Source organism: Mytilus galloprovincialis, chromosome 4 (assembly GCF_965363235.1).
Source record: "Mytilus galloprovincialis chromosome 4, xbMytGall1.hap1.1, whole genome shotgun sequence".
NCBI lineage: Eukaryota > Metazoa > Mollusca > Bivalvia > Mytilida > Mytilidae > Mytilus > Mytilus galloprovincialis.
In genome coordinates, this window is record NC_134841.1 from 9,877,460 (window position 1) to 10,021,638 (window position 144,179).

Here is a 144,179-nt window from a genome sequence, read left to right on the forward strand (position 1 = left end):
CATTGTAGTATATATAACATATAAAACTATATTTCTTTTAAATTTGAAGAATGATTAGATTATTAATATATGAAAATCTTCCATGAAAATCGAACAAGTAGACGCCAGTTACTGAACACACAATATAATGTCAGAAAAAAAGAAAAAAATGTGCAGTGCCAAATTATGAATAGCGACAGAGTATAGAATTTCGTTCTTATTTATAAAACAAATCAAATAATAGTACGAGTAACGACAATATTCATAGATCTTACTTCCATGTCAAATTGATAGTCTTTAGAAAAAGTTTTATCAAAGTATCAAAAAGTTAACATAGATCGTACTTGAATTACATACCCTTTAAAAGACAGACGAAAGATACCAGAGGGACAATCAAAATCTTAAATCGAAAATAAAGTGATAGTGACATGGCTAAAAATGAAAAAGACAAACTCTAAATAACATTAAAGTTTGGTAATAGGGAATGAATTTGAAAATATACACAACGTCATAGGAGACAAAAGCAATATCACCGACCCCCCCCCCCCCCCCCCCCTCCCCCTTCTCCCTAAAAACAATTGAAAACAGAGAACGATTTTTTTCTCATTTATTGTAATTTTTTGCATAGAGCTTGCCTTGTAAAATATCAAAATTTAAAAAAAAAGATTATTATTGACGCTGATTCAGGGAACATCAGTTTACCGATATGCAAATAATAGTTATCAAAAGTACCAGGTTTATAATTTTATACGCCAAACGCGCGTTTCGTCTACATAAGACTCATCAGTGACGCTCAGATCAAAATAGTTAAAAAGCCAAACAAATACAAAGTTGAAGAGCATTGAGGACCCAAAATTCCCAAAAGTTGTGCCAAATACGGCTAAGGTAATCTACTCCTGGGGTAAGAAAATCTTAGTTTTTCGAAAAATTCAAAAGTTTTGTAAACAGAAAATTTATAAAAATGACCATATAATTAATATTCATGTCAACACCGAAGTGCTGACTACTGGGCTGGTGATACCCTCGGGGACGAAACGTCCACCAGCAGTGGCATCGACCCAGTGGTGTAAATAGTTATCAAAAGTACCAGGATTATAATTTTATACGCCAGACGCGCGTTTCGTCTACATAAGACTCATCAGTGACGCTCAGATCAAAATAGTTAAAAAGCCAAACAAATACAAAGTTGAAGAGCATTGAGGACCCAAAATTCCCAAAAGTTGTGCCAAATACGGCTAAGGTAATCTACTCTTGGGGTAAGAAAATCTTAGTTTTTCGAAAAATTCAAAAGTTTTGTGAACAGAAAATTCATAAAAATGACCATATAATTGATATTCATGTCAACACCGAAGTGCTGACTACTGGGCTGGTGATACCCTCGGGTACAGTTGCTCATTTCACATTTGGACAAAAACAGCATACCAGGTTATTTTAACTTTTTTTACAGTAAATGAAGACCAAGAGAGGACAAAGCATAACAATTGTCTATGAAAAAATATATAATATCATTACCAAAACAAATAGTACGAACAGAATATCAGAAGGGAAAACATATACTACACAGAAATCCCCAAAGATTGTAAATCCAACAAATCTGTTAGTGTTTGGCATGTGGTACCAGTGATTACCAGAGTAATGACGTCGACAAGTTGAACATTTTCGTGGTAGTCTTTTAAACAGATTTGTTACATGTTCTATGGCGGTAAATGACAAGATGGCGTCCGTAATATTGTCAAAGAAAAAAACAAAACATCAAATGTGCCATGAATCCTCGGTTTAATAATTTCACTGTAAGTAGAAACCATGAAAAACATTGAGCCCTTGCAATTGTATCAACTAAAAGATCTAAAATCCTTGAAAGAGACCGAATCATATCTGTAGTGTTTTTGATATATGCTTTTAAATGATAAATGCGATGAAAATTTACAAAACGTTTCATTTAAATATAAAAAATGATAGGACATCGTCTAAATAACGGGATGTGAATTGAAAGGCTCATGTTACATTCCTTTTAAATGTCTCGTAAGATTTGCTAATCAAGTCATGATGAAGAATTCAGTTGTCTCCTATAGAAATACTGACGTTGTCCAACAAAAATATGCTGAAAAAAAATCAGTCTAGAGTCTTAATTTTACAGGGTTTTGATACCATTTTTAAAATCAAACTGTTAGCTTGATTTCTCATTTCCTATCGTTAATTATCCATTTTTAGATGGTGACGTTCCCTTGTCACCATTTTACGGTGTTTATATATCTCAGCATGTACGATTCGCTCGTGTATGTAACAATGTTTTAGATTTTAACGAGAGCAATTTATGTATTACTGAAAAATTATTACACCAGGGTTTTCGATATCACAAACTAGTCAAAACATTTACTAAATTTTATCATCGGTATAAGGAGATAATTCGTAAATATAGCTCAACATGCAGACTTCTTATACGTTTAGGTATTTTACATCCAATATTTTATGGAAATATTCTTTATAAAGCACAAAAATGCCAGTATTCACCTCAGAAGCTAACAAAACCTTTAAATAGACTTATTAAGAAGAGATATAGTTACGATACTGTTGCCAAGTCATTAAAAATTGCATATTTTGGAGTTAATATTGATTCACTTATAGGGTCTTTGCATCGGAACTAAACACATTTATTATTAATAAACCAGTTGTTGGCATGACACGGGTTATGTTCTTCTCATATATGGTATGATGGTATTATACTAAACCCCTCACGGGGAGGATTGTGCCTGATATTCATATGATGAAGACATAATTTTTCAATCAGTTTAATTGAAATCCGGAGCTGGCATGTCAGTTAACTGCTAGTAGTCTGATGTTATTTATGTATTATTGTCATTTTGTTTATTTTCTTTGGTTACATCTTCTGACATCAGACTCGGACTTCTCTTGAGCTGAATTTTAAGTGCGTATTGTTATGCGTTTACTTTTCTGCATAGGCTAGAGGTATAGGGGGAGGGTTGAGATCTCATGTTTAACCCCGCCGCATTTTTGCACTTGTCCCAAGTCAGGAGCCTCTGGCCTTTGTTAGTCTTGTATTATTTTAACTTTTAGTACAATTTGGAGTTTAGTATGGTGTTCATTATCACTGAACCAGTATATATTTGTTTAGGGGCTAGCTGAAGGACGGCTCCGGGTGCGAGAATTTCTCGTTGCATTGAAGACCTGTTGGTGACCTTCTGCTGTTGTCTGCTCTATGGTCGGGTTGTTGTCTCTTTGGCACATTCCCCATTTCCATTCTCAATTTTATTATATAGGTAAAAGCATTACTTAACTTATTTTCTTAATCTATGACATGAAATCAAACAGACCTATAATATCCAATTACGCGTAATCAATTTAAATTCATGTTGATGTTCATATCGGGTTATTGACCGTCAGTAGTATTCTGAGAAAATCTCGAAAGTTAATTAGATGGCGTCTGCATTAAAATACAATCGAAATTCTGGTATATATGTAACACTCAGAAACGTGTCCTTCCCCCCAAACGTGTCCGATACTCCCAAACGTGTCCACATCGACGTCACTGAACTGCAAAACATGTCTAGTTGTAAAAAGGGCGTCAAAGCGTGTCGTTTGTATTATTTAAACGCCTAAACGTGTCCATTTTTTAATAAACACCCAAACGTGCCCAATCCGTCAAACGTGCCTAAACCCCCAAACTTGTCCTATAATATAAAGGGAACTAAAAGATTGTTACACTGATATTCCGTAAAAATAAAACTGTCCCTTTCAGCTCCAAAAAAAAATATAATTTAATTCCGAGTTACGATTAGTGTAGATACCTAAAAACCGTAAAGTGTAAATTCTTATAACTATACACAATTCATTTAGGCCTAATCCCAAATTCCCGGAATAATTAAGGTACAATCCAAGAGTTCCGGCAAATATTCTTCTGCATCTCATTATATAAGTTATCCAAAGTATGTTGTCGTCCTGTCCATGCATGGAATATTTGCCACTGGACGTAATGTCTCTTGTTTGCGTGTATTTAAGTGATGATCGAAACTAAAAGTTCATAATAAAAAAACTTTACTACCAGTTTATAATTTTTAGAGCTTTTTTTTCCATTTTTTTTGAGAGAATCAAATAGTTTCTTAGTGAAGTTTAAAAAACAATTGGTCTTTACTGACTCTTTAGATTTTTAAGTTTAACTAAGGTTTATCCCGAATAATCGTAAACAAATTTAGGCCCAATCCTAAATCCCGGTATGATAATAAAACTTATGTATAGTATTTATTGTTAATATGATATCGTTCAAATAATGCATGAAATATTTGGCACTGGACTTATGACTCTTGTTTGTATGTCTTCACTTTAGTAGTGATGCTGGAAATCTAAAATTTATTAAAATACCTGATAACCAGTTTATTATTTGAATATCTTTTAAAATATCAGAACTGTTGAAAAAAAGGAAGTCAATTCTTTTAAAATCCTACCGTGCAGTATTCGCGGATTACAGCTGATTTCCTAATGCTTGCAAAGTAAAACTTTGTTTGGTTTCCTTGCTTTGTTTGTGTAATTGTTAATACAAGCTTTGTAAATAAGACTGACATCTTTAAACAATATGTATAGGCATAGTTTAACCTGAATATATTATATTTGAATTTAATTTGGTGTTATCCTATGGTAAACGCTTAATCCAACTGAACTAGAATTGTTTGTACATGTTTGTGCGCTCTAAACGAGCATAATACTTGCAACTGGACTATAAGCAATTTCAGTCAAAAGTCGATTTATATGTTACAGATTAAATTTGCAATAACAACCGGCATTGAACCAACTAATACTAATAAATGATCTTTTCATCAACTGTGTCCCCCATTATAGAATTGCCGTAAACGTTATTGATTTTATTCATGTATTAGCGCTAAAAGACGTGAGACGTTCTGGCGTTAAATAGTGGACACGTTTTGGCGAATAACAATTATAGGACACGTTTGGGGGTTATAAATCAGACACGTTTGGGGAATATTGGATATTACGGACACGTTTAGGGAGAATAGACACGTTTGGGGGAATCGGACACGTTTGGGGGACAGGACACGTTTGGGAGTGTTACATATATTATCGAGTTTATGCTTTGTTAGCTGTTTATTTCAGACTTATGTAATTAAGATAAACGTAAAAGTGTGTTATAAATTAAAAAAGGGACGAAAGATACCAAAGGGACAGTCAAACTCAGAAATCTAAAACAAACTGACAACGCCATGGCTAAAAATGAAAAAGACAAACAAACAACAGCACACACGACACAACATAGAAAACTAAAGAATAAACAACACGAACCCCACCAAAAAACTAGGGGTGATCTCAGGTGCTCCGGAAGGGTAAGCAGATCCTGCTCGACATGCGGCACCCGTCGTGTTGCTTATATGATAACAAATCCGGTAAATAGTCTAATTCGGTAGGTCACATTCATGAAAGGGAAGGGGATTGTAGTTACGACGTAAGGAACATATCCGATATCATTTGTGAAACGGTTTTTCCATAACGGTCAATCAACTCGTGATGGCGTCCGTAAAATTTACGAAGGGATGATTTCAACTTCACCATTTGGAACTCTTGGTTTAATAGCTTCCTTGTGAGCAGCAACCCTCTATCAAAAAACGGCCAGTTGTCTATATCATTGATAGCTATATAAACCTCGTGCATATGGATGTTACTCTGTCTGTTTTATTTCAATTTTAAGGTTAAAAAAATAAGTTAATATTCAATTTTACATGTATATGAATGATTGTTATGTAGATCGAATCAGTGAATCAAATGATTTTCCTTTGTTTCACTTTCAATATTGACATTCTTTTTTCTCAAAGGCCTAACACGCGTCAATGATGCATTACCAATCTCTAGCTAAGGGGTTAAATTGATGTTTACATGAATACGATCCAATGAGGTCGCAATAATCACTTGCAAGTGAATAATTCATCATCGATGTTTCTAAGCTTACTTTGACAAATTGAACAACACTGGCTGCTACTTGCGAATTACTATTCGATGATAAATGCTGACAAACCAACGCTAGCGGTGTTCATCAAATTTGTTATGATAAACATGATGTGAATACATTGCAAACAATTTTTTCAGTATTTCATTAAAGGAAACCTCTCAGACATATTAAAGTCACATGTAACGAATTTCTTAAGATCATACCGTTTCGGAAATTAACTAGATAAAAGAATCGTTGCATGTATCTTTTAAAATCTAAGTCCTCTATGCACAATCTTGTTTACATTTATTGTAAATCAGTAACAACAAATATTCCATTCAATTTCCCTTGCTCATTTAATTCTACTGTTATATTGCTAAACGAATTAAACGAATGCGACCGGGCAAAAAACTACCAACTCCGCATTGCGGAGTACGTGAAAAATAAATGAGAAGCTATATAAACATGCAATGAACAGATGATATTTATTTCATATTTTCAATGCTATCAACATTTGTCGATAAAGTTGTTAAATGATTAAGAGAATCACCATTGCTCTTTCTCAATCAAAACGCACTGTCAAAATTACTCGTTTGTATTCTTTCACCTTCGGACTAACGCTGCCTGGTTGCCAAAGGAAAAAGAGAATTTGCAGGCTTATGATCACTTCCTTCTGAAATATATTTGCAAATTAAAGTACAGGAAGACAATAATTTAATAGTTGAACATTTCTGAAGATTTTGATGAGACAATGGATTTTCTATAGATGGAAAATTCATTTACATATGTGTTATAGTCACACTTATTCATTGTAGTATATATAACATATACAACTATATTTCTTTTACATTTGAAATATCATCAGATTATGAATACAAGAAAATCTTTCATGAAAATCAAACTAGTAGACGTCAGTTAATGAACACACAATATAATGTCAGAAAAAAAGCAAAAATGTGCAGTGCAAAATGATGAATAACGAAAGGGTATAGAACAATATGTTTTTATAATTCAATATCATAACATCTTGAGTTTCGTTCTTATTTATAACACAAATCAAATAATAGTGCGAGTAACGACAATATTCATAAATCTTACTACCATGTTAAATTGATAGTCTTTAGAAAACGTTTTATCAAAGTATCAAAAAGTTTACATAGATCGTACTTGAATTACAGACCCTTTAAAAGAGGGGCGAAAGATACCAGAGGGACAATCAAACTCTTAAATCGAAAATAAACTGACAGCGACATGGCTAAAAATGAAAATGACAAACTCTAAATAACATTAAAGTTGGGTAATAGGGAATGAATTTGAAAATATACACAACGTCAGAGGAGACAAAAGCAATATCACCGACCTCCCCCCCCCCCTTTTTCCCTAAAAAAACAATTGAAAACAAAATGTTGTATGAAAACTTGAAAATCGTTGTAGAATGGCTTTGGGGAAAAATAATTGTACATTTCTTTATTTCTGTGAAAATAATTTAAGTTCTTGGATAATCCAGAAATGTCAAAGTTTTTATTTCACTGCTATTTACAAAAATGTTCAAGTTCACATACGACATTTTGGAAGCATGCATTTTGTCAACATTTTCAAAGCCTGTTTGTGAGATATTTTTTCTTCAAAAAATTTAGAAGCCCAGCGACGATATGTTTGTCCATTTATTGTGGTTCATGGCAATACAATAACGATTCTACAATTGGGCAACAAAAATATCGAACTCCAATGTAAATGTAAAAAGGTGAGTGCATAAGAACTGAACGGATCGAGTGGAAACCAGCTATGATGAATCTGATTGGGTACAGACAATGAAGGGAAGCACATTTGAAGACAAAATGATGGGTTTAACCTGGTTTTGTAGCTAGCCAGCGCTTTTATGACAATATTAAATATAACACTAAAATGACAACATTACATGACAGGACTACAGTACAAAAAAAAAAAAATGCAAGAACATTCAGGATAGATAAATACACACATAAACTATACAATAATGCATTTCGACATGGTAATAGTTTTCGGGCTTACAATTTAATATGCCAGACGCGCGTTTCGTCTACATAAGACTCACCAGTGACGTTCAGATCAAAACAGTCAGAAAGCCAACATTAAGTAACCAGTTCTTCCCAGTACCAAGTTAGGAATTTCGCCATTTGATAACGGAATTCCCCTTTTTAATTTTCCTCGGAGTTTGGTATTTTTTGTTATTTTTTTCTTTTTTCCAATATGGAATTAACAGACCGCCTTATATAGTTTAGAAAAGCGAATCCAATGTTAGTACGTATATAGACAATATCCCAAGTTGTTACCATAATGTTAAAGTGATACCCTTTAAGGACGCTCGAGGGTACAACAATTTTTTTCAGTACAATTTTTATTTATTATACTTTTAGTTGTTACCTTATGATATGGTAAACAATCAACCAATACATTCAATTCGTTTTGGCCCCAGATGATTTTTTAAATGTTTGAAAAAGCTTCCTTTTGTGCAAAAATGCCATTATTTGGATTGAAGTTGAATAACCTTTTTGACATTTTGGTGACCTATATCTTTTATTATTTCTAACAAATACGCAGAACTTAAGGTCGAAGAAATAAACAATTGTAAAAGCGTTTTCTGTAATTCTATAAAAAGTAAGCTGAGATAGCCAATTTGTAAAAATGTGTTTTAAGGTACAGCTTTACTTCCTAACAAAAAATGTGTATCATTGAAATAATATGATTAAAGTTTTTAGTAATATGTGTTTATGATATCAGTGCCATAATAGTTTACCGGTTGTACATAAATTACATTCATCAAAATCTTTAACGTCACTGCACACTGGCGTCAACGTGATGATCGTAACTGCAATTACGATCATCCCAATATGGGAGACACAAATATAGGGATATTTTAGAAGGTTGATTTCTCCACTTTAACAGCTTATTTTCAGATATGTTTTATATCAAGAAAAATCTTTTTAAGCATTGCCATTGAATGTGTTTTTCATAAATTATAGAAAAGCAATCAGAAGAACGAAAATCGAGATTAAAAAAAACCTAATGATGATCGTAACTTCTTGTATAGATGATCGTAACTTTAACTTGTTTTTATAAAAAGATGATCGTAACTCAAAATTTACGAATGTTTTTTTTTTCTTCACTAAATGGACACACTATTTAGCAGTCACGATAAAAAAAATATTATGATTCCAAAATTAAACAAAGAATAAACGAAAACCGCTATTCTTAAAAGAAATGACATAAGGGGGATTAGCAGACCTATATGCAAGTGTACTCAATATTTTCTTATGAGTAATGTAGTTAACATTCAAAATGGATTGATGTTGATATGAAGTTGATATAATTATCATTCCCATGATACAGTTTAAGAATACAGGTCAAAACTTTCACTGAATAAAAAAAGAAAGGCATGAAGTTCATTATTTTGTTGACTTTCTATCGATTTTAAATTGTTGCCTGGTCTTTTTTTCTTAATCAAACTATAACTATTAAACATTGGTAGACTACAGAGGCGGACTTAGAGGGAGGGTCAAGGTGCTCGCATCACCTTTTTGTGGGGGAAATTTGGTTGATTGTACAGGGAATCAATGAAGCATGACTGTAGCGGGTCTACTCTTAGGCAGTCATCCCCCATCCCTTTGTGATAATCTCTGGATACGCCACTGGACTACTGTTGCCTATATTTACCATGGGTTAGCTATTTATGTAAAGAAGGAAAAATTGAAATAGATGGTATACACGTTCATATTAGATTTTTCAAGCATTTATACGGTATATGACATGTATTATTGAACTCAGTTAGTCGAAGAAGTTGTTTTAAGCCAAACATATCAATAAGGGATCTTCCATTTAATTTTTATAAGGGGGATGAAATTTGGAAAAAGACAGGAGATACATGTGTAGGTTTAAGTAAAGAAGGCCGGATGAACATCTTGGCCAAACAAAAAAGGCAGGATGACAATTTATGTAAAAAAAATCTGAATGAAAAAAAGCAGGACCGAATAGAGTAAAAATAAAAACACAGGATAGAGATTTCAACATAAAAAATGCAGGACAAAATTATTCATCCTAGCCCCTCCCCCAACTAAAAATCAAACAGTAGCTCCCTTTATTGACGTTTTCCTTATTTTTTTATGTTTATTCAACAGATATGATTACACTTCTTAATGCTTTCTTTTTTCAACCTCGCCTTTAAAAATCGTAAAACTGTTAATAAAAGAAACTATAAAGTCTGAATTCCCCAAAAATACCAGATTCTCGAAAGGTACTATTCTCCCTATAAAGTGTAGGGAAAAAAATGAAAAAATCTCCAATTTTAACAAACTGGTTATTAATATGAACTGTCCAATACCTTATTTATATAAAACATATGAAATCAATATAAAGTTGTTAACCCCCAATGCATTTTAATATTGAACTAGATAAAAAAAAAAATAGGTACGAAATCTCGCGAAGTCATAACCATTTGTGCACTTACCAATAGGACGTTACCCTCCCCTCAGTGATCGTTCCTCATTATTATCACAATATCAGCTGATAACCTACATTTTTTTCGCATACTAGACAGCTTTATTTGTCCTTATTTATCAGAAAATGCTTCGTTGAAACAGACAGTTACGATCATCTGAAGTAAAAATTACGATCATCGTTGATAAAAAATAAATACAAGTTACGATCATCATCGTGATTTTTTGTATCTCGATTTTCATTCTTCTAGTTGCTTTTCCATCCTGTCCGAAAAAATATTTCAACGGCAATGCTTATAAAGATGTTTCTTGACATAATACAAATCTGAAAATAAGCTGTTAAAGTGGAGAAATCAGCCTTATAAAATTTCCCTATATTTGTGTCCGCCATATTGGGATGATCGTAGCTGCAGTTATGATCATCACGTTGACACCAGTGACTGCAGACACGGAAGCAGCTAACACGTTGTTTAATAGTATGGAAATGTATTCGAACCATCATTTCTGTCAACCAAACTGAAGGACTATCTAAAGCACTCACATTAATTTATCTTAATCATCCAAAGAATTTAGAGGAGAGTGTAATTTTAACCTTTATTTGACGCATTAAGTGGTTAATATGATGTATGATAAAGCCACTCTTTTGATCCCTTGGATCAGAAAACCATCATGACAGTACACATGCAGTTACATCAACTAGACTATTGTTGTTTTTTTTTCAAAAGATGAGTAACGTTTTCTGTAAATGTTTGCATTTCAAATTTCAAAACTTAAAAGTTTGATTAATATATTTTATATGTATTGAAGCCTTCATATATATTGCAGGCAAATGTAATTTTTATTTTTTCTCATTCATGTTTAAATGTGAAGATCAGGCTAGCGTATAAACAAAATCTATTTTAACTAACATTGTGTTGACTCTTCATTGCAACAATAATTTAGAACGTTCAATAGAGGACACTACATATATGTGCCCGAAATACCTTTAGAAATTAACAGTCACGCATGGAGTCATAAACAAAGTTGCCGAATTATTTGAAATAGATTCATGAGTAAATTCAGGGAACATCAGTTTACCGATATTCAAATAATGCAGTTGCTCATTTCACATTTGGACAAAAACAGCATACCAGGTTATTTTAACTTTTTTTTTTTTTACAGTAAATGAAAACCAAGAGAGGACAAAAACATAACAATTGTCTTTGAAAAGTATGTAATATCATTACCAAAAGAAATAGTACGAACAGAATATCAGAAGGGAAAACATATACTACACAGAAATCCCCAAAGATTGTATATCCAACAAAACTTTGAGTATTGATCAGAATGGAATTTGACTATTCGTGTTTAGCATGTGGTACTAGTGATTACCAGAATAATGACGTCGACAAGTTGAACATTTTCGGAGTAGTCTTTTAAACAGATTTGTTACATGATCTATGGCGGTAAATGACAAGATGGCGTCCGTAATATTGTCGAAGAAAAAAAAAACATCAAATGTGCCATGAATCCTCGGTTTAATAATGTCACTGTAAGTAGAAACAACGAAAAACATTGAGCCCTTGCAGTTGTATCAGCTAAAAGATCTAAATTTTCATTTTAAAATGCAGTAGGAATTTTTTTTAAACGAAAATTGAAATTTCACAACGTGGCATCAATAATACATTGTATCACTTTCTTTGTCACTCAGTTTAAAACCGACCAACCGCCATCAATTTTCTAGATGTATTGCGAGCCATGAAAGAGACCGAATCATATCTGTAGTGTTTTTGATATATATAACACTAAATGATAAATGCGATGAAAATTTACAAAACGTTTTATTTAAATATAACAAATGAAAGGACATCGTCTAAATAACGGGATGTGAATTGAAAGGCTCATGTTACATTCCTTTCAAATGTCTCGTAAGATTTGCTAATCAAGTCATGATGAAGAATGCAACTGTCTCCTATAGCAATACCGACGTTGTCCAACAAAAATATGCTGAAAAAGAATCAGTCTAGAGTCTTAATTTTACAGGGTTTTGATACCATTTTTAAAATCAAACTGTTCGCTTAATTAATGCTGTGATGTCCTTTCATAAAACAAGATATATGTAGTCATTTAACAAAAAAAAAAAAACATACTAATATTGTATTGGTTAATTTGTTATTTGTATCAAATATACAGTGGAGATCACTTCTAACCTCTCATTAAATCTGTCAGGAGAACTGTTCTAGAACAGTACGTAGAACTGTCAGCCTGACACCTTTTAGTCAGTTCTAGGTTAGAACTGTTCTAGCTAGAACTGATTTGGTCAGTTCTACCTAGAACTGATTTGGACAGTTCTACCTAGAACTGATCCTGACAGTTCTACCCTAGAACTGATCCTGGTAGTTCTAGCTAGAACTGACCAGATATTTGGTCAGTTCTACTTCTAGAACAGTTCTACGGTTAGAATTGATTTCTAATTCTACGGCTAGAATTGATTTTTATAAATTCTACGGCCAGAATTGATTTATAAATTCTACGGCTAAAATTGATTTATAAATTCTACGGCTTAAATTGATTTTTATAAATTTTACGGCCAGAATTGATTTATAAATTCTACGGCTAAAATTGATTAATAAATTCTACGGCTAGAGTTGATTTGTAAGTTTTAAGAACACTTTGCCTCATTATACAGGATTGGGGAAAAAAGCGATTTAAATTATATAGAGTTTTGCTATTTTGCCGGTTTTATTTCAGATTTATAATCGGCAAGACTTAGGCAGCAACCATTTGATTTTTGAGGGGGGGGGGGGGGGGCATTTTGTTTTTTGGAAAAAAAAGTTTGTTTCCAGTTTTTGGTGAAAAAAAAATAATTTGTTTTGGACCCTGAGAAAAAAAAAATTGTTTCATCCTGAGCTGCCACTATATGTAATGCTAAAATTGAAAGAAAAAAAATATTTTCGGTTTGTCGCTAAAAAAATAGATTGTTCTTCGCCGAAGTCGAAAAAAAAAGTTTGTACAGAAAAAAAACCCATAGCCCCCCCCCCCCCCCCTCCAGAAAATCAAATGGTTGCTGCCTTAGAGAACATGTTTAACCTGTTAACCCCGCCATATTCTGCATGTATGTGCCTGTTCCAAGTCGGGAGCATGTAATTCAGTGATTTTCTTTTCTTGATGTGTTACATAATTTTTTGTTTTTCTCTCAATTTTTGTACATAAATTAGGCCGTTAGTATTAGGGGGGGATTTTTTTTTTAATTGTTTTACATTTGTTATTCCGGGAGTCAGGATGGCTCATTATCACTTAACAAATTTATCGGACCTCAATAACCAATATAATATCTGTTTACGAGTAGTTTTCATACCTCGGACGACCTGTTTAACAAAAATCTTTTGACCGCATCAATCTTAACTGCCTTTATTTGCTTTTCTTTCTGCAAATCTATATAGCTGCACAGTACTTCAGTTTTAATTTTAGGTCTAGAGGGACTGTAATATACAAGTAACAGCAATTTTGGAAAAAAATGTAATTGTTCACATCAATTTATAGTGCCAGCATGCAGGGGCAGCTAGATCCAGGCTGGGGGTCCAACTATATGTTCCCATTCATATGCATTGATGTTAAAAAAAAAGTGGGGTTCCAACCCCTGGACCCCCTCCCCTTGATCCTTCAATGAGCATGTCCTTGTTGTATTCAAAATATTGAATCATAAACAAATATCAGTAGTTTTTATACTTCAGACTGAGTCGTGTAATAAAATCTTTTGACTGCATCAACCAAAACTTACCATATTTGCTTTTTATTATGTAAATCTATATAGCTGCACAGCAATTCAGTTATAATTTTAGTTCGAGAGGGACTGTAGTATATAAATAACTGCAATATTGGAAATCAATGACCACAAATTTTTTTTCTCGCATTAATTGAGGGTGCCAGCATTTCCTATTTTTATTCAAAATATCGCATCAGAAACAAATATCAGTAGTTTTCATACCTCAGACTGACTCATGTTACAAAATTATTTGTCTGTATCAATCAAAACTGACCATATTTGACAGCATCAACCAAAACTGACCATATTTGACCACATCAACCAAAACTGACCATATTTGCTCTTTTTTATACAACTCTTATAGTCGCATAGTAAATCTGTAATATTTTTATGTAAGGATGGAGTGTATAATCATTATAATACAAATGATCTATATTATAGGGTTATTGCATGTATATTGGGGAATATTGTTCCGAGTAGAATTTTATATTGCGCGTGCTTATATTTTTATATCAGGATGGATTGTTCAATATAAAAATGATAAAGGAAAGCAACATTGGAAAACAAAATTATGCTCGCATCAGTTTAAAGTGCCAGCATGTCCTCTTTTTAATCAAAGTTTTGAATCGTAAACTAATTTCAGTAGTTTTGATATCTCAGACTGACTCATGGATATAACAAAATTATTTGTCTGCATCAACCAAAACCATGAAAACTGACCATATTTGACCGCATCAACCAAAACTGACCATATGTGACAGCATCAACCAAAACTGACCATATTTACACTTTATAATGTAAATCTTAATATATATATATATATCCGCATAGTAAATCACTTATACATGTAGTTACATATCACGATGGATTGTATAATTCAAATGACAGCAATATTGTAACACATTGGCTATAAAAAAAAATTCACATCAATTTAGAGTACCAGCAATTTTCTGCAAGTCCTCTTTTTATTCAAAATATTGAATTGTAAACAAATTTCAGTAGTTTCGATATACATGTATCAGACTGAGTCGTTTTAACAAAATTATTTGACCATATCAACCAAAACTGAACTTATTTACACTTATCATGTAAATATATATGGCCTCATTGTAAACCAATAATATTTCTATGTCAGGACGGATCGTATGATTAATATGACACCAACTTTGGAACACAATACACCTATATTGCTAATCCTGGCTGACCCGGCCTCTTGAACTTTTGAAGCATACAACAATCATTTTTCCATTGTGGCGTCAGATATTTTGTTTTATGATGTCAAATTTTTACGGGAACCTGTGCGATATCCAGTAATGGCAGACAAATAGCGGTAAGGTGTATTTATACCATATCTAAAAATTTAGCGCACCCTTATTTTCTCTCTGTATCCATAATAATGAACCGTCACTAAAGTGACTTTTTAAGTCAGTTAGTTTGTGATGGTTTTTTTTTTAAACAAAACTATTTTACGGCATCATCCAACACTCACATGACTGATTCATATACTTTATTTTAAAATAAAAAGTACATGTATGGGAAGTTCTCTTCTCGGAATAGTATACTGTTAATATAATTTGAAGACAAATGGAAGGAGGCAAAGAAAAATGAATGATTTTGTTTGTAGCCGAACGTCCAGTGGCAAATGCTTCATTCATGTTCAGATGAGTATATTTTTCTGAGTTTCAGACTCCCAGATATCATTTATAATCGTTATGGATAAGTCTGGCTAAATTGACGAGATGGTGCAAATGTATATAGTTTTTTTACGTTATAATACAACACTTTTATCATTAATATCCCATAATTCATCCACTGTACAATTTTCGTATGAACATTTGTCAAAACAGAATCTTAAATGAATGTAAATCCAAGGCAAACAAGGTAAATTACGATCAAAATTCCATGAATTAAATGCAGAGATATATTTATGACATGTAATGATGTATGAAGAGACTGTTAAAAACGGGGAACGAAGAAACGTAAACAATGATGTTTCCTATGCAATCTTATAAAAATATTTCTCCGATGAGTTGGATAACCTCCTATTCACTTCGATATTTGTACGTGTAACGTATGATCAGAAAGAAATATAGAAAATCTGCTATTATATAGCAAAGTAATTGGAAGTGATTTATCTCTTCTAAATTCTAAAGTGCCCTTACTGCAGTGACGTCAGTTTAGAACTGTTCTACAGTCCTGACTGATTTAGTCAGTTCTGCTGACAGTTCTACGGTTAGAACTGATTTGGACAGTTCTACCTAGAACTGATTTAGACAGTTCTACCCTAGAACTGATCCTGACAGTTCTACCTAGAACTGATTTAGTCAGTTCTACCTAGAACTGATTCTGACAGTTCTACTTAGAACAGTTCTAGGGTAGAACTGTTCTAGGTAGAACTGTTCTAGGACAGGTTAGAACAGTTCTATGACAGTTCTCCTGACAGTTCTAATGAGAGGTTAGAAGTGATCTCCACTGTAGTTAGTTTAAATTACTAAGGATACAATTGTCTTAGTAAGTTGGTTGTTCTTTTAATGATACACGATGTTTTAGAATAGTAATCCATGAAGTCTATACTTCGTTCAATATTTGCAAAATTGAAAAAGATGAACATATAAATTCGATCAATCTTCTACCAGTTTCAACTTCACTGATTATATCCCGTGTCGTAATAAGAGTGATTGTTAACTGTAGCAGTTTACTGCAAAATTTTAAGATCGAGCCCAACAAATTTAATATGTATTCATTACACCTAATCCAATCAAATATTACTTAGTAAGCGGATTTTCTGGTTGGAAAATAGAATTACAGAAATCTCTTGAGAGGATTATATTACGACTAATTTTACTTCGAGAGAGATAACATTAATGTTAAGCTGTTTATAAAGTCTTGGTTTTATAATTTAGAAATAAATATGTAATTCATATTGCACTGCACTTAAAAAAAAAATACTTTTATATTCTGAACTTGCAGTAGAATTTCAACAATTCTAACGTTCAAAAGTTCAACATACTCGATACTTTTTTTGTTTTTACTGTTTTGTTTTATTTGTTTTACTTGTTTTTGTTTGGCGTATTGCCATCAATGTGCAGGATATGTCAATCCAAGCTAGTCCCTAATAGTGAGTGTCAAATCTAAAGCTGAATTCTAGTCTGTAATACATATATATTTAAAAACATTAATGGCACTAATGTTACTGCACCAGATGCGCACATTGACAATTAATGTCTCACCGGTGAGGTCAAAATAAAGAATTTATTATAAAAAATAAAGCAGTTTTGAAAGTATAATTATTAGTACAGATGTATATTGAGATTATTATATTGTAAAGTTTAAGGGAGCTGCAGCATTATGTTTGGTGCGTGTATTTCGTTCGTATTAATAAAAACATATGTTCTTTTATGGTTGAATTGCGTTGAAATAGACACTAGTCTATTGTTGAAGGCATTATATTTATCTCTGATAAGGTAATTACTTATTTAAATTTGTATATGACACCTATACTACTAAATGACAAATACCTGATCTATGGTATTATGAGATTTACTTAAAATAAATTAAGTTGGCACCACCTCGACGAGCAATTTAAGATTGTGTATTTAATCCAAACCTTTCACATTCTCTATCGGATTTGTGTTTTTACACAACGAATATTTTTGAAATATGAAATACTATCTTCACGACACGTTTGCAACCGTGATTAACTTCGCACATTTTGAAAGAAATTGCAATTGGCATACAAGATTTATATACAGATATTTGATTTGTTATTTATTTCTTATATTTTATTCAATTGAAAGTTTATCGTGTGTCACATTCACTACCATTCCATAAAAATACAAAACTATAAAAGCATCAATGGTTTCTTTGTTCTTCATTTCATAACACTTGTGATAGGTCATGGAACATTTGATTCAACAAATCAACGAATAATTGCACGTTCCTTAAGATAACGATAGACATCAGGGGCGTAGCTCAGCATATATAGCGTTTTAAAACAGTTACGACCGTATCAAAATTTGTACATTTTTGTTGTGGTTTTTTGTTTTTTTTTGTCAATTATTTGTTTAACTTCGAGTCGAATGAAGACTTTTAAACATGTTTTTTTTCTGTTTTTTGTACGACGTTGGAGCTTTTAAAAACCACGGAGATTTTGTCCATATATAAGTATTTGTTTTGAGCAAAGTAGATATAAAATTAAGGAGATGTGGTATGATTGCCGATTAGACAACTATCCACCAAAGTGTAAATAGAAGTACATGTAAGAAATTTTGCAAATTTCAAATGAAGTGGATGTAAGCAAAGATGTATAAAAAAAAAAAAACATAATCATAAACACAATATTATATCATGTGGAGTTAGCCTTAACATATCGAAATATGATTCATAGTTTTGAATTTCAAACTTGAATTAAGATATATTAAATCTGGTTAGAAAAAAAGGTATTCCAAAGACGTTTCTTCTTAAGTGCTAGTCTACCTAAGAATCAGGCAGTGGTGAAAACATGACAAACAAAAACCCACTCAAGTTGACATTAATTTATGTTCAAAATGTATAATGATGCAAAAGTATACCATTCGTTTCCTTGTCCTGTTCTGGTAATTGGAGATAAAATTTGGTTACAATGCACTAGAAATTAACAATTAAGGGGAGCTAACTCTGTAATTTGCTATCATTCTAACCAAAGTTTATCTAAAGATTTCTCAAGTTACCAGACACGCAGACACTAAAGACTTACCATTTCTAACTCAGGATGAGTGTTACTTCAAAATAGGATGGCTGGGTAAGTGGGGTTTTTTCAGCCATGTTTTGATTTTTTTCAAAATTGCCTGATTCTTACAAACAGTAAATGCATCAATAACTTTTTCAAAATCAATTTCCCAATGTTTGTATGCATGAAAGATGGACAGACTAGAAAGTCTTTCTGTATAGATATGTATTGTAGAGCGGACATAAGTTTTCACTCTTCTCATTACGCTAAAACTTCTCTCTACTGTTGCTGTTGTCACCGGCATTTTTACTAGAATCAGCAGACAAATGTAAATGTTTGGATATAAGTCACAGACAGCGGACTGCTTGTCATTGGCAGAGTTTCCGAAAGAGAGGATGGCTTTGAGTCCGCTGCTATATCTCACCTTAAAATCCATCGCTCAACTTCCTCGCGAAACTACATTGTTAACAATAAGGTCATTTATATACGTCTCAAATGATATGTTGATTGCTTCCTAATTAATTCTATTTGGCTTTGTTGATTTCAAATACTGGGCAGAAAACCGCTCTTCGTTAGAAACCAATCTGCGTGTAAGTTCGTGTTTCAGGAGATCAAGAATGGTAGAAACATTGCACTTGTCCAGTACTGACTGGGCGTTTCAGGTGGTACATTTACACGATGTCGCTGTCTACCGGCAACTCTCGGCATGGAAAAGACACAAACAGTCTCCGAACGTTTCACAAATATCATGTTCATAATAGAAATTAATAGATACATCACTCTGTCCGATTCAGATTAACCAATTCATGTCTCTCTCTCTCTCTCTCTCTCTCTCTCTCTCTCTCTCTCTCTCTCTCTCTCTCTCTCTCTCTCTCTCTCTCTCTCTTGACGACAAGGATGCACGTGCTGTCGTGCTTCCGGGTAGCTACGCCCCTGGACATTTATTTGTAAGCACTGCAGAAAATCCACTTCTATCAATACACGTATACACATTTACCGTCAATAACAGATTGAATTGAAATGTACAATTTTTATTAGATTGCCATTTTGACATGGCATTTCGATCTCTAGAATCTTTCAAAAATAACAACTCGATGATATCATAACATGTATAACTTGCCATCCGATTTCTTGTTTTCATTATCTTGCTTCAACTAGACATTTATATAAATAATAATCATATGATACATCAAATAATACTCGTTTTAATAGTATTGTATCGTGTGTAATATGTGAAATTCAATATGGAATCCGGGTGCATACATTGGTTTTCCCGTTTGAATGGTTTTACACGTCTAGTAATTTTGAGGCCCTTTATAGTTTGTTGTTCGGTGTGAGCCAAGGCTCCGTGTTGAAGGCCGTACATTGACCTACAGCCCTTGGATGGTGTAAACTTCTCAAAAAAACGTGTATGGTGTAATGGTGTATGGCATATGGTGCAATGGTGTAAGGTGTATGGTGCTATGGTGTATGGTGTAAGGGGAATGGTGTAATGGTGTACGAGGAATGGTGTGATTGTGTAACGTGCGATCGGGAATGGTGTGAATGAACGGTGTACAACATTTGATTGGTTGAAAACGAAGTTCTTTTTATTTTAATTTTTCGGATTGTAAACATAAATAATAAAAATAATCTTAATATTTGAAATTTAATTGCATTATGGGTAATTTCGGATGATGTAGATAGAATGGGGAATGGTGTATGGTGTAATATGTAAGGTGTATGGTGCAAAGGTGTAACGTGTATGGTGTAATGGTACAAGGTGTATGGTGTAATGGTGTATGGTGTATGGTGTAATGGTGTATGGTGTTAGTGGGAAGTTTACACCATCCAAAAACTGTATAATGGTTTACTTTTATAAATTGTTAGTTGGATGGAGAGTTGTCTCATTGGAACTCACACCACATTTTCCTATATCTATTGGAGTTTATTGGCACAATTCTTGAAATACATCAGATTTAGTAATTGTACGTAAAACGTATTTGTTTTAGATAAACCAAACAACTCAATAGTTTGTTGACGAACCCAAGACATCTTTTGCATTCCTGGACATAATGGGCAGGTCTCAATGTTTGTCCTTCTTGATTCTAATTGTTCAACGTTTGAGTCGGCAGTTTGCTCCAGTAAATGTTCTTGTTGTTAAAAACACCAACCAACATAATTAGTTAGAATGTGCTTTTGATGCAGTAATCCAGAACAAATAGTCTTTATGGTCATTTTGAAATTAAATCAACACCACCTGCCAATATTAATGGTTTTATTTACAAAATGCCTCTTTTGATACTAAATTGTACATGTAATTTCGTGCACATTACTATATCAAGGAAGATCAAATATGTTTCTGGCTTTTGTTGACGAGATATGTTTTGTTACAAAATAAGGTATACGATCGTTGATTCTATAAATCTCGACTAAAACTAGTTATAAAGGTATGATCAACTGGACTTCTATTTGGCAACAGTTCAACCCATGTGAAGAACGTTCATTTGACAATGCAGTATACATGAATGTCCAGTCTAGCTGGATAGCTATTTACTACTGTTGAATGCTAATAGTTGTCCAAATCGAACATTTTTACGTGTTCAAGTTATATAACAATAAGCTTTATCCTCGTGAATATTGTTGTTATTTACACATTCGGGTTATTGAACACATGATTACTGGAAGTCAGCGATTACACTCATTTTTTGGAAATGTTCATGTTGTTCATTCTTTAGTTTTCTATGTTGTTTGCATATTGCCTATTGGTCTCTTTTTTTTTTTTTTTTTTTTTTTTTGCATGGCGTTGTCGGTTTATGTACTACATGTACTTGGCGAGGTTCCAAAACCGATGAATACAGGACGGATCCAAGTTTTACAATTTTCTGTGGCTATAAGTTATAAATAACTTAAATAACAAAACATAAATTGCATCCAGTATTTAGAAACTTTACAAAAGGTTTTATAAATCTCTGGTTTATAGACCTCCGTGTTGAGTTGATTTGGTGGTATCAGTTTGCAAGTGGTATCATCTTTCACGTGACATCATATGTCTACATATCTCATCAATCACCGTCAACGTGATGTTGTGTAACCTATATATAATATCATGCAGATTAACTTCAATCATATTGTATTTGAATGTACAATATACGGAGTTTGTATATTGGAAAGTCACCTGTTATAAACATACTTTGTATTACTTGATTAATGACAAAATCATTGGGGTGTTTCGTTAGCGAAAAAAATATGATATGAAGAAAATGAAATGAATAAATCAATTGTCTGCCATTTGAGAACTCGAAGTCATGACATAAACAAAAGTCAACAGTAAAAGTTCCCCAAAGTTCGTTTATTTCTGTATGTGTTGACAATGTAATAAAATACTTTTAAAAATCAAGCTGTCTAATTATGGTTCATATTAAATTTCATCGCAATCTGAATACAATCCGTAGTTTATATGGATGGATTATCTATAAACGAGTCTATTGAAGGTAAAAGAAACTGGTTTTCCTGTCGATTAAGATTCTAATTAAATTCTACCTGTAGTACTGTGTTGTATTTACATGATTTAAGCATTTTAATGATTTAAACGTTATTCAAACAAAACACTTACGGTGTTCAGTCACACTAATTAAGTCGACAAATACAAGTTCGGTTTTTTTTCACACGGAATACATGATTGGTAAATTGCTTTTTGAAAACAAAATCAATTAATAGTTTTTCATTAATATCGAAGCGCAGCTACTTGAAATACAGACCAACTGTTCAATGTGGATTAGATAGTGCAAAGATTAGCATCAACATAGTGTAAGTTACAACAAATTATAATACAACAAAAGTTGAAAGTCTAAACCAAACAGATCTGTGCACTTTATAAGGATGGTTAGTAATTGGAAGCATTATTAATGTTGATACAAATTAATTGATTTTTTTACAAGTTGGTGATTAGAAGAACAATTGAGTATAGTATGGGGATTAATGGGAAATCAGTATTAGAGATGTGTTAACAAAACTAGCCTCGGAGGAATTTTCTTGTATCTGTGAAAAATGAGTATCGATTAACGAAGTACCGTTAGCTGACAGAAGCAATGACCAAAGCCATCGTTCACAACACAAGTTACTTGTAAAAGTCAATGTTTGAAATTTTATATGGTAAAAAATATATGTGTTTACGACTATCGTGTTGTCTGGATCAACTTGACTTGGAACTTTTAAAACAATAAATATTCGTTAAAATACCCGGTAGAATAAATGTCTGCTTGAATTATACTTGATTTATCGAACTAAGTGGACAGTTATCAATCTTACCAATACTATAGAGAACTGGTACTATTAGAATACATTACACTTTTTAAACAAGTTGGGTACATTATTTGCTTTTCTTGTGAAGTTTTTACGATGGACTTTTACTTAAAAAGAAACAAGATTGCTTGATTTGTCAATATTGAAACTATGGATTTATACTATTTGTTAGTTCAGAGATCTTTTTTATGGACAGTTCAACTTCTTATAATTTTCCTGATTTCAACTGAAGGTATGTATTTCAAGAATTTGTTATCTATACAGCTTTTTCAGGAATTAATTCATGTTTTTAACATTCATCAACTGAAACAATTATAATGTAAGAACTTCAATAATCAGATACAACGAAAAGTTATCTTTAATATTTGTTATTTTATATGTTGTAATCAATTGAGCTGCAACTGTGTACATCATGTATTAATTAAAAGTAGTAATGTAAAACTTGATATCGTCTATGACAAAATTTAATCTACAACAAAAATTTAAACTTTGATCTCCGACAAGCCTTTTAAATTTCTTGTATGTGCACACCTTCATTATAAGATCATTCAATAAACATAAGTATAGATTATTACATGGCATTTTTCATATCAGACCCTTTATCGGCCCAAGGTTATGATATCAGCCCAAGAGCCGCAGGCTCGAGGGCTAATATCATGAACGAGGGCCGATAAAGGGTCTGATATGAAAAATGACATGTAATTATCTTTTTATCATATACTTCAGCAGAAGAAATACAGACAAGAACTATTAAAATTTAATTTTGTTTGCCTTTATGCACTTTCAGATAACATTTACAGACAACCAAAAACAAATCTTAACTTTAACTTATTGTTTTTATTGATATTACAAGCATTTTATTTATCTTGTCACAACAATTATCATGTTTTCAATAATATTGTCACCTTATCTATGTCTTTCAAAACATGTTTAACTTAATTATGTCACCCGATCGACAATGTCGGGTGACATATTGCTTTTCCTCTGTTTCTTTTTCTGTATTATTATTATTATACTTCCACCTAATTTTGTCCGCCCGCTTTCTCAGAGCCAAAAGTACCAATCCGAATGATGGTGCACTATAACAAGGAACCCTGACTCCCCAGAGTCTGTGCAACTTTGGAACTAAAAAATGGCTGCCATCACCATGGAAACGGAAAAATGGTGAAAAAATATAATTTTGGAGTTCCTTGAATTATTTGAGAATGCTTAAGCTTAAAATCTTTAGATTTTAATACAATGTAGGTGCCCACTATATACTGGTTTTGGATGATTTTGGCACATTTTGGAACTGCTATGTTGCCATGGAAACTACACCAAAAATTTAAAAAATATGGAAATGCTCCAATTTTTTTGAAACTTTAGCATAACGATGAGCAACTTTGGTAGATGTGGAATTTGGCGTTGGAATTTCCAAAATGTCTGCCGTTTCTATGGAAACAATGCAAAAAGGTCAAAATGCTCCAAAAACTTCCGGGTTTGGTGAATAACTTTGGTATACTTGAACTTAAAATCATCAAATTTTTATGCAATATAGTTGTCCACTATATACAGGTTTTGAATGATTTTGATAATCATTGGAACTTCTATGTTACCATGGATACAGGAGCAAAAATTTCAGAATGCTTCAAAATTGATGAAACTTGATATGATTGTTAACTGTCAAGTCTAGATATGACTTTTGAAGTTGGAACTTCCAAAATGGCCACGGTTGCCATGGAAACTGCAAAAATGTCAAAAATTCTCAAAATGGTTTTAACTTAATGAAATTTGATATTATTGAGAACTGACAAGTTAAGATGAGACTTTTGACTTTGAAATTTTCAAAATGGCTGCCGTTGCCATGGAAAAGGTATAAATGTGAAATACTTTAAAATGCTCTGAATATACTGAAAATTTACAAAAAGATGTATAGCCATGCATATTTGTGCATTTACTGTTAAACAAGTTTGAAATGGCTGCCGCTTAGTGGCAATAGGGGGAAGGGTGACATCCGCTATTGCTTGCAATGGCAATTCTAGTTCATTTTTGCTCTTCAACCATTTTGTGGAAAGTCTTATCCTTTGCCGTTTTCAAACAATTTTCCGGAAATACACGAAGTTGCATGTGATAAACGTCACGGAAATTACCGGAAAGGCATGTGATAACATTCCGGAAGCAGTCAATAAAGGTACCTTTATCAGCCCGCTATGGAAATTCTTAGGAATCTGGTTAATAAACCTAGTAATCCTTTTATAGCCTTTTGATATTTTCAAATGTTATTGAACTGTAAAATTTTAGTAATATTTTATACAAGTATATGATAATAATACTTTAATGCAAATATAATACAATGAATATATTTTGGATTTGAAATATGATGGCATAAGTTTTAGCCAATTAACAATTACCGAATCACTTTGCACAGTTTTCTGATATTTTCATAGAACAAGAATTAGACTTTAGTTTAACGGATTTCAAGGACATTTACTATCAATGTATACCATTATCTTCGTGTAGAACTAGATTCTATTATCGTCAATGTTTTGCCACTAGTATTTTATTTATTCAGTTTTATAACAGAGTCGTTAAATTATTTATCTTAAGTTTATACTTTAAACGATATACTGTAATTGCTACAACAAATACGCTTCAGATGTATTGTCATCTTTTAAATTTCATTAACCACTAAGGTGGTCTCATGGTTGCATTGCAAAACTCGATTACAAGAGGGACGATAGTCATGGATTAGATCCAAGGATAGATTTAACCAAAAAACAGAACAAGGAAGGGTCAACTCGGAGTCCTTATATGAACTGTTACCTTTGAGGTTGCTACTAAAAATAATAGCTTCAGAATGTAGCAATGTGCCTGTTTAGAATAAAATATAGATATATTTTTATAATTACTCAAAATCGTCGTGAAGAATTGTGTAATATTTGGCGCTTGATGTTTGTCAGCAGCCATAAATCATTGTATAAAGATATCATGAGGTTATCTATTTCAATTATTAATTGCTGATAAATGTAGATTGAATATATTTGCGAATACAAACCTGTTGTACAACTGTGATTTTTTTCTAATATTAAAATTCTTACAAACCATTCTTAATGGAGTCACAACATGGTTGCCAAGGTAAAAAAATATTTTCACTATTGGTCTTCATATTGCAAGTAGTGAAACCAAAGTTGGTGGTGAGTCCATTTTGGCTGATAATTCGTAGTCTCCTATTGCAGTGGTTGTTAATGTTTTCTCGTCCTAAATATGCATGCATGTACAATTTGCCACTGAAAGTTATTCACACAGCAGCCAATCAATCCATGACTGTTCATAATGTTTGTTCTTTAAATCATCATACTTGGCATGTTTAGTTAAAGGTGAAATCCATTTACTGTTCAAAAGATTTTGGTCTTGAGACATAATTGCAAGGGAAATTAGCACAATAATCAATATTTAATGGTACATTACATAACAAAAAATAGCTCCTGTCTCGCCATAAATCAGAGCCCTTAAAGATACAAATCTGAATGAATAAAAGGGAAGAAAAATAATCATGGTCCCATCTTACAAACTATTAAAGACAAGTATATATGGTTCATGTCTTTGTATAACATTTATATTACTGACAATTGACGTTATTGAATAAAACAGAAAAAGACTATTGTAACCTTTGAATATGAATGTTATCTATAGATATGAAAATATTTACTTTCCTTACAGTTCGTGTGACTGCTTCGTAGTTCTTTATCTAATTTTGGGTTTGTTTAGGATAGTACCAATCTGTTGAAGACAACACCTTATTAGCAAAGAAACAACCAAATAAGTTAAGAGCAAGTATTTTGTAAAATGCAAGACAATCACTGATAAGAAATATAGGGACATGCTGATAATTCATTGTTTTTGTGTTGTTCGCTTATAGTCCATTGACAAATATTTCAAATTAACTATAATAATTACAACCGGTAGATTATGCTAGATAGGCTCAACTGCATGAAGGGCGGGAAATGAACTGCGACTGGAAAAGGGGATTATGATGGACAGCGGGATGCATCTTTGCCTTACAGCATGCCCGCTCTCATTGTGGTCGGACTTTGCCGCATACATGTACTTATACACCTAAAACCCAAACGGACGCCCCACTTTAAAAATGAGTTTTCGACAGGAAGAGAGAAGTCGAGGAAAGACCATATTAATATATCCAACTCAACCTTCTGGGTTATATGGACAACTATATATAGTTATATGATATATCTGTATACAAAAATATTTCTCTGAAATCTTGGGAGATACGTAGATTAATGTGGATCTTGATACAATCGATAAGTTTTTTTTTTATTCTTGTACACTTATTGTAGTACTTTGTTGCAATGGTTTCTAATGCAGCCAAAATTACTATGGTAATAAATACAAAATGTATAGTATTAACTAGAAAAGTTTACCGAACTGCATGCAATAAATAATTTACATTGATTTCTTTAACGAAAAAATAAATCTTGTATTAGTTGTATCAATAACACATAAACCACTGTATTGTTCTGGGGCACTACCGTTTACATATTATAGATATACATGTAGGAAGATGTGGTGTGAGTGCCAATCAGACAACTCTCCATCCAAGTAACAATTTATAAAAGTAAACCATTATAGGTCAATGTACGGCCTTCAACACGGAGCATTGGCTCCAGGGGCGGATGCAGGAATTTTCGAAAGGGGGGGGGTGCTAACCCAGGGCAAAGGGGGGGTGCAAAACATATGTCCCGATACAAATGCATTGATCGGCAAAAATAAAGGGGGGGTGCGCACCCCCGGAACACCCCCCCCCCCCCCTTGGATCCGCCACTGGGCTCACACCGAACAACAAGCTATAAAGGGTACCCAAAATTACTTGTGTAAAACCATTCAAACGGGAAAGCCAAAGGTCTTGATATTTAACGGAATCTAGCATGACATCACACTTAAAAATACAAGATGTAATAATAATAAATGATTGTGTGCAAGTAATCATTATTAGTTGAGCAATATCACTAAAAAAACAATTTAAAGATCTTGACTTTAAAAAAACTTCCGCCTTATCGCTTTTCGTTTGATTTACTGCTCAACGTTTTTGTGGATCGTCAATGTTTGTCTCTAGTCTGATTTATGCATATGCTGGTTGGTGGTTTTGTATTTCACTGATTTCATCAGTGTACGTCTTTGTAACACGATATATTCATAGTATCGTTTAAAACTTGCTTTCTACTCTCATTACTATCTACATAAAGATTCCTTGCTTTCTACCCTCATTATTATCTACATAAAGATTCCTTAATAGACGTTTATTAAACTAAACTAAGACTCTATTGGTTCTATAATAGGCGTTTAAAATATCGGGAATCCGATTTCAAGATGCCTTATTTTACCACTTTTGAAAGTGTTTTCCGTCAGTGGTGGGGGAAACTACGGCATCTGCATTCGACGATGATACTGGAATAAGCTACAGTTTTATAATAACCACGAATTTATTTGTAATGAATAAGTTATCACTAAGTACAGGCATTTATATTTAAACTATTGCAATTCCACTATAATGGTGTCTAAGCATTGGCTAGACATTTTTAGTACGACTTAACGTGTTCTGGTTTAGACAATGTTCCTTATCGCCCTAAATTACATGATTTTAACGAAACAAACACAATAAAGAAAAAAAACAAAAAAACAAAAAAAACAAACATAACAAACATAACAATCCTTCTTAGTCTTCTCTTAAATACCATTAAAGTTGCTTAAACAACAAAAGAACTCTTACGTCGTTGAATTAAAAATACTGAGATGCACCAGACACAAACTAGCTTAAACAGTATAAATTTGAAATCGGATTAAAACGGAAATGCAGACCATTATTCATACATTCGAGGAGGAGAACAGGATAACTTTTAATCCAATTGATACGATATGTAAAGTGGATCATTCTAAATGAAAGGCGGGTTATGAAGACAAAATTGAAAAGAAAGTGGCGAATCCATAAAGGACATAACACTTTGTCGGTAGCCAAAAAACATTATCTTTTCTGTTTGGACAATTTATTTCATTTTTTAGCAATAAACCGTCCACAATTTGTTTAAAAAATCGTTTTATTGAATTATGCCCCTTTCCAAAATCCTGAATTCGTCCCAGAAAGGCATGTATGATACAGACATAAATTTGATTTTGCAGCTGGTTAACCACGAACTCCTCAAATACTAGTTGCAAAGAGCGAATTCTTATCGCATGCAGTAATTCTGGCACCTTTCATACACGAGGCATCATTTATCTTAAAAAAATAACGCTACTAGATGTAGTTATAAACAGTTACATGACACATATATGGACACACATTGTGACTTGGATGGAGAGTTGTCTCATTGGCACTCATACCACATCTTCTCATATCTGCAATGGTTAACATAAATAACCCAATTGTTCTATAATCTAGAAATCAAAGGGATTCTTCCATATGAGATTCTACTTCTGAAAATTGTCTTTTGCCTGGAAGAGATTACGTATCATGATTTAAATAATACGAACCTAATTCCACAGACATGTCGTACCATAGAACGCGTCGTCGTTTGGTTTGGTAATCCGGATAATCCTGAACACAATTTTTATCGCTTTATTTAGTGATATCAGGTAGTAAAGTTTTTACCATTGGTGTCTTAATGTGTTTTTAAATGAACTCGCTCCTCTTTAATATCAGGATTGATAAACACATGTAAAGGTTACAACATTGAACACATGTGCTTTTGCAAAATCCGATTGTTTCACTTTATTTATTTACGGTTAGATTAGTGCAACTTCCTTTTTACAATACAGATATTTGGACGAGGATTATTATAAAGAAATCGACCGTTAAAACTTTGGAAATACTATATATTTATAAGGTTATATATTATACCACAAGACTCATGAATGACCAAGAACTGTCCTATTGTCAAATGATAAAGAGTGTGTCCAAAACCGAACATTTAACTACAATCATCATGCCCTCCCATAATTCACTTAACCAAATTCTAACGAATGATTAAAACAAATGCATGGAAACAAAAGAGTTTTATGAAGTTTCTTTATATAAAAATATCATGAGAGTTTTATGAAGTTTCTTTATATAAAAATATCATGAAAGTTAATAATATTTGTACTATATAGGAAAGTTGTTAACAACAAGATACTAATGCAATAAAGAATATGTTAATGTTAAAAAAAAGTTAATTTGACAGAAGGTTAACATTTTAAGTCTAATTTAAAAAGAAAATACTTGGGTTACCAGCTACGTAAACGACATACATAACCCCAAATTAACGTATCCCGTTGATGCAAATGATGTACTTCAGGACGTTAGTTGGCTCGTTTGATTTGTTTTATATTTCTCATTTCGGGGTCAGTTATAGCTGACTATGCGGTATGGGTATTGCTCATTGTTGAAGGTCTTACGATGACTTAAAGTTGTAAATATCTGTTTCATTTGGTGTCTTGTTGATAGTTGTCTCATTTGGCAATCAAATCAGACCGTCTTCACGGCCGACACTCGGCTAACAGAGAGATTGGCCGGTTAATCTATATTGAGTATGCGGCTATATGGGCGATTGGTCTGTTAATCGGGTTGGTTATACGTCTGTTAAGAGTAAAACGCTTAATTTAATGTTAAACTCTAATAAATATACAGATTTTTGGCATGTTATAAGAACCAAATCAAAAAAAGAAAAGTGTGTCTGACAAAATGATATCTATCATAGAACATTTTGCACTTGTAAAAACATTTCTTAGTCTGCGCAGTTTTCAGTAAAACTAAAAGGCGCTGCGAAAGTATGTAGTATTTATGCTTATACGCATAGCAATTTTTTTAATAAAAGGCGAAACAAACAAATTTAGATATCATTTAAAGGACAAAAAATAGTACTGTGGTTCTAAAAAATAAATTGACATTAGTAAATATTTCATAATTGTAAAATAACGTTAATAATACCACGTTTTAGTGAAAATTATGGGAATGAAGTCTGTTAATGGGTTGGACAATTGAAATTGTGTCAGTTAAGAGTTATTTAGCCACGACAATAATTTTGCTACCTATATATTTTCCCCTTAAAAATTTTAGAATGAGATGTTCCTGAGTAAACAAAAATGAAAATACGGTGCCACAGTATCCTAGAAAGAGCATTTTTATTTTGACTTTCTTTGCATTTTATTGAAGGGTGTGTCACTTCAATATAGCGTGATATGGATTGGCCTCTGGAATATGCATGAATTTTTTATTGAAGGTTTTCAATCAGCCTTAATTGTTGTGTCTGTTCGAAGTAGCACGTTCTCAATTCCGACTGAAAGTGTCTTACTAATACAACATAGGGTACATATAACGTGTTCTCGTTCACATATGAACATGATATTTGTCACTGGACGTTAAACCCTAATTCGTCAGCATCATCCAATTGGTTCTTTTCTTCATTACTTAACCATATGTTGTTTACAAATCACTCCAAAGAAGTAAACGGAAAGGAGCGAATGCAGCTACATTTGGTTATTTTAAGTTTCAATTCATTTTATTCCGTTTAGTTCCTTTCTACATAAGTGCAGAGGAGAACTATAGTTGTCTATGGTGGCCGGTGAAGTCAATTTGGCGTTTTCGCGATTTCGCCTTTCATATTCCATAGGGCGAAAACGCGAAATCGCGAAAAGGCGAAATTGCGAAGTCGAAAACAAGAAGTCGAAAACTCGAAAACAAGAAGTCGAAAACGAGAAATCGGTTTCGCGTTTTTGCCATATAGAATATGTAAGGCGAAAACGCTAAAGCGCTAAAACGCAAAATGGCATTAACCTGCCACCATAGTTGTCCGCATGTAAACTTCTAGAATTTGTCACCAATATAAGTGCATCGCAATCCGTTACTGTTTCAACAGCCATCGGTGTTTCATGTGTGTATTCTTAAACAAGTATTATTTTTCTCTCTTTTTTAGCAATGTATCACTCTCTACTGTCCTTATATATTATTCTATATTCTGCGTTTCCATCCAGATTCTCGTGTATACCATGAGGGTCCGGATTGGGGGTATTGTTTATTTCTGTATTCTTTAAATTTTTATGTCATTTTTTTCTACATTTTATTTATCTTACTCATTATTCTTTCTTTATTTTTCATATTTTGTCATCCCAATATATTTTACTTACGGATGTTTAGTTACATTACGACCTTTATCTCTGATTTATATACTGGTTACCAATGTAGATGACAAATTTGTGTCATTCATGACAATTTAACAGAATCAACATGATATATGCGATCATTCTTGGATGAAATTAATATTACTTTAATATTACACTTTTTGAAACCATTTTTATCAATTTTCAATTTCATGTGTTGTTTCCGTAAATGTTATGTTTCATAGCTCATGTGTTGTTTTCGTATATTTTAGCCGCTCGTCTTGAGCCTACTCATTTGATCCGATAACACCCCATATAGCAATAAAATTATACTTTTATTGCCATTCATAACTCTTAACAGACCAATTAACAGACAGGGTTTTATACATCCGACCCATTAACAGACCAGGTTTTAAATAAAGATTGATTTATGTCACCAAAATACAGATTTTCGTGTAGATTTTTCAAAATATCAATATGGTTAACAAACATAATGCCTTTCTTTTTTCGATGTTCAAAATATTGAATGCAAGTAAATTTAACCAATGTGTCATTTTGTGTACATTTTATGAGTGTAAAATGTGTATAAATTAATTGATGAGTAACCCGCCTTTTCATTTTATAGATCGTACATCGAAGCTAGAAAAATGATAATTACACCACTGAATTCAGTACATTGAATTGTTTTGTTAGACATGAATACTTTTTATGATGAAAATATATTTAATAAGTTATACAATGAAACATGCTGAACTTTCAATGATTTTCTCGATAACACCTGATTAACAGACTTTAGCCAAACCGATTAACAGACCAACCGCCGATATAGCCGCATACTCAATATAGATTAACCGACCAATCTCTCGGTTAGCCGAGTGTCGGCCGTGGTCTTATGTTTATATTGCTTATAGAATAATAGTTTTGCTAGATAACAAAACGATTAAATATAATATTTATCTTGCCAGTGTGTTTTGAAACAGTTGAATAAATAAATTGTATTTCACCCACTTCTTATTGTAAGCAAAACTTCAATAAAATCTTTCGAGGTACACGTAAAACAAAACATGTCTATAAATTTTAAGGGCACAGCTTGCATATATAGTACTAGTGTTACTATTACAATTTAAGTATAACGATAATGTAATCACTTATTATATAATGTACTGTGTCTGGCGTTCTGTACCATGTGTAAATAATTAAAATTCATTTTTGATTTGAAACAAAATATCGTGTTTTATGTACACTATATATTTGATTAGTGCATTCATGTGCAATTCTACCATTGTATTGCAAATATAGACCATAAAATATTATCATGATAAAGCAAACAGAAAAACATTTAATTATAAAACGGTTGATTAAAATTTATGCTGAGCAAGGTGATGCAGCAGAATTTGTTAAAAGCAATAAACGATTATACAACTTATTACAAAGGCATTCGTCTGCAGTGTAAGATATCGATAATTTTAACTATTTAAACGTAACAGTTATAAATTAATGTAAATCTAGAAAAGCGATTCGGACGCACGAAATTTAAACAAGTGTGGTCTCATTTAAATAAAAGCTGATCTGTTAGCCTCCAACGTATGTCAAGATTGAATTCAAACAATAAACAATTTTAAATTTTAATTTAAAGTCAGCGTATAACGGTTACACAATATATCTCCATGTTGATAAAACTTTCCAAAGAATGATTTTTTTGTAACGGATTTGAGCTAACAAAGAACATACTACTTCTAGTAGTAACGCAGAAATAGTCTCTTGGAAAGATTTACGGATGTCAACATGATTTGATTGACCACTATAAAATATATCTGTCAAAGTTGAACATGTATATGTTTCAAATTTTTGGTCTTCATTTGCCTAAGCTCTATTGAACTGTCGAGATATAACTTTTAATCCATATTTGTAATTCAAAGTAATACTCTAAAATTAAATTCCGCTTAACAAAATTATGTATTTAGTATGGTAAATGATATTGCCATGTCATATATGTACGTACATATAAGCAAATTTACAGATCTAACATTGTTGGGTTGATGTTTAGACGAGTTGTATATAATATATATATATATATATGTGTGTGTGTCTGTTGTAGAGTTGTCACTGACTCAGACGTACTTATAAATATAATCATTTTCTGTGACTGTATCTTACATTAATTTGTAGGATCCTTTACTGTATAGATAATTGAGCTGATCTCTAACAATAACATCTCCATGCCTTATATATCATGTACTGTAGTACGCCGCTAGATTACAACTGACGAGGAAAGGTAACACACGGCCACCGTGAAAGCTTTATTTTTGTAGAGCCCAGGTGGTCGTGTGGTCTAGCGGGACGGCTGCAGTGCAGGCGATTTGGTGTCACGATATCACAGTAGCATGGGTTCGAATCCCGGCGAGGGAAGAACAAAAAATTACGAAAGCAAATTTACAGATCTAACATTGTTGGGTTGATGTTTAGACGAGTTGTATATATATATATATATATATATATATATATATATATATATATATATATATATGTAAAAGTCTATAAAAAAGACCAACCAGCAAATTTACTATGTACCGGATCGTCTAAAATAGGCGATACTATGCAGATAAGGAAAAATTATATCAGTCTAAAGATTTGCACAACGGTACTGATATAAGATGTTATAATACGAAAATGTTGTTATTAAATCGTGTTGACAAATATTTCGGCTCAACAAATGGCCTTCTTCAAGTGTCACAAGTTTTAACTATGACAAATGGCCTTCTTCAAGTGTCACAAGTTTTAACTATGATAGTTAAAACTTGTGACACTTGAAGAAGGCCATTTGTTGAGCCGAAATATTTGTCAACACGATTTATCTTAGATGCTCATAAAAAATAACAAGATTGTTATTGGCAGGAAATGGCCACAGCATTTATTAACAGATAGGATATATGTACTATTATATGAAATACAATTTGTGATATGATATATGCACTATTATATGAAATGCAATTTGTGATATGATATATGTACTACTATATGAAATGCAATTTGTGATACATGTAGATCTTTGAACTAAAATTAACTGATAAAAATGCATATGTGTCTTTGAAAATGTTATATGATGATCGCCGAATATGTTTGAGGTGGCAGACCATATATGAAAAGGGGAAGTTCAAGATAAGCTATTAACCCTGGAAATCAGAGGCTAATGCTATCATACGATTACAATAAGTCTGTAAACTGCAAATATGTTATCTAAGCGCAGCGAAATCTGCCAAATTGGCGGTGCTGCGACAATTTTAGCCTACAGTTAAAATTTTCACAGAGCCGTCAACCGCCAATAGACTAAAAAACGCATCTGTCCAGTTACACAATGTACCTATCTGTGTATATTCCGGGGGAGGGGGAAGTAACTGACTATCTTCTCGGGTATAACTGTGCCGACAGCACTTTCCAAATCATACCCTGTTCTAACCAGAAAAAATTGAAAAAAAATCACCTGTTCGATCTAGACATGCTTAGAATTCGAAAATGTATACCCTGTTCTAAACACGCTCGGAAAATGTATACCTTGTTCTGGACAGAGACCTATATTTTCTAGACTAGTTCAGAAATATAAAACCTGTCACCAAACAGTTTATTTATAAGTAAGCAAAAACATACTTGTGTCAATATCCAGTATCCAATCTGTCCTTTTTAAATCGATTGTTTAAAATTAAACCTGTTCCCGACAGCAGGGCATGAAAAATCAACCCTGTTCTTATCAGCAAGACATGAAAATAAGGGACCCTGTTTTTGCGTCACAATCGTACATACAAAAATATAAGGAGAACCCCCTCTCCTTTCCGGGGTATCAAAAGTTCATGTGAAATAACTACTTTCTAATTATCCCCACAAGAGGCCTGTGAATAAACTAGTGGTAAGGTCAGATCAACATATTCTCCTGAAATGTTTTAACTTATCGACAATTCTTTCAAGCTCATCATTGTCCTTACTACACGGAGATGGGTTTTGAAAAACTGGAAAAATTACCTGATTATCATCAGCAGAACTAGAATTAGTGGTCGTGAATACCGGAGCCATAGTCATAGACATAACCTCTGAACTGTGTAAAGTTGTTGCTACTAGACCCTCTATAGATCTGTTAACACCGGAATCTCAATCAATGTTTGAACGCAAAGAAGTTTTCCTAGCCGATGTAGACCACATTGTCGCCTCTTCCTACCAGACACCCTAAGCAGTTTAAACTGAAAAAGACATGCTATGATAAATTATGTAAATATGTATATGAACATATAAGAATTAAAACAAGCAAAAGAAACAAACAAAAAAAAACAACGAAAAAACGTTAAAAAAAAAACACATCTGCTGATTCTGCTGTGGCCGATCGTGTCTCAAAGCACGAGGGGAAAAAATGAATATAAGATTTGCAAATGGCCTATCCATCGTAAAACAAACACTATTTTTTATTTAGTAGTCAATAATCCAGCCATCTTAATATTTTAACGTGCGTCTCTAATCAACCAAAATAATGCTAAATTTAGATTTAGAAGTTTGCTCTAAATTTAAACTAAATTCAAATTGTCAAAATTGCATAGCGGAAATAGAATTTAGAAATAATTCGATGTAGAAGTAATCTATTTTCTTCTCGGAATGACGACAAAACCTGACCATGCCGTCTGCTAAGAATCATAATTTTGCCATGACCCTTCAACAATTGTATCCATCGAGTCAAAATAAACGAGAATTAAATCCTTGATAAATATTATTTGAAACAGTTTAAAAAAAATTAAGGTTTTTAACAACTTATGTGTCAGATTGGTGTCGATTTTTTAGAAGATAAATCTATGGCTAAAAATGCGTCTGCTTTTCCTAAATGTCGACGTCAAAAGGAGGATTATGGGTAAATCAATCACTTGCAAAGATCGATAATCCAACTAGAAACCAAATACTATTACTTGACGAAGTAGTATAACGACGGACAGTGGTATGATCACTACCAATAACTGATTTAAAATTTAGATTTTAAATCCTATTAATAACAACATTTTCGTATTATAACATCTTATATCAGTACCGTTGTGCAAATCTTTAGACTGATATATATATATGTATATATATAAAACGTCTGTATAGTAGTCAACGATTTTCCCCACGAGGGCGCTGGATCGTTACGAGTAACGATACATGTACACAATAAATAAATTATATAAACGCCAAAAAAAGTGTACACAACAACTCCAAATACAAAAAAAGGTAACTATAAATGTAATTATTTATAAATATTTCGGATAACAGATATCCTTCGTCAGTCAGATTCTGATGTGAAATGAATCATCTTTGAGTCTCGTTAGATTAAACTTTTACTAAATCTTGAATTTTATACAATAAAAAAAGTCAAACCGAACATCAGTAAAGACGCTTGCACCATTCTAAAAAAATGTTAACATGACATAGGTTATATGGTTTATTACAACAGAGAGCTCATATATATGCTTTAAATACAAATAATAATGTGCGATGTGAACTAGCACAATTTTAAAACTGTATCGGGAACGACAATTATGATGATATAACATGTATACGCATGATAACGTCTGTAAAATTACCAAATAGACAGCACTGAACGATCTAAATATTTGAAATTGAGAGTAAAGTAGTTACAACAGAGTCTGAATATTTAAACATCGTGAACAAACGGCCGTAAAAATGTAATAATATTTTTTTACTAAGTATAACTAGAAGAATGTGGCTAGGTACTTATACATCCCTCAAAAAATTAAGCAATTTAAATTGGTATCTTCAACAAATGTATTTAACAAATGAAAAAGGTTGAGAAAAAGAAACAGCGACTGTAATAATAAGTAATATAACCTGAATGTGAAGCACTACACGGAGTCGAACTACATCTTTTCATTTATCCCATTTGGTGCCAAAGTTGTTAATTTTCGTATCCAAAATCTTTCCCGAGCGAGTCTATCCTCCTTGGACCAAGCAGAGTTGTGGTCAATGATTTTAATGGTCAGTCGATTGAGATCTGCCTTAGTGTGGCCAGGGGATCTCAAATGTCGACTGAGAGGGAGGTCTGGCTTGCATTGGTAGTCGCTACGATGGCCGTTCATTCGTTTGTGAAACGGCTGTTCTGACTCGCCAACATACTGTTTACCACATTTACACTGTAAGAGATACACAACATTTGAAGTCTTGCAATTAACATTGCAAAATATGGTGTATTCTGTGCCAGTGGAGTGACTGTTAAAAGTCTGGGTATCCAGTATTTGTTTGCAAGTCAGACATCGTTTGTTTCCGCAACCCTTGCAAGATCCCATAGATGATAAGCCTGCTTGAGAGGATAAATCAGCTCTCACCAGCAAGTCTTTAAGGCTTTTGGGCCTACGGAATGCCAGTACAGGTGGCTCGGGAAAGATCTTGGATAGTTTTGAATGTTTTTCGATCTCTTTCCAATTTTCGCGGATTAGGTGAGATAAGTTGTCAAATTTTGGATGGTAATTCAACACAAAAGGCACCCTCTTGTTGACCTTTTTTTCTTTATATTGTAAAAGCTCATCTCGGCTGATGTTGTTAGCACGAGAAAAACCTTTATCAATGTCTTTTCTTTTGTAGCCCCGATGTTTAAGGTGACCGCGAAGTTCTTGTAGACGTTTTTTTGCAATATCGTTGGTGGAGCAAATCCTTTTTATTCGTATGGCCTGGCTGTAGGGAATGCTCTTGGTGCAGTGTTTGGGATGACAACTCAAAGGAGATAGATATTGATGTTTGTCTGTGGGCTTGCAATACAGATCTGTTAATATGTTTCCATCCCTCAATTGCGTTGTAGTGTCAAGAAATGTGATCTTAGAGTCAGAGATTTCATATGTGAATTTTATTGAGGGATGGGCATTGTTGGCATGATGAATGAACAGATTTAGTTCTTGTTCAGTATTGTCCCACTTCATGTCAATATCGTCGATAAATCGAAACCAAGAGAGGGGTTGATGAAGAGATGCATTGAGAATTCTTTGTTCTAGTTTCCCCATAAAAATATTGGCATAAGACGGGGCCATCTTTGTTCCCATTGCTGTTCCATTAACTTGGAGGAAGTGTTCGCCATTAAATACGAAGTTATTGCATTTCAATACCAAAGTTAGAAGCTGGATGAGACATTCAGTTGGTGGATGTAAGGTGTTACGAGAGTTCCAGACTTCCCTACAGGCTTCAATACCATCGTCATGGGGGATGTTAGTATAGAGGGAGGTAACATCAAGCGAAACAAGGATCGTTTCAGGTGGGAGAGGGTTCAGAGATTCCATTTTCTTAAGATAGTGTGTTGTGTCTTGTATATAGGATGGTAAATCTTCTACATGTGGTCTCAGATGAAAGTCAATAAATTCTGATATTTTCTCTGTAGGGTGGTCATTGGCGGAAACAATTGGTCTACCGGGATTATTAACTTTATGAATTTTAGGCAGAAGATAGAAACGCCCGGGCTTTGATTTTTCAGGTTTTAGGTATTTAAATGTGTCTTCATCAATATGCCCCTGTTCACACATGTTTTTCAGATTTGTTGTGATCTCTTTGTTGAACTGAGGGGTGGGGTCAGTGTCTAATTTCTTATAAAATCTCTCATCAGAGAGTTGACGTTCTGCCTCTTGAATGTAGTCACATTTGTCCATGACGACAACAGCGCTACCTTTATCAGCTGGTTTAATTATAATGTCGTCTCTGTTCTTAAGTTTCCGCACAGCTTCATTTTCTTCAGACGAAAGGTTGCTGAATGTTTGGGAAGTGGCAGTGGACAGATGTGTTACGTCGGATTTAATTTTGTCAATTATGTGTTCCAAAGTTGCACATTTACTGGGTTTCGGAATCCATGAACTTTTTTTCCTGAATCTGGGAATATCGACATCTGCTTGGTCGTCATCTGAGTCGAGATCACTTGTGTCACTTTCAGTGGTACCATTTGTGGTGTTCTTATAGAAATATTCCTTGATTCTGAGGGATCTTGCTAGCTTGTCTAGGTCATCTTCCAAAAGTAAAGAATCAATTTTGCCCGGCGTGGGACAAAAATTAAGACCTTTTGACAGTACCTTAGTCTCGGTCTCCGACAAAGCAACTGTAGACAAATTGACTACAGTGTTTGTGGAGTTCATGCAACTTTGTTTTTTTCTCTTGAATCGGCGATTCCGGGTTTTTTTTACCGGTTATGATATTACGATTGAGAGTTAAGGTGGTCTGCTCTCTTGCAACGGTGTCCAAAAGTACGCCGTCTCGTGTAAATTTATTAATTTGTTTTTTGTGTAATTTCCGGGATTCAATGCGTAAGATGTCATGGAGGCGCTCGTTGATGTTATATATATATATATATATATATATATATGTATATATATATATATATATATATATATAAACGAGTTTAAATTGAAAACTACGTTCAAACCTAGTATGATTGCGTTGGATAAAAATCGCAATTTTTATACGTGTGCATGTAAAACAAATTTCGTTGTAGAAAGTATATTTAAACAATATATATATATATATATATATAGCCCTTTTCAACAAATGTTTATAGTTAGTTCTCGTGTTGCACTGTTACACAACTGTTAGGGGAGAGTACATGTAGTTAAGCCCCGCAACGTTTTGTATTTGCCTGTCACTAGTCATGCACCTGTAATTCAGAGGTTCTCGTTTGTTGCTACATAAATTTGTTTTTCGTTCAATATTTAGTACATAGATTATGTCGTTAGTTTTCTCGTTTGAATTGTTTTGCATTGTCATTTCTGAGCTTTTTTTAGCCAACTATGTGGTATAGGTTTTACTCATTGTTGTAGGCCGTATGGTGACCTATTGTTAGTAACTTCTGTGGTATCTTGTGGAGAATTGTCTCATTGTCAACAATACTACATCTGCCTTCTTATTCTTACTTTAACAATACTGCGTTGGTCGTTTTAGTTTGTAGTCCTATTTTACAGGAGGGATCAATTGTTGATGATGGTGTGACCTGTTGTATTGTCCTATATTTTCGGTAGATGTAATTCCTGCTGTATTGTTTTGGTACCAGTATGACAACTAACGGCGTTGAATATTCGCTTGGCATTCATCTATATGTATTATCATGGAGAGAATATGCATAATAAAAGACATTAATTTATTTGCGTTTTGTCTATGATCAACTTTTTGGTGGCTTGTTTGATACTTTTGTTTACTTTTCAATTTAAAACACTTCAATGGAAATTACAGAAAGTAAAGACGACATTGTCTGTGATGATGTAAAATGAATATTTCGTCACCGTCCTCGTGGTTAGCGTGTCCATTATCGTTTTAACGTTTGGTAAAACATCCATGTCGATACTATGTTTTATATGTAGGGCTTAATATCACTCGAGAGAGCATGGTTTCGTTCACATTTACAGTCGATTACTATTTTAAATCAATAATTCTTATAGAGAAAATCGAATTATTTAGATTTCAACTGAAATCGTATCGTTCACACATTGAAGGTTAATAAATTGGATATAGTTGAGGTCATCTGGGATATTTTTTAACACCTTTGTAACTCGATCGTTAAATCTAAAACTTACCACTTAAATGAAGTTTTTGTCATCATCTGAAAGAGTCTTCAGTTGAAAGTAGTGTTATCTTAAATTGATCATCATTACTGTATTATGTATTGTCAGTGATGGACAAAGCATGTATACTGTCAAATGTATGGCTTATTTTCACAATTCAATGGACTTCCTGGTCCAGGTTCCGTTACGCTCATGGATTATCGCCAAGTAATGGCCTATGGTTGATACGTAGCTGTAGAAACAAAGTGTAGATGAATAAATGATATGGACAAACTAACTCCTTATCGGACAACGCGTACACGGCCTAGTTCTTCTTCAATAAAAAGAAGGGAAGCGATATAGCATCATTGCAATACAAAAAATGTCTTACCTGCAGTTATCTAATATATAAAATTTACAATCTATAGAATTTGTTGTAAAGTATCATACTTACTATATGATACAATCTCTTTTTGTGGATACAAATCTTGCTTAATGGGCTTTATTTTATATATATATATTGTAGTAGCATATGTTCATCTTTGCACGTGATTTCTAGACTTTTTCAGTTCTACAATCAGTTATTATAGTCATTATAGGTAGTCATCACTATCTATACAGTATGTGCATTTTATATAAATATCTCGATCTAGGATCATTCCAGATAATTGTTTGACTTATCTTCAGCATAACAGTATTTCAAACATTTGGCACCAAATTCACTACCCACAATAAACTTGTAGTTTATCGATATTTATCATAAATAATTAGCATTAATATGATAGCTTTTGTCTCATATGTGTAATGAGCGGAAGTACACAAGCCATAATTTCCCACACTGACTGATAACCCACACCAGGGGCATCTCGTGCACAAAACCCATAATAGTGCCCCTCGTGCAAGTTACTGGTCCGAGACCACAATTATTTCGTAGTGCATTTCTTTTAGAAAGATAAATGAAAATTAAAAAAATCCCACCTGCGCTTTCCCAATGAAATTTTTACAGTGTGTTGTACTACTTTTGGGACAAATTATATCAAAATTATAAAGAAACTGCATCGGCTCTTAACTCCAAATATGGACAATTTTATGTTCAAGGCGTCTTGAAATCTTTGGACAGCTTCTGAAGTGCCAATTTTCAACTTTTTTCAGCTGGACCAAATCACTACTTTCCTTTAAAATTCTGAACCCATTTTTTTTAACAGTGTAATTTCACCCGCCCCCCCCCCCTTTCTTGCAATTTGAGGCATTAAACATGGAGAAATAAATTTGGAAGGGGATAAAAATTAATGGCAAGTAACCCACTGTCAACACTAGGGACTATATTTGTGAACAACAACGAAAATCAAGGGACGACAATTGTGGTCTCGGACCAGTTACTTCCGGTATTTCCGGTATCGGTTGTGTAACCGGAGAGCATGTATCTACTCTACAAATGTATATCGTCACCACCGGGATTCGAACCCCGGTCGCCTGCGTGACAGTCAGTGCGTTAACCCACTGAGCCAAAGAATCGATTCTCTAGCTCAGTTGTTCTACCTGTACTGAGGGGAAGCAACCCCGCTACCGTGAGTTATTTACTTTTCCATTGTGACATCAGATAGTTTTTATGACGCACGTCAAAATTTACGGGAACTTTTGTGGGGATAGTTTAGTTTAGTTAAGTACTTGCTAACAAATTCCATTGACAATTTTGAATCAAATATGGAGTAATAATAATCCTAAAAATCTTCAAAATTTTCAATGTTTCAAAATGCCTCTATAGGAAATAGTAACCTAAATGAATATGGAGGTAGTGATCATGCTATTGTTAGACAGTTATAGTGTATTTGTTGGATTCATAATTTAACTATTTTATGCAGTTTTTGACTGTTTTAATTATTTTATTTGTTTATTGGCTATACATAAAACAATTGTCGGAAGTATATGATAAAGAGATTAATACATGGCCTTTTCCATATCGGCCCGGGTATCATCCCTCGACCCATATCAGCACCTCGACTACGTCTCAGGCTGAAATGGGGTCTTGGAATGATACCCGGGCCGATATAGAAAAGACCATGTATTAATCTCTATATAAACAGCATGTACTTTTCAGCAATACATCACAGAAAGCATAATTGAAAAAAATAAGGTTTAAGGAGGAAGTCGTAATAAAGCTCATTGATTCATATAGGGACTGGGACACATAAAAGTACGACTTTATAACCAAGTAATGTCTTGGAGAAAATTGATATTGAATAATTTATACGTATGACCCACTTGAGTATACAGATACTATCACAGACCTGTCAATGCACAAGCTATGTTACGTAAACGTTACAGAGATAACCGCTATAATTATGGTTTATTTGGTTTTAAATTTCTAAAATTGTTTTTTAATGAATGACCTTGGAAAAAAGTGCGTATCACTTGCAGGGAACCATTGTTATCTGATCACAGGATAGTGCAATGTTTTGCGACCTTATGAAATACGGAAATCAGATTAATCTTGAAGGATAAAGATCAGTTGTTAAAAAGCTTGATGTTTTAGGTGGTAAACCACTTTCAGATACATTTTTTCAACACTCCCTTAAATGAGTGTTTACTTTCAAACATTTTCCACACGCCAACGCATGTTTACATGACGTAAACAAGGACAGAAATATTTTTTTTTTTGTAAGAATCTATGTTTATTTTTAAATGTATCTGTTTGCCTTTTGACGCCCATATATATCCATCTGACGTTAATTGTCTTTTCTATAGATATATAAATTAAATTAATTTGCTTTATATACATACAGTGACTTACAGTCTGTGTGAAAGTTTCTCTATCAAACACTCCGGTACATGTATGCACAGAAAGAAATAAAACAAGAAATATGCTAAAAATATAGATACAGAACATTAAATTGTCTAATTGATCCATTCAACCAATCGTTTTCCAAGGACCAAGGCAAGTGCGTGATTTGTTGACTTTCCTACAATCAACTAATCTTCCTATGCCGGGCAATATATTTCATAACCAGCTGCATCCAAACTGCACACATGATTTCCATAAAGCGAAAAGACGAAGAGACGCTAATCAGCGTACTTGTTTGGTAAAATACCCTCGTCTCTCTAAGCAGCCGATCGAGTCGTCCATAACTGTTTACATTAATTTCTATTTCCGGATTGACACAATTTTGACAATTTTTCGAAATAATGAGCGTTTACTCTATATTTAATGAAAATATTCTTTAAGTAAGCTTTCTGATATTTCAGGAATCATTTAAAAAATAATAGTTATACTTTTGCTTACTAGGCATAAAATATCGAGGTGTTGAGAAAATTGAGACCACGGTATACTCCGGAAAATTTTCTGAAAATCTTTATTATGTGTCGGATACCTTAAATCTTTAAAGATATTTGCTATAAAGAAGTAATTTAAAACCTCTACATATTGTTTTTCTTACCAAGTCAAAAAATTGAATTTATCAGGTTTTGTAAAATTTGAATCGAAGAATACTCTAATTAACATAAAATAACTGAATATGTTCGAAAACCAGTAAAGCAATACTTCCAACAATAAAGGATGTCCTACGTATATATTTTTAAAATTGAGATAAATACTTAAAAACTGTCAAAATCAAACTTTTGAGCACTGGCACTTCTAATTTGGTCAAATTTTTGTTAAAATATTTTTTTTAAAAATGTTGTTTACATCATAAGTACGCATCCTAAATATATCATGATGTAAATTGTAGAAATAATTGCCCTTGTGTAAAATAAATTCTTGGGAAATTAGCCCTTTCTCTTTTAAAATCTAATAAGGAGGGTTAAAGGGATTATTAAAGAAACACAACATCAATAAATATAATGTCTGCTTCTGGAGGGCAATCATTTCAATATATAATACATGACATTTGCGCAAATTGGAGAGCCAATTAAAAACATAAAATTTCATATCGTCTAGGTCATAAAATGTAACGCCTTTGGATATATATACATTGTATGCCTAATGCACATTCATTTTCTCTTCCTTTTTATATGTTAAAAATGAGATCAACATATGTTGACGGTACGCTATTTCGTTTATAATCAAATTTCATAACAAGTGTTTTGATAATTATATGTATGCTTTAAATGATCTTGTAATGAAACAAACTGTATATATACATGTATACTACTATTTCATCGAGCCGCAACTTCTTAACAAAGTTCGTTACATGTACTTTTAAAAGACAGCTAGCCCTAGTTCACTTTAACAGCGTAGTCATTGGTGTTCTCTGCCCAAACCATTTGATATAACATTGACCGTTATGTTTTATGAACTTTGTATTAATGGCTAATGACGGGTAGTACCACAGTGCCATTCGTCGTCTGCTTTGAATGAATATTTTTACTTTATTTGAATATATTAAAACCCGTTGTAAGATTCCATAGATTGCTTTACTCACAAGGATTCACTTTTTATCGCATTCTGATAATAAGTGCTTAATTCTCAATTTGAGAAATCTTACACTTCAAGAAAGTAATACGTTGAAAGACATTGCTGGATTAATCTCTACTTTGAATTCCACCATCGTCATTAAATATACATTACAATTAATTGGTTATCCGTTATTGTGGTGTAGCTTTCTTCCAAAATAACATTTATCGAAATTACAGTTGTTGAGACGTTGTTACTTGAATCACATCTTCAAACGAAGACGAACGAGATATAAAGACAAACTATGTAAATACATTTATTTGGAGCAAGACGGATTTGTCTGAGTGTGTGCTTCATATCAGACTGAAGCTTAATGCGCGAAATGAAAAAAAAAAAAACTATAATTCAATTTCACGTTTACGGTACATTTATAATCTGAATGGAAAATGCTTGAACAGTTCGATGATTGCTGTATATTTTAACAAATGGCAAAAAAATAATAAGCGTATAAAAATAAGAAGATGTGTGGTTTGATTGCCAATGAGACAAATTTCCACTTAAGACCAACTAACACAGAAATAAACCACAATAGGTCAACATAAGGCCTTCAAAAATAAGCAAAGCTCATTCTATACCACACAGTAAGCTATACAAATGTGTCAATTCGTGAAGAATGGCCGCACACAGAACAAATCATTTAAAAAATTTGCAGCAACATAGTCTACCTGATAAAACATTCTGTAATAAAAGAAGTAGCTTGACTATAAAAGATCATATCGACCCATTTTACCATATGAACTAAAATCAGCCATATCGAAGTAATGGCTTATATAGATAACACGGTTTCTAGAACTTAATTGGCAGCGAGAAAAACGTTTTATTTTTTAAAATCATGTTTTTGCTGAAAATAATACACATGAACCATGAGATAAAATCGGTTCTTTTGTTTAATTGCCATTCATTTGTTGCTTATTACTTCTTTGTAATAATGCAAGAGAAGGGGAAAATAAAACGCCATAATTGATATTGACAAAGTGTCCCAATATCAGATGGAGACGGCATTTTCCTGTCGTTAATCATATTACGTGTGTGAGTGATCTTATGAAAGTAGGAAAGTAGAACTTATTTTTTAAAGATAATTTGATCCCGTAATGCAATCAGTGAATTTGTTATATTCCCATGTTTGTTGTAAAATTTATTAGTTGTCTGAGCAATGGCCTGACATCATAAGGCGAGTATGCTGAAACAGGTGTTATAAGGGGAATATCATGATGATTTGTCAGATATTATACAGTTTTTACAGTTTTACAACATGCTATGGTTAACTTTGAGAAAACTATTATATTTGGTTTTTAAAATGTATAAACGATAGTAATTCTACGTTATTCCGCTTTTCTCTCCATCGGAATGAATATCATAAAAAATGACTGTGTCTTAAATTTATAGAGCTTGCAACTATTAGGATAGTAAGATTGCTGTTAAATCATATATTAATATAGAACATGTTATATTCAGATTCAATAGTGTAACTATTTGATACAATATCGTCTTCGTTTCTTGACAACGAAATGGTTATTCTTTCATTTCTATGCTTTAAACGCAGAACAAATACATTTATACCTATACAGTTATCATTTTGGGTCGTAGAATTGAGAAGATGTATGGCGTCGTTTGATTTTAGAAAGATAACTGCTGGAATGTAATCGATTTAACATTGTACTCTGACTATTTGAAAAACGACATGTGTTTACTTATGTTGAGATTGTCAAAGGGTAACAGGTTCAAATATTGAAGTACAGAACTAATGCGTCTATATTCTTGTGTAGTCTTTCTTTGTGTTATTTTCAAATTGTCCTCTTTCCTGGAACAGGCACAACAGAATTCACTAATCCTGGGACAATTGTGCAACAACGCAATACAAAAAATAACTACACAAAGCAATTAACGAAAAACAAATATAAGAAACAGCAATAAACGAAAAATAAAAATAAGAAACAGCAATAAACGAAAAATATATATGAGAAACAGCAATAAACGAAAACCACTAAATCAATCGCTCCTGATAAAGCATGTGGTGGGATTAATAAGATTGAAGGCTACAACCTTCCCGTAGCCTTGAACAGTGGTGTAACAGTATAACATAAGAAAGGAATATAAAATTCAGTTGAAGAGGGCTTAACTCATCAGATTGAGACAAAGCAGAAATGCTCTTAACAAAAAAAAAAATGAGTGGACCTGTCAGGGTACTTAGACATACCAACAACAGGCACAGATTTGAGAGTAGGCATAGTATTAACAGATAGTTCAAAGCCAATGGCAACTAATAAAAGAATCATGCATCTTAAATAAAACAGTCTGTGAACACATGGTTCATTTATAAATTGAAATTGGCTATGAACTTGATTTCAGCCGTTACTGAGAGTACTTTTAGATCAATCATCGTGTTGCTAAATGTATTTTTAAATTTGGGGTATGTGTTGTTGGATTTTAAGTTACATAAGCATTTTCAGTTGCAATACCTTAACCATGTCTGATAGTCTTCCTCAGTCATAATAACCTTCCATCATTACCGAACTGTACAAAGAAATAACACGACGGGTGTCGTATACTGTGCAGGAAATGTTTACCCTTCCGAAGCACCTGATTTAACTCCAGGATTTTAGTGGAGTTCGTGTTGTTTCTTAATTATTATTTTAACTGTTGATGTAAATGTCCTTTGGTTTTGTGAGTCTTTGATTACTCCTTGGTTTTGATTGTTATTGTTTTTATACTCTATCCTTGTTTTATCCTACCCCATCATGATTTATTGTATTGTTAACAATACAGTTTGTTTTCTGTTTGATTTAGTTTTTCATTGTTTTCTAACTTTTAGTTTAATTTTCAAGTGAAAGATTTGTTTTATCATTTCAGGTGGATTTTCTTACAGAAGAATTGTAGATCGAAGACAGTTACGAGTTGGATTTCCCCCAGAAATTCTCGCTGATGCTCAAAACATAACCGTCCATCGAAATGACAGGGCAATTTTAAAGTGTACAATAAGACACAGAGGAACAAAAAATGTAAGTTTGTTTTAATATTTAATTTACTGATTTAATTTTGAATTAAAATTATTCAGGCAACTATAATTAATTGTATTGTCATAGAAAGCATTGTTTGTCAACCGTGCTTAAAGACTTGTTTCCCAAAGGATGAGTCATATTTTCTGATGTGTCATGTGTTATCACAAGATTTCAATAAGGAGAAAAATTTGTAATTTTGATTGTTGACTCATGTATACAATTTTGTCCGCCTGCCTATCGTTACAATCCCACTCAAATTTAATATTTAAGTTCGTTAAAATAATAACACAATAGCATTTCTTATTTTTATAAGGTATTGTTTAATCAATTAATATGATAACAATAAGGAATTTGAAGTTTTACTCAAAGGGTTTGATTTAAGGGATGGTCAAATTGAACATCGTCATGTTTAAACATTCAAACGGCATGTACGGGTCGAAATGGCAATCTTATTCAAAGGGATGAGAACAGAGTACATGTACTGTACAGGTTTTACCCACATTCCAACTATGAACGAGTGGGAATGACAAAATGCACACAAGCTGTGGTGTAGTGGCATTTCAGACATTATTTTTGATACTGTGCGGGTGGTTGAAAAAATTATCAATTTTTTAACTTGGTACTGAAATTTATATATCTATAGTCGCAGATAATTCAAAATTGATAGTTTATATATAATTTATTTATTCTAAGTACTCTGATAATCAATACCTGTAACTCGTAATCAAACAACAGACGTTGAAATATTGTTTAATTGCTCGAAATTGTAAAGCGAGAATTAGCCCGTTAAATAGTATGCATTTAAGGTTTTATAATGATGCAGCCGACTGAATTATATCTAAATAGTTCCCGACTGATTGGGACACGATAAACAAATAATATAAATGATCAGATCCATAATTAATGATTTCTCATTTACATTTTCTATCTCCTCATATTACTAAAGTGGTCTTTTATCTGTAAACAGGCGAGCAAGTTAAAAATAATAAATTATTTGAAGTGTAATAATGATTAAAGATATCGGATGTCATAAACAGTTAATTTTGTTAATATTTCAGTGCACAAATCTCATGTATCATGCGTGAATGCCGAAACTGCAAGAGTTCCGCCTCTATGTATTTTAAGCCCCGGTGAAGAGGAGGTTTTCCACATTACGATATTCGCATAAAATTGCTCCACAATCGGTATAACGACAGCGTTTTCCACCGATATCAAGGTCGTTTACGAAACACCGTAAATTCGAGAATCAAACTTACCAATACATTAGATATGTCATAAAGCATTCATGGATATTTTTTTTTTTTTCGCGAATTTTATATTTTTCCAAAAATTAAAGAGCGAAAACACGCGTGTAGGGATTATTACTCGTGGCAACCATACGGCCTTCAATAATGAGAACTCATACCGTATAGTCGTCTATAAAACCCCGATATGAAAACTATGAAACAATTCTAATGAGAAAAGTAACGGCCTAATCTTTAACAAAACTATATTATATACGAAATACAAATATGAACCATCGAGAACCACTGAACTTCAGGCTCTTGACTTGGAACAGGCACATAAAAAATGCAGAAGCGTTTTATTAAAGTGCTGTCGGTATTGTGACTCATTAATAAATAATGAGATAAAGTGTTATAGATCTTTAGAAACGGTCATTATACATTTGTACATTTTGAACATACTGCGTCCACAGATATAACACAAACCATACAGATTATCTGTTATAAATGGTGGCCGGTTGTGGCCAATTCGGGTTCTGTTATAACTTTTTATCGTAGTCGATTATCATTTCGGAGTTATTGTTCGTAACGTCGTGTGTAGGATAGGTCACTATTTTCACAACGCATCAGGGTATGTGATTAGGATGAAAAATTTAGATTACATGTATGATAAAGTTGCGGATTCCATCATTAGTTTTTGAAACAATAGGGTCAAATGTTAGTATTTTTTTTAATAAATGCAATTACGACCACAGTTGTAAATTCATCAACTATTTATCAAACTATGTTTACTCACCATGAAATATAATAGTTTATTTTTAGTAAAAAAAAATGCAATGTATGATGTCTTAACTATACTATTATTTTGGCAAACTAAATAAGATTCGACTCCAATATGCATTTTGCCGTGCAGACAGACTGGAACCAGTATTTAATCAAATTGTATGTGATCTCGATACAAACAATGCAGGAAATATCCATAATATATTAACATTGAATGTCACAATGATAGCATTTATCCAAAGTAAACTATACACTATTTAATTGAAAAAAAAATATTCTAAATGTACCAGCAACAATTATTGTAATTACATGTATCTATATACTTACAAAAATGATGGTCATTTTAATATTCAAAGTATACTTAAGGATCGGGATGTTCTACCATAAAAATGATTGAATTATTAATGTTACTGAATATTCTTCATGTAATAAAAATACATGTTCTTACGATTTCCCAAACCGAACAAATACAAAAAGGAGAAATCAAGTTCTAACCTTTTTTTTTTAATACACACAAGTTTGTATCAAAATGAACTCAGAACCTCAGTTCTAACAAGTGAGTAATACAAAAGTTGAACTTCTTTTAAAAAATAAATAGACTACCGAGGCCCTTCCAAAACGTAAATTAATTATTACATCAAAACAGTTTCTAAATGTATGTAAATACAAAATTTAGTGATACCCTGCACCGTTATTATGTTCTACCTCAGGCATAGATTACCTTAGCTGTATTTGCCAAAACTTTTGGGAATTTTGGTCCTCAATGCTCTTGAACTTTGTACTTTATTTGGCATTTTTAACATTTTTGGATTCAAGCGTCACTGATGAGTCTTTTGTAGACGGAACACGCGTCTGGCGTATATACAAGATTTTAATCCATGTATCTATGATGAGTTTAATTATTATATACTAAGCTACTTTAAATATTGGAAAAAGCAATAAAATACACTTGTCATTCACAAGTTGCATCCATTACTGTTAAACTTCTGTTTTTAATTATTTGATGGACATCGAGTGTAAAATATAAATGAGGTCATATAAGAAGATCAATAGTCAAGGCTTCGTATACAATCCCTTGAGATATGAGATCAAATATGAAATTCCAACTTTTCAGTCGATATGTAGTTTATGACTGTCTTTCTGGGAGTGTCAATTACTGCAGGAGAGAAAATACATTATGTAAATTCGAAGGCCAATGAAAAATAAATGTATGCAAATGTGCTCTAGTAAAGCTTTAACAATTTGCTTGTTTGATGTTTTTAATGAAAATTTTCCATCTGATAAATTAGAGGAATGTGCACACTTTAACTCCCGAAGGCCATGTTGTTCGTTATAATTTTTTCAATATCTCTTGCTGTCAGAACACAATCCAATTAGATTAAAAACAGTCAAATGTAAGATATATATATATATATATATATATAATGAGAAACCATTGCTTTGTCAGCAGAAAAGTTCAAAGTACTTCAGTATGAATTTAGCTTTCTCCGATACATCTAAAATAATTGATTATTGTATGCTAACGCACGGTGGTAAAATTTAAGTCGAAAGACATGTTCAAAAGTACTATGATGTTAGCACTTAAATCGAATAGGTAAACTCGACAAAGAGACTTGACAATGATGACGATCCGAAATTTTGACTGTCTCAAGAACAGTCATGAGGTAATGTTGAATAGCTTAGGGGTCGAAATTTTGTCGTGAAAAGGGCAAACTATGGGTCCATGAAATATGATAAGGGTTCTGCAACATACACACCAAACAGTCACAAAGACGTATTTCGGTGCCAGATGAGAGAAATATAGTTAACAAAACATTATGTATTTTTTTATATAGTACCTGTCAATTTGTTTTATTTGCTATCATCTTCCGAGATTTATTTGTAGGCTATTATGCTTTTATCCTCTGTAATAACCAACTAGATGACTAAAAGCTGAGATTTTTTTTCTGAACTGATTTGACATTTTGATTTGTTTACCTCATGCGGTTAAAACTGATAACTCTCCAACAATTTGTGTTAGGTTCGTAGTTGACAATATTTAGCTGTCTGTATATTATTTGGCTAATTATACTTGACGTGTTTTAATTTGTTTGCCTTGCTATGTTTGTGTCTGTCTTACTGCTACTTATCACATATTCCTCCTCTTTTTTATTGTATTTCTGATATAGTTTATATGGGAAGGAATCACTAATATTTATGCATTTACTTATTACAGGTTCAATGGGGCATATTGAATTCTAGTCATCCATTGACAATCGGTGATCTAACCTGGACCTCAGATAAACGTTTCAGTGTATCGTCATCAAACTATAATAAAACAGTAGAAAGATGGAACCTTGTTATAGATAATGTGCAACCGAAAGATACAAATACCTACGAATGTCAAATATCCTCTATTGTGACTCGACTTCGTTTAGTCCATTTAACAGTACTACGTAAGTTGAAAGTAGAATGATAGGTAAAAGACAAAATCAAATCAATTGAATAAAATAACACATTGCATTTAGATACTATACAGCTATATGTTACGGAAACAGTAACAGTTTCCTATTGTTATTGTGTTGCTGTCCTTCAACAGCGTTGAGTGAAGTATATATGCACAATGTAAATAATCTAGATGACAACCGAAATACTTACAATTTTGTAGTTCAAAGATACTTAGGAATATGACACAGCAAAGTACCACAGCATTCGAATAGTAATAGAAACATAAACACAGTCATCACCTCTTAGCCAAAATTAGAAATAATGCATCAAACAAACATAAGCAAATTTTAATACAGATCTGTACTTGTATAAAAAAAATCAAAATGTTTAAAACCATGGAAGATCCATTACAATATACCAGAAGTTGTAACCAGTTTGCCGTGCTCATTCATTTGTAGACTAAGGTATGAATAACATTTACGTTGAACTTCATCAATATTTTATCAAAGAGCTCAGTTATATCAACCGTTTTATGTGTAATCGTGTGACAACGTACAATTTAATGTATATAATCAGAGACATCGATTAAGGGTACTTTGGGTATGCATTAATCAGAATATTGTCTTTGTACAAGTCTATTAGTTGTGTTTATGATTTATTAATCAATTTCAGGGTTAAACATAACACTAGGTCCTAATCGTACCCGAATTCAGAATGGTGGGCCACAGTCTGAAAATCGGTTATATGTGTTAGTTCATGCACTACTATAACCTCTTGATGGTCAAAATTCCTTTATTTCTATTAAGTGTTTTAAACTTTTAATTAAGTGAATTTGATTTCATTAATTTTCATTTCTCGCATTTCTTTTTAGCGACACAGAGAAAGATATCCCCTGGTATGTATTGTTCATTTAGAATAGTTATCAAAAGTACAAGGATTATAATCTAGTACGCCAGACGCGCATTTCGTCTACATAAGACTCATCAGTGCCCCTCATATCAAAATATTTATAAAGTCAATCAAGTACAAAGTTGAAGAGCATCGAGAAGCCAAAATTCCAAAAAATTGTGCAAAATACGGCTAAGGTAATCTATGCCTGGGATAAGAAAATCCTTTAATTCTTCGAAAAACTAAAAGTTTTGTAAAAAGGAAATTTATAAAAATGACAACATTATAGATATTCATATTAACACCGAATTGTTGACTACTATGCCGGTGCCTTGGGTGGGGGGGGGGACGTCCACCTGCAGTGGCATCGAACCAGTGGTGTAAATAGTTATCAAAAGAACCAGGATTATATTTTAGTACGTCAGACGCGCGTTTCGTCTACATTAGACTACACTTTTGATATTCATATCAACACCAAAGTGTTGACTACTGGGCTGGTGATACCCTTAGAAATCAGACAAGTCTCACATATTAATAAAAAGGAGATGTGGGGCTACGCAAATAATTAAACAACCCAATGACATATTGAAAACAAAGACACGAAGGGTTCCCATACACAGATTTCAACAAATATAGTTATGTGTCAAGCTTAAAATCCTCCCTAGACTTAAAGAGTTGTGAACCTTTAAAAGATCCGGTATCAGTGTCACATTTCCAACTTAAACACTTCTTAATCAAGTCTTTTTATAAATCTTACACCATTCAGTTGTGAATTTTTGTGACTGTTTATCCCCTTTTATACGCTGACATATTTATGCCAATTCATAATAGTTTTTAAAAGATTCAACACAATTGGATTTTTTTTTGGCGTATTTTTGCATAACTGCGAACAGCAATCTTGTTTTAGAACCATACATGTAGGGCCGAAATATTTTATTCTTATATGATGTATCATTATCTTTAGTTAAAAATATTATTTTGAATAGACTGTTTGGTCTGTTATAGCGTAATGTCACCATGGGTTATTGCTTCAAACGTCGTTTGTATTAACTAGGCTTGCCAGTCATAAGTTACTAAACCATTATTTTGATTCACAAATTTCTGCAGATACTATGATATTTATATATCCATACATTTCACTTATTGCATCCAAGCTTTCAAACGTCGTTTGTATTAACTAGGCTTGCCAGTCATAAGTTACTAAACCATTATTTTGATTCACAAATTTCTGCAGATACTATGATATATATATATATATATCCATACATTTCACTTATTGCATCCAAGCATCAAATGCAAGTGACAAGTTGTTTAATGAGTACGTTACACGACCTTGTGCAAACGTTATTTACCAAAAACGCCTACTATCTCAATCAACAATTCAGCAAGAGTTCGACAATTATGACCAATGTTAACGCATTGCTCTCCTACCATTTGATTTATCATGAAGTGTCTATAATTTTACAGAGTTAAGTAGATTTTCCAGTACATTGGAGTGTTGTAGAATTTGTTTTCCTCGTTTTCTTACAACTTGTTTGAGACGATGAGAGTTAATTTAACACCAAGTTATCAATTATATGCTCTATGTTATAAATGATATACCTTTTCAAGCATGAAAAAACGTATATTACAAAATGTTGTATTGGATATAGAATGACACATGAAAACTCATATATTGCTTAATCTTAGTGTAGTGTTATACGTACATGCTCACCAAATAGGTTTAGAGTTTACGTTTTTTTTCATAATAATATCATGAATATAAGATTATATTGAGTATAAGTGAACGAGACAGCTACCCAACACATACGTTTGATACTTACGTTTTTTAAAAGTCAGATAACAGAGGTCATAATGAGTGTTAAATTTTAGAAAACCTGTCCACTTAATCAATGATGGGACCATCAACATATATGTATAGCTTAATTTTAAGAAACTTATATATGTAGAACTCTAAAGTGCGATGGTACTCTAAAGTGCGATGGTCACGCTAAAGTGAAATGGTCTACGCTAAAGTACGACGGTGTCTCACGCTAAAGTGCGATGGTTGTTTGTTTGCTAAAGTACGATTGTGTATCACGCTAAAGTGCAATGGTCCAAAGGTTAAAATTCGAAGTATTAAAACATCGAGGTTTAAAAAGTCTTTTTGTAAAAACTAATATGCTAAGGTTTAACATATGTGATAGGCTTTACAATTTACCGGTAGGCTGAAGTGATTGTTTCTAAATTAACAAGTCCGACCATGTTTTAATTGCTCTTAAGGTAATTTATGTTTTGCAAAATATTATTTTCCATGTAAAATGAATTTTTAACAATTCGAAACGTATTGAATATTTGGTTAATTGGTGTAGATTGCCGTTCACACTAATGTTACAACCTATATATATATCTTACATTTGTCATTGAAATTTAAAAATACAAAACTCGCACGTTCATTGTTGGAATATGCAACATTTATTTGTATAAGCTTTAATCAGGCTAAATGCGAGAGAAATGCAATGTTCGCCAAGCTTTCTCCTTTTTTCGTAGCGAGTACAAATACATGTTTTATTTTCCTACAATGTACAATACGAACTAATGTCTTAGCAGACAATTTATAATTCACGCATGAAAACATGTATTTTTATCTTACCGACGTTAGTTTTCATTAAAATCGACGGAATTTTGACGGGGATCACAACGTAAACTGCCACATAAACAATGATTCGAATGTGTCCATTTGCTTCAAATAGAAGCAGAATAAGTACGCGTATACTATTTTGTATTTAAATAGTAAAATGGTCGATTGAGTCCTTTCTTCCAGCACTCGAAAAAAACCTTGCGATTCAGCCGACAAAGAACACGGTTAAATTAAAACAATTACTAGTAAGTCATGGACATTTGGTGTAAAATTTGTTAATCAAATATTCCTAATCTATCTTCCGGCATGTTCATTTTTAGTTTGTATAAACGACTGTTAACGTCAACTACGTTTCTAACGTCTATACTTTTGTGGACCATTGCACTTTAGCGTATATCATCGCACTTTAGTGCGACCATCGTACTTTAGCGTCCCCATCGCATTTTAGAGTTCTACATATATTCGGTAAAACAGAGACATAAAATACATATTGTAGCATGATGATTTATCTCTGGTATAAGCTAGCGATAAAACTGTTTTGCTTTAAGTTTAACGTAACAAATACGCCATCCAATATTGTGTAATTGGAATTAAAACAGACATTATAAGTCATTAATCATTTCTTAGACAAGCAGATAGTTTTCTGTGTCTTTAGCTTGATTTACATTCAATAGATATTGTTTTTTTTTAATTTAGTTAATCTTGAAATGATAATTTATAACAACGAATATTGGTTAACGTGATATTTTTAAACGTAAATTCTCAAAATATAAGTCAACTTTGTAGTTTTAAACCAACATACAAAACAAAAATTATGCCACATATCATGTAAAAGGAAATAGACAACCCCACTCTTATGCACACTGCCGAGTGACTTCATGGGTAAAATGTTGCAATATGTTTCAATAATTTCCGTGATTCATGTTTCATTTTGAACGTTAACTTAATACAGTTTGATAAAAAATGTGACACCAAAATACAAAACCCTGTATCGTTATTGGTACGACTGTCAGAATAATGTACTATAACAAAAAAAAAAAAAGCTTAACATCTTCATGGGCATTTCATAGACGGTTGCTTAGATTCTTGAAACTGATTTATATATACATATTTGGTTTAGGGGAATCTGTTTAGTACATCTTTACAAAGAGTCAATGACTTGCATGTTGATATATAATTAGCAGTGATAATGCACTAACGTGAGACGTACATGTAGTCACTTATTGTGGGTATGCAAAATTTAGTAAACCTTAATATGTAAAATTACTATGGATAACTGTCTATATTGTATTTATATGCTGCTATAGATAAGCATATAACATGGTAGTCATTTTTGAAAGATCATATCATAGTATGCCTTCTATTTTAGGTGTTTCATTAAATGGAACTACACTCCTAGACAGCCGAGGGACAATAATAATAACATGCAATGCAACCGGTGCCGAACGAGCACCCGAGAGTGTGGATTGGTTTCACGAAGGTAGTATTATAAGACAACAGAGTTCCAAGTGGTCAGGGAGAGTGAAGATTTCAATGAAAGCAGACGTTCTTAGACGTTCTTTAATTAGTCAGCTTATAATAGAAAGGAGTACATTAAAAGATCGGGGAGCATATATATGTAGAAGTCCTGACAAGATCATGGAAAGTATAGAAGTTCATATTTTAGAAGGTAAGTTGATGTTATATTTCAATCACAGGTAGACTGCATGTGCATGTGTCAATTCTTCGTGTATTCTGTGTCCTGATGTTACTGTTCTGATGAGTAACATGTAGTTGTCCATGACCTCATTTGCACAGTATAATGACTTGTTTGAAAAATCTAAGTCTACGATAAAGTTTAACCCCTTTAAAGAGAGCTTATGGAGAACATCAGAATGTTTTAGCCTCATATTTAACTAAATAGTTGGCGTACTACTCTGAATAAGTTTGCCAATCTATCCCAGTAAACATGAAAAAATGATAAGATAAACGGAAGTCGATCCTGCTACTCAATCAGCTATTTTTCTCTATCTGACTTTGGAATATCGTAAACAATATACTTAGTCAGAAGCTTTCTAATTTTGTTTTTAATTTCACTACTCTTTTTGTAATATTCTTACCTGTACTTTAAGTATCTATCATTTATTTACTATTTCAGATAACAACCCACCTAGCCGGGCGGTAAGAAATAGTGAGTACTAACCTCTATCTTTATGATATACATCTGCATTTATATTGTATTTTTTTTTCAACATCTATAAACAGAGCTTATCTAATTCTAGCTGGCACTGGTGCAACTTTAATTATGAAAAAAAAAGAATACAACTGCACATTGAAGTATTTAAAATATATATTGATACACGTCAAACTGCTAATGGGTTAGCAAGACGTTCAGTGGTGGCTTATATTTCTTGTATTATTATAACAGATCACATTAAGCTGTACATGTATATACATTCAGTAGGATTTATAGAGTGTATTGGCCGACATTAGGTGGGGCAGAATAAGGACTGGAGGTACAGTAGCTATTCTCCTAAAATAATAGGTCACATACAACCCTACAAGGTCGATTACAAGCATGTGTGTTCTTTCCCCATGCTGTTTGTTTACTTTAGACAATTGGATATACGATTAACTTCGACAACAGCTGGATATGGTTGTTTGTAAACTGTATATTCATCCTTCAGAGCCGAACGTACGTTTTCTGGCTGTATAGGAGCTTATAGGTTCTCAGGGTGAAAAATTTGTAATTGAAAACATCCACTTCCCTCAACCATTGAAGAATATTCAATTAATCACATGTACAAGTGTTGCAGGAATGAATGTGCATGTTAATCACTATTAAGGTTTTGTACGAAGGTTATACTATACATGATATATAAATGGCACATATAAAACAGTTTAGCCGATACTGGCAATTTGTTATAGATGAACGGAGTTCAGCTGGAAAAATTTAGTCCAATGTGGCGAGATGTCCTTTTATTAGACTCGTTCGTGTTCTGATTTGCATACAAGTATCTACTATGACCTTATTGTACAGTTACATGTAGAAAGTAGTGTATCATTATTTAATTGATCACACCGAGCTGTTACAATACATGTTTTGATTTGATACTAACATTATCGTTTCAGAATTATCAGATGAACCCGCCAAGCCCAACAAAGCAGCATTGTCAACACTTAGTTTAATTATTTTTATACTGGCAGTTTCAGTATCGGCAACGTGATGACGTATTGAAAGAAACTTAAGTGCCTTGCATATACTGATGTGGACATTCTCTTCTTTCAAGATCGATGGTGAACGTAAAACAAACAACATGCAACAAATCTTTCCTCGAGCAACATACAATCATGGCAATTGAGAAGGAAACAGGAACTAAATAAAGAATTTGATTATATCAGTTTCTAGAAAGGACAAAAAACAGAAATATACTGAGATGCGTGTCTTGCAAGATTAGGAAAAACAGTGAACATGTCTGTGCTCTTAAAAGACGTTGCTCTGTATACTATTGTGTAAGAGCTAAATCATTACTGACATTATTCATTCGTAATGTTCATGGGACGGGGGATAACGTGTGCTTGTGAAACTAAAGAAGCATTTTGTTTAATATTAAATAAGAACAAATAATGTTATTTAGAATTTAGGTTTTCTGGATCACCTCACGTTTTATTGTTACAGTTATTCTAAATATTTCATATTATGGATATGTATATCATCAAAGTTCATGACGTATTGCTGCTTTCATTATTTCTTTAAATGTTATTCGTATTTGACCATACTAGCTTCGTCTTGCTCATTTTATCAACTTGTATTATTATTGTAGAATAAATCATACTATTTATTCTTCATTTATTGTTTTACATATATTTATTATTGTTTCAAATTCCCGAATAAAAACTGTTTATTGTTTACTGTTGTGTTATACATGTTTACGTTGTATTACAGAATTATGACTACACATTACGTGTTTTTCTCTTTTATATTCAATGACATTTCGTATCCCAGGCATATATTACCCTAGCCGTCTTTGGAATTTTGGATCCTCAATGCTCTTCAACTTTGTACTTGTTTGGCTTTATAAATATTTTGATATGAGTGTCACTGATGAGTCGTATGTAGACAAAACGCGCGTCTGGCGTACTAAATTATAATTCTGGTATCTTTGATAACTATTTACACCACTGGATCGATGCCACTGCTGGTGGACGCTGCATCCCCAAGGGTATCACCAGCCCAGTAGTCAACACTTTGGTGTTGACATGAGTATCAATAATGATGTCATTTTCATAAATTTCCTGTTTACAAACCTTTTAATTTTTCGAAAAACTAAGGATTTTCTTATCCCAGGCATAGATTACCTTAGCCGTATTTGGCACACATTTTTGGAATTTTGGATCCTCATGCTCTTCAACTTTGTACTTGTTTTGGCTAGATAGATATTTTGATATGAGCGTCACTGATGAAGATGAAACGCGCGTTTGACGTACTAAATTATAATCCTGGTACCTTTGATAACTATCGTATCTAAAATAAAACAAAAAGTGAAAAATGGGCATGGAAAGACTTCATGCTTAAAAGGAAAAGTTTCAAACGAGCAATGAACTTGACACAAATTAAAGAATTTTGTCTCCCTCTTTACAAATGTTGCTATTGGAAAATAGACTAATACTCTCTATTCATGTACGTATTCCAATGATGTTCATGTATTTAAATTATGTAAAATCAGTCCGTAATTATTGAAACTATACACAATAATCGCAAGGCTTTTGAATTCTTGATATAGAAATTGACCGTTTTCTACTACAGTTAAAAGAATATGAATAGAGGGATTAATTAGTTAAATTCAATTAATTATATAATGGTGTAAAATAAATTTTATACAATGGTGTTGAATGAAGTGAAATTTGGAAAGAACTCAGAACTTGCAATTATGTATCATGATAAAAATGTGTTCTATGCGTGGTATTTATGTCTCTAGCATAATGAAATAATTGACAAGTCATGGAAGTATATGCAAGTTAAATTTAGTTTTTAAGAGTTTATTTTTTCTCAAAATAAAATGATATACAAACAGAAACAAAGAGAAAACAAACACATTAAATAAACACTAGATACTGCACTTAATCAATGATGTTGTTTTAAACTTTTCTAATTATTTTCAGATTTTTCTGATTATACACTCTTATCATATATAAACTTTGTCTGCATTTTCCATGTTTTTTATAGATATATACATTGTTTATCATAATATGTAGACGTATTTAGCCAATTTCAGTGCACAATTAGAGGTAAAGCGAACACCAATCTATCTACAAGCATCAGATTTAGTTGAACAAGAGCACATGAAACGTGGTTCTAGAATAACCGATGTCGGATCCTACAACAATTATATTGGATAACCAATTTAGTTATACAGACGTTTTCATAAGGAGACGATCATTTGATATTCTTGAAAAGAGGAATTAATACTGCTTTTGCACGAAAGTTTCTTTTCACATACTTAACACATGTTTAAACTAAACTTAACAATATCAAATGAACAACAACCATTTGTCAGGCGGGATGTAGAAATCAGTCAAGTCAGGTCGGAATGGCGTCGTCACTTCAAATGCACGTGTAGGAAGAGCACCATGTGGAATAATTATCGACATTAACAAACCATGCATAACTTATATATATATTTAAGTCAAATTAACAGCTAAAACGGCTATGATTTTCGCGTGTTTTTATAAACAGTAATATATCAGTCTTGTCATATTCATCAAAATACTTATTACACATGAATGATCATTGCTTTAACAACTTCCAAATTAACAAATATATCAGTTTTACGGTTTAATTAAACAGATCAATTTTTTGGTTTGTTTGCATTGATCTGTCAGAAAAAAAGAAATTCTCATAAAACAAACCTTAAGGTGAGAATAATTTAACATATGTCTATCAATATTATATGCTGCTAACTTACAAACGTTTGTTCAGCTTAATTCAAAAATGAAATATTTCCCAATTGAGACCCGTTTGTAAATAATACTAGTACACGAATGAAAACGACTATATTATTGTTTCCACTGTATATCGGTTTCTGTGTTTGATTTTATCTTGAATGCGTTCTTTCTTGTTTTTGTTTTCTGAATTTGCGGACCTGTATAAAAAAGGGAGAGGGTTGAGGTCGGAAATGACTACGTTGGTCCCTTAACTTTTCTATATACCGGTTCCAAGTCAGAACTACAATTAAAAAAACAAAACATACAAGACTAACAAAGGTAAAAGGCTCTTGACCTATGCAATGGGGTTAAACATGTGTTGTGAGATTTCAACCCTCACTCTATCATGTCTATACTTCTAGACAATGTAGAATAAAAAAACACAGCAATAGGCACGGTTAAACTCATTTGGAAAATAAGCCCGAGTCCGATAATTATGTTAGATTTATTTAATAAAGAGAGAATCACTAATCATTATTCAAGATAGTCCGATAAAATGTAAGGCAAAAAAGTGAAAAAAACGACAAAGACATACATGTACAACCGTTTACAAGACAAAACTATACAAAAATTCAAAAGACTGAGCTAACATTTAGAGAGCATTGGAATGTCCCTACAGGAGGAAGTTTATTTCATAAAAGTAACTCTATTCCTATGTGACTGCGAATTTTGCAAAGTCAAATCGTTACTGCTTCTAGGATTGGGCGCTTCACTCATCAGATTAAGAAAATGAAAATACAATATTTCTTAATCTCAGTGTACCGTCAAAGAAGGGGGAGGGGATGGGGCTGAAATAAATTGGCATATATAACATATTTAACGTTATCAACTCTTTGTTAAACAGTTTCAATATATTAAAAAATATTCATATCAATAATATTAGTAGACTAGACAAAACATAACTTTTATTTCATTGATTGACTAATGACGGGTTTTTGTAAACATTATTTTTAACTGGTCCTCGTAGAGAAGATACAATTTCATTTCACTCCCAAGTGAGTAATTTTTTGTCGCGTAACAACAATGTCTAAAAATTGTGTTTTTGAATTATTTATCAACATCCCAGTTTAATTTGGCGTAGTAATGACAAATTGTCAGATAATCTCGATAACTGTAGTACGTGTACTATTATAGTAAAGAGGGTTAGATATAACTGGTTGAGAAGATAATTATAATGCACGGCAATATAACTTACATGGACACTATTTTTTTTCTTCAAATTATAAATACAAACACTGTTATTGGAGTATGTATATATATTTTCAAAAAATCAACTTGCTTGCTATAAGGAATTCTTCTGCCCTTCGGCATTGATATCAAAGTTTTTTTTTAGCCACTCCCAATTACCTGAGTGTGTTTTCTGTTTGTCAAGTGAACAGAATTTGAGAATATTATTTCAATCTATAATGTGTACTTAGGAACACTTATTAAACGTACTAGTATGTTCCCATTGGAAACTCTTAACGAATAACAATTTCTTTTAAATCCTCAAAATGTATAAGACTTTACGTTTGATTTTTGTTTTGGCATTTCGAATAGCGGCGTGAATGAGAATCAGATCATACCATGATATTGATTTATCAGAAACAGCAGTAATCTGTAAAGTGAGAATTATTGCTTTTGTGTAGTGATCCTGAACAAGAGACTTTTGGAACGGTCAGCTCGGTCTTGAAACACAGCAAGAAATATTCGATTCATCAATGTTTACGGTCGAAAAGTCAAGGTTTCTGAATTTAATTTCAGCATTATTATTGAATCACAAAATGGATGCAATAGTCTTCTTTGACTTATAAAGATATAATATCATTTTTATTCAGAAAGTTCAAAGAGGACATTCATAGGTTTGAGGAATAATGAATTTTAACTCCATGTATTGAGGTGTGGTTTAAACAAAATAATTCCAAAAAGGATCGATATGTTTTTACAGCTATCGAGTTGTAAGTGTTTGTTGTTTTCAATTGAAAAGTATCATCATTTTGAATTCTTGTCATTATATCATAATATAGATTCAGGCCAATGCTAATCATGTACCAAACAATGTGTACCACAAGATTATTAAGGTACATGTATGGACCAAGTATTTACCTGAAATATCTATTGCTACACATGTTTTGTTTTCAAAGATGTGTATATATTAAGAAGATTTTTTTTGTGAAGGACAGACTCATCGTTTTTCTTTTTTTTTTTTTGTAACTGTCTTGTGTTTTATTTTTAAATAGCAAAATGTCATATATATGTTTTTGGTCAACTTCATGATTTTTTTTCAATTCCAGGCTCAAACAATATTGGTGTTTCCTTGTTTTTTTTTAGATTGCTTACTTTCTTTTTTTCTAGCAATATTTATTCTGCTAAATCCAACTTGCCAAACATAACATATTTACAAATCTCGGTGAATTCAGCCTCAGTCGAGAATAACACATAAAAGAAAAGGTCTGTGGTACTCTATATCCCGTGGTTATAAAATCTATTTTCTAGAAAAGCCATAAAATTTACAACAGACAGTATTTACCCAGAACAAGTCTTGAGTAATTCACATCCCGTAGTTATAAACTTTATTTTAATTTTCAAGAAAAGTCTTTTGTATTTACAGCAGGCAATTGTTATTCCCTTTACGTCAGGATGTCGATTTTAATTTGAAAAAAGTGAAAAGAAACTGTTTACAGCTCACAAAAAGTGCATTTAATTAACCTTTTGTTAAAGTTTATTTTTCAAAACAGGGTGATGTTGTTGGTTTCTTTTATTCAAGTGTTCCATTGATTCAAATCCTTCAACATAACTTAACTTCTATCTGCGTATTAAGGGCATACGATACAGTATTGAACCTGTATTTACAAGTTGATGAATATTTGCATATAGGCTAATTTTTACCTCATTAAATCAAATATGTAATAAAAAATATACCTTCATGTGCTACTTTTTGAGTAAAATGAGTTCGAAATTTTGTATATTTGCTCAAAATTCAGATTTGTGTCCGTATTTTCTTTTTCGAAAGAAAGACATAACTTTTTTGTTTTAAAAGATAAACACAAAATGGTTTTTGTTAAATAATCGGTAATTTCTGTATTTTATAAGTATCATTAAAAATTATGCAATTTTTATTCCGAAATAACTCTATATTTATCAAATGTTCATGAATAGAGGAAAAAACGTCATTTTTTGCTGCATGTTTATCAAAATTAAAAAAATTGCGCTATTTACAGTTTTATAAAATTTGGGTCACATAATCTCCTTGCAAAATGAAACAAATTGCTGTTTTAAAAAATAGGGGTTCATGCACTCGTTTTCAAATTAAATCAGTTTGAATGATAAAAATCAGTCGAAAAATGCATCTTTTCCCGATATGTCAGAGTTTGACGTCGCAAAAATAACATTTTACGTTAGCAACGTCATTACATTCCCTGTAACTGTATCGTATGCCCTTAAAGCCTATCTTTTATGTTCTATAACATCGTCGAAAGAAAAGTTATATGATATGTGCATCAGTATAAATGCACATAGATTTTCGTGAATGTGAATTTCTCTATGCATAATTGAAAAGATGTTCATCTTTTAATAATGAAATTGACAACAAAATGCAAATTAAACAAATCATATATAAATTTTTAACATTTGCTGTAACAAACATATATAGAATATGATGGCAAATGGATAAAATTATAGACACGTTAACAGTTAATGAACAGACGAATTCAATTCAGTATTATTGAATAACTTCCTCAAGGGCAAACACAATCGTTTGCTTTGGCTTCTCTCAAACGATATGATTAGGATATTTATTCCACCAAAATAGATATACCAAATTAACAGTCGTCCTAGAGCGGTTTCCCCCTGAATTTCATATACAAACTGAATACTTCATGAAGATACATTGAAAACTACGTAAGTTTCCTTTTAATACTAGATACTCCACTTTAGCTGAATATAGCCTTTTTATTTCAGAATTTCTCCACAGAAACAATTTAATTGCATCAATACTATCAAAACCAAACGCTTCGCATAATTTACAATTAAATGCTTGAAGATTACAACACTTCCTATCAACTAAAAATCAAAATGGAACAAACGCCAATTAAATATCACTCGCTTCACTTATGAACTACTATTTATTGTGTTTTGTTTTTTATATTGGAAAGAGAAAGACCTTACTATGGATGTTCTGGATTCAATTAATTTATAATTCATTTCTACTATCAGGACTGTACTTTTTCATTGCGAAAAAAAACAGTTTAAAAACTTTATACGATTAGACCTTTTTGTTTTTAGAGCTACCCCGATTTCGAATGACATATGAACAGATATAAGAGACTGACTGTGTAAACTAATGCAATATTCTGAAAAAAATGGTCTACAGATTCTTTCTACGATTGATATTACAAGAAGCAATTAGCTTTCAAACTGGATCTTGGATTTACTATGTATGATATAACACCATACATAATCGGGACCGGTCACAAAAGAACATACCAAAGTAAATAAATATGTGACGAGACAGTATATGCCCAGCAAGAATCACAAAACGTGATATTTGTACTCAACATGCAAGCAGAGTGATTGGTCCACCGACTTTTGAACATAACAATTATAGACATAACTAATAGGTATAACGCTTATGATAGTAATTATTATACTAAATGTGTAGTATTCAATATTCAATATTTTAGTCTCCACGGCAGATTTTTTGTCCTGTTAATACATGTACATAGAGGTCATTCAATTTCATTGTGGGCTATGTATATTTTGTAATTATCGTCTGGTCAGAATTGGAACATTCACTCTAAAAAATAAAAGTGACACGCTTTCTGCACGTTTAAAACCCGAGGAACAATTCATCGTGAGCTTTGTCTGTCGACTGTTGCATGGACCAACTTTCTGTTCGAATCCAATATACCGTCATTAACCAGTGGCAGTTACAATTTCTTTCCTTCATTCTTAGCCGAATAACTGTTGCATTGCCTACTCATTGCATTTTTTGTGAATTTGTTCTAGTCTGACCATGCAGGAAATATCTTTCACTGGACATTAACACCGTAGGTATAGTGTCCGGCTATGATCGTGGTTTTTCGAGTGATTTGGTCCATTTTTTTCGAGTGTGGTTCAGGCTTTTTCGAGTGATAAAACATGCGATAAGTTCAATTAACGGATATTTCGTAATTTTAACAGTTTTAAACATTACTACGCATCTTATATTAAATACTATATATGTTTTGATCAACAAAGAAGCTCAGATTCCTTGTATTAAATAAATAAATTAGTGTTTGTTATTGTCCGGGTTTTTTCGAGAGAAACTGTGAATTCGTCCGGGTTTTTAGACAAATGGTCCAGGTTTTTTTTACAGAAAATTGAAGGTATTCTAGGCTTTAGAAAAATTCCTTTTTCTAGTTTATAACTGTAATTAAGTGAAGGACAATATCATATATTCCCAATAAGTCATCAAAAACATATCAAAATGAATCTTTTTTCAATTTAATGCAAATATTCTGTTTGAAGAGCGTTATACAACTATTTTCCAGTGTTCATTTAGAAATAACTTGATTTTTAATAAAACGGTGTCTATAACATTATGCAGTGATCTCATATTCATTTTAACTTCATTTCATGCTACTTTTGATTTTACAGTTAATAATATTTCTTGTGGTGAACTCCGGAGATTAATAATAGAAACCTATTAATAAAAAACATAAAAAACACACACACTTAATCCATCCCATTTTTATTGTCATTAAACACAAACTTTGAATAAAATTGCAGATAAAATCAACAATGAAATGAATACATGTAGTTCATTAGCCTAATTATGATCCTTTAGCAATGATAGACACATACAGAATGTGTATAGCATATGCTATCACCAGCTAGATTGTCAAGTGCTTCGAACGACACCAGGAACAATATTTTAATGTCTTGATTAATGTTCAAATTTTCTACTTTTTAGACCCTTTTCTTTTACTGAAAGGAAGTTATCATGGTGTTAAGTTGCTGTATGGCCAATTATTATACATGTATTTGTGAAATAAAACTCCTCCTCACAGTTGTAGCATTTAGTCATTTTCGGTTTCCATTTCTTAAACAATAAAATAAATATTACAAGATACAAGACAAATATATCATGAAATATCTAAGATGTATACTTTTTTAAGAACATACATCTCATCTTATAAAATATATGCATGTACGTCTCAATTCAAATAGTCTATGTTTATGTTCCAGACCATATGAGTATTAGGACCATACGTGTATGGTCACGACCATATGCGTATTTTCATATGGTCAAACTGTACGCGTATGGTCGGACCAGATGATAGATATAGTAAGATGTGGTATGAGTGCCTATGAGATAACTCTCCATCCAAATAACAATTTATACAGGTAAACCGTTATAGTAGGCCAAGGTACGGCCTTCAACACGGTTTCCATTTCTTAAACAATAAAATGAATAATACAAGATACAAGACAAATAGATCATGAAATATCTGAGATGTACATAAATCTCATCTTATACAATATATGCATGTACGTCTCAATTCAAATAGTCTATGTTTATGTTCCGGGCCATATGAGTATTAGGACAATACGTGTATGGTCACGACCATATGCGTATTTTGATATGGTCAAACTGTACGCGTATGGTCGGACCATATGATAGATATAGGAAGATGTGGTATGAGTGCCGATGAGACAACTCTCCATCCAAATAACAATTTATAAAGGTAAACCGTTATATTAGGCCAAGGTACGGCCTTCAACACGGGGCCTTGGCTCACACCGAACAACAAGCTATGAAGGGCCCCTAAAATAACTAGTTCAAAACCATTCAAACGGGACAACTAACGATTTAGGGGTGGGATTGGATAGAACAAAAAATTTATACGAAAGATAAAGTTATGTTACTTGGCGAAAAAAGTAATAAAGTGGCAAAAAATATATTGTTTTGACGAAAGAGGTGGCGAAAAAATAAGTGCCCAAAGTAGAACTCAATTTAGAATCATATAGGTATATCTTCTCATATATGTTATGATGGTATGATACTAAACCCCTAACGGGAAGGATTGTGCCTCATATTCAGATGATGAAGACATAATCTTTCAATCAGTTTAATTAAAGTCTGGAGCTGGCATGTCATTTAACTGCTAGTAGTTTGCTGTTATTTATGCATTATTGTCATTGTGTTTATTTTCTTTGGTTACATCTTCTGACATCAGACTCGGACTTCTCTTGAACTGAATTTTAAGGTGCGTATTGCTATGCGTTTACTTTTCTACATTGGTCAGAGGTATAGGGGGAAGGTTGAGATCTCATAAACATATTTAACCCCGCCGCATTTTTGCACCTGTCCCAAGTCAGGAGCCTCTGGCCTTAATTAGTCTTGTATTATATTTAATTTTAGTTTCTTGTGTACAATTTGGAGTTTAGTATGGCGTTCATTATCACTGAAGAACTAGTATATATATTTGTTTAGGGGCAGCTGAAGGACGCTTACGGGTGCGGGAATTTCTCGCTGCATTGAAAACCTGTTAGAAACCTTCTGCTGTTGTCAGTTATATGGTCGGGTTGTTGTCTCCTTGACACATTCCCCATTTTCATTCTCAAGTTTATACATTAGAAACGATTCAATAATGCAATAAACTTATGTATAACAACGACGGTTACATAAAATGTATTAATTTAATAGCTCAAAAGCTACCTAAAACAGCACAAGTTACAAGTTGAAACCCACTGTCTTTCAATTAATATCTAAGTTGGGTGTACTAGTATATCGTCGTTGGGCTTCGAAAATGTCGTATATGACTTTTTGGCTAAAAATACTTTTTGGCTAAACATACTTTTTGACACCAATGGTCTTGGTGGGAGGAAATCTTTGATATTACAAAATAGCATACAGTTATACCAATTAAAATGTGTGAAATAAGACATATTACAAAATTGCAATGTCAGTTGTTTGTAAAGTTTGCTTCCAAAATGTTGTAGAATGGCTTTGGGAAAAAATAATTGTACATTTCTTTATTTCTATGAAAATAATTTAAGTTCTTGGATAATCCAGAAATATCTAAGTTTTTATTTAACTGCTTTTAACAAAAATGTTCAAGTTCACATACGGCATTTTGGAAGCATGCAGTTTGCCAAAATTTTCAAAGCCTGTTTGTGAGATATTTTTTTCTTGAAAAAATTGTTATTTACAACATTTTAGAAGCTTTTCGACGATATGTTTTCTTTCCGTCTCTTGTATCAATTATTAGACTCTTTATCATATCGATTTTTTTGTCAGTTAGTAAAACAGTTGAACACTTGTTTAACAGTTCATTAAGACATTTTTGGAAGTTATCTTCGAAGTCGACATTTTGCTGTTAAGTAATTAACACTGGACACTTTAAATTTGCAAAACACTCATTTGCAAATCCGCCGCCGCCTCAAATAAGAGCTACAGTGTCATGTATATAACCAAAATGTGCGGAATTACATGGGATTCAATAATTTCATTTGTTTTCTACTGTTACTATTATATTTATTTTGCTATTTGATTTATAAAAACATGGGATTTTCAATATCCCATGGGACAGGGCAAAATCCCATGGGATTTACCATTATCCCATGGGATTTTGGTTAAATCCCATGGGATTTTTTTTTGGTCCCATGGGATAATTGTAGTCCCATGGGATATTTGTTGTCCCATGGGACAAAAAAAATCCCATGGGATTATTATTATCCCATGGGATTTTTAATATCCCATGGGACAAAATAAAATCCTATGGGATTCAAATTATAAATATATAGATATAAATATACAGTAATGTGTATGTTACAATGTATTCTATTTGGTAGTAAATTGTTATAAGATGAATCTTTTTAATTGAATATCTTTTTTCTTTGGAAATGTTAATTCAACATATTGTTCTATAACTGTTCAAAACTTAACTTTTAAACAACAAAGTAGATAATGTTAGTATCAATATATGTTTATTTAAGAATTATAGAATACTTTGAAACACTATTATTTACCATTTGAAATCAATGAAAAACTCTAATATAAGGCAGAACATACTAGTACTGTAAATTCAGAAATTATTGCGTGCATTTATTATTGGATTTTTGTCATTTAAGACCAAAATGAGATTTTAATTTTTTACGATTTTGAGATCAGTTTAATTTATATAAAATAATTCTGAATGGGAGTTTAAATTATTGCTTTTACAACTGTGTTGCAATTTTTGCAAATATAAACCCTCACAATAATTCTTGAATTTACAGTAGCTATTTAAGTAAATCTATTTTTTTCACAATATCTCTCCACACAAAACATTAATAGTTTCTTATCATCCAGCATTGTGTGATCTTATAGTCCACTTTTTGGTCATTCAGCACAGAACATTGACATTATTGTGGTTTCAATATCTTTTGGTATTTAAAAGATCTTCAAATCATTGACTGAGTGATGAAAATAATAGCTGATCCAACTTTTGTCTTTGATTTATTCTGGTCTTGTTTCTATGTTTTCTCCATTTATTCTAGGTGATGAATTTCAATCCTTCTGAAAAAGAACCAATAAAATCTGAAGTATTATATAAAATTTTTTGCATACATGTAGCAATAATATGATTTTTAATAAAAATAGCTATGCGGTATGGATTTTACTGATTGTTAAAGGTTGTCCAGTGTCATCAGTTGCTAACCTCTTACATCCTTTGGTCTCTGATGGAGAGTTGTCAAATTAGCAATATACCACATCTTCCTATTCTAATACTACCGGTATATAACAATCAATTAATTTATTCTTCTTTAAAATATTTGGGTATTTTCCCAAGTTATATATATCATATATATATATAAAGATCAATGTTAAAACTTTAGGCAATTATAATAACACATTCCATTATTCACTAGAATTTTCAATATATTATACAAAATGCAGACAACAGAAACAATATATATTTAAGCTTTTGAAGTTCTGACAGAGTTCAATTTGTGTTTAATTTCAATGTAAAAATACCTTGAAATCTTCAGACATATTGGAAATTATAACATTGATACAAAAAAATATATTGTTTTATACTTATTTTTTGTGTTGTTGGCTTGCTGTCTCATTTTACAGTTATACATACATCAATAATCTTCTTCTTTATTAAAAGTAAATATGGGATATTATTTTTATAATCTGAAAACATTATATTTCTATCGAATAACTTATTACCAAGTTTACAAACACCAACGTGTTTGTCAGATACTAGTTTTAAGACATGTATAAATGTTCCAGACCATATAAGTATTTGGATCGTACGTTTACGGTCCGAAACATATAAGTATACTCTTACAGTCCGACCATATGCATACAATCAGACCATTTGAGTATACCCGGTACTTGTACTGTCTAATACCAGAGCTCAACCAAACATGTACTTTTATTTCTACTGCAATTAAACTTTTTGTATTAATCTATTAAAGATTTCAGTTATGTTGATCTGTAATGTATATTTGTTTCTAATAAACTTGACCAACTTCTTAAAATTGGGCAGACTGTACACGTAGTCTTAATACTCATATGTTCTGGAACATAAACATGATTAACAAGAATTCGACAGGATGTAATGCTAAAATCCCTTAATATTAGTACTAAATTTTGAGTATATATATATATGTAAATCCACAGGCTACTTACTGAAATTCATGGCAAACACTCACTAAAAAATTAAAGAGGATACAATTTAGAGGAAGGACTGGACAGATGAATGCACAACACTATTAGGACAGAGCATAAAACTTACCAAAAACAAGATGTTTTACATTTATTCTTCAGAAGCAGGAAAATTGAAAAGTTTTTTTTTCTTTCTCTGCTGTCCATGGTATAAACTTTAAATTCATTCGTGCAAAATATGAAAATCTGCAAAAGTAGGACCTTGAACCTCAGCTTATCCACATTTTGACTTTTGAGCTGCATATTTTTTTTTCTTTTCATCTTGCTGACAATCTACATGATCTAAACATAAAAAATGATAAAAACATAATTCTAGATTAACTTTGTGTTTTTATTTTTGTTGATACAAACAATTTTTCCCAGCTTAAAAGGAAAACATCATCACAAAAAAGGAGGTCATACTAACCTCCGAAATATTTAAACAAACCAAAATTATTACTTGATTAAGATCTTGTCATAAATTAATAGCATTGATACTCTTATTTTTGAAGACCATATATATATATATATATGTCTTTTGCATACTTATATTCCTTTGTATGCATATTAAGATTAATTCCGAGGACTTAAATGTTAAATTAGCATGATTAATTTTACAGTTTCTCAGCTCCATGTGTACAATATGAGAGTATCTTGCAATACTGTATATTCTGATATTCAGAACATATTGTGAGGTTTTTATTAATGCAAATGAGAGCTGTATATCATTCTCATTTCTGAGACATATTTATGAGCTGAAGACCTGACCAGTGCCAAAATTTCCTCACTGCATTGAAGACCCATAGGTGACCTTCGGCCGTTGTCTGCTCTTTGGTTGTGTTGTTGTCTCTTTGACAAATTCCCAGTTTCTACTTCCCATTTTATAACATGTACGCAGATTTTTCGTAAATTACAATAATCAATCACGCAATTCTGTCCATTATTTATTTGTTATTGAAAATAAGCAAAAATAAATGCACACAAAATTTAACATTGTTTATAAAGGCTTTTTTTTTTATTCAAAACAGTTGCCTACACCGTTAATTTCCTTGTTTGATTTATTTCATATTTTTAAAGCCTTAATAGCTAGCTAGATGGTATGCCTGGATGGATCCAGCCATTTTATAAAGGGGGTTCCCTGTTTCCAACCCAGGATTTAGGAGGGGTGGTTCCAACTATATGTTCCCATTCAAATGCATTGATTGTCCAAAAAAAAAGGGGGGGGGTCCAAGTTGAACTTCCAACCCCTAGAATCCTCCCCCTGTGATCCGGATTTTTTTTCACTTAATTACTGGGGATCTCAACCATTTAAAAGTTTTTCAAACATGTGAGGGTGGGGGTGACCCCCCATGGACTCTGCCTACATTTCATTTGATGTGTTTAATTGTTCAATACAAGAATATATATGGTTTAGGGGTGGGGATCTAAACCGTTTACAAGATAATAGCACATTCTCAAATTGAACGGGATGGGGTGACCCCCAGGGACTTCCTTTTAATTTTAATTGATTTGTTTTATCGTCCCATTCAAGAATATATATAGTTTAGGGGTGGGGATCTGGACCGTTTACAAGATAATAGCACATTCTCAAATTGAACGGGGTGGGGTGACCCCAAGGGACTAACCTTTAATTTTAATTGATTTGTTTTATAGTCCCATTCAAGAATATATATGGTTTAGGGGTGGGGATCTAAACCGTTTACAAGATAATAGCACATTCTCAAATTGAACGGGGTGGGGTGACCCCCAGGGACTTCCCTTTAATTTTAATTGATTCGTTTTATTGTCCCATTCAAGAATATATATGGTTTAGGGGTGGGGATCTAAACCGTTTACAAGATAATAGCATATTCTCAAATTGAAGGGGGTGAGGATTACCCCCAAGGGACTCACCCTCCCTTCTTTCTTCCCCCAAAAATATCTGATCACCACCACCACCCCTTTTCCTCATTTCAATCACCCTGATATGATCTGATATAAATTTTAATAGTTTTATCACTTACAATAGGAATTTGTTTAAATTCCCAATTAATTCTAGTCGGTCAAATATATGAATAAATTGATTTAACCTTTATACCATTAATATCAACATATTGGTATAAGGTCGTTCCGGCCCCAAACCGATCCGGCCCCAAGTCAATCCGGCCCAAAGTCGATCCGGCCCATGTCGATCCGGCCCCAAGCCGATCCGGCCCCATAATAAAATATGAATAAACCATATTGATTTTGGAGGAATTTGTGACAATTTTTAACAGTATAAATGGAATTTGAAAAAGTGTCCGATGAAGAATGACAACAGGTCAGTGAAGTATTGGAGTACCAGTACTAATCGGAACTTAAAGAACTATTTTAAATCGATACGAAAATGAGTGCTATTGTGTCTGTTTGTATAGCAGTTTCTACATATTTTAAAATATCGGAAGTTATTTTCCATGATAACTTTTACTTTGAATGTCATGACGATTTTTATTCTATTTAGTTTACACACAGAATAGCTATTTGTTATTACACAAGATGAAAGACTTTTGTCATAAGAATCACAGTCAATTGAAAGAAAATGCTAATTACTGCTGATAAATGTTGATGTTTGAATTCTTTTTTATACGTTTTAATATAATTATACCCAATAATCTAGAAAACTTGTAATAAAAACATAATCAACCTGGTTGTTTTATACTCATCTTTAAAAGAAAATATTTTTCAAAGGCCTTTTTTATTTTTTAACCGTACACCTTTTACATTATAATAAAAATCATAAACATTTATGAATTACAATTAAAATATATATTTATTTTTATTCCTTATAAATATATTTTTATTGGGGCCGGATCGACTTTACATATGGGCCGGATTGACGTGGGGCCGGATCGACGTGGGACGGATCGACTTGGGCCGGATCGACCCGAAAGCCAACATATTTCATTTTTCATAAAGAAGGACAAAAGTTTTCTATGGGTAGAAATTGATAGTTGCTAATTTGGGAAGCTTTCAAATTCATAGCATGCCGGTGGAGCCCTGTGTTCAAAGTGCTGGTTTTTTTTTATCACCCTCGTTGTTTGCGGACTAACGATTTAGGCCTGTGAAGGATAATAGTGTGCGTGCATTAATTTTCTTTACCTTCTTAATTAATATTTTCATATACTGACGGCAAGTGTTGTAATGTATCAGTGTCTTATTTGAGACCAACGTGCTATTTACATGTGCGATCGAAAATGCAGGGGAAGGAAACTTGCCAATTGTGTTTATTTTTAATCCAAAATAAAATAAGCCGCCGTAAAATTAACCTTGGGTAAATTCCTCAAATTGATGACAGAGGCTTCTTTTTTTTAAGCTATATTTTTAATGACTTACACGTTTTACCATTATTCTTTTTCTTTCACTATTCTTTGTTCCTTTTTTTCTTTGCCCGTTATTCTCTATTCTGTTAATTCACATACACCATACCATACCCTCTTAATATGTGGACTTTCGGTGGTTTATTTTTTTAGTTCTGTGATAAGTCAATATTTCATGCAGGTTCATGAAATAATGGTTTTATGCATATCAGCCAAGATTGTGCGGGGAATTTTAATAAACAATTCAACACCTCACGTTATGTGAATTTGATTAAAATCGATGAACATGAATTTGATTAAAATCGATGAACATGAATTTGATTAAAATCGATGAACATGAATTTGACAGCTAGTAGTGACCCTTTTACAGGTAAAATTCAATTAACAAATTCTGACCTACTGGCATTCAACACAAATTACCTACTTGCTGTATATTGATAAATGTGATTGTATGTCAATACCTCAACATCGTGAATACGCCATGTGAGGTGTTGGTTATGTGTGCTACGGGGTCACTGGTGGCGCCTTCAAAACAGTGTGGAATTTTGTTGTTGAAAATTTAAGTTGTAAATTCCTGAAAAATGTACTTAATTCCGTTCAACTGCTAACATGTTATACGAAAATAGGATAAAAAAAAAGCAATGGGTATAAAAAAAAAAACTGAAGAAGAAAAGTAAAAAGGAAAAGAAAGTCGTTGAATTAATTATTTTACAATTGTTTAAATATATGCGATAATGTTTTAGGCAAATTGTCTTTATTTACAGATAAATGTATTTAAGTTCAGGAAATGATTTATTCTTCTGGCGGCTTCAAATATTTTTTTATCAATAACTTATACACAAGGAGACATTTTTGACTTTTGACAGCATGGACCGCAATTAATTAGCAAACACAAATTAAGACACAAAATCGTTTACAAATAAATTTTATAGATTCAGATTCATTCAATAGTTTATTATAGAAGGGAAAAAAGGGGGGGGGGGTAATACGCTCACATACTTCTAAAAAGATTTGCATATGAAAGCTGTCTAAAGATAATTTTAAATTATTTCAGGAGTTTTGAAAAAAGAATATATATATATACAGTTTAATTTTCGACGTCTATACTGTTCCAAAAAGGTGATTCTTTTTAAAGATTTGGTACTTCAGTTTCGACTCAAAATTTCTTTTTGAATTGTTAGATGGCAAACTATTTAGGATAAGATTGTATCTGTTCTTTAAGTTATTATGGTGATATTGGCGACGAGATTCATTATATTATAGCAAAGGCTTGTACAAATCCTTGATTAAAGAATTTCAGCAATATAAATAGACGAAAGTAGACAAACAATTATAAGATCTCCAAGCGGGCCAAATAGTACATCGAAAAAGATCTATATTTCTAAACGTTTTTAAATGATGTAACTTGAATAGAAAATTTCCCAACTATGTGAAGATTTTTTATATTTTTAAACGTCTTCAATTATTACATACCAAAGAAAAATTTATTTAGCATATTCATATAATTTTATATTTTTTTCCAAGTAAACTTTTTTTTGTAAAGTTTACTTCTATGTGTTTATAACCATCAACAGAGACACATTTTTGCCCTCACCAATGAGTCCTAATTATTAAAGATCAATTGACAAAATCAAATGATGATTGGTATTCAATATGATCATCGGTCATCCGTGACGTATTCTAAAATCCCAAATAACGGCGCATGTCGATAGATAGATAGATCGTTTATTAATTATCGTCTCGCCATTTAAATTTCACCAAGGGGTTGAAGCAATGAAGGACTTTATAAAACCAAGGATGTGTATAGTTACTATACAAATCCTTGATAAAACTATGTACATGTACTTATTAATATTTCTATAACAAATTACAAAAACGTTTAGTGTAAAAATCATCGATTTATAAATGTCTCTTTTTGCCTAAAATATATTTGCAGGTTTTGGCATTTTTGTAAATAACATTAATGTTTTGGCATCCCAATGCAAAACACAGGTGACAGCCGATTCAAACTTAAATAACTCCTTTAAAGTTGGTTTTATTTTATCAGAGACATATAATACATGTAATATATGTCTCAATACATGTATTTATGTCTCAAATTTTATCAAAACAAAAATTACAAGATTATGAAATAAGTTATGAATCGAATGAATACCCTCAACACTAAAATACATGTCCTAAGTGACTTTTTATGTCTTGCGTGCACCGAGGAGATCCTTAACGGTTTTTAGACGCACCATTATTATATATGCATATATTTGAAGCATTTTGTACATAATAGGTATTTATATGTGTGTATCAGACAAAATGACTTCCCAATTAGCAGAGGCGGATTTAGGTTTTTTTTCCAGCCCCCCCCCCCCCCCCCCACACACACACACACTAATCTTGAAAAATGGGAGATTATATAGGGAATCACTGAAGCATGCTTGGCAGAGACCCCTCTTAGGCAGTCAATGGGTCCCCACTTATGAAAATTTCTGGATCAACCACTGCTTAGTTCTAGTTATCTAAGGTCCTAGTGTGAAATATAACCAATAGGAATTGGTCTTTTTAAACACTTCTACATAGGCCTACATGTATACGTTTTGTCAAGGGTTGATTCATTACCGACCGTGCATGGGCTGTATTCGTTAAAAACTTCCATTTGTTGGTTCATGCAATGTTGAAATTATGTTTACTCAATGCGCAGTTACTAGTTACTGAAGTTGATATTTGCTACTTTTCTTCTTTATTTCATATACTAGTAATTGATTTTTTTATTAATTTCTTCGAAAAATTTGTGGTGTTTAAATAGGGAATAGACACAGATACCTAAGCACATTTAACAAAAGAAATTGTGTGTAATGCCATCAATCTGTATTACACGTAGACAAGATGTTCTCTAGAAAACTTTACGTTATACACACCGGAGAGTACACGCACTGTCGTAATGGAAAATTACTGTATGTTATAATTACCTGTAATCAGCTTTGCAACAAATCAGTTGACTGACCATGTCATTACAGTTCAAACAGATTTTCCTCAAATCAAAATGGAATATTGAATATATAAATCTTTAAAATTTAAAACTTTAAAAAGTACACTTTGACAAAATTATGAAATATAACGAATTGAACAATTTAAAATAGTATTTTAACAAAGTTTAAGATATATAATTTTACAACGATCCTAAAAATATCCAAACAAACGATAAATCTAACGATATAGACCTACGCAGTTTTATATTATAAGACTGACCATGGAAGTAATATTACTTCCATGGACTGCATGACACACACCAGTTTGCTAAGTCAGTGTGCTGGGCCAGGGTGCTGGGTGAGGTGCCGGAACTTGATATACATGTATCATTAAGTTACAGTTCTGTTAAGATTTGACTGCCTTTTTACAGGGAATTTCTATTCTTACTGTTAACAGTTAGTATATACTGTTCCTGGCTTAGAATGATTCTCTGCTCAGCAACTGGTGCGTAATTAGCATTTTATTCAAATATCTTGTAGCAGTAAAAAACACAAATTAATGTATTTTTCAAATAACTTTATTCAGCTTAATAATTATAGCGAAAAACAGCGAACATGGGGAAATAAAATGTTTTTAGTAGCCTTATTATTAAATCTCCAGGCGAGTGTGATCAAATAAAGAGGTTCTTCGTAATACTTGGAAAATCTTATCTGATTCAGGATCAATTCATCGGTTACACTCCCCTATCACCAGTGATTCTTTGTTTTTAGCTGACATTCTGAAAAAGGTGTGTAAGTGTTTACTCGCAATTTGCATGATTAATAACAGATATCGACTCGTTACCCGGACTACTGCAAAAAACAATTATTCAGTTAACTGATTTAGAAGGAAGGTAAACGGACAGAAAGTCGCAGGACAAAAAGTCACAGGACATAAAGTCACAAATTTGATAGGACAAAAAGTCACAAACAAATTGTTGACAATTGGTTTGAAATTATTTCAAGATCTTTTTCATATATATTCATTAATATATATGAAAAAGATCTTGAAATATTTTCTTTTTATTACATACATTCATTTTTAATTTAAGGAAATTGCTCATAAAGCTTGATAAACATGATAAATGGAAATGTATTAGATTTTAATCTTGCAAAGGATATATTTATGGGGCCATATTTATTGGCAAATTGAAGCCATTTAAGTACCAAGCCACTTTGACATTTTGTTTTCATAACAATTATTTGATTATTATTGATATTTATTGAATACATTTTAATAACTAAGTTGCTTCTTATATAAAACTTCAAGAAAAATACAAAAAAAAGTGTTTTCTTGTTCAAAGAAAAATAATCTCTAAACTGAATTGTGACTTTTTGTCTGTGACTTGTTGACCGTGACTTTTTGTCCTGTGACTTTCTGTCCTACATTCAGATTGAATAGGGGTTTGGTTGACCCCGTCTCCCTCTTTCTGAGACTACTATCTCAGTGATGAACTTAATGTTTTATGTATTGTGCTTGTCATATATGTATTTTGGATAAAAGCTCTAGAGCTTATGTTGTATTGTATGTATAACCAACTTTAAAAAATCTTTTTTGTTAGCCCGTACGTAACAACTAACAAGTAAGATTTAGGTTTCTTCTTTTTGTAATACAAACAATTATTACGCCTTGAAAGGATTTTTTTTACTATGTCGGTGTCCAAGAAAAAAGTTGAAATAGCTAACGTAACGGTACCCAAATTGCACCGAGTACCCAAATTGCACCTATTAAGCAAAACTAGCAGTGAAAATCTTACAAGATTTTCTAGAGACTAAACAATTTGTCTTTTTATGATTTGATACTAAGCACATCTTTCAACATAGGTAAAACTATTTAGATATGCACAAAACGTTCACAGTATCTATCAACAGATGAAGTATTTACTGAAAAAGCAAAATGTACTGAAACGTTGCCATGCGACGTCATCAAAACGTCATCTTTTTAAAATGAGCAAATACAATATGTTACAAGTATCCATTTAAAAAATAATGAAGAGTAAGCATGGACTAATATCCAAATGTTCAAAATATTTAAAGAAATTAAACAAAAGCTCTGTTATTAGACTTTTGACTATGTGAATTTAAGCATGAAAGCAATTTGGGTACTCCTCATTTCAGAATCATTGATGGTTTGGAGGTCAGTTTAGACCAATTTTTCTATGATTTCATATGGAATAAAAACGAAATTGGTGTACCGTTATAACATGTATAATAAAGAAGGATAGGGCTACAAAATAAACACAGAATGGACATTTTTGTTTTCATCATAAAAAAAACGTAGATGAAAAAACTGTCAAAATAGGTGCAATTTGGGTACCGTCACGTTAGACACTAACTTTATATTGGACCCTAGTAGCTTTATATGTGCTTGTGGTTGCAAATGTAAATGCATGGATGCCTGCTACACTAGAATACATAACAAGGAAGCTTTGCTTTGCTCTTCATGGACTACGAACTCGTATTCATAATTAAAAACCTTCTGCCAAGCAAGCGTAAGGGTCTTTGACAGTAACCAACACTCATCTCACGAGGCGTACCTAGTATGTCTTTTTAGGTATATATATATATATATAAACATAAACATTTATTCGTCATTGTGCGAAGTGCTCCTTTGAAGGAGGGATTTTCTAAACCAGAACAGAACAGAATAGCCATGCAAGACTTCATTATCATTTGGACTAATATTATGGCACATTTTGTCTTACCACAGGGATTTGTGTCAATTTATCTGGTTTTCTATCCTCTGACCTCATTTTCATGGTTCAGTGGTTATTGTTAAGTTTTTGTGTTTTGGTCGGGTTTTCTAATATTGTATGCAACATGTCAAGTATATTTGTTGTATGAAAATTTTTAGGGATGTACATGTTAGACTGGCATGTTTTATTCAATCTTGACCTCATTTTTATGGTTTATTGCCTAATGTTACTTTTTTTTTTGGCCAGTTTCTCTATTTTCTTATTTTCAAATTAGCAAAAGGTCAACTAGGTGCATATGTCTGACTGAGAAGTTTCATCTTACTTTATTTTCATAGTACATAGGACAATATAAAAAAAGAAGATGGGGTATGATTGGACAACTCCCCATGAGAGACCAAATGAAACAGAAATTAACAACTCAAGGTCACCCTACAGCCTTAACAATGAACAAATATGAAAAAGAAGATGTGGTATGATTGCCAATGAGACAACTGTCCACAAGAGACCAAAATGACTCAGACATTAACAACTAAATGTCACCATACGGCCTTCAACAATGAGCAATGCCCATACCGCATAGTCAGCTATAAAAGGCCCCAATAAGACAATGTAAAACAATTCAAACGAGAAAACTAATGGCCTTATTTATATAAATAAATGAACGAAAAACAAATATGTAACACATAAACAAACGACAACCACTGAATTACAGGCTCCTGACTTGGGACAGGCACATACATAAATAATGTGGCGGGGTTAAACATGTTAGCGGGATCCCAACCCTCCCCCTAACCTGTGACAGTGGTATAACAGTACAACATAAGAATAAACTATAAAAATCAGTTGAAAAAGGCTTAACTCATCAGATGGACAAAAATACAAGTGGACGTGGCCAGGTACTTATATATCCCTACACAAAAAGACACAATGAACAGATCTGAGAGTACTCCCAGTTATACTGACTAGTCAGCTATAAAAGGTCCAGAAATGACAATGAAAACAATTCAAACCAGAAAACTAACAACCTAATTTATGTACAAAAAATGGAAAAACAGTTAAATGTTACACATAAACAAAGGACAATCACTGAATTATAGGCTCCTGACTTGGAACAGGCACATATATTATGAATGTGGCAGGGTATAAATAACTATGAAAATGTTTAGTTTTTGTGGTTTGGTTTATTTTCCGGATACTGTAAGCAATAAGGCCACTTTTTTAGTGAACGGAATGATTGTAAGATGCACACGTCTGTCTGTCATATTTTATATGACCGTGACCTCATTTTCATTGGTCAATGAAACACTGCATTGTTTATCATAATTATGCTTAAAGTTAAAGGTAGATTATATTTGTAGGATATGTAACAATTGTAAGGTGTGCATGTCTCTCTGGCAGATTCATAAAACCATGACCGCATTTTATGGTTCTTTGGTCAATGCTAAGTTTTCTTGGTTTTGTCATTTTATCAGATATTATAAGCATAGGTCTACTTGTTGTACGGAATGAATGCAAGGTGTCATATAAATAAAGATGTCTGTTTGCCAAGGTTAATTTTACTAAGACCTCATTTTCATAAAACAATGATAATATTAAACAGCAAGAATGAGGATCAAGTCGAAGTTATATATACAAATGAGGCAAAGTTTTCAGTTGCCTACTTTTTATGTATTAATAGTTTTTTTTTGTCATTAAATTATATTGTTTACCCTTTTATGTGTAGGGCAAGAATATTGAAGATAAAGGGAAACTATAAACAGAAGAAATTATCAACAAACATAGATTTACAAAGGTCAACAAAGCCTAAATGGTAAGTCCACTGTTAAAAAAAGTTTTAGCCCTTGAGTAATGATTAAATATTTATTGAAATAAGATGTGGTACGATAAATGAGAAAACTATCCATCAGAGTTCAATTAAGTGGATGTAACCATTGTAATTACTTATTAGAGGCCAGTGATGACCTGTTAGTAATGAAAAAACTCATACCCTATACATGGTATTGTAATCTATAGAAGACAACGCTAACAAAATTTGAAACGAAGCATCAATTCAAACTTCAAATATACCAGACTAATTTATAAAAAAACAAAATATTATGAAAAACAAAAATGACGGATATGAAACAACATCAACCACTGAACTATGTACAAGCTCCTGATATTGGACAGGCATATTATGGCTGGGTTGATATAAAAATAAGAAGCAGTCTAATTTCAAATAAGACTTTTCTCCAATAGAGATCAAATGACATTTAAGGAGGCTCGAGGGTATAAAAATTTCAGAAAAATATTAAATATTTTTTTTTTCATAACTAATTTTATTTATAACTTTATTAGTTTTTACTTTATCATATGGTACAGAAATCATTCTAAAAAATCAATTCGTTTTGGCCCCAGACAACTTTTAAAATGTATATATCATTGAAAAAGCTCCAAATTATCTCCCTTTGGTGCAGAAATGCCATTTTTTGGCATGAGAATTGTAATATCTTTTCCAGCTCATCAGTGACCTATATTTTTTATTATCATTTTCAACTAACTTTACTTAAACTAAACTATTGAAAAATTTAAGCGATTTCTTCAATTAAGTTCTTTGTTTTTTCATTTCAAAATTACCTCTATTTCTCCTATTAGTTCAACAGAAAAAAAAGTACCTTTACAAAAATGTATATGCTTCTTTCAAAGGCGGATTGTGAGTGTGAATGAATGGTGTCCCCATTTTTTTAATTTAATTTTTCTATTTTTCTATAAAGTATCAGATAAAGTTCATTTATTATAGAAAATTATAGCGTTACTCTATATTAAGAAAAAAAATTGATTGAAACCTGCGAGCCCCCTTAATTTAACAAAAATAGTTCACTGTACAGCCTTTGACAATGAGCAAACGCTATACCGGACAGTGGTTTTAATAACCATGATAACAGCACAACATTTGAACAAATTGTAAAAATTTGTTGCAATGGGCTTATGTTCTTATGTTGTACTGTTATACCACTGTCCCAGGTTAGGGGAGGGTTGGGATCTCGCTAACATGTTTAACCCCGCCACATTATTAATGTATGTGCCTGTCCCAAGTCAGGAGCCTGTAATTCAGTGGTTGACGTTTGTTTATATGTTACATATTTGTTTTTCTTTCATTTTTTTACAAAAATAAGGCCGTTTTCTCGTTTGAATTGTTTTACATTGTCTTATCGGGGCCTTTTATAGCTGACTATGCGGTATGGGCATTGCTCATTGTTGAAGGCGGTACTGTGACGTTTAGTTGTTAATGTCTGTGTCATTTTGGTCTTTTGTGGATAGTTGTCTCATTGGCAATCATACCACATCTTCTTTTTTATATTAACTCAAAAGACTGCAACAAGGAACCAAACAATAACCAGTAATATGTAAATCATAGACACAAAGCACTGAAATAAGAGTACTAACAATAGATATTTAAATGAAAGTTTATTAAAATGTTCATAAACATGATAAAATAGCCATTTTATTGCTGTATTTCTCTTCACTGATAATTTTTGAGTTTTGTGTATTTGTAGGTCAGACATCTCGGTTTTCATGGTCATCATTCAACAGATCAATACTGAACAGAAATCTTGGAAGATGATATTTTTCTCAATAGTGCAACTTTTTTTATTAATTTGAAATGGAACGTTTTTTTCCTACATTAAATAGAAAAAGGAAATTTCAACATAATGACTATAAACAAAAAGGAGTCATACCATCACAATCATAGATGCTCAAGAACTTGATCATGTAAATGCAACAATGTAATTATCAATTGAAAGAAGGAATGAATGAAAAAAATATTAGTATGTTGTTGTCCAAATAAACCTGCTTTGTCTTCTCATTTGAATCGCTCCATCCAATAAAGATGTACGGAGGAAGATCTTTGAAGAACAGATTGAAAAATGTTTTGTCTAAGAATTGCGGGAATATTCTAGTGGATGAAATAATTTATTGACTTGACTCTTATATAGTGGACTGAATAATTGTACATAGCAAGCAGCGAAAAAGAAAACTAAAACTTAAACATAAAAAGTGTTTAAATTATAAATTTGCAAATATAAGCATAATATTATGTACACCACAAAGGTATATAATTCAAATTGTTTGCATATTCATGTATTGCAATGAAACCATAACAAAGAAAACCTTACTTTATGAAAAGAGTAAACTATTCAGTCAGAATATGAAATATTTTTTTCAGTTCTATTTTTCATTATAAAATAAACAAGACAAAGATTTCAAATTAATATTTTTTTATTCATTTAAACATGTCATCATTTTGTTTCAGTGAAAGAACTTTACTCTTTGACCTTAAATTTTATTAAACATTCCAAAATCAGAATTATAATCTTTATTGTCATATTAACAAATAAAAAACATGTTTGTGACGAAATGAAAAAAAAAATTATATTTATATATAAAAAATATAAAAAAACTTGTATACAATTAAAACTTTTTACTTCCAAACAGCATTCATTGCAACATACACATACTGTATATTTATATCTACATATTTATAATTTGAATCCCATAGGATTTTATTTTGTCCCATGGGATATTAAAAATCCCATGGGATAATAATAATCCCATGGGATTTTTTTTGTCCCATGGGACAACAAATATCCCATGGGACTACAATTATCCCATGGGACCAAAAAAAATCCCATGGGATTTAACCAAAATCCCATGGGATAATGGTAAATCCCATGGGATTTTGCCCTGTCCCATGGGATATTGAAAATCCCATGTTTTTATAAATCAAATAGCAAAATAAATATAATAGTAACAGTAGAAAACAAATGAAATTATTGAATCCCATGTAATTCCGCACATTTTGGTTATATACATGACACTGTAGCTCTTATTTGAGGCGGCGGCGGATTTGCAAATGAGTGTTTTGCAAATTTAAAGTGTCCAGTGTTAATAGTCATCCCATGAGGTCCAAATACTTATATTACTGGAACACTCACATTAGATTGTTGACATCACGGATATATACTGTACATACAATTTATAAGATGTGAGAAAAAGAATATATACAAATGAACGATACGTGTTTAATAATAAAATGCAAGTGTTAATACACCAAGTGCCTTGAAAGTACTTAATTTGAGCCTTTATTTTATAGTTTTTAAACGTAAACACATAAGATATTTAGCTATAAGAAATGTGTATAATCACTCGATAAAAAAAGGACACACTCGAAAAAGCCCGGACTGCTCTCGAAAAAACCCGGACATAAAAAAACTTAATTTACTCTCAACATGTCGTTTTCAATGCAATAACAAATCTGTATATGTAAGGATATATAGATTCCATATATGAATTTCTGTCGACATTTGCATTGGTATGTGTATGAAAATGGCTTTATTCGGTATTTTGGAATAAAAGCATTTTAAGGCTAAATTTAACTTTTTAAACGAAAAGCAATGTCAGAATGATACTATCTTTATATCTCAAATGCTTACATATCATGTACAACCTTGTTTATCAAACTCCTGGTTCTTTATCACGTTTTGTTACTAAAGAAGTCTGTTTATTTACATTTTTTATCATATTCACTCGAAAAAAAGTGGTCACACTCGAAAAAGCCCGATCAAATCACTCGAAAAACCACGATCCTAGCCGGACACTATACCTACCGTGATTAAGCGAACAAAACTAAATCTCAAAGGGGCACTAGCTACGAGATGTATAAAAATATAATATCTTTTATTTTTTGTTCAATCAATAATGAAATGCAAGTAGTGAAATAATAATTAGCTTATAGCAGCCAGTATTGATAAATTTGTCAAAATAAGCTAAAAAACATTGATTATGAATTATTCACCTGTAAATGAATAATTCGGCCTTATTGAATCCGTATTCATGTGAACCTCAATTTAACCCCTTAGCTTTAGATGTATAACACGTGAATTGTATGTGTAAAGTTTTTTTTAAAGGAAACGAATGTCAGCTTTGAAAGTGAAACAAAGATAAATCATTCGATTGACTGATTTATTCTCATACAGGTAAAAACGATGATAAACATTTATTTTACATTTATGATATAAAATTAAATAGACCTGAAATAATCCAACAGTTTGCATAATTTTATTAATATCTATATTTATGTTTACATCACTTATATGGTATTTGCATCGCATTAAGCTGCGTCTTTTCATGATCGTGCCCTGTTTATTATTTATCTTAGACTTTTAATAGTTTGGATAAATGTTTTACATTGTTATAAATAAGATATGAGAATTTGATTAAAATCGGTGAACATGAATTTGACAGCTAGAGCTCCTTTAACTTAGTATAAAAACCACACGGTAACATTTAGTCGCTGTATTATAATACATTAGCCTGATTTATAAATTAATATACATTATCCTGTACCAATAATTTTTATTCAATAATAATAATTGGTGCGGAACATTTTTATCCATGCAGAACAATCTTCTAAATTCTTTAAACAGGAGCACCAAACTTGCCAATCAATTTTAAAACCCACACAGATTCAATGAACAACTATGCATTTATTAATATATTTTGGTAATTTCTCTTCTGTTAATTAGTACACAATAAAGCTGAATGTTTTATATTATTTCGAAAAGTACATGGTGCTGTGCAACTTACATGGACATTGGTACTTATCATACTATTAGTATTTATCTAGTATTTTTTTCCAAAATGGGAATTGAGAATGGATATTTTATGCTGTTTTTGGTACATAAAGACAAATAATCGGTGCAAAATTGGAAAACGATTCTAAGACTTCACTCACTGGTTGCCATATACAACTGTGTGTTTATTAATTTGATGAACGACTGCGCGTGTCTTCAATCACACTTGCCCGGTGACAAATACAGAAAACTCAACATTATAAACCAATTAGATACATGTAAATAAACTGTTAGCATTCAAAAATCACAAAATGCATTTTCAACGGTCACCAATTGGTATCAAATTCAAAAATGGTACGGAAAATAACACAGAAAATCTAATGATCGTCTTCATAAGTCCAGATGATAAAACAAAACCAACATAGAGGACTAAATAATTAAGAATTTATTAATTTACCACACTATCATAATATATGCATAATCTTGCGACGGGAATAAAATTGAACTGTGATTTATTTACCTTCTCTTACTAAAATAATCAGTGAAAGAACAAAGCTACTCTGTTATAAAAACGTATTATGATAAACTTTCAAAATATCAAAGATTAAATTGTTCTATAATATGAAAAACAGACGACAAAATAAGTCCAGGAATGTTTTATAACATAATGCCATTTAATATCGTATGTAAAAATACTCATAGACAATACATGCATATGCAATGTAATGCAGGTTTCGCGCTAAATAGTTTAGTTAAGTGGCAACTTTAAGTTTGAAACATAGGGAACATAACCAAATGAAACTGAACGCCTCATTGAAAGATGAAACTTAATACCGTTTATTAATATACAAATTGACTTCTTTTTTAGTTTTAGTTCTATAAAAAATCATATATTCATCGAAACAAAAGAGGGACGAAAGATACCTGAGGGACAGACAAACTCCTAGATTGAAAAAAAAAATATATCTTAAAATGCAACGTTGTATGTTTTACATTTTTTCTTTAGCTTTTATTGAATTGGTATGATACGAGTAAGACTTAGTAATTGATACTTCGCAACTATCTTTATTCTCGTTTCGCGTGTTATATGTTGGTCCTAATGATGTACAATTAGACAGATAGTGATATAGATAGTGAGATATTCATGTAGACGTCAATGAATATTGAACGCTGCTTCTACGTGTCCCATCTGTAAAACATATAGTCTGCTAAAGCAAGTGTAAAATTACTCTTAGAATTATGTTGTCAGTTGTGAGATTTCATGTTTTATGCATACATGGTACAAGCACTGGATAACCAGCCGCAGCTGTTAGAAAAATATACTGGTAAACATGATTGAAAATCTGATTTTTGCATGTAAATTACAAATTAGTTTGATAAAGGCACAGCGCTAAGCATTATCATTATTGTAATTATGCATGTTTACATCTGTATATATTCGATGTATCTATGTAATTTGTGGTTGATGAGAAATAAAGCCATCCATCTAAATTATTAGATTTTAAGACACATTTGTAAAGATAAACAAGACAAGGCTTTTGGGGTCAATTTTTGTTTGCTTGAAATATTTTTTCGTTTTTCATAAACAGGTTATTAGATAGAGAGTTGTCTCATTGGCAAGCATACCACATTTGGTTGCAGTATCATTGACATATCCTCTATGTCATTATACAAGTGTAAGGTGTAGGCAAATACGTTAACATGAGAAACTAATTAATTGACCGCAAATAGAATGTTTTACCTTGGATGATGATTTTGTTTTCTGTAATTTTCATTTTTGTTCGGAAAATAAAGTAAATAGAGCAGACTTTATACTTTTTTGGAAAATGTTCAGCAACATGAAAAAGACAATTTTAAATTTATATATAATATATGTACATATATATATAATGAAGATGTGCTATAATTACCAATGAGACAACACTCCATAAGAGACCAAAACACACCGAAATTAACAACTAAAGGTCACCGTAAGGCCTTCAACAATTTGAAAAGCCCAACTACAGATGGGTACAGTCCTAACCTCTACAGCAAGTTAACTTGATGACCAGTCATTTGGACTGGTCAAAGTTAACCTGTGACCGGATTTAGGACTGCTCTGACCAGTCCTATGACCAAAATCTAGTTAACTTGAAAACCGGACTAGGACTGTTTTTATGTCTGCCAAAAAGTTAACTTGGAAACAGGTCCGCTATTGATATAAGCTAACTTCGAACCAGTCCTGTCATAAGTTAACATAAGTTAACTTCGGAACCAGTCCTGCCGTAAAGTTAACATAAGTTAACTTCGGAACCAGTCCTGCCGTAAAGTTAACATAAGTTAACTTCGAAACCAGTCCTGCAACAAAGTTAACTTTTGCTTTGACAAATCCGATCAAAACCAGTCTGTTCCTAAGTTAACTTTTGACTGGTCTGCTCAACACTAAGTTAACTTGTAACCAGGACCACTCTACATCGATTTTTTAAAAATATTTTTTAATATCTTTGTTTCGTAGTATAAACATCGAAAATGAAGTAAAACTAATACTTCCGTCATATAAATAGGATTAAATACAAACATTTGAAAATAAAGTACGCATAAGCCGTTGCTTGTAACACAAATTTATCTGTGATCTGACAATCTATCAATTATAAAAACGATCTTGGTTACAATGATAACGGGCACTGAATTTATTCCAATACCTATCAAATTCAACCATATTTCCACTTTATTATATATATCTTTGAAAAGACGTATATTTGATGTTAGTTGTATACATCCTTAAACCATGAAGCCACCGTCAGCAATAATTTAATTCATTTAAACACATGACTACAAATTTTTGTTCGCATAAATTTAGGGTGCCATCATGTCCTCCTTTTATTCAAAATGATGATACGTAACAAAATTTCAGTAGTTTTGATACCTCATGCTAACTTGTACAACAAATGTATTTGACCGCATCGACCAAAAACTGACCATATGTGCACTTTAATTTGCAAATCTATATACCCGCATAGTAAATCAGCCATATTTTTATGTCAGCATTCAATGTATAATACAATGTACGGCAATATTGCAAAATTTTTGTTCGCATAAATTTAGGGTGCCATCATGTCCTCCTTTTATTCAAAATGATGATACGTAACAAAATTTCAGCAGTTTTGATACCTCATGCTGACTTGTACAACAAAATTATTTGACCGTGTCAACCAAAACTGACCATATGTGCACTTTAATTTGTAAATCTATATACCAGCATAGTAAATCAGCCATATTTTTTATGTCAGGATTCAATGTATAATACAATGGACAGCAATATTGCTATACAATAACAATAAATTTTGGTTCGCATAAATTTAGAATGCCAGCATGTCCTCCTTTTATTCAAAATATTGATACTTAACAAAAATTTCAGTAGTTTTGATACCTCATGCTGACTTGTACAACAAAAGTATTTGACTGCATCGACCAAAACTGACCATATGTGCACTTTAATTTGTAAATCTATGTACCCGCATAGTAAATCAGCCATATTTTTTATGTCAGGATTCAATGTATAATATAATGGACAGAATTATTGCAATACAATAACAAATTTTTGTTCGCATAAATATAGGATGCCAGCATGTCCTCCTTTTATTCAAAATATTGATACGTCACAAAATTTCAGTAGTTTTGATACTTCATGCTGACTTATACAACAAATTTATTTGACCTTGCCAACCAAAACTGACCATATGTGCACTTTAATTTGTAAATATATACCTGCATAGTAAATCAGCCACATTTTTTGTCACGATTTAATGTATAATACAATGGACAGAAATATTGCAATACAATAACAAATTTTTGTTTGCATAAATTTAGGATGCCAGCATGTCCTCCTTTTATTCAAAATATTGATACATCACAAAATTTCAGTAGTTTTGATACTTCATGCTGACTTATACAAAAAAAAATTTGACCTTGCCAACCAAAACTGACCATATGTGCACTTTTATTTGTAAATCTATATACCAGCATAGTAAATCAGCCATATTTTTTATTTCAGGATTCAATGTATAATACAATGGACAACAATATTGCAATACAATAACAACAAATTTTTGTTCGCATAAATTTAGGATGCCAGCATGTCCTCCTTTTATTCAAAATATTGATACGTAACAAAATTTCAGTAGTTTTGATACCTCATGCTGACTTGTACAACAAAAGTATTTGACAGCAATGACCGAGTCAACCAAAACTGACCATATGTGCACTTTAATTTGTAAATCTATATACCAGCATAGTAAATCAGCCATATATTTTATGTCAGGATTCAATGTATAATACAATGGACAGCAATATTGCTATACAATAACAAAAATTTTTGTTCGCATAAATTTTGGATGCCAGTATGTCCTCCTTTTATTTAAAATATTGATACGTAACAAAATTTCAGTAGTTTTGATACCTCATGCTGACTTGTACAACAAAAGTTGCTCTCAAAGTCCAACCGAAAATGACGGTTTCAGCATTATGACGTCGAAGTAAGGCGTCAAAGAAAAAAATTATAATAGCCTTTCAATTATTTGGACTATAGATATAGTAGTTCATGATGGTGTGTTAAACAAAAGTATTAGGCCACATCATCAAAGTATCAACACTGACATGTCTGAATTCATTGTACTATTTAATAAAATATAAAAGTATATAAGGTTCTCTTCTGGGAATAGTATACTGTTAATCTATTATGTCGGTTGATTAATTTTGTTTGTAGCTAGACACACGCGCACAGTATATTTGCGTTATGGCATTTCCAACTGCAGATTAACCACATAGAAGTAGAAGTAGAAACGTCAAGTGGCAACTATTTCATTCAAGTGCGCATTGAGTATAATTTTGGGTCGTCCCATATATCAATCGGCAAAGACAAATCTCTCGACAAATCTCCATGACGAATTTAACGAGATTGTTGATAGTTTTACCACACCGTATGCTTACGGACACTGTACAATTTCTGTTAGAATATTCTGCGGAAAATAAAATAGTAAATCCATTGCAAACAAGTTGAAAAACAATGAAATATCCATGCATGTATAAATGTATGCATAAAGTAAAATTTAGGAAGGGATAGGTAAAAAACGGGGAACGAAGCAACGTCGACAATGTTGTTGATATCCCGTGATATAAGAATATTGTTCCGATGCGTTGGACAACCTTTCTACTCGCCTTCTAATAATAATAAAAAAACACTCTTATTTCCTTTATGAGTAGCTGTATGTGCTTGTATAGCCATTGTTTTATGTATATAAGAATACATGTATATCAAATGAAAAAAAAGAGAATTTTGTATAATATATCTAGTAGCTAGAGTCTAGCGAGTAATTAAATAATTAAATTTGGTATCTGTGGATAAACTATGCGAATGTTGTTTACATATTTTAATTAAAGCTTAAGTCTGATATAAAAACTCTTATAACGACAATCTGTCATAAGCAGACCTGTCCTCATGTCTGGTCAATAGCAGACTTGTCCACAGGTCTGGTCAGAAGCAGACCTGTCCTCAGGACTGGTCAAAAGCAGACTTGTCCACAGGTCTGGTCTGGGCAGACCTGAACTCAGGACTGGTTAAAAGCAGACTTGTCCACAGTTCTGGTCTGGAGCAGACCTGTCGATAGGTCTGCAGCAGTCCTAAAAAAGCAGACCGTAGCTCTGGTCCACCAACGATGAAGTTAACTAGCTTGACTGCTTACAAATTCTCAAGTTAACTTAAAATGTAGTCAACAAGTCTGCTCCAAGTTAAATTTTGTCAAGGTTAGGACCGCACCTATCTGTATGCCAATTAACTTTATTTAGGAGAAATTACTTTAACGATTATATTAGTATATTTGGTGTATTTTTTCAAGAAACTTTGACAGATAGAGATAAATTGTAATACATTTAGTATCTAGCATTTTCAAATAAGTCAAAATTACCACATTAATTAATGGATCCCTTTTCGAAGTTAAACAATATCATTTCCTATTATATTGAAACCTGTAATAGATACACTAGAAACAGTGATTAGAATAAATTGTCAACATATTTATGTAATTAAGATCTAGAGAAATGCAACAAAATGACGGAATACGTTAAGAAGTTTTGTTTAATTATTTCAAATTTTTGTTTTTTCTCACGAACACTACAAAATAAAATTGGAAAATTCACACAGAAAAATGTTGACAGGTGTGCTATACTGAGCTTCTTTTATAAAATTTCATTTTTTTATATATATTTGTGGATCTTCTTGGGCAACAATGTTTGAAAAAGATTTTTTCAATCATGTTTAACTAAGCATCCGATATATAAACACATCATATATACATTAAACAGATTGTTTTTGTTTTAGCTGCCAAAATGTAAATATGATATATACATTACCAATTTCTGACTCTTTCATCTATTTTATTATATTTATCATTTGCTGTCAGTTCAGTTAAAACAAAAGCAATCTGAATGTGAAATTAAACGGTAGAACAGATAATTTCATTAATTGAGACCTTGTAGAAGTAATGATGCCTTACGTAAGGAAGATGTTTAAATTTGATGATTTTTATAATTTAAAAGCAGATGATTTTTCTACTAGTTTAAAATAAGAATAAATTAAAGTAATTTTAAGTTATTTTTTTGCTTGTATAATTTGAGGAAAACGAATACAATTTCATAGTGATAACTTTAGACAAAGTACATATTAGGCAAAAATGAAGACAAGAATACAAAAATTACCATAGCATAGGGTAATATAATTGAAAATATCACTTAAAGTGTCATGTAGAAATAGATACAAGTATTTCTACAAGTTTTTTTTGTTTTGTTGTTAAAGTTCCAACCAATTCGCCTGCCACCAATGAAAACAGCATAGATGCGTTGTTATCAAATAAACATTACCAGTTTCCACCCCAATAAATCGGAGATTTTGCCTCAACACTTGTCTTGATTACGATAACATATCTATCGTCAATTGTACATGATGAAATGCACTTCATTTGCTATTGTGACAAAGGAATAAGAGACGAATTTCAAAACCTTCAAAAACTTAACGTAATTTGAATATAATGTGTAATAAACGTCCATTATATAATAAGCTAAAGACACAAAAAACTAATGAACAGTCTCATACTATACTCTCAGTCACGGTCATGTAAAGGGTAACCCATAATCCTTAATAATATACCCATAGCATTGTACCTTCATCTTTCCTGTTGTAAAACAAATGATCAATTTAAACAGACACTTCTAAAGATCTGCCAAAACGCCAAATTCTTCAAATAACAAAAGTGAACATAAATGATAAACATATTCAATATCTATATAGCATAGTCTTCAAGGATAAATGAAACAGATGCAAAACAAATATTATTATAAATACCTTGTTGGGCTGTCACATTGTCAAGAAAGACGTACCAGACATTCTTTCATAATTTGTATTACTTCAAATTTGTATTGTCAATTCATTCTTTTCAAGGAACAAGAAAACAAGAAACAAGAAAACAAGATAAGTGAACTTGGGGGAAAAATTCTAAACAGAAAGTCTCTAAGTAAATGGTAAACCAAAGGCCCAACAAATCAAACGAATGAATAACAACTGTCATACTCCTGAATGGGAACAGGCATTTTCTTATGTAGAAAATTGTGGATTAAACCTGGTTTTATAGCTAGCAAAACATCTCACTTGTATGAATAACTCGCGTTGCTTGATTTCTCTACCTAATACGGCTTATATTGAAGACATTAAACATTAATAATTTCATTGACCTGCACCTTCTAAAAGTAATGAAACCTTCATAAAAAAATGACAAATAACTGTATCATAAATTGTTGATACACCTATTCAAATTTATCCGCTTTCACTTTTAAAAATCTGAATTAAGTAATTCGTATGAATTGCTTATATCTTACATGTTAATATATATATCTAAAAGAAGCGTGTGATGTACTTTCTAATAAAATCTCAATGGTTGTTTTACACCTGCCTAATTCTACCCAATTCCTTTACTTTGTTTAAAAGATTGAAAAATGAAGTGTGTCTTTTTTATGAATATTCACGCATCGTAAAAATGATATAAATGATATCCTTATATAAAGTTTGTTAGAAATGTATACACGCGAGACAATAAAACTATTCACAAAAAGTTAAAAAATAAAATGCCTCTATCAAGCCAGGAATATGACAGTTGTTATACATTCGTTTGATGTGTTTAAGCTTTGATTTTATCATTTGAGAACGAACTTATTGTTTTAACGTTTTCTCGGAGTTCATTTTTTTTGTTATTTTATGTTTTGTTACGATTCAAAATCAGCAACATTTCTTAATTTGTTTATGTTATACCAACTTTTACATGTATTCAATAATATTTAAACTGTTAAGCAGTATTTTGATGATAATATTTGAAGGTCGTGAGAACCTTGCTGTAATCTTCTCAATAACAAAAACAAAATGAAGATAGCAATGGTGCAACAGTATAGATCGCTGAAAAAAAAGACAACACTTATCTCAAAAGTAAAATATAGATTAGCGAACAATAGGCCATAATTCACACTATAAGGACCACCAAACAATGCAAACCATTATTCGATGAAGTGTGGGCCCAGTTGTTTTGGATATTGAAAATGGCAAATTCGACGAATCGTCTTTTTCGACAAAGTCACAATCGAGCGACGAAAGTAGGGTATGATTGAGGTTACGACAAATTAACACGAGTCATGTGCATATCATTCAGTGGTTTTTGTTTGTTCCAAAGATATTATAACAGTTGAAAGGTAAGGTAAACACAATGGGGGGAATAAAAAAATAAAAGTGCATATATATATCAATATGAAATGAAAGATACTAACGAGAACATACTAATTCACAAGCCGAAATAAAGACAATAATAACATTCATAAATTAAAAAAAGGTAAAAGAGAGAAAAAACAATTCTGTCAACACTACACAGAAAACCACGGAATGAGCAACAAAGCCCCCAACTGAAATGTGGAGTGTTCGCAGGTTCTTTATGACACGTAAACATTATGTTATAAACCGTTTAAGGTGGTCTTTCGCCACCTTGGATTGTAAAAAAGCAGGAAACCTAAGGTCAAGATTGTTACAAAATAATAGAAGTTATTATAAATTAAGGAATGTATCTCCCTCATGCAAAGCTCTGATTCCTTTCACGGATTTGGCTATACTTTTTGGACCTTTTGGATTATAGCTCTTCGTCTTTTATATAAGCTTTGGATTTCAAATATTTTGGCCACGAGCATCACTGAAGAGCCATGTATTGTCAAAATGTGCATCTGGTGCAAGAGAATTGGTACCGTTAATTTTATTACTACCACTGGGTCGATGCCTCTGCTGGTGGACTGTTAGTCCCCAAGGGTATCACCAGCCCAGTATCCAGTACTTCGGTACTGGCATGAAAATACGGATTTTTTGTGTTATTAAAATTTGCTGTTACAAAATAATAGAAGTTATTATAAATTAAGGAATGTATCTCCCTCATGCAAAGCTCTGATTCCTTTCACGGATTTGGCTATACTTTTTGGACCTTTTGGATTATAGCTCTTCGTCTTTTATATAAGCTTTGGATTTCAAATATTTTGGCCAAGAGCATCACTGAATAGGCATGTATTGTCGAAATGCGCATCTGGTGCAAGAAAATTGGTACCGTTAATTTTATTGTCAATTAAGTTAGACAAATGTGATGCAGGAATGCAGATAACTAATGTGAATTTTCATTTAAATGAACCAAGATTATAACTAAAAATATTAATATCATTACAAGTGAAGATCTTTTTTGGTTGATTTAATGTTTGATAACTCTGAGACAGTGTATTTCTAAAGAATCTACATGGAAGTTTTTCCTATTTTGTATTTTTGCCCGAAAAAAAAGTCCGGTGACCCTATCTTTTCTTTTGATATTCTCAAAGCATTTTTAATAGCTATATTTTCGCACACTATTTTAAAATTCTATTATTTAGTTTAGCTACCAATCACAAAGTGATGTTTTTTTCTGTATAATCCATACAAAATGTGTCATGAGCTTGAGAAAATGCGAGTAACCTATAATTTTTATTATATTTTTGAACATATATCAATATATACTGCGTTTTGGCAAAGTATGAACAAATTCTATTATGTTTTTAGACTCCCATAGCACCTGAAGTCGATTTGTTTTCTCTCAATCGATTTATGACTTTCGAACAGCGGTATGTTATTTTTACTGTTGCCTTTATTTACGTAGATGTTAAAATCGTAGAAGAGAGGACACGACTGTTGGCACAACAATTGGAATATTTCTATGATTATAAAATCACTGGACCAAATTTCAAATAAATAAACTTCCACGAAATTGTCACTATAAAAGAGGGACGAAAGATACCAGAGGGACAGTCAAAGTCATAGATTGAAATAAACTGACAACGCCATGGGTAAAAATAAAAAGACAAACAGACAAATAATAGTACAGAGGACACAGCATAGAAAACTAAAGACTAAACAACACGAAACACATCAAAAACTCGGGGTGATATCAGGTGCTCCGGAAGGGTGAACAGATCCTTCTCCACAAAAAGAGTATCTAGTAAAAAGGTTTGTGTTTTCGTTGATACCAATCAATCATCATGGCTAAACATAGATAGTATAAATAAGATTGTTAATATTTACTAATTTCGAATGACATCTTTTAGGCGATATTTCCATTAAAGGAGTCTTTTTGAGGTTCAACCTGTAATCTTGAAAAATAAATATAAAAGATATTTAGGAAGAATATATAATTAACAAATATTGTCAGCTTTCCAAGAACTAAAAAATGCCATTATTTCTGAAACCATTGGATGACTTCGTTCAGAAGTTATTTGTCTTGACAATATTGACAGTGGAAATTGGAATTGTGTTTAAAAGATAACAACCTGATCAAAAAGCAGAAAACAGACGGAGGCTACCATTAGATCTTTAACACAGCGAGAAACTCCCACACCAGGAGGCGTGATTCAGCTAACCCCTAAACAAAAATGTTTACTAGTTGAAATGAACGTCACACTCCAAAATATATACATGAACAGAGACTATGAATAAAGGCAGCAGTAGTATACCGCTTATGGAAAGTCATAAATCGATTGAAACAAAAATAAATCCGAGTTATAACGTATAACGTAAGTAAACACATCATTTTTAAAAGGAAAACAACGTAACATCAGACACATTGATGTGAACAAAAAACAAACAACAATGCAACACACACAGAAACGAACTATGAGATAACGACTGCCACTTTCCTGACTTGGTACAGGACTTTTAAAGACAAAAATGTGGGTTGAACGTGGTTTTATGGCTATTCAAACCTCGCACTTGTATAGCAAAGCTTAATATTACCCTAAAATTACACCATTACATGACAGGAATACAGTACGAATAATTGCAAAGAACATTCAGGAAAGAGAAATACACTAATAAACAATACAATAGTGCATTTCGACATTCTAACCACAGAATAAAAACGACCACGTAAAACAACAGAGGACGTCACACAGAACAACACAACAGAACCAAGAACTGTCTTTCACAATAATTAGCCAACCTCACAAATACATAATGCTGTTCAAGATCAGGTTTGAAACTATGTTGTTTGATGTATTTTATAACAATCACAAGAATTTATATAGAATTGTGTTAGTAATTAGTTAATTAATTTTATTATCTAGCTATACCAGTGTTTGTTCTAAACCAAACTGTAAAATAAATAAATATTGTACATTTAGTTGCTTTAAACTAAAATCTTAGAAATGAACTGGGTGTTTATTTATTTATTAATCTTTTACATACGAAAAGAAAATTACAACTACAGAACAAACGATAAGACATTGAAATATATCCGACCAGAATCACAAATACAACAACATCCTTACTAAATACATGAATGTTGGGTAACAAGTACTATCATGACAGTTTTCATCAATGCTCATCATGTTTACAGTGATACAGCAATACTAAGATAAATACTAAAAAAAGTGATACAAATACAGAATCTACAAATGTATGAATATTATCAACATATATGAATGACTCCGTATATGAATCTCTTCTTTTAAAAGACGAAATTTGATTTTTACAGAGGTTTCGGCTTTGGTTTCAATTTTTGATACATGAATGGATGTGTAGAAGGAACGATTAATTTGCAATATTTTTCAAAAAGCCTTCAAGAGAGATGCAGTATACATGTTAATGATCAATCAGAAGGTGTAATGCGGGTAAATGTTTGCTATCGTTCCCAATATCTACATTCTGAGCTATTATACTTGCCTATTAAATTTGATTGTTCAAAACTGCAATTTCATGTAGGATTGCAATTATTAACACCAGGGCTTTATTTATTTAACAATAAACAAATGAAATTACATATTTAAGCAATTACGAAGCTGCAGTTAGAAATTGAATTCTAAATACAAACTTTGATAATTGAAATTTAGATTTAATCAAACCACAGGCTACAATAAAAAATGGAATACCTCACATAGCGATGTTTTTCAGCTAAAAACCAACCTCTAAATAAATCTGAACAGATTGAATGGTAGCTGAGACATATTGTTCGTGTTGTCAATCAGAATAAAGTGCCTTGTCATTTACTAATTAAGTATGTTCAACGAAAGACTACTCTCGAAATAAAATCCAAATACAATATATTATTCTCAAACAAAATGATAATATACAACATAAAACCTTCAGTGTCATTTGACAGTATTGTTTATGCAATTACATAGAGTAACTATTGTACCTTAGGCTTCAGTGTTGATTCAGTACACATATGAATATCGTCCTAACTATACTATAAAAAAGTTGCAACCAGTAATATCCATCTGACCATTTATGTCCAAACCATTTTGGTTATAGGTTAAGGCAACAGCAATTGTTATTATAAAGGCAAATTAAACATAACATACACAAATCGAGGGAATCACTTGTACTCCAAAATTGACAAGACCGGGTTCGTCGACAGTATAGGTGTTTAATGCTCTGCATGCATTTCCCGTCATAAGAATCAACTCCAAAATATTACAATCAGGAATAGGATATATTTACTGTGCTTACATGAGTTATTCTGTGCTGACATGAGTTATTCTGTGCTGACATGAGTTATTATGTGCTAACATGAGTTATTCTGTGCTGACATGAGTTATCATTGATATGGTCCTACTTATAAATTAACTGTTAACAAAACTTTTGGATTTTTTGAATACTAAGGCTTTTCTACCGAAGCTGTATTTGGCAAAACTTTTAGGAATTTGGGTCCTCAATGTTCTTCATCTTCGTACTTTATAAGGCCTTTTTAATTTTGTTTTATTTGATTCGAGCGTCACTGGTGAGTCTTTTGTAGACGAAGCGCGCGTCTGGCGTAAATCCACAATTTAATCCTGTTATCTATGATGTGATTATTTACAATATTCAGGCTTTATATCTATTTCAGATGAGGAACAAACATATCTTATCGGTCAACCAATTGGTGATGGTTTTGGTGTTAATGTAGGGTTTAGTGAAAGGAGGTAATTGTCCTTTGTATCCTGATTAATCATTGTCGTTTGTATATATTTCTCTCAGAATCAGACTTTGCTTTTGTTATATTTTCATACCTTATTTTTTGTCTTACTGTTTTTTAATTTATGACATACAAGTAGAATTGTGAAACATAGATTGGGACAAAGACAATTTGTAACGAAATAAGAGAGCTCTCTCCGTTGGTTGGGTCTTTTGAATTGATCCAGTTATTTCATGTCGTGTACTAATCGTATAATATGTAACTATATTATAAAGGTTTATTTATTTGTATAGGCCGCACGGTAAATATTGTTGTCAAAGTCCTCGTTATACTTTTGATGTCTGGCAGAAGGATATTCTTATTGGAATTATATCATACCACATCTCTCATTAATTTCGACATATAAAACGAATCCTTAAGTGATATTCTATTATGTTGATCTTTGATATTCTCTTATCTATACTATTTGTTCTTTTTTTCTTTGGAATAGACCTTCAGAACTATCATTTTTTAGTTGTTTGTTAAGAACGCCGGGTGGACTTGTGCCTCACCAAACATTGTCTACCAACAATTTGAAAACAGTTCAGCATGTTAATTTCAAATTTTAATACTTAAATGTTGTTGACATAAAGGAAGCCAAGTAAATTAAGCATTTTGATGATATTCTCTTCAGATCAAGTCATGATTTTTGATTTATTTAAACAAACATGGCATGTCGATCCGACCAAGAATGATTTCGTGCGATAACTCGAGAAACATTCTACATGTGTTCTATATATAAAATTATAACAAACGACAACAACTAACACTGATAAAGACTAAGGACAGACAGACATAATTACAATCGCAGTAAAAACACTGAATTACAATCATTCTAAAAAATCAACTGGAACATTTCATTCTTATCTTAAAATATGAAACGAATGTGTAACGAATTAATTGTGATCCGAAAAAAATAAACAACAATATAGATACACTTAGAAAAAAACAACATTTAAAATATTTAAAACCAACACGACAGACATAAATAGCATAAATAACAATTCCTAAACCCGTTCCGTTTTATTAATTCTTTTGTCAACATGACAACAAAACCTCAACATCTGACAATTTTTAGTGTAGAAAAGCATAGTTGAAATGAAAAATCATGTACGCTTGATAACAATTTATACTTTAGGCATTTATTGATACGACTTGTACAGTCCTTGGATGGTGTAAACTTCCCACTAACACAATACACCATTACACCATACACCATACACCATTACACCATACATCATTACACAATACACGTTACACCTTTGCACCATACACCTTACACATTACACCAGGCACATTTCCCCATTTTATCTACACGATCCTAAATTACCCATAATGCAATTAAATTTCAAATATTAAGATTATTATTATTTTTTATGTTTACAATTCGAAAAAAATAAAATAAAAAGTACTTCGTTTTCAACCAATGAAATGTCGTACACCATCATTCACACCATTCTCGATCGCACGTTACACAATCAAACCATTCCCCAAACACCATTACACCATTCCCCATACACCATAGTACCATACACCTTATACCATTACACCATATGCCATACACCATTACACCATACGTTTTTTTGGGAAGTTTACACTATCCAAGGGCTGTATTTATTATATTTTTTTTTGATAAATCTGTACTTTTGTTGTTTACTGTACTAATACTACAGTACATAAAATTAGTGTTCTTGTAAGTATTTCATGTACCTGTTCCAATAATCGATATTTTAAAAATGAGGATTGGCAAAATAGTTAAACACCACCATATCATGCATGCCAACATGTTTTATCATACAGAGCATTTGATATTGATGGCAGTATCGTGAATGAATTATCCATAACTTTTCACGACACATGAATATTAAGAACTGGGCATATTGTATTAGCATATGTATGTTGCAAACGTCCGTATGGTTATATTTCTTTCAAACCAATCAGAATTTTGCGTATTGTATACGCATATGTCGATCTATTACAAAAGGCCGTATTGTTATTCTTAGATACGGTTTCATGTGTCGTGCAGTTGCTGTTTCATTGACACATAAATCACACCTTTGTTTTCATAAACACTAACAGATTTAATAGCGATTGTTAATGTCATTCGATATGATTAATCATTGACATGTTCTTATTTCTGAAAATCAAGTGTACCTAGAGTTATGGTCCTTTCACCGTGTACCCACATATTATTTGTTAGTATGAATTCAATCCTTATTTTTTAATGTGTGTGTTGATATTTATCTTTCTATCCTGAAATTGTTTAGTTTTTACAGAGACACCGCCGATGCCTCTGGTTGGTGTTTCTCCCCAGAGGGTATCACCATCACAATGGTCATGGATTATGTGTATCGAATAGCGTATCACTGTAATGTTTCATTTGACTTTAATGTAGTGTTAATGACAGAGTAGATTATTTAAAACGTCAAGAGTGTTTAACCTAATAAATAGATTGCATTTGCCAGTTTTTGAATATCTTTTGATAATTCCTAGTTTGCAATTCTCATTATTTTGTTTTTAAAATTGGTCATAGAATTGTTTTATTTTGACCGCAACTGATTAGTCTTGTAATGAAAATAGAAGAAAGGCGCGACTCGAATGCCAAATCTTCAAACTAGAAACTTTGATGGTATTAGATTTTCGTTTTCACAAAGATCTAATTCCGTATTGTACCACAGTGAACCTTTGGGAAGATCCATACAATGCATATCATTCAAGAGGGAAATAATTACAAAAAGGAACCAATGACTTTCGTATTTGTAGACAGACTTCCTTGAAAGCTAGAAAGTATTAGATAAAAGACGATCCTAGTGATATTTACACCGGATTACGTTTGTTCATCAATTTGACAAATATTTATAACACTATTTTCGTCTTGACAAGTTTTTGAAAGAGCTTGTACAGTTTCTTTCATTATTAAATAACATTTGTACTTTGTATTAAATTTTCAGTACCGCCTATATTAATAATAAATTAGTAACACGAACATACACGCGTACATACAAGCTATGTTATAGGACTATGATTTTGGTAACAGTTTTAATTAGTTGTTACCCTTCTGAAAATCCTTTGTGAACTGCTGCACATTCCTGATGCATTATAAATGATGTCTATCAAAAGCTGCTCCATCCTAGAACAGTCTTATCCTTTAGCTGATTCTGACAGTTATGATCTAGATTTTTTGGGGGGCATTTTAATGCAATAACAGATTTTGATATTTAGCTTAGGATCGATTTGGACAGTTTTATGTTGAAACAGGTCAGGTAATTGCAACATATTATACATTACAGTTATAAACAGAGGTAAGACCTTATCACAACTGTACTAAGACTATATTTGTATGGAATATCTGAATCTGGATTTGTATAAAACCTTAAATGACAAATTAGCTATATATCAAGACTATAAAATCATCAAAATTTGCTTTATCAAACTATATTACCATCAATTTTTGCTTTATCATTAATTTATCGGTCGGATATTTCATTGTTTATAATAAGCACACACAAAAAACAAAGATGAACGCAAAATACATGTAATGAAGAAAACATATTTAGTATGTGCTATTACTATCGAAATTCGATTAAAAAAATCTCATACAATTCTAATGATATTGCTACATCATGTATATATACAGTGAGAGTCGCTCAATATTTCGTATTCTTTCGTTTTGGATAGGTTGTGATTCGAAATGTTTTTGTTTTAAATGTATATCAGTCTTCCATATAATCTCCCGAATGAAGTTAGCAAAAACAGGCACAGTTGGTGCCCAGTGGAAAACCGATTATTTGTTGACAATTATGTCATCTAAAGGTAGCAGATATTGTTAGTTCCAGAGAATTTGTGATTATTCTCTCGCTACAGACTATTTTTATTTACGTTGGAAATATTTTTTAATGATAAAAAGCAGTACCAACTCTTTCACTATCGAGTTTTGGGATGCTTGTGTTAAGGGTAGAAAAGAAAATGTTTAAATACTATTTTAATGAAAGACACTTCGATTGAATGTACTCTTACATATGTTTGGAATTATCTAGTATCCACATTTGATTCACATCGCAATTATAATATGTAATTTTCCAAGAATTATAAAGCCTTGTATTTTTAGCTTATAGAATAGTGTTAATGATTTGGAACTATCTTTCGTGTGGGACTCTGAAGACCAATCAAAAGCTATAATTATAACAAAAATACCAAACTGCAAGAACAATTTAAATTTAAAAGTCCCTTATGTAACTCAAATACACCAAACGAATAGAAAATAACTGTCAAATCCCTGCAGTAGTAAATTCTTGCCCTGATGTAGAGTTGGTAGATTAAACCTGTCTTTGAAAGCTAGCTAAACCTCTCATTTATGACATATAGATGGTTTGCAAGGAAACTCACCTCATATACCATGCTTGTAATTTTATTCACCAGACGCCGTTTGCTCTACAAAAGACTCATCAATACCGCACGAATAAAAAAAGTTAAGGTGGTACCCAACACCTTAACTAAAATTAATTTGGCTCGGTTGTTTTTCGTCAAATTTTGACAAAAAATTACTTTGATGCTTTGACAAACATATAAAATTTTCAAAATCTTTGAACCAACCGTTTAAATCAGAAAAAGTACACTGGTTATATAGCAGTTTGACGGACACTTATTTTGATCATTGAGAAGCTTAAATTTTCCTTAACAACACAACGTCATTAAAACGTTTTGCTGATTTTTCAGTTATCTCCCTGTAGTGTTAGGTACCACCCTAAAAAGACTAAATAAAAATCGAAGTTGAAAAATATTGAGGACACAAAATTCCGAAAAAATTGTTAAATCCATCTAATTAATCTATTCATGGGTAGGTATAAAATGCTTAGTATCAAAACAAAGTTCAAAGATTTGTTATAACTAATAAATAATTGTGACCAAATCGATTCTTATTCATGGAAACACAAAACTATTGATACCATCGGGACGGAAACCTCCCTTGCTATGTTGAATACCTATAGGTTGCCTTCGGCTATTTTTTACTCTTCTTGGGTTTTTGGTAGTGGAATATTCGAATTTTATATGCATGCAGACACGCGAAAAATCGATCATTGCTGTTAATTTCAAATGTACTGTTATGAAATATTAATACAAACCATTGTGCTGAAAATGTCCTGTACCAAGTTAGGAAAATGGCAGTTGATATCTTATAGTTTCGTTGTTTTACAAGTTATTAATCCGGATTTGTTTTATCTCGATCGATTTATGACTTTTGAACAGCGGTATACTACCGTTGCCTTTAATTGCCTTAGACAGATATGGAACATCGTTTTTTTAATTTGCACTTTTTCATACTATCAAATTTTGTACTAGAATTTACATGAAAATCACATTGTTTTAATTTAAACCCATCTGATTAATCTAATATAGATGATCCGTGCGACATTATTTAAAAAACGAGAATCGTTGAGACGTTGACCATATTACATTTTCGTTTTCAAAAAGATCTAACTTCGTATTGTACTTAGTGAACATTTAGATAGACATATACGATGTATTTTATTAGTTTGTTAGTTCATGGGGTATACCGCCGTTTTGAATTGTACAATCACAGTAAATGATCCGTCTAGTTCATTTCCAAAATTTGCAAATTTTGAGACAGATTAGCAATATATTGGTTACACTCTTTATTTAAATACGGATAATTTAGTTACTTACTGCATAATCGAAAATGTTTTAACAAATACCAAATATTTGTGCTTTTAGAATTAATTTTTCAAATAAGCCATTTAAGGTGAGATTTTATAAAAAAATAATTTATACTGGATACATAGGATAATTTTCTTTTTTTTTGTAGCAAACAAACAAGTAAGTTGACACCCTTTTCTTCTACCGTTTTCTTAAATATATTATAAAACTTATCCTCTCATATCTTATTTAAAAGTTCTGTCTCATACTTTTATTTTATGCACACAAATGTATTTTTTCATGAACAATTTGAGTAAATTTTGACAATTTTCAACTCCTCGTACTTTGAAAAATAGCGCCGTGACCCATACTTTTTATCATTTTATTTTAAAAAAAAAAAGCATAGAAAAATCTTCATTATGGCAAAGTATAAGAAAATTTTGTCATTTTTGTCTATACCCTTAAACTACCTTAAGACGGAATCAATTTCCAAAACGAACCAATAACCTTTGTCTTTATAGACAGACTTCCTGATAGGGTATAAAGTATTTGATAATCCCATTGATATTGACATCTGGTAATGTTTGTTAGATATAGTCAATAAATATTGCGTAGAAATGGCTCCTTCGTTGAAAAATAATCCGATTCATTTTTTTTTTGTGTGAGACCATAATGGCAAGTGAATATCGTAAAACACCCCGTAGTAGTTTGTCCTCTAAACGTTTTAAACATGTTGCAAATCAATATATCAAGAAGATTGTTTTCCAATTTCAGACATTTAATTTATAGGAATCAAAGTGCTATCTTTATTTTAAAGTACACGAATATACTTTATCTGCCAGAAAATTGCAATTATTCAGCTAAAGTGACATTTGGAAGTAAAGAATGTTTTTTTTTTTTTTATTCAAATGTACCCACCTTTACCTGTGTGATATATCTTTTTAATTAGTGACGAACATTGCTTCGTACATTAAAGTCATATGAAACGAGGGACTGGTAAACAATAATGTTTATCCAATTCTTGAACCAATGCATGTTAATATCATAAACTAAGTCTTCTGTGCACGAGTTTATCATTTTCTACGTAAAAAAAATCGTTTAATCGTCTTTTTGATTTTCTCTCTGTCATATGAAGTGAAAATATGGCAGCTCATTAATGGTCGCATTTTGAAGCCGTAGTTTACCGATTGTTACCTTATAGTAAACAGTCGACACAGAAGCATGGATAGTGAGCACGTGTATAGCATGTACAATCAGATAAAAGTTTATTTCAGTGACTGACAGATCCATGCGTATTGAGATCACCGGATTTTTACGAGAAGGTTCACGCTAAGGTCACTTTGAATAAGGAAAATATGTTGGAAAATTGCTTCTTGGAAGCAAGCAATTTAAAAAAGTAAACTTCTTCTAAATGTTGACAAATGAGAGACTTTTCTTCAGAAAAAGTATACGTACACAAGTTTAATAATGACAACTATCCATTTTGTTATAAAAAAAAACATACATGTATGCATCATATTTTTGTTTTAATTTGAGGTTTCATATAAGTTTAAAGTTTTTCACGATACATTAACATTTTAATGTAACTCCTTCTAGTCTAAAACTTTAAATTATAGATAAAACAACCATCAAACATTGATATTTTGGCCTTATGTCTTAAATCCAGCAGTCATCATAAATGAATAAAAGCACCTTTCAATTATTAAAAACCAACGGTACCAATTTTACCAAACCAAATAAACCTTCCGATAGCATCTTTAGTGATACGTGACGACAATACATTTGATAGATCAAAACCTAATAAAAACTTTGAAGTGCCAAAATAACAAGAAGACCAAGGGGAAATAATAAGATATATGCATAAAGGAAATAACCCCCTAATAGGTTGTAAACCCATTTGTCGACTGACTGGAAACATAGTGAAACTGCATTCTATTTGTTTTTGTCTAATCCTATAGCTGAAATGTATCTCAGACTATTAACCCATCCCAAAGGAATGCAGTAACTGAGCTATTGATGACTACTTGGTTACCACAGATAATTTTTGACTACACCCTCAAGTGTATGCCTTATATGTTATACCACTGGCTCAAATGTTAAAAAAACATTGGCGTTTAGTTTCAACTAAATACCTGTCCTCAATCAAATTGTATAAACGCAGAAGACGTTACACTTGTCATTCGGTTTTCAGACGAATTTGCATGAGTTTTCAAACAAATTTTCTTTTTTGGAGTATGAGACTCAAATAGTATGACAGTCGCTCTCTACAAGGTACCTTTTTAAACATTCGTTTTGAAAATTAAAATCACAGGTCTAAGAAAACAGACATGGCATTTAATTGTCTGGTACATGTGCATTTGTTTTTTACAAAACGATTGCCGTTAACAAATTTGGTATTGATTGTTCGTGATTTCCAGGTATATGCAGATGTGTCTAAAAAAAATTTTACATCCTGAAAAGGATTCTTCATAACATGGTTTTGCATAATTCTATCAGATTACACCCATGGGCAACAAAATCTAAATATATTAACATATTATGTAATAATATTCAACACCGCTCATCTAGCCAATGCTTATACAACTACATTTTAAAGTCCTTCACAAAGTAAAAAAAATGATATCGGAAGTAGGATTTTTAACCGATTCTTAAACAACGGAAATTTTGAATTCGATATACAGAAACGATGGTTATCAAATTACTGCAGTACAGGAAGGATCATTTCCTACATTACGTCAAGAAGTACGACGAAAGCCGTTCTGGAATAATCTCTTTGACAGTTTACTTGACATTTTAAAGTCGCAAACAATAGATGTTTTCCATCCTGAAAAGGGTTCCTCAAAACATGATATTGCATAATTCTATCAGATTACACCATGGGCAACAAAATCTAAATCTATAAACATATTATGTAATAATATCAAACACCGCTCAACTGGCCAATGCTTATACAACGACATTTTGAAGTCCCACACAAAGTAAAAAAAAATATATCGGAAGTAGGATTTTTAACCGATTCTTAAACAACGAAAATTTTGAATTCAATATAGAAAGATTGGTTATCAAATTACTGCAGTACAGGAAGGATCATTTTCTACATTACGTCAAGAAGTACGACGAATACCGTTCTGAAATAATCTCTTTAACAGTTTACTTGACATTTAAAAGTTGCAAACAATAGATGTTTAAGACACAGTTTTGAAAGTTGAAGTAATGTCATAGAACAACGCATTTAAGATAGTTTTAAAATTGAGGCGAACGATATGAAAGAAAAAATTGGTAATTGCAATAAAATCAAAATGTCATTGCAAAAAAGAAAGACGAATAAAAGACAAATAAAAGTAGTCAAAATACTACAAAGAAAATTAACAAATGACTACCAAAAACCCCAGTAAAAAAAACGAAGATGATTACCTGTGCTCCGGACAGGGGATAAACATATTGTGATCATTACTGACACTGATATTGTCCTTGTTAGAACAAATCCGGTGAAACTTTCCAATTCGACAAGTCGCTGTAATGAACCAGAAGTTACAATAATAGTAACGGCGATTTGAATACAGCTTGTGTACATATGTGAAACAGATATTGAATAGCTATTAAAAAAAATAAAATTCCTGATAGCGTTTATAAATGGTTTCAAAGGAATGATTTTAACCATTTGCAACTTTAGATTTAATAGTTTCTTTGTAAGCAGCCCCACCCGATGAAGGAAATTATTATAAAATTACAAGCTCTTGAATATTGTATAATTTAGAGATGTGTATAGATATATTCAGAAATTCATCAAATAGTTATCAAAGGTACCAGGATTATAATTTAATACGACGTTTCGACTACATAAGACTCTTCAGTGACGCTCATATCAAAATAGTTATAAAGCCAAAACAAGTATAAAGTTGAAGAGCATTGAGGACTCAAAATTCAAAAAAAAATATTTATTAGGCGAACATCGTCTGTGTATATATAGCGAAAGAGAAGTTACAGGACCGTTTTGAGTTCTTTTTTTTTCTTTCTTAGAAGCTCGTTAGTGGGACCAGTTTTATTTCAATAGAGAAACCATTCAACAAGAATAAGGACACAGTTAGTTTAATGTGGAAATGCCGATTGATCGTTGAAATCACAACATTTAAACGTAGCAAATGTGTATTGTCGATCAAGACATCTACTGTTTTTATTATGTCAGTTTCAGAAATTGAAAGTAATTTATTATACAAAAGAAGATTAATTCCTTATTTGAAACAGATACTAATACCTACGTGAGCCATTCTTACTTTATTAAACAGAGCAGGACTTTTATTCTGTTAATCTTTCATTTTGTCATTGTCACTTTGAAATGGGGAATATGTTTTGTTAAGGGTAGAAAGGTCAACTGTTTTAATACAATTGCAATAGGGAATGCATTTAGTTAGAAGGTATTCTAACAGATTTGGAATTTTCAAGTATCACGTTTCCCTTCAGGTACACAAAAGTGCCAAAGTCTTACTTTCATTGCTGATAACAATAGTATTATACTGTGGAAAGAGGTCTCGTGGAATACTTGGAAGGCCCAGCATTAGAACGTTGTTTTTAAGGATCTCTTGAATTTGCTAACTCGGTACTTAATCCTCATTCTAAATCTGCAGTATATCTAAAATGAATGTCGTTTTAGAAACGGATGAATTAAATATTGCCCTGTTATCAACAAATAAATGGCATTACGATGGTCACAAACTGAGCCCCTCGTTATGTCGACTTATTCCTTTATTATAGGAGGCAGACTGTAGACGTGTGCTTCTCAAGTTGAATTAGTTAATTCTAATGTTATTTCCTGCTATATATACGTTCAAGCATAAATTGATTTATATAAACGTTTGATGACTATGTTGTAAATGTGTAGATATAGGAAGATGTGGAATGAGTGCCAACGAGACAACTCTCATCCAAATAACAATTTATAAAAGTAAACCATCATAGGTCAATGCACGGCCTTCTACACTGAGCCTTGGCTAACACCGAACAACAAGCTATAAAGGGCTCCAACATTACTAATGTAAAACCGTTCAAACGGGAAAACCAACGGTCAAATCTATATTAAAAAAAACGAGAAACGAGAAACACGTAGAAATTACATAAACAAACGACAACTACTGTATTTCAGATTCCTGACTTAGGACAGGTGCAAACATTTGCAGCGGGATAAAACGTTTTAATGGTACCAAACCTTCTCCTCTTTTCTGAAACAATAATATAACATCACAACATTTAAAAACACACGATAAATATCAATTGGAAGGCTTAACCAATCAAAAAACGTAAATTAACACAATGAAAGCCAATCAAACTCGAAATATAGGATACTACACATCGTCACTTCTATGTTATACAGGTGAACATGTCTCATATCTCGACTTACATTTAGAACTGTTTATAGTTCTTGACGTTTTTATTATCAATTGTATATTCATACATGATCTGCTACATTTGTATCTCCATGTGACTATATATGTGCATGTGTATACATGTACATAACACGTTGGATTCTCCAAATCATGTTTCTGAGCATTTTTTGTTATTGGTATCCGGAAATTTAAAATTCATCGCAGCAAAAGTTAAACGGATTGATTTATATAATTCAGTATGTAAATGATTAGAAAGTTAAGCAATGTAATCCATTGCTCACATGTGCTTTACGCTTTCTGCAAATATTTCAATTTTTCTTAAATAACATAACATTTTTAAAAGAACACTCATTTCCAAGTATGAAAAGAAGAGGTAAAAATTGGTCGTGGACAATATCAATGAAATAACTAGATCTTGCTTAAATTAAAAACTACTAATCAACAGTACAAGTGAAAAACAGCTGCCATATTCCTGTTTTTTGTACTTTTTTAAGTGCAATTAGTTGTGTCACAAATAAGCCATATGCACTCTTATTTTAATTCAGTTAAATTAGCTTTCGATATTGTGATCTTCCGTATTACAGATTCGGACAAGAGTGATTAAATTATAATGAAAAAATAGAACTTCTTTACAAAAGACAATTACTTATACTTTGTTTTTCTTTAAGGAAATATATAAATCGATATTCAATCATGCTTCTTAACACACAGATATTTATCTAAGCCCGAAGTAAAATGTTTTATGGGTGATAATACCAAACTTACTTATGTCGGCAGATGATTTCTTTTTTTAACAATTAAACACGAAGGAGCAGTCACCAATATATATTTTCACATCTACAGTTTGAAAACTTTAATGTAATTTTCCACCCAAAAACTATTGCCATGATTTTATAAAACAATAAATTATCAGACAAAGTCCTTTCTCTTCGATTATCTCTCCAATGTACAAAACCGTGGTTTGGTCATTGACAGTGATAGGTATTGTACTGGCATCGTTAACAGTGTGATCAGATATCGATTCATTTGACATTGATATTACTGTCGCTGTCATAATCACTACGATTGCCACTAAACATTTGTGATGTGTCTACTCTAACTTAAAATATATATAATTATAAAGCACTCGGTCGATAAGTCTCATATGCTTTCATTTTCCCTGTAGTCAGTACTTCGATAACTAAATAACTTTTCTTGAACTGCCTCTCATAAATTTATAAATCACGAACAAAAATTTAAAGCATTGGCAGAGTTGACCTCAAATGAAATGACTATCATAGTTAGATTTTTTATAGAGGTTTACATGCTCCGGTACTATTACATCCTTAAACTTCAAATAGTTTAAGATTTTGATGTGTTTGATCTAGTTAAATCAAGAAAAGTACTATATATTATTTTCAGTTTACTAACAGAAGCATACAATTTAAAGGCAAAAGATACGCAGTGTTAGGTCACGAAAAAAAAACTTATAATGACCATATATATCATAATCTATCAACATATGTTGTTATCTATAAGGGATTTATTACAAGATTTATCATTTTTAAATATTACGACAGTTTGAAATGATGGTACATAGCGGATGGGTTACATTCCTTGGTGGTAAGGATAAAGTACCGTGGCAAGAAAATATGGTTGTGCTATCTATTCTACCAAATTTATGTACACCATCATTCAAATAATGTACCATTAGATATATTTTGCATTTCAAATGATAAATTAGTATGACATACATACTTTAGTGAAATATTGATTACCTTTTGTTTGATTTGATATTTTACTATGCATGACCTTCTATAATAGCTTGATATATAAAAAAAGTGTCGGGTTAGAATAAAGAAGGCGTCTCTGTTACGAAGGTTTAATGTTTAATTCCGGGAAGGTTATACATATACTAATGTTAAAACTGATGAATAATAAATTGAAAGTTGGAACTGAAACCACAAAATCATAACAGCAAACTTACATGATAAAGAGAACACATTCTCTGTCATAAGTTTCAGTTAATGTCATATATTTTGGTCATCATAGATATTGATTATGGAGAAATATTAGTTACGGAATGTCATATCGAATAAGAAAACCAACATAAACACCAACCTTTAACTGTATATGTAATTTATAGTTATAAGAATATTCATAATTATGAGCAACACTTTATGTTTAAAATATCATCCACTTTGGTATGCTTTTGATGAAACCATTTCATATTCTAATGCAATTTGTATGTAACATTTTTTTTCATTGGCTAAAAGTTGCCGTCAAATCCACAGTTGACCAGGTGTAACTAAGGTGGAACAACCATTTTGAAATGATTGAATCAACAAATGTTCGATTACTACTATATAATCGAAAATAAAACAACACCTACCTCGAATTCGCCGTTTTAATGTTATTTTATTCGAATTTGAAGCGTACAGGTAACGTAATAACCTCTAGTTTGTAAGTTTTCATTTGTATGACGTCACGTTTACCCATGACGTCTTTGCGCCAAAATCATTCATAAAGTTTCGCGGATTTTTTTTATTTGTCAAATTTAGACATTTTTCTAAGTTTTATCGTATTATTTCTTTTTGAAATGCATTAGAATCGGAATAACAGTACTGTAGTTGAAGAGTTGACACCGTCAATTTTGATTTGACGGTCGCAAATCTCCGTTTTACTGTCTCCGCTACGCGTCGCCAGTAAAACTGCATTTGCGACCGTCAAATCTACAATTGACGGTGGCAACTCTTCAACTACAATACTGTTATTCCTTAAATATAACATGATCAGACACCAGATGTGTATGGCTAGAGTTTGAGTTTTATTTGGTATTGTCGTTATATGATTTCACAATGATTTTTTTCGTCTTTCTAATTGCTTCAATTAAATATCAAACCGAGGACGTCAAGTGATTAGGAATAATAAGATCGATCGAATCCGTTGAATTTGAACTGTCATCATTCATTTTTTTTTTTAATAATTTTAATTGTGCTATAAATTCATGAGAACATGTAAGTCATTAATTAATAATTGATTATTCAAGATCGACGTGGTGTTGCAATGAGGTTGATTAATCGTTTGTTGTATGCTTCATTTCCAACGGCATTTATCTCGTGCATATTTAGGACGATACAACCAAAATGAATATGTGTCACGGTCAAAGATAAATAAATATTTTTATAACTTCATTGCATAAGCATTTTAAAAAGAAAGTAAAATACCCAAAATCCTAGTACGATTTGCTCGGCAGCACTTTTCTAAATTTCTAATTTTCCCAGATGTAGTTAATATTCAGTACCTTACAGATCTTCAGTGATTTGCACTCGTCTATGGTGTCTTCCAAACTGTCAAATTGATGTTCACATATCTTTACACAAAATATTTTGAGATTTAAGTTTCTTTATATACATGTACCGAAAATTGAAAAGATTATAATTTAAGATTAATCTATGAGATATGACTACACTACACTTGCATTTAAAGTATTATCTTGTTTTTGAGGATTTCACATGCTGGACTTCTTTTACATGTGTAGTAGAAGACTAAAACTTTTGTGCCGATATATCTGAAGTGCATGGTCTCAGTAATGCTTTCTGCAAAAAAAAACTGAACCTCATATTGTGTTCGACTTCCTGTTTCAATGTATCAATGCGAAATTGTTTCTACCTATCTAATATCACAGTCTTGAAAAAAAGCAGGAGGTATGAATTGCCCCCTTTTACAAATTGCTTAAACATAAATTTATTGTTAATAAGAGTACATGGAAAAGTGAACATACCAAGGACTCTGTAGAACAGAAGGGTTAATTCTGGTGTAATAAACATGCCAACCTTAATTTACTTGACTTTTAATGCTCTCATCTTATTATTAGTGGCATGATACTAATGAGCCTATTTTGGCAGTGTTTTGCTGTTGTGTACTATATGTGAAATTTTGAATACTTTTTTTACAAAACACAAACCAGAAAAAATTGAAATTTAAAGATCAAAGATAGGTTAATTAAAAATAGTTCAATTAAAAATAGTCCAATTAAAATATCAATACATATACATACTTTAATGCAAAAAAATCAATTGCGATATCAGAAACATTTCGACTTGATGCATTTGACCATAAAAGCTCAGATCTAAAAATCAATGAATAGATCTCAAAATTAAGCAATTTTAGCATAATGTTTAACACTATGATGACTTTCTGATGGCCATTAGTTGGTTGTGCTACATCTGGTACCGATATTATGTTACTTATATGTTATGTTTACGTAACAAATATATAACGCAATGTAATATAAATTAATCTGTTTTCTGTATACCTTTGTTTAACTAAGGTGATATCAGAATAAATTAATCTTTATATATAAAAAAAATATAATTTGTTCATGCTTTTTAACAAATCAATGCTACTGATTGTGTCATAAAGATGTATGACTATCCGCACTATAAATGAACACGAATCCCCGGAAAATGCAACAGCTGAGATGTCATATAATAAAATAGACAATAATAAACATCATTTATTTTGGTGTTTTTTTTATAATACCCAATGGTGTCTGTATCACACATGATGTACCATTGGGGAAATCTAACAGTTCAATAGTTGGTCTGCAATATGTTCAACAAATGATTTTGACAACCTTTGTTAATACTCTAAGTATAATCTCGCTATATATTATTCATTGCTATTACCTGAACATATTTATAACTTTTGTTTTTTGCTGCGAGCATTTATACGTCGATGACAGTTATGATAAGTTTTTATTGATGTCGAGCATAATGTATGTTTAGTCATGGGCACCAGATTGTGATAATTATATAACTAAAAGCAGATTGGGGATATGGAAAAATAAATTAACACTTTGTTTTCTATTTTCAAAACATAACGAATTATAATAAGATATGATTAACTATATCTGTGTGAATCAGTGTCAGCGGTATTTATTTATTTATAAAATGTCATATAGTTTTCATTTCGGGTTATCAAAAGTTTGTTTTAGCTTACTATTTGTGTCATAAGCATGTATGAATATCTAGACCACATCCATATATGGAACGCCACAGTTGCCTTGTGATAACAATAACCATATCATTAAGTAGAGATATATCATGAAGAAAATGTTCTATACTATAACGACATTTGACTATAATACTCTGTCAATTTGCTATATCACTAAGATAAAATATACTATAAAGACACTTTAATACAACATGGAGTTTTAAAGTATTATCTGATATTGCTACGTCATAAAGATACATTTCACACTATAAATACATTTTAATATAACATTAAGCAACTTTTTTTATACTACTTTGTCACCTCAGTATGTTATAACAATACATTTGTATACTATACAATCACCTCGATATAACATGGAACAATTTTGTCATACTATTATGTCGATTGTAATTATAAAAAAAAGACCGTGAAGGAAATCGTTTTGCGGACCTTATGGAACCGCTTTTAAAATGAAGGAATTCATCGACTTTAATATTGCATTTGCCATAGTCGGATCCAGGGGGACTTGAGGGGGCCTATTTTGTTGACAAAATTGGTTGCTTATATAGGGAATCACTGAGGCATTACTTGAGCGGGCCCTCTTTAGCTCAAATGGCCCCCTTTCAAAAAGTTGTGAATCTGCCACTGTTTATGCACAGAGATTCGAAGTTGAAAAGACTTAGGCCGACACAAATTAAAGGCAACGCATACAGTTTGGTACCCCTTAAAAAATGAACAAACGAAAACTAAATAACATACTAGCTTAAAACAAAAAGATGCAGGCTTATATTCTTTTCGCCAAATTTTAATTTTGAAAAGTTAACAATTGAAATCAATGCAGAAAGTCGAAAGTCGATAAATCTTTACTTTTCTATCTACATTTTACGAATTTTCCTAGCGTATTACAAAGATCACCAGAAACCCAGCGGCACCCCTATCAATTTAGTATTGAAATGTATCCCTCCCTCTTTGACCCGAAGGTGTCATAAAACGAAAGTAAAGATTTATCAACTTTCAGCATTGATTTGTTAACTTCATTCTACAGATCATTATGATTTTAACAATACTGTCATTTTAAACATATACCAATCTGGCTCTCAGCTTTTTGTTGAAGGGGAACTAGCTGTCAAATTCATGTTAACCGATTTGACGCAGATTCTCATATTTGATTTATAACAATGAAAAACATTTATCCAAACTATCAAAAGTCTAAAATAAACAGTTTACAAAGCATGTGGTAGATAATATATAGGTTCGTTTCGTGTGTATTTTAGTCCAGACGTCATCTAATTAACTATCGATTTGACCTCAGATGACCATATAAGCGATGTAAACATAAATAAAGATATGAATAGATTAAACCAACACGTGCAATTGGATTTTTAGAGGTCTGTTTGATTTTATTTTATAGATTAAAAATAGATGTTTCTCATTGTTTTTAATCGTATAAGAATGATTTTATGTGCATCGCATTAGTAATCAAATGATTTACCGTAGTTTTACTTTCATCGTTGACATTCTTTTTCTTTAATAACCAGTACACGTAGAATGCATGCGTTGTCAATCTGTAGCTAGGGGTTAAATTGAAGTTCACATGAATACAGATTTAAAGAGGTCGACTCATTCACTTGCAAGTGAATAACTAATTATCAATGTTTCTTAGCGTAATTTGGCAAAATTTAACCTTTTTGGCTGCAAAAATCGAATTGTTATTTCACTATTTCACTTTCATTATTGATTGAACAGAAAAAAATCAAACATTAGATTTTATATACCTCTCGTAGCTAGTTCCCCTTTAAAACTAATATTAAAAAATACAGCTAAATTGTAGTGGGTACGGGGAAAGTTGGAACGATTGTATACATTTTGTACCGTACTGTCAATAATTTACAAACACATGCTTTAAGTAAACTATCTAAAAATACAGGTTGCTTTCATGTTAAAATTTGGGGAAAAGAATATAGGCCATATTTTTGTTTTAAGCTTTTATGTTATCTATTTTTTAGTTTGTTTATTTTTTATGGATACCAACCTGTAAATTAACTATGTGTAAATATCTGAGTTTGATTGTAAATGTAACTTGTATGTGAGGACCTCAGGGAAGATTCGCTTATTGTAACTATCTGATGTAAAGATGTCGGAGATATGGTGTGATTGTCAATGAGACAACTTTCCACTAGAGACCAAATAACACAGAAATTATAGGTTACCGTACGGCTTTCGACAATGAGCAAATCCCAAACCGCATAGTCAGCTATAAAACGCAGAAATGGTCAAAATGACAATGTAAAACAATTTAAACGAGAAAACTAACGGCCTAATTTATGTACAAAAAAAAGAACGAAAAATAAATATGTAACACATGAACAAGCGACAACTATTGAAATATGTGCCCCTGACTTGAGACAGAAACATACATAAAGAATATGGCACGGTTAAACATGTTAGCGGGATCTCAACCTCCCCCTAACCTTGGGCAGTGGTATAACAGTACAATTCAATTCAACACAAGAACGAATTATAACAATCAGTTGAAAAAAGGCTTAGCTCATTAGATGGATTGACGAAATACAAATACTACAAATACAAGTGGACGTGGCCGGGTACTTGTACATCCCAACAACAACAAAAAAACACAACCAAACTTCAAAACCAAATCTTTAATTATATCTATGGAAGAAATTAGTAAAAATTTTAAGAAATTTGTGGTAACGAAATTCCTGGCTTGAGTTACCCTCTTAAAAAAAGAATTTATTATATTATTACTGTATGTGTCACCTTACGTGTCTTTTCAGTTCCAAGTTCAAGTCGATAAATTCATTCATCCTGAAAGCGATTTCCAAGGGTCCGCAAAACAATTTCCTTCACGGTCGTTTTTTTTTTAATTTTTACAATCGATGTTGCTGATGAAATTCGCGGGGAATTTTCGCCACTATCAGTAGATTTGTCTTATGGTGTGATGAAATGGTCTTATGGTATGGTGAAATGATCTTACAGCGTAATGAAATAGTCAACTGGTATATAGATTACACCTCGTGATGTAAGAATTATTAGCTTGATATTAAAATTTGTCTTTATAAGATAGTTTATGACATAATAGTATGACAAAATTGTTCCATGCTATATCGAGATGATTGTATAGTATACAAATGTATTGTTATAACATACAGAGGTGACAAAGTAGAACGGGAAAATTGCTGTATGCTATATTACAATGTCTTTATAGTTTGAAATTTATCTTTAGGACGTAGCGATATCACATAATAGTTTATTAAAATGACAAATCAATATGAAAATGTAGCTCCATGTCATATAAAGATGTCTTCATAGTATGAAATATTATCTTCATAACAAAGTTAAATGACAGAATAATATGAAAAGCTAACTGCATGTTTTATCAAAGTATCTTTAAAGTATATAAATGTATCTTAGTGATATAGCAAATTGACAGAGTATTATAGTCAAATGTCGTTATAGTATAGAACATTTTCTTCATGATATATTTCTACCCTTAATGATATGGTTATTGTTATCACAAGGCAGCTGTGGCGTTCCATATATGCATGTGGTCTGTATAGTCATACATGCTTATGACACAAGTAGTAAGCTAACACAAACTTATGATAACCCGAAATGTAAACTATATGGCATTTTATAAATAAATAAAAATATCGCTGACACTGATTCAAACAGATATAGCTAATCATATCTTATCATAATTCGTTATGTTTTGAAAAAAGAAAACAAAGTGTTAATTCATAAGGCAGCTGAGGCGTTCCATATGCATATCATATCATCCATAGATTGGATTTCCAATAGTTAATATGGGGATATTTAAATTCTTTATTGTCTAACACATGTACCAATGGCAATAATCTCAATTCATTCGTTATAAATATAACAACAAGGACATGACAATGTCACTTGTATTCATAAAATTAAGGCCAAAGAACAATTTATATTTATATGAGTATGACGAGTTGTACCTATTTAGGAACCCTCCAACTTGACATTTATTCATCAAGTTATCAATAGAAAAGTACATGATTGTCTTTTCATTTTCCTTATAATAACTAAAGGAAAGGAAGCGTTTATTAAATCACTTTATATGCTGGTCCTTTGTCTGATATGGATATGAAAATAAAGTCTGTCGAATAGAAAATACCTCAAACAAACAAACATTTTCATAAACAAACCTTAATGTTCACGCAGCAAAATTAGAAAATTAAAGGTCCTCTCAAACTATCATGACTTTGTCTTTTTACCAATTGTTTCACATTTTGTCATATGTTGTAATTAAGATTACAGTATAGGTTTTCGTTATTGTTGAAGGCCCTATGATAATGTTTAGCATGAATGGTGACTCACAAAGGTCTAGTTGATTAACTGTACAGTATACATCCACAATGTGATTTGATCATTTGATCGTTCATGTTTATCTGTTATTTGTCTCGATTGAAATCATACTGCATCTTTTTAAACTGTTTTTTTTTTAGAATGAAAGATTTCGCATTGTTATCTTATCTATTCTTTGTTCAAACTTTAATGATGTTTAAATTGAAACGTACAGAAAATTGTTATCACCGCAAATCATACCAATACGGATTCACCATTTTAACGCACAGTGGCGGATGCAGGAATTTTCGAAAGGAGGGGTGCTAGCCCAGGGCAAAGGGGGGGGGGGTGCAAAACATATGTCCCGATTGTCCCGATTCAAATGCATTGATCGGCCAAAATAAAGGGGGATGCGCACCCCCGGAACCCCCCCTCTGGATCCGCCACTGACGCATACAAGGGGTTAGAAATTGAAGAATGACGCCATGCATGTCAATATGCATATCTTTGACATATCTAAATATCAAATGTTGACTAAATGGATATCTAGTATTCCTTTTTTATGCCCCACCTACGATAGTAGAGGGACATAATGTTTTCTGGTCTGTGCGTCCTTCCGTCTGTTCGTTCGTCCGTTCGTCCCACATATCAGGTTAAAGTTTTTGGTCAAGGTAGTTTTTGATGAAGCTGAAGTCCAATCAACTTGAAACCTAGTACACATGTTCCCTATTGGTTGATCTTTTTAACTTTTAAGGCCAAATTAGATTTTTTACCCAACTTCATGGTCCATTGTACATGGAAAATGATAATAAGAGTGGGGCATCCGTGTACTTTGGACACATTCTTGTTTCAAAATTAAGTGGCGTCAAATAGGAATACCTTTACAATTCCAAATGAAAATATATTTTGATTCCATATTAAATACATTTTTAAGTAAATTTGATAAAAATCATTACATCTTAAAATTGCTTTAATTTTTTAATGTCTATTTGTATCAATTTTTCCCAGACATTATTTCAAATTTCAGAATTTTCCTATCGCATGTACATTCTTTGCCGCTCCATTTAAATCAATACTATAACCAGATCCAACAAAACAATTGTTTTATCCATCGACTGCTTGAAAATGATTTGTCTTTCTAGTTTTTCAGATGGTGGAACTATGGCATTTATATCTTTATTGGTTTCAATGATATACCAAGTGCTGGTTTAAGATGTCGCAGGCTGGCCGATTTTCGAATGAATCATGAATACCTCTTTGTGTATGGATATTAATCCGTCATGTTCAAAATTTCCGGAATTGAACCTGATTAATGCTGTTTTCCCAGTCTGATGTTAAATTTCCTGTCACAAAATATGTCACTGTTTCTAGGAATGTATAATCACCGGTAGACGTTCTATAATTATCTGGCGAGGGAAGTATGATTCTTAACAAAACAAAGAAATCAATTTTGTTACATTATATCACAATGTTGAAATATTTATGTATATATGCAACAGAAATTATTTTTTACATCAAAACATCACAATTTGTTTAGGTTTTGAATCTTATCCAAAAAAAAAACTCATCATTGATGCCATGATTAAATTTTGCATTTACACCAGACGCACGTTTCGTCTACAAAAGACCCATCAATGACGATCGAATCCAAAAAAGTTAAACAGGACAAATAAAGTACGAGTTAGAAAGCATTGAGGACCATAATTCTTCATAGTTATAATATGATTGTTAAAAATGAAATTTTACAACAAAATTGTGCTAATAGTGCAAACAGAGGTATATATATATATATATATATATATATATATATATATAAGTACGTCTGAGTCAGTGACAACCCTACAACAGATGTATCCATCGGATCGCCATCAATGATGGTGATACATGGCTGTGTACATAATGTATATACAACTCGTATATATATATATATATATATATATTAACTAAGAATCTTGTTAAATAAGAATTCCAAATTCTGTATGGTTTTCTCTGACATTGTCTTTTAGTCTTTTGGAGGACCTCGGGAATCAATTCTCATATATTGAATGTTGAAAACTGTAACGCGAAATGACAAAATATCACAATCTGAACAAATCCTTAGGTTATCGTATAATCATTAACAGGAATGAGTTGGGATTGGTTTAGTTTTATTGTAATGCATTTATCATACTAAAAGAAATAATTAAAACGTGTCTCCCTATTTGCTATAAATAATAGCTTACAAAAAGGCTTTTGCAGATAATGAGATCGTTTATACAGCAATAGACAAGATCGACGTGAAAGAATATTCAAGTGGAAAAGAATTGCATTTGAATGAAGGGTCTTCGCTGGTATGCGGATATTCAATACATTGGATGGATTTGTAAATGGTCTAACATGCAAGATGACAATAGTGATAAAACGCCACAAAACTGTCTTTTCCTTTCGTAAATACACCGAAAAGGTAATAGCTATTTGATATACAAGGACCATGTCAATTCATCTTTGCATTAGTGCCTAAAACACTAGTTTCTAAATATTTTCTTTATTTAATGAAGGAAAATTTTACATAGTTAGCATGTGATAATTCGTTGCATTACCTAGCACTGAAAACCGAGTTGAGAATACCCTTGAGTGTATCTATTTTCTATTTTCAGATTTTCTTTTATTGAATCACGGACGGCAGACGTTACACATCACACGATTAGAATTAATGCGATGGCAGACCTGATCGTGTGAGTGGAAACACTAACAATTGCTTTGTTTTATTTTCATCATCTTAGTAAATGTATTTTGTTCCGAACGTTATTAAATGTCAGCAATTCATAATTTACTATTTGTTCTCAAGGTCGAACTGATATAGAAAGCTAGATGGTGGATTCATAATGGCATGCGTGGCGTCAATGGTAATTATTTGATACATATTTGAAACTATAAAATCTCAATGTAGATATGCAATTATAAAAGTTTCATAACTTTGTATACCTTATTACATAATAAGTATGACAAATAAAATATTCCCATACTTTCAATAAAATAACTTATATTTTGATAGCAGGTTAAAATGTATGGATAAAAATATTGCAATCAATCAAACACAAATTATGTGAGAAAACCAGAATATGATTCGAAATGTAAACAAAAAAAAAAAAACCGCGCATTTACTTCAGTGAAGCGCCCAGTTCGCTGTCCACGCGTACTTGTGAGCTCGACTATCTAATGATAAATAAAAATGATTGAATTAATTTTTTAAGTAACATTCTGATAACTAACTGTCTATTGCAATGTTAATTATATGATAAAACCGATGAATACGATTTAAAAAAAAACATAATAGAACACCGAACAACAGAAAAGGTTTTTATAGTCTTTAAATAGAGACACAGGTTACTACGCATACCCAAAACTAGTACACTTTAATTTGAGACGTACAGGTAGTCAACAAACAATTTCTTTGCATGTCAATTTTCCAATCAAAATTAAAATAGATATTGAAAAAATGTTCTGAATGATACTCTAATTTTTAGGATTACAAAAATACATTCTGTACTCGCAAAATCTTTGTTTTCTGCATATGCCACAAAGTTGCCAACAATGTGGTGATACATTTGTAGAAAGTAAGACGAAACTGCATGTACTATACGAAAGATAAATGCACAAGAAAGAACTATATTCCCTACAGAGAAGGACGTTTTCTTCAAAGGGAGTCTGATACCATACTATTATATCATCATGCCGTCTCATGGCCTCTTCTGACAATTGTATGTTTTCCTTTCTACTGGTTATATACAAAACGACGTCAACTATCGATTCATATTGCTTCTTAGATAATAGTTTTCAATCTGTATACTGTCCTTTAATCTAATTCCCTGACTACATTTGACGAATTTGTTTCTTAATTTTGTTATAAAGCATGACCAATATTAAAATTATTTATCAGAACATAAAGATGTCTTCATCTTTATAAAACTAAGGAGATTTGCAGGAATATGATAATTGTTCCATTTGTTTGATCTGTCTGAACTTTTGATTTTGCTATTGACCTTGTAGTTCGGCAGTTTTGCAGTTTTACATTTTGGTAGGATTGCACATGACTTTCGGCACAACTTTTTTTGGAATTTTGGATCCTCCTTGCTCTTCAACTTTGTACTTGTTTGGCTTTATAAATATTTTGATATAAGCGTCACTTATGAGTCTTATGTAGACGAAACGTGCGTTTGGCATACTAAATTAGAATCCTGGTACCTTTGTTAACTATCAGCAACAGAAATGATAAATATCCTGAAAAGATGTTCTTCATGATGAAAGATTGCTGCTTAAAGGCATGAGTTAAAGATGTATATTCAGGACGATAATATGCTAATATAGATTAAATATGAACCCTGATTTCTACTAGACCAAAATGCTGAGCATGGTTTATAGCGCAAGGTAATAGCCGACACGAATACATGTCATACTTTGGAAATATTATTATGATCGTTATCAGGCAAAAGCGCATTCAAAACAACAGAAATGTGTAAGAAAACCAGTATATGATTACAAATGATTAATTCAGTTCAGTGTAGCGCCAACTTCGCTATCCTTTTTTATATATGCGCGTCCATCTACTAATAAAAAATATGATTGAACTAATTCTTTCAGTGACTTTTTATTGAGTTTATTTACAGCAACTGGGTCGATGCCACTACTGGTGGAGTTTTACTTCCCCGAGGCAATTACCAGCCTAGTAGTCAGCACTTTTGTGCTGACAGAAATTATCATTGTTATGGCCATATTTATAAATTAACTGTTTACAAAACTTTTGAATTTTTAAAATACTAAGGTTTTTCTACCTCGGAAAAAGATTACCTTAGCTGTATTTGCTTAGCTGTATTTGGCAAAACCTTTAGGAGTTTTGGTCCTCAATTCTCTTCAACTTCGTACTTTATTTGGCCTTTTAAACTTTTTTAGATTCGAGCGTCACTGATGAGTCTTGTGTAGACGAATCGCGCGTCTGGCGTAATTTCAAAATTTAATCCTGGTATCTATGATTAGTTTATTTACAACAACTGGGTCGATGCCACTGCTGGTGGAATTTTAATTCCCCGAGGTTATCACCAGCCCAGTAGTCAGCACTTCTCTGCTGACAGGAATTATCATTGATATGGTCATATTTATGTATTAACTGTTTACAAAACTTTTGAATTTTTGAAATACTAAGGTTTTTCTACCTCAGGAATAGATTACCTTAGCTGTATTTGGCAAAACTTTTAGGAATTTTGGTCCTCAATGCTCTTCAACTTCGTACTTTATTTGGCCTTTTTAACGTTTTTGGATTCGAGCGACACTGACGAGTCTTATGTAGACGAAACGCGCGTCTGACGTAATTTCAAAATTTAATCCTGGTATCTTTGATGAGTTTATTTGATAACCAACTTACTTTGTTAACGTTAAAAATATGATAATTAGATTTAAACAAAACAGAATAATAAACAACAAACAACAACAAAATAGGTTCTCATAGTATGTAAATACAGACACAGTTACTACCCATAACTAGTACACTATACTTCGAGATGTACAGGAAGTCAACAAAAAACTTCTATAAATGTAAATTTTTCAATCAAAATTTAATTCTAAAATAGGTATTGTGAAAATGGTCTCAACGATACGATAATGTTAAGGATTACGAATAAAACTCGAATAACTTCAGAAGCCTGTAGTTCAGAGGCTGTCGTTGGTTCATGTTTGTCATATATTTATTTTCGTAAATTGCTGTTTTTAAAATAAGGACGTTTGTTTTTTCTGAGTCGAATTGTTAGATTTATTCATGCGCTGCATTCGATAATACAAGTGAATAAGGCGTGCACCGATGATGAGTATATGTATTCGTGTTTAAGACAATGTAATTTTCCTGTGAAAGCGTTGCTTATGATTAAAATGTCACATCTATTTTTTTAAACGTGTTTTCTCATTTCAAGCGACCAAATCAATTGGATTTAATTATTTAAGCACGAAAACTAATGAATAATGTACCCATGGCACTGTATAATTTGATTTGGGACTATTGCCATGATTAGCTGACTTATTCACGTATTAGTTTGATCATCAATTGAATCTTTATAAGTAAATAAGTTAAATCTTGCCTCAACCTCCCTGACTTACAGACAAATCGGACAAGCTGCTTAAAATCATATGTTCTGAAACGGTGCGTTAGGGTGGATAGTAACGTCGAGATAAAAAAAAAGCTGATTTAATGAGATTGACAAATCAGGCTAATGTAAATAGCCGAAGAGAAACACTTACACATCAATATTTTTAATAGCATTTGCATGTAGTTTTAGATCAGTAAGATGATTGAAGGCTCTTTTCCGTGTTGCGTAATTACATTTATTTTATAAAAGAATAAAACACTTGGTGAGAAAAACATTAACAATTACAGTTACAGACTACGATTTATCGAATTAACTATTGTCTGCTGGTCAACTACAGAAATACAATCCTTAAAATTCACAAGGCCTTTAAACAATCTAACTATTAAATGTAAAATGCTTGTTGATATATGTCTAGTTGATACTATAAGTTATCTACGTATTGCTGTATATATGGATATTTATAACTCTTTACTATCCGTGAAGATGTACAAGTGATGGGTGTTAAGAGTACTGAAGGGTGTTAAGTTCAATTTACAAAAATGGACTACATGTAAGTCACATATTTTGTTAACATTTTGAATACATGTTAGGCTCGTTAAACCTAAAATGCGGGAAATATCGGAAATATTTCTGATACCAATCATTCAAAATATGTGAACATTTGAATAGAAAACACAAAGATTCGACGAAAATGTTCTTACTTTTGTCTAAAAATTAAAAAAAATCTCTAAATTCAAATACATTGAATTTGCTTACAAGTCTATATGTTGTTGGTCATGTTCTTGCTATATAAATTTTCGTTTTGATGATGTGAAATGTTTTAGAAATTTTACACAAGATTACAAAATCTTTCTTTTTTTTTAATTTTTGCATAAACATTATATACATGTACAGATGGGTGCAGTCCAAATCTGTACAGCAAGTTAACTTGATAACCAGTCATTTGGACTGGTCAAAGTTAACCTGTGACCGGATTTAGGACTGCTCTGACCAGTCCTAGGACCAAAATCTAGTTAACTTGAAAAAGGGGACATGGTCCTAGGAATGTTTTTATGTCTGCCAAAAAGTTAACCTTGAAACAGGTCCGCTATCGATATAAGTTAACTTCAAACCAGTCCTGCCGTAAAGTTAACATAAGTTAACTTTGAAAACAGTCCTGCCGTAAAGTTAACATAAGTTAACTTCGAAACCAGTCCTACCACAGAGTTACATTTAACATAAGTTAACTTTTGCTATCGAAACCAGACCTGTTCCCAAGTTAATTTTTTGACTGGTCTGCTCAACACTAAGTTAACTTGTAACCAGGACCGCTCTACATCGATTTTTAAAAATATTTTTTAATATCTTTGTTTCGTAGCATAAACATGATAAACATCGAAAATAAAGTAAAATTAATACTTCCGTTATGTAAACAGAATTTAATACAAATATTTGAAAATAAAGTACGCATAAAACGTTGCTTGTAACACAAATTTATCTGTGATCTGCCAATCTATAAATTAAAAAACGATCTTGGTTACAATGATAACGAGCACTGAATATATACATGTATTCCAACACCTATCAGATTCAACAATAAATGTATTAAATTTAACTGTATCTATGTAAGGACGTATTTTAGAAATAAATTATACGTCCTTGTTAGTTATATATCTCCTTGATCTATGTAGCCACAATCAGCAATATTTTAATTTCAGGATAGAATTTACTATACAAAATGAAAGCATCATTTTAACACATGACTACAAATTTTTGTTCGCATAAACGTAAGGTGCCAGCATGTCCTCCTTTTATTCAAAATATTGATACGTAACAAAATTTCAGTAGTTTTGATACCTCATGCTGACTTGTGCAACAAAATTATTTGACTGTGTTGACCAAAACTGACCATATGTGCACTTTTATTTGTAAATCTATATACTCGCATAGTACATCAGCCATATTTTTTCAAATTTTTGTTCACATAAATTTAGGGTTCCTGCATGTCTTCCTCTTATTCAAAATTTTTATACTTAACAAAATTTCAGTAGTTTTGATACCTCATGCTGACTTGTGCAACAAAATTATTTGATAACGTTGACCAAAACTGACCATATGTGCACTTTTATTTGTAAATCTATATATCCTATTTACCCGCATAGTAAATCAGCCATATGTTTTATGTCAGGATTAAATGTATAATACAATGGACAGCAATATTGCAAGACAATAACAACAAATTTTTGTTTGCATAAATTAAGGGTGCCCGCATGTCCTCCTTTTATTCAAAATATTGATACGTAACAAAATTTCAGTCGTTGTTGACACCTCATGCTGAATTGTACAACAAAATTATTTGACCGCTTCCTCCATGTCCACCAAAACTGACCATATGTGCACTTAAATTTGTAAATCTTTATACAATGTACAATATATACCCGCATAGTACTTCAGCCATATTTTTTATGTCAGGATTCAATGTATAATACAATAGACAGCAATATTGCAATACACTAACAACAAATTTTTGTTCGCATAAACTTAGGGTGCCAGCATGTCCTCCTTTTATTCAAAATATTGATAAGTAACAAAATTTCAGTAGTTTTGATACCTCATGTTGACTTGCATGACTTGTACAACAAAATTATTTGACTGCATTGACCAAAACTGACCATATGTGCACTTTAATTTGTTAATCTAGATACCTTGTAGACCCGCATAGTAAATCAGCCATATTTTTGTGTTAGGATTCAATGTACAATACAATGGACAGCAATATTGCAATACAATAGCAACAAATTTTTGTTCGCATAATTTTAGGGTGCCAGCATGTCCTCCTTTTATTCAAAATATTGATACGTAACAAAATTTCAGTAGTTTTGATACCTCATGCTGACTTGTACAACAAAATTATTTGACCGCATTGACCAAAACTGACCATATGTGCACTTTAATTTGTAAATCTATATATCCGCATAGTAAATAAGCCATATTTTTATGTCAGGATTCAATGTATAATACAATGGATAGTAAAATTGCAATATAATAACCACAAATTTTTTGTTCGCATTAATTTTGGATGCCAGCATGTACTCCTTTTATTCAAAATATTGATACGTAACAAAATTTCAGTAGTTTTGATACCTCATGCTGACTTGTACAACAAAATTATTTGACCGCATTGACCAAAACTGACCATATGTGCACTTTAATTTGTAAATCTATATATCCGCATAGTAAATAAGCCATATTTTTATGTCAGGATTCAATGTATAATACAATGGATAGTAATATTGCAATATAATAACAACAAATTTTTTGTTCGCATTAATTTTGGATGCCAGCATGTACTCCTTTTATTCAAAATATTGATACGTAACAAAATTTCAGTAGTGTTGATACCTCATGCTGACTTGTACAACAAAATTATTTGACCAAAAACTGACCTGCATATGTGCACTTTAATTTAAAAATCTGTATATATCTGCATAGTAAATCAGCCATATTTTTGATGTCTGGATTCAATGTATAAAATAAATGACCGCTGTTGGGATGACGCCTTTATGTCTTCTCCTTGCACACCTGAGAACATTTTAGTAGGACGGCAAATGTAAGCAATAAGGAAAACAATTAATGCAAATTTTTTTTCCGCATCAATTGAGAATGTCAGCGTTTCATCTCTGTATTCATAATATTGAACAGTCACTAGGGTGTGTAAAACAAAACTATTAGCTAGCTGCATCATCCAAGTACATGTACCAACACTGACATGTCTGAATTCATTTGTGCTTTTTAATAAAAAATGTATATGAGGTTCTCTTCTGGGAATAGTATACTGTTAATTTATTATGTCGGTTGATTGATTTTGTTTGTAGTTAAACGTCAAGTGACAACTATTTCATTCATGTGCACAAATCTCTCGACAAATCTGACGAATTTGACGAGATTGTCGGTAGTTTCACCACATCGTACATATCCAAACACTGTACAACTGTACCATTTTCGTTAGAATATTTTGCGGAAAAGAATAGTAAATCCAATCCAAACAAGTAGAATAACAATGAAATATCCATGCATGTATAAATGCATAAGTAAAAATTAGGAAGAGACAGGTAAAAAACGGGGAACGAAGTAACGTTGACAAAGATGTTTATATCCCATGATATAAGAATGTTGTTCCGAAGCTTCTTCTTCTCTGGATCTTTACACCCTTTATAGGGTAACCATACTTTGTATGTCGAGCAGTTCCACCACCAAAAAAATAAATGAAGAATAAATTAACAACCGTAACACAACAACATTATATACACTATATACATTTTTTAAGTCTTTAAGTGTTTTTATAAAGGAGGTTTACAGGTTTTATTTTGACTTTTACATGGGAAGTTTACAGTTTTTAAGACTTTTAACATGCAATTAAAGGAAACATTATGATTTTTACTTTTAACAGTTATTTTTCATATATTTTTTATTTTTGGTTTACTGATCAATATTTAATATGATAACATTTACAGATTAGGTCACATATTCACTTTTTAGATAATTTACAAAATGAAAAAAGACAAGATTTTGGTCTTTGACCTTTAGGAATTCGCCTTTATATCTTTAAAGATAATTTGACACTAATTTATTCACTGTGTAATATGAGAACAATTAGAAAGATGATGTTTTTACAACTATTTACAGTTAATTCACAGAATCGCTGGATAACCTTTCTATCCGCCTTCTAATTAAAATAATATGATAGCTCTATGTTATTGACTAATGTATATACGAATATAACATAAAAAAAGAAAGAATTGCGTTGTTATGAATAATGTCTAGTAGAGTATATATCAGTATATAGTGAGTAAAGAAATTTGCTATCAGAGGCCTTCTGGGGAAGAACAATGCGAATGTTGTTTATACATATGTTAATAAAGCTCAAGTCTGATATGAAAAGTCGCAAAAACGATAACATGTCATAAGCAGACATGTCTCCAGGTCTGGTTAATAGCAGACTTGTTCACAGGTCTGGTTAATAGCAGACTTGTCCACAGGTCTGGTTAATAGCAGACTTGTCCACAGGTCTGGTCAGAAGCAGACCTGTCCACAAGTCTGGTCAGGAGCAGACCTGTCCACAGGTCTGGTCTGGGGCAGACCTGTCCTCAGGACTGGTAAAAGCAGACTTGTCCACAGGTCTGGTCTGGAGCAGACTCATCGATAGGTCTGCAGCAGTCATAAAAAAGCGGACCGTAGGTCTGGTCCACCGTAGACGAAGTTAACTTGCTGGTCTGCTTAAAAATTCTCAAGTTAACTTAAAAAGCAGTCAATAAGTTAACTCTAAGTTAACTTTTGTCAAGGTTAGGACCGCACCCATCTGTAGATATCAATATAAATCATATCTATCATAACAATACATTTTGACAGAAACATCTAAGTCTTGACAACTGGATGACTGGTTTGTTCAGAATCTAATTGGTCTTATAAAAAAGTGTAAATGGTAATTATGGATGTGAATTGATGTACAAGTTAATAATATTTTCTCAAAGGTACTATTAAAATTGGTATTGCTAATTTGAAACAAACAATCATTGATATTGGATTGTGTAGATGTTTTGGCAAGCAAGATGTATCCTCTGTTGTGGTGTTTGGTCTGCTTAGATATTCAACATGGCTTTTACATGCATTTTTATAATGTAATGACTTTGTTTATGTACCTTCTTATGGAACATATCGTGTTTTTATCTTTGTTCTTTCTGGTATTGATTGCAGACAAAACTAAAATATTTTATCTTTAGTCTAACGTAAGCTAATTCGTAGGTTTTATGCTGTTGGTTTTTATAGTTCATTTGGGAAATCTTTGTGATGCATTTACCTTAATTGAGAGTAACGCCAAGATATATGTTTCTGTTTTGTTTTCTATACTGGATCATGTAGTTTTAATATAGTTTAGCTTAAGCATATTTTATTACACAAAACAAATGGATTAGACACACGTTTTTCAACTTAGCTCCGTATTCTCTATAATATACATGAATAAACATTATATTTATATTGCACATAACATAAAATGGTAAATTTTCTTATAAGCACGAAGACATGAAAAATAATTAAATAAATAACAACAATTGTTATTATAATGTTTATAAATAAGAAAAAATAGAAACGGCTCAATGGATAGCAAATATAGTTTATAATCCTTGCATCTATGATACGTTTATTTATATTTATTAATGATATATTTTTGTTGGTCAACATTTAACTTTGTGGAATTACTTTTAGCATTTCCACCCACAGTTCCATTTTTATGTAAATTTGATTTGAATGGTGTGACAGCAGGTAAGATATGATATGGTAAGATACACAATGGCGTCATCCACAAGAGGCGAAAATTGATTTTGATAACAATCCTTCTATCCAGTGTGATGTGTAATGGTTGATTCGATTTCCGATGAGTGAAAGTTTAAAAATAAGCCTTTGAAGGTAATTTTTTATTGATTGCTATCGAAAACTCTATAACAACTACGTAAGTTTGTTTTGCCATTTGCTATATCATAAGTATATGGTTTGCTACTGACCCCTGGCGGATCCATAAGGGTGAGTAAAATCCACAATTATGTGCGAGCGGTAGTGGACAGTATAACGTATAATATATAGATCATCATTTTGGCATTTTAATTACTTATGTCTAGAGTAAGCTAGAAATAAACTCATCATAGATACCAGGACTAAATTTGATATATACGCCAGACGCGCGTTTCGTCTACAAAAGACTCATCAGTGACGCTCGAATCCAAAAAAGTTAAAAAGGCCAAATAAAGTATGAAGTTGAAGAGCATTGAGGACCAAAATTCCTAAAAGTTTTGCCAAATACTTGTGTATACATTATGATAGATAGTTTAACCGAACCAATAACACGAAGGATGTCAGCTACTTTTGATTAAACTTACTGAAATTTATATTTGATATTGTAAATATTAAAAAAGAAGATGTGGTAGGATTGCCAATGAGATAACTCTCCACAAAATGACGCTAAATTTAACAATTTTAGGTCTTCAACAATGAACAAAGCCCATACCACAGTAAGATTTTTCATTGGTTTTTGTTTGCTTTTATCTGTAAATAAGACTTCAGTGATGATTAAGCGTGATCAGAATGTCAGAACATGCTGATTTATCTAAATATAGAGAACAAGACATGCCTGTGATCGACATCGTGATTCAATAAGTTGTATAACTGCAAAGTGCACGACGAAGGCAATATCAAATGTGGTTAATACCTGATAACTTATCGTCAATCTTAATTCTGCTTCTTGTACATGACGTTTATTAACATTTATAACAATTGATAACACTTGTCGCACATGATTTCTTTATATAACTGGCTTACCTCTGTTTTTACACAATAAATTGTCAAATAAATCATTGATATTTCTTATCGTCTTTCAAAAATGAAGTAAATGCATTATTTTCTTTCATGAAAAGTCAGTGAGTTTGGAAATGTGCCTATTACACAATTTAGTTTCAAAACATTCCGTAGTATTCCTCGATTTTAACATTCTCATTTAAAATTGAAAGCCAAGGAAATATAACTTGTGGGAACTGTGTTGAGCTATAAGACAAAAAGACAAAAAGACATGAACGGAAAGCAATTGCATCATTTAGTTATGTGCGCGTTATTACTCTTACATTTACCTATATATTACACCTCGCCCTAAATACTTATCATACTTATTTAATCAATTTGTTTGCCTCAATTGGCTCATTTTTTAAAAGACGTTATGTATTTTAAGCACATTATTAAAATGAAGAATGCAACTACATGTATGTAACGACTAGTTATGTGTGAGAAGATGAGGTATGAGTGGCAATGAAACAACTCTCCGCCCAAGTCACAATTTGTTAAAGTTACCATTAAATTCAATGTTCATTAAATTTAACTGCCCGTCCTTTACTGTCATAAAATAATGCATCTCCATGACAAATATGTTGTTGTACCCGCAGATAAAGCCCCAAACAACATCGTTTTTGTGTGTAAAACTCATTGCATTAACTGCTTGATAAACGAATTAGGTATTGACAATTCACTTGGAACTCAACATATACCCTCACAACACTTACCAAAGAGGAAATCCTGGATAATAATAGGTCTGTTCTGTGTTCCTTTGGAATTTCAACCAAAGATGAAGAACTGGATCTTCCATCACTGTATTGGATACCTAAACTACATAAGTGTCCTTACAAACAACGGTATATTGCTGAGTCTTCCAAGTGCTCCACGAAACCTCTTTCTAAATTATCAACATCTATTTTATCAGCAATCAAAGATGGGCTTCAAAGTTATTGTGAAACTGCCTATTCTAGAGGGGCGTGAATCAGATGTGGATACTTAAAAATTCCAAAGATCTTTTAGAGTACATACAATCTAACTCTCTTTCATCTTGTAACAGTATTAAAACATTTGACTTATCTACTCTTTACACAAGTATTCCACATTCCAAGCTAAAAGACAAATTGAAAGAGTTGGTATTGCGTTGCTTCATAAAAAATAATGGCCAATGTAGATACAAGTATCGTGTCTTAGGGAGGGATAAATCCTACTTGTAAAGGACCACTCTGATTCAAACAAAAAAAATGTCTGAAACTGATATTATCAAGATGCTTGATTTCTTGATTGACAACATATTTGTTACGTTCGGAGGACGTGTTTTTCAACAGACTGTCGGAATTCCAATGGGAACAAACTGTGCCCCTCTACTAACCGACTTGTTTCCTTTATTATTATGAGGCTGACTTCATGCAGGAACTTCTTAAGAAGAAAGATAAGAAGTTAGCAATATCCTTTAACTCTACTTTCCGCTATATAAATGTTCTTTCACTAAATAATTCTAAATTTGGTGTCTATGTGAAACGCATCTATCCCATCGAGCTAGAGATAAAGGATACTACAGATACAGTTCAGTCGGCCTCATATCTTGACATACATCTAGAAATTGACAATGAGGGTCGGTTGAAAACAAAACTTTACGACAAAAGAGATGATTTCAGTTTTCCAATTGAGAACTTTTCATTTCTAAGTAGCAACATTCCAGCAGCACCTGCATACGGGGTATATATCTCCCAATTGATACGATATTCATGATATCGGATATGTTCCTTACTTCGTAAATACAATCCCCTTTCCTTTCATGAATGTGACCTACCGAATTAGACTTTTTACCGGATTTGTTATCACATAAGCAACACGACTGGTGCCACATGTAGAGCAGGATCTGCTTACCCTTCCGGAGCACCTGAGATCACCCTTAGTTTTTTGTTGGGGTTCGAATTGTTTATTCTTTAGTTCTCTATGTTGTGTCATGTGTGCTGTTGTTTGTTTGTCTTTTTCATTTTTAGCCTTGACGTTGTCAGTTTGTTTTAGATTTATAAGTTTGACCTTCCCTTTGGTATCTTTCGTCTCTCTTTCATAAGATTATAACTTATTTGCGCGTTATTACTCTTAAATTGACCTATATATATATATATATATATATATATATATATATATATATATATATATATATATATATATATATATATATATATATATATTATACTTAAAATGAGATTGCCACCTTTCGTTTTATGGCTCAACACTAATACTTGTTTTTTTCGTGAGTTTGTATTTTTGTTTTTGTTTTTTTTTATTTTTGTATTGCCAAACTATGCAAATATGCATTTTATTTAAAGGTATCGAAGTGAAAAGTGATGTCTCTTTAGTAAATTGCATTTGTTTAAATTTTTCTCTACGTTTCACATTTTAAACCATGAATTGATTTAATCAAAATGAACCATATAGACTTTAGACCTCGGTGGGAAGTAGTCTTCTTATTTTAATCAAGTAATGAACTCAATTAGTTATTCAAAAATATCAGAATCAGAAATACTCAAAAGCCCTCACTTTTTAATGAGTTAATGAGCCCATACACAAATACAAAGAAAACAACTGTTTTATAAGTATACAAAACTTAATATAGAAATATAGAAACGTAAATAATAAAAACTCTTTCAATATCTAGTGTAAACTTGGGTGCACCAAATATAAACTCCTGATCCTTTTAGGACACCCATCATGTTACTCAAATGAAACACGTTGATAATGATGCAGAAGCCGCTTCGACTTCATAAAATTCATGTAGCGTATTCCATGTAAACTCAATAAACTTAACAATCAAACAAACACGAGAAACTGCCAAGTAAAAGTGGTTTGTTTTACAAACGGTAGACAACCACCACGGGTGTCATTTGGTTTAACGAGAGAAATGACCGTGAAGGAATATCTAACGGCGGTCAAGTATTGAGAGACGATCGTGAAAGTTCTGGTAACGGATCGTGAAAGACATTTAATCGAGAAGACCTATGAAAGGTCAATAAATATTCTTATTTAATTAATTACACAGACAAATTACCGACAAAATAAATCTGTCTGTCAAAATGGTTCAACATTATGATCAGTAAGTGAGAATATCCAGTTTTAAAAGTACATAGTTATTACAAAACAACAAAAGGCAGATTGCTTCTCGACATTTCAATGACATCAAAAATGTGAACAAACATGATTTTTTCACAAATTCGACTAGAAAAACTACTTTTATCCGAATAAGGGCACTCTATTTGCATTAATCAAATAGTTCTCATAGTTATTTTGTATAAACATAATCTGAAACTTGGTAAATAAAAAACTATTTACACAAAAAATGATTTTATCGGATCGTCAAATATCACGTACCGCATTTTTGAAGATCGTGAAAAGGATCGTGAAAGATCTGATGCTACGAAAACGTTCAAATTATTCTTCAATTATATTATAATTAATATTTGTAATTGGTATTGAGAAAAGCTAAATAGGTCAATATCCTCAATAGGTTTAAGCATTTCAAAGTATTATTATTTTAAGAAAATGAAATGTAAAATAGTTGGATGATTGTAGAATGAAGCTTTTTATTGTCATGTGAAGTACTCACTTATCACGAGTTATAGGATACACACATTTTGTATATTGGATCCTATAAACTACATGTCCGTCAGACAGGATTCACCTGACCCCGAATTTGCCTTATTTCATGGATGAAGATTCATTGTTCGTATCGCGGATTCGTTAAGCTTTAGGATAAATAAAATCTCAAAAATACTGAACTCTGAGGAAAATTCAGAAAGGTTAACTGTCTGTTGTTATGATTGTAAGGTGTAGATGTTCGACTTCTGCAAGGTGTTAGATAACATCGAACTCATTTTCATGCATCATTCGGCAATGTTTTATGTTGTTAAGCTGTTGGATATATACCTATATGCTATAGCGCCAAGGTAATTCCTGTATAGTGTACATGTCTGTCTGCATGTTTCATATATGACCATGATGACGTCAATTGTATTTGATATATTGAATGATAGTAAGATGTCTATGTCTGGCTGTCGGTCAGGGTTCATATACTTTTGACCGTATGTTCCGAATTAACTGGCCAAACATAACTTTTACATTTGTTAGTTACTAAGGCATTGTAAGGATCAGAACACATTAATTTGGTGTACGGGATATTTGTAGAGATCTGTATGGCATTGTTCATCTAACCTTGAACTATTTTATGACCATTGACAATCTTGAGCGCATTTGACACTTCTAGGAAAACCCTTGATATTATAGACGTTCAACAGATATACAATCATATGTAAAGAAGACGAGACATTACAACATTTGCGATCTGGTTTTCTATAGTCTGTAGTATATAGTTAAAGCAATCCACATCTGTGTTGTGCATAAAGAACTTAAGGAATGAATCTCCCTCATGCAAAGCTCTGATTCCTTTCACGGATTTGGCTATACTTTTTGGACCTTTTGGATTATAGCTCTTCATCTTTTATATAAGCTTTGGATTTCAAATATTTTGGCCACGAGCATCACTGAAGAGACATGTATTGTCGAAATGCGCATCTGGTGCAAGAAAATTAGTACCGTCAATTTTATTACTACCACTGGGTCGATGCCTCTGCTGGTGGACTATTAGTCCCCGAGGGTATCACCAGCCCAGTAGCCAGTACTTCGGTACTAGCATGAAAATACGGATGTTTTGTGTTATTAAAATTTCCTGTTACAAAATATTAGAAATTATTATAAATTAAGGAATGAATCTCCCTCATGCAAAGCTCTGATTCCTTTCACTGATTTGGCTATACTTTTTGGACCTTTTGGATTATAGCTCTTCATCTTTTATATAAGCTTTGGATTTCAAATATTTTGGCCACGAGCATCACTGAAGAGACATGTATTGTCGAAATGCGCATCTGGTGCAAGAAAATTAGTACCGTCAATTTTATTGCACAAAATATTGGTTATCGTTCAATCTCAAATTACCCATGAAAGATGCTGTTTTGCTGTAATTTTTTGTTTGATGGATATCATTTTTATTTAAACGTTGCATGTCCATATTATTGGCTAAATAGTGTCGGACTTTCTGAATTGCACTTTACCGATTATCAGAGCTGAATCTTTCGCACTTATTTAGACACGTTTTTAGTTGTTGTTTTTTTTAAACTTTGGAGGTAAAGTGTTGAATAAAAAAAATAGCTTTAATGTTCATCCTTATCAAAATAGATACAAGCTTCAACCAGTTGCAGGTTTATCAATGGTAAAAGAAATACAGATTTCTGATTACTAGTATTAAGTCTGGTCACGCATTATCTTTCACGATAAAAATAATGCGTTGCCTGATCTTTCACGATCAAGTTTGATGGAAATACAACAAATTCAAGGTTTTCATATACAAGTTAAAGCTTATAAGGGAAGAACATACTTTAATTTTACTGTACTATCAGATACACCAAAGAATAAATTTCAAATATATCATGATAAACTGAAATATGACCATTATAGGTACAAAAAGCGTGTTATTTGTAATTAATTTCTTAGACATGCATTGCGCCTTTTGCGGTTTTTTCATAAAGTACTGCATATTTTCTTTATCTTATTTCACAGTTATGTTGAGGAAGTTAAACCATTTTGACAGACATATTGTTTTGTTCGGATTTGTTCCCCATTTTGAAAATTAAACTATTTTTTCGAAGATTCTGAACTAGAATTTACATTAAATGTCTTTCACGATCGTCTCTCCATACTTGACCGCCGTTAGATATTCTTTCACGATCATTTCTCTCGTTAAACGGAATGACACCCGTGACCACTGTATGAGATAAAATCCGTAATAATACTATAAAACATGGAAAAGTAAAACATCCCAGATGATTTAAACCTACGCATAGAATATGCAACTCTCTAAAAGTAACATTTATACAATGTACATAGAGCCAATAATAAATCATTTCCAATAAAAGTACAAATAACATATACTCGATTTGTCAATAAAAAAGGTATGGAGTTTTTCTCTTGTCTATATAATTTCAACTGCACCCGTAAATTTCTCTCACGTGAATTACTTATTTAAGATCCACCCAAATTCATTTGAATTTTGAATTCTTATTTTTTTCTTCCCTATTTAGATGATGTTTCTAAGATGATATAGGGTGATAATTGCTCAGAACGTAATGATTTATCTTATGTCGAACATGATTGTTTTCGACAAAGTGATTTAAAGTTCATTTGAACAGTGTCATTTCCGACTCCTTGACGTTACGTGTGTACTAGTACCAGTATAAATATTGATGACACATGTCGTACATGATTCCTTTCCAAAACAGACTACTTTTGTTTCACAGAATAAATCATTGAATCAATCGTAGTATATTTTTTATCATGTTTCAGAAGGAAGTAAATGCATTTCAACATGTCAAACACTTTAAAGAAAGGTTTTTATGCTTGGCTTTAGTTTATCGAATAAATTAAATGTAGACTCTATACATTACCAATCAGGCCTTAAACGTTAGTATAAAGTTTTGGATATACTTTTTTTTTTACCTCGGTCATCATGAAAGAGCTCGAGACATTAATGGTCAAAATGCGTACCTTATGCAGTAAAAGTTAAATTGGAACTGTTTATGTTATCCCAACATTTACATCTCGTTATCTTGTTCGTGCTTTATATAAATAAACTTATTCGGTGTTCAAGAGCTTGCAGATCCTACTCCGATTTGGGAAACGTCACCAGTATCTGAGTAGAAAGTTGATGAACTCTTGGTATGTCAAAATTATGAGTTTGAAATTGGGTAATTTTATGTATTTTGGACCCATAAATGAAATTATGTTGAAGCATTTTCTAACAGTGTCAGTATTTTTTCTATATCAAACTGTATATAAACCGAAAAATCATGTGCATATAAAGGAAATACTGATTAATTATCTTCATTTTCACATGCAAATTGAAAAAAAACAAAAATAGAATTCAAACCACAAACGATACGACATAACCCAGTATCAACAAAAATAACAAAAGCAACATCATAACTAATTAATAAATACATGAATGTTTGCAGTATAAATACCGAGACATGACGAATACATGTAGCACTGTAAACTCACAATCAACAAAACAATCATATTCGGGAATAGGTCACGTTTTGCAGTTATAATTAGCAGACTATACGATGTTGATGTTTGACCCTAACCTAAGATGTGGTAAACGAGTCGTTGAGTTCAGAGTTAATATGCAAACAGCTAACATAGATATCTATGTTAATAGAATATGTCGGGTAAGTCCTTTGCATTAGTCCTAATTTGTCTATAAGTCAGAAGTGTTAATACAAGATTTCACTTAATCATA

General features: G+C 32.0%; 1 protein-coding gene and 2 long non-coding RNA genes across 4 annotated transcripts; 2 read left to right on the forward strand and 1 right to left on the reverse strand.

Moving 5' to 3' along the window:
• Positions 1-22,414: 22,414 nt before the first annotated feature.
• On the forward strand, positions 22,415-61,070 carry LOC143071316 (zwei Ig domain protein zig-8-like). The gene is made up of 7 exons (XM_076245556.1): positions 22,415-23,370; positions 49,092-49,240; positions 53,462-53,681; positions 54,545-54,568; positions 58,551-58,850; positions 59,319-59,351; positions 60,293-61,070. The coding sequence occupies exons 1-7, from the start codon at positions 23,289-23,291 to the stop codon at positions 60,385-60,387; spliced, it is 903 nt and encodes a 300-aa protein (XP_076101671.1). The 5' UTR covers positions 22,415-23,288; the 3' UTR covers positions 60,388-61,070.
• Positions 61,071-72,225: 11,155 nt separating this feature from the next.
• On the reverse strand, positions 72,226-77,147 carry LOC143071317 (uncharacterized). The gene is made up of 3 exons (XR_012976864.1): positions 76,926-77,147; positions 73,900-74,111; positions 72,226-72,668 (listed from the first exon to the last, which is right to left on the reverse strand). It is a non-coding gene; the product is annotated as an uncharacterized LOC143071317 (long non-coding RNA).
• Positions 77,148-80,402: 3,255 nt separating this feature from the next.
• Positions 80,403-87,091, forward strand: LOC143071318 (uncharacterized). Of its 2 annotated transcripts, none has more exons than XR_012976866.1 (3): positions 80,403-80,996; positions 84,562-84,648; positions 86,375-87,091. It is a non-coding gene; the product is annotated as an uncharacterized LOC143071318 (long non-coding RNA). The 2 variants fall into 2 exon arrangements; XR_012976865.1 differs by having other exon boundaries at positions 80,456-80,891.
• Positions 87,092-144,179: the final 57,088 nt, after the last annotated feature.

Coding starts and splice junctions, on each gene's coding strand:
- LOC143071316 (XM_076245556.1), top strand. CDS start 23,289: ATGGATTTATACTATTTGTTAGTTCAGAGATCTTTTTTATGGACAGTT. Junction 23,371..49,091: donor TTTCCTGATTTCAACTGAAG/GTATGTATTTCA, acceptor TTATCATTTCAG/GTGGATTTTCTTACAGAAGA. Junction 59,352..60,292: donor TAGCCGGGCGGTAAGAAATA/GTGAGTACTAAC, acceptor TTATCGTTTCAG/AATTATCAGATGAACCCGCC.